This window comes from Diospyros lotus, chromosome 11 (assembly GCF_014633365.1).
Source record: "Diospyros lotus cultivar Yz01 chromosome 11, ASM1463336v1, whole genome shotgun sequence".
NCBI classification, from domain to species: domain Eukaryota; kingdom Viridiplantae; phylum Streptophyta; class Magnoliopsida; order Ericales; family Ebenaceae; genus Diospyros; species Diospyros lotus.
The window spans coordinates 32,715,094-32,827,066 of record NC_068348.1 but is presented as its reverse complement, the minus strand read 5'-3'; the positions used below and the strand labels follow the sequence as shown (position 1 = coordinate 32,827,066).

The 111,973-nt window shown below is 36.8% G+C and overlaps 10 protein-coding genes and 2 long non-coding RNA genes across 18 annotated transcripts; 7 read left to right on the top strand and 5 right to left on the bottom strand.

The window, feature by feature from the left end:
- The first annotated feature begins 1,729 nt into the window (after positions 1-1,729).
- On the top strand, positions 1,730-2,290 carry LOC127812916 (uncharacterized). Its single transcript, XM_052353493.1, has one exon. The coding sequence runs from the start codon at positions 1,948-1,950 to the stop codon at positions 2,149-2,151; it is 204 nt and encodes a 67-aa protein (XP_052209453.1). The 5' UTR covers positions 1,730-1,947; the 3' UTR covers positions 2,152-2,290.
- A 67-nt stretch (positions 2,291-2,357) lies between these two features.
- Positions 2,358-7,235, top strand: LOC127812853 (uncharacterized). The gene is made up of 3 exons (XM_052353377.1): positions 2,358-2,460; positions 3,022-3,594; positions 6,962-7,235. The coding sequence occupies exons 1-3, from the start codon at positions 2,358-2,360 to the stop codon at positions 7,027-7,029; spliced, it is 744 nt and encodes a 247-aa protein (XP_052209337.1). The 3' UTR covers positions 7,030-7,235.
- LOC127812898 (coatomer subunit beta-1) lies at positions 7,011-15,429 on the top strand. 2 transcript variants are annotated; one of them, XM_052353450.1, is made up of 6 exons: positions 7,011-7,235; positions 7,665-9,725; positions 10,464-10,973; positions 12,552-12,637; positions 14,403-14,611; positions 14,917-15,429. In XM_052353450.1, exons 2-5 carry the CDS (start codon positions 7,680-7,682, stop codon positions 14,605-14,607), a joined length of 2,847 nt encoding a protein of 948 aa, XP_052209410.1. In that variant the 5' UTR covers positions 7,011-7,235; positions 7,665-7,679; the 3' UTR covers positions 14,608-14,611; positions 14,917-15,429. The 2 variants fall into 2 exon arrangements, with proteins under 2 accessions (XP_052209410.1, XP_052209409.1); XM_052353449.1 differs by having other exon boundaries at positions 7,012-7,235; positions 14,930-15,429.
- Positions 15,430-16,445: 1,016 nt separating this feature from the next.
- Positions 16,446-18,831, bottom strand: LOC127812913 (uncharacterized). Its single transcript, XM_052353489.1, has 2 exons — positions 18,298-18,831; positions 16,446-16,764 (listed from the first exon to the last, which is right to left on the bottom strand). Exons 1-2 carry the CDS (start codon positions 18,688-18,690, stop codon positions 16,582-16,584), a joined length of 576 nt encoding a protein of 191 aa, XP_052209449.1. The 5' UTR covers positions 18,691-18,831; the 3' UTR covers positions 16,446-16,581.
- A 184-nt stretch (positions 18,832-19,015) lies between these two features.
- LOC127812912 (protein OXIDATIVE STRESS 3 LIKE 4) lies at positions 19,016-20,008 on the bottom strand. Its single transcript, XM_052353487.1, has 2 exons — positions 19,428-20,008; positions 19,016-19,308 (listed from the first exon to the last, which is right to left on the bottom strand). Exons 1-2 carry the CDS (start codon positions 19,718-19,720, stop codon positions 19,017-19,019), a joined length of 585 nt encoding a protein of 194 aa, XP_052209447.1. The 5' UTR covers positions 19,721-20,008; the 3' UTR covers position 19,016.
- A 2,085-nt stretch (positions 20,009-22,093) lies between these two features.
- Positions 22,094-24,141, bottom strand: LOC127812910 (probable WRKY transcription factor 11). Its single transcript, XM_052353485.1, has 3 exons — positions 23,292-24,141; positions 22,827-22,952; positions 22,094-22,735 (listed from the first exon to the last, which is right to left on the bottom strand). The coding sequence occupies exons 1-3, from the start codon at positions 24,011-24,013 to the stop codon at positions 22,555-22,557; spliced, it is 1,029 nt and encodes a 342-aa protein (XP_052209445.1). The 5' UTR covers positions 24,014-24,141; the 3' UTR covers positions 22,094-22,554.
- A 1,620-nt stretch (positions 24,142-25,761) lies between these two features.
- LOC127812917 (uncharacterized) lies at positions 25,762-46,301 on the top strand. The gene is made up of 3 exons (XR_008026014.1): positions 25,762-26,009; positions 45,675-45,798; positions 46,005-46,301. It is a non-coding gene; the product is annotated as an uncharacterized LOC127812917 (long non-coding RNA).
- Positions 27,610-57,235, bottom strand: LOC127812911 (rhomboid-like protein 20). Its single transcript, XM_052353486.1, has 8 exons — positions 57,057-57,235; positions 56,841-56,941; positions 43,459-43,599; positions 42,660-42,726; positions 34,364-34,515; positions 34,130-34,231; positions 33,827-33,949; positions 27,610-28,225 (listed from the first exon to the last, which is right to left on the bottom strand). Exons 1-8 carry the CDS (start codon positions 57,082-57,084, stop codon positions 28,058-28,060), a joined length of 882 nt encoding a protein of 293 aa, XP_052209446.1. The 5' UTR covers positions 57,085-57,235; the 3' UTR covers positions 27,610-28,057.
- LOC127812918 (uncharacterized) lies at positions 28,221-32,890 on the top strand. Its single transcript, XR_008026015.1, has 2 exons — positions 28,221-32,238; positions 32,567-32,890. It is a non-coding gene; the product is annotated as an uncharacterized LOC127812918 (long non-coding RNA).
- Positions 57,236-58,507: 1,272 nt separating the features above from the next.
- Positions 58,508-82,858, top strand: LOC127812562 (trans-Golgi network-localized SYP41-interacting protein 1). 5 transcript variants are annotated; one of them, XM_052352985.1, is made up of 10 exons: positions 58,508-58,784; positions 58,930-59,072; positions 60,258-60,758; positions 60,912-66,224; positions 72,732-73,620; positions 73,719-74,404; positions 77,709-77,850; positions 81,149-81,230; positions 81,321-81,433; positions 82,456-82,858. In XM_052352985.1, the coding sequence occupies exons 2-9, from the start codon at positions 59,019-59,021 to the stop codon at positions 81,421-81,423; spliced, it is 7,770 nt and encodes a 2,589-aa protein (XP_052208945.1). In that variant the 5' UTR covers positions 58,508-58,784; positions 58,930-59,018; the 3' UTR covers positions 81,424-81,433; positions 82,456-82,858. The 5 variants fall into 5 exon arrangements, with proteins under 5 accessions (XP_052208945.1, XP_052208944.1, XP_052208943.1 ...); XM_052352984.1 differs by having other exon boundaries at positions 60,258-60,767; XM_052352983.1 differs by having other exon boundaries at positions 60,258-60,771; positions 60,901-66,224.
- Positions 82,859-85,095: 2,237 nt separating this feature from the next.
- LOC127813226 (probable sarcosine oxidase) lies at positions 85,096-88,503 on the bottom strand. 2 transcript variants are annotated; one of them, XR_008026093.1, is made up of 3 exons: positions 87,765-88,503; positions 85,716-87,175; positions 85,096-85,371 (listed from the first exon to the last, which is right to left on the bottom strand). XR_008026093.1 is itself a non-coding variant. In XM_052354090.1 (2 exons), the coding sequence occupies exons 1-2, from the start codon at positions 88,256-88,258 to the stop codon at positions 86,422-86,424; spliced, it is 1,248 nt and encodes a 415-aa protein (XP_052210050.1). In that variant the 5' UTR covers positions 88,259-88,503; the 3' UTR covers positions 85,479-86,421. The 2 variants fall into 2 exon arrangements, 1 of the variants encoding a protein (XP_052210050.1); XM_052354090.1 differs by lacking the exon at positions 85,096-85,371 and having other exon boundaries at positions 85,479-87,175.
- A 3,308-nt stretch (positions 88,504-91,811) lies between these two features.
- LOC127813225 (UDP-glycosyltransferase 90A1-like) lies at positions 91,812-93,472 on the top strand. Its single transcript, XM_052354089.1, has one exon. It carries the CDS (start codon positions 91,884-91,886, stop codon positions 93,315-93,317), a length of 1,434 nt encoding a protein of 477 aa, XP_052210049.1. The 5' UTR covers positions 91,812-91,883; the 3' UTR covers positions 93,318-93,472.
- Positions 93,473-111,973: the final 18,501 nt, after the last annotated feature.

The window sequence follows — 111,973 nt, the reverse complement described above, 5'->3', positions numbered from 1 at the left end:
CACCATTTCCTATCATTTTTAATTTAATAGATGATTCGCAAGTTATGACTACTTCACTTTTCTCCTTTCTCTTTGTTTTGATTGACAACTAATTACAATTAACTCCCTATTCTTTGTCTTTTTTTATTCCGATCGACAACCCACAATCTATCTATTAATGAGTTTATAATTCGACGATCGTTAGGTGTAATGTTTACTGTTTTGTTTTTATATATTTAATGACACGTTTATTATATACTCAACATAATTAAGTAGTCAATAAATATAAATTATAAATGTTAAGTATTCAATATGTTAGATTTGAAGTTTCAAGCGATAATAGGCTTTTCATGTAAAGTTTAAGAGGAGAAATATTAATTTGGTCATAAAAAATCTCATATGTTATTTAGAAGCTCAAGTTTTAAACTTTTAATTGACATTCTATGTTGATATATTTTATTTTGCATCACATTAATATAAATATATAATCTATTAATTAATATATAAGTGCCATTAAAAATGTTACAAAATGAATGTCCTATTAGTATTTTCGAAAAAAAATAATTGGTACATATGACTAAATGCTAATTACAATCATCAACACATGAGCCCATGTGAACCATTGTCATTAATTCATCAGATCACTTAATCATATTGTCATATGTATCTAGCAAAACACACATGACACCATGTGAGTATATATATGCCACCCACATTTAAGCCAATCATGTTGTCTTATTTTATCTATATGTGTTACCACCAAAAGTTGATAGACTTAATTTCTTTCTCAAGTATGATACAAGTTTTATATCTAGATATTTTAGGGATATTATTTGAATACTTAATTTTAATATTTTTTAATAATATTTGCTCATTAAAATAATACTTACTGAGGTAAAGAATTTAAAAAAATGTTATGTGAGCTCTTAAAGATATCTAAGAATTTTCTAGATACTTTTAAAGTATACACATATATATATGTTTAAAATTATTCTAAGAGTTTCTAAAGTATTTTAAATGACACAAATAATCTCTCAAGATAGTGTAGATGGTTTGTTATACAAATTTAAAAAGTTTGGGATATTACAAAATTATGAGTTTAAATATGTTTTCGTGCAAAATTACGTAATCACTTGTGCCTATTCGAGAGACCATATCCCAAAATTTTAATTTACAACGAACCTATCTGTTTATATATCTAAGGTTGCAAAGTAGAAGGATCGTAGGTTTTAAAGAGATTAAAATAGATCTGAATCAAAGATTGTATTTGATTGGGGGACTACTTGTAATTTTCAAGTTACAAAAATAAAATAAAATAATAAAATTACAATAATGCCCATTAGATATCTCTAAACTATCCCTACTAAAATTAAGGCTCCTAAACTTGTCGGTTAATTACAAGCAACTTGTACCAACCCTCCACCAAAACCACTACTAGTAATATAAAAATAATTAATGTAATTTTAAAATGTCAAGATAAATATTTTTTATTTAAAAAACCTCTCAAGGCACGTAGTATAATCGGAAATGCTATTTAGATTTTATGTGTGGATGTGTTATATTTTATGTGATATTAATATAAATATATAATATATAAACATTAATAAAAATATGATAACTAACAGTTGAAATAATATTTTCTAAATTTAATTTAATCTAAGAGAATAAAAAATATCAACAGCTATCGGTATAAAATTCCCCACCAAAATCCCTTTCCGAGTCGGCTTCGAATCTTCTAGATTCTCGTAATTGTCCACGCAGTCCACGCGGTTCCTTTCCTTGCCTTCCAGGCCCGGCCAGATCCTTCCACGTTCTGTATATAGCTATCCACGCAACCGCACTTCGATCAGGTCAATTCAGCTTTAATTTTCATCCGAATTCATCTCCAATCGATCGATCGATCGCGTATTAGGAGCAGAAGAGCAAGGAGGAGGAGAAGAAGAAAGAAATTGGATAATAAGAGGAGAGATGTGCCTGGTATTCGTGTGCGACGAGGATGAGAGAGTGCTGTCTCGGCAGCCCGCACCGGGGGCTTGCCCGTACTGCGGCGGGATGATTCAAGCTCTGGATGTCGAAAGCCAGTGGAGGTTCTGTTTTCTCCCCCTCTATTTCAAGACCAAGCGCAAGTACTATTGCTCTCTCTGCACTCGCCGTTTGGTCCTCCAATACTGATCGTCGCCCGCCCGACCGATCGACCGACCAAGGTTTATACAGATGTAGGATTTTGTGTATATAAGGGGGGAGAAATATTTCTGTAATATATGTAAGAAACAGTTTTCGTAATCGTAGATCTTTTTCATGCTATCGTTCATTCGTTTCTTCTTGATATAATTATGAGAAGGATGACCAAAAGCTTGTGGCTAATCTGCTGTTCACGGATGGAGCGTTCGGAGAATCTGATGAAATTTGTCGGATCGTTCTTCCAGTTGCCGGAGGCGGAGAGCAACCATATCTTATTCTTGGCTGCTTCTGTTAAATTCAGTTTTCTAACTCTATTAAGGATCGATGTTAATTGATTTTGGTTTAACTTTAATTGTAATCACTTTTACTAGCAAAAAGAAAATTGTAGGAAAGAAACACATGAGATGATTCTTTCCTATTGGTATGTGAATTCTTGCTCACCTTCTTCCTCTAAATAAACTCTTTGACTCCTCTCCCTCTGGAATCTTCAGGATTAGGGTTATTCATATGGACTTCACTCTTGTGATCACTTTGAAGTGGGCATGGGTTCTTAATTAGGACATTTAGATAGAATATGACCAAAAGCATGGCAATGGTTACCCACAGAAACGCCCATTCATATTCTACTGACAAACGAGCAACCTTCAACCCTCCAGTGAATTTATCTAATCTCTATCCAATTCTATATATATTTGGGAAAAATATATAGAACAACCTTGTCCTATTCTCAGAATCTCCTCACAAATACCAGCATACTGGGGCAGATCTACGTGTGAGCTGCTCTGGGCTGAAACCCAGAGCAGCCCACAACCAAAATAAAATTTGTAGAGTAAATTTTTTAATTATTTAGTATTAGCCCAGCCCACCCTAATTTTTTCCAGCCCACCCACTTGCCTGCAAGCCACGCCTTACTCGACCTTTCTTCTCCTTCCTCTCTCGCTCTCGCTCACGGCTCACCCTCGCTGCCTCTCGCTCTCTGCCTCCTCTCTTCTTGTTCGTCCGCTCGTGCTCACCCTCGCTCTCCGTCTCTCTTGCTCTCGCTCGCCCTCGCTCGCTGCCTCTCGCCCTCGCTCTCTGTCGCTTTTGCTCTCGCTCGCCCTCCGGCTCTCGCTGCCTTTCTCTTGCTCTCGCTCGCCCTCGCTCTCCGCCTCTCTTGCTGTCGCTTGCCCTCGTTGCCTCTCGCCCTCGCTCTCTGCCTCTTTTTCTCTCACTCGCTCTCCAGCTCTCGCTGTCTTTCTCTCACGCTTTCCCTCACTGCCTCTCGCCCTCGTTCTCTGCCCGATTGCCTCTCTCTTGCTTTCGCTCGCCCTCGCCCCCACGCTCGCTCTGCTAGTCGGCTTCGCCATCTTGCTCGTTGCCCTGCCTCTGATTCAGGTCTTCGTTTTACCCCCCCCCAAGCTTCCAGATTTGCTTCATTCGAGCCCAGCTACCCAGGTATGTTTTCTATTCTTTCAGTTGTTTGATTCTCTCGATTGATAGCTAAATGTAGATAGTTTTTTTATTTTTCACCCATTTTTTTTTTCTTGTTTATGCTTGGTTTGTTGTTGAAATCACTGCCTTTTTTCAAGTTTTAAGTAAGTAATTTTCTGCTAATTTTGTGTCTGCTTACCTATTTGACTACTACATTTAGTTAGGATCTTAGAAATTGGCTTGGCTGGAAATCTGAAATTTGTTATTGGAAGCCTAAAATTTGTTATTGTGAATCTGTTAATGAATATTTGAATCGACCATACTTTTGCCTTCTCTTGTTTAAACTCTAGAAATACAGTTGTTGTATTAGACTTTCATTTGCCTCAAATTTTGAATTAAATATTTTAATTGTTAGATTATTAAATTGTGTTATTTTTTGTTTGTGTATCCTTAGAATTTAGAATGAAACAATAAGAAAAGAAAAATATTATTATCTTTTTTCAGAAAGAGAGATGATCACACTAGTAAAAATATTTCAATTCATAGTGAGCAAAATCAATTTAACATAAGTTTAATGAATTTTTTGTTTTAAAATTTCGTCGAGCACAAGTTTAATGTTGTACTGATTTTTTGATTACATAAAAATTTTATTACATTAATTTTTTAAATTTCAGCCCCTTAACCTAAATTCCTGGATCCGCCTCTGCCAGCATATATCTATCTCAACCTTGTCTAGTGACTGAGAATAGGACAAGTTGAGATAGCTAACAAATTTATTTGATAACAATATAATAGTGAGATCAAGAAAAAAGAAAAAGAGAGGCTGACTCATGTATTAGTCATAAAGAAAAGTATAAAGAAGGGAAGCGAAGGAGATAAATTCTGACGGGATTTTGTGAGAGAATGAGAAAAGAGGGATGAAGGGAGAAGGACATTTTGTCATTGTTGCTTGAGAAAATTAAAGGAAAAGAGAAGCCAAAAATGGTTGATGTAGGAGAGAGTATGAGGAAGTATTTTAGATTTTTAAAAAATATTTAACTAAAATTAAGAAATAGCTCAAGGGCAAGACCACTAAGCTTAAGCCTAGGGCCCCCGAAAAAAGAGGGGCCCAAAAAAGTTTTTAAAACCTGCCTTGCCTGTTATTATAAAGGTGGCTGTCCTTCAAAATTTATTTATTTTTAATTGATAATTGAAAAGGAAGAGTGATAAATAATTATAAAAAATTTAAAATAAAATAATTTTTTATTACTTTTTAAAGGACCCCTAAATTAATAATGACCTAAGGTCTCCAACTTGTTGGTCTCCAACTTGTTGAGCCCTGTGAAGCACGAAAAGCGCTGTTTCGGCGTTTTCGAACTGTTTTCCGTTTCGAAAACACGAAAAACGGCCCGAAACATTTTTTGGGTCGTTTGTGTAATTTTTAAAAAATTTCGGGCCGTTTTAAAATTTAAAAAACATAACTGGAAACGCGTTTTCAGCCGCCCAGCAAGATTGCACGTAGACAGCAACTTCCTCCTTTCTTTTTCCCTCTTTTCTTCTTCTTCCAGCAATTTCACACAGCAGTTTCCTCCTTCCTTTTTCCCTCTTTTCTTTTTTTTCTTTTTTCAGCAATTTCTTCTCCTTCTTCTCCAGCGATTTCTTCTCTTGCTTTCTCCTTTTTTTTCCCCATATTTTCTTCTTCTCCTTCTTCTTCTTTCCTTAACAGTGTGTGCAACATACATTTCCTAATAGTATCTGCAACGAAGATATATATATATATATATATACATATGTGAAGCTAACAATATATATATATTTCTAATACATTATTAAATTTATGTTTGAATATTTTTTTATATTAAAAATTATATTTATAAAAAAATCCTTATATTTTTAAAATTTATAGTTTATCCCGCGTTTCTATTTCCTACTTTTTTTTTAAAAATGCCATTTTTGCGTTTTCGTTCCCTACCGGAAACGTCTCCCGTTTCCGTTTTCGTGCAACCTAGGTTGAGTCGACCGTGAATGAAACAAAAATTTGTAAATTTAAAAAAATTATTATAATTTTCAACCTTAAAGTATAACTTGTTTAAAATCTAAAACGCAATTGGACAATGAGTTTATACAAAGAGTTGAATTAAGTTTCATGTTAAATGTAATAAATATTATATTTGGTAAATTACATGTTTTTCAATTTAACACATTTTAGGCAGAATTTAAATTAATTTTGAATATTTTAATATATTAAATAAATTTAAATATTTTATCAAATAACTATAATAAAAAGGGACTGGACTCAACTAATTTGTAAAAAAAAGTTATTTAAATAATATTTTATTTATATATAAATTTGATAAATTACTTTTACGAACTTGTTGTGACATGGATACAATAATAAATTTGTAAAATAGAAACGTCGTCTTCAACCTGCTTGAGCCTGTAAAAATAAGAAAACAGTCAAAGAACGCGGGGAGGTCCCTGCGCAAACACTCTGACGCTACAATTAGATATTGAATATAATAAAAGAAACGACATTAAAATAGTATCAAAAACCTTATCCCTCCCTTCTAGAACTGCATAATTGCCTATTTATAGAGAAATATAGAATGATTTAAACTTTAACAGAATTATAGATAATGCTTATCTTGATAGATGATATTTATCTTATCCTTTTTATGGATAGAATTTTTGAAGGATAGTGCTTATCCAAATATTTCATGACCATTTTAGAATTTAGAATTCGTTATGGATAATTATCTATCTTCTTTTTAAAATATTTAAAAGGATTTTTAAATGTCAGACTTATTGTATTTGCGCGTTTTGTATAGGACTCCCCGCATATGAGAAATTTATGCCTTTTAGTCTAAAAAGACATTTTGGGCTTACTTGACCCTTTAATGGGTTTTTACCTATGACACAACAAAACTGATATGAGATATATAAATTTATAATTAAAAGTGAATGAATTGACTAAATTGTTTAAATTAAATATATATCAAAAATTGAACCGAATCAATTAAATAGATTCTCAAATTGAGCAAATTAAAAAATTTAAAAAATCAAATAAGCCTAATTGATTAAAAAAATAAAAAATAAAAATAACAAAATACAAAATACAAAAATAACATCGTTTTTAACATTTCAATTAATTAAGTTATTTTATTTTTTTAATATAAAAATTAAATTAAATTAAAATAATTAAAATTACCAAACTTAAAAATAAATTGAATCGAAAGCTCATCCCTATTTATAATAATTTTATTTAAAATTCATAACTAAATTATTTAAAATTAACAATAAATTTATTTACTATTATTAAAAACTATTATAAATTTATTAGTTTGTGTATATCAAAATTTTTTCCCCTTATTTTTGCACTAAAACAAACCAAAATTAAACGTTATGATTTCAGTCGGTTTATATTCGGCCGAGATCGAGAAAAAGGGGTTAAAGGAGCAGAGGTCGGAGAAACGGGATTAGGGCCATCACAACAGTTCTCCACATCCAGCGGCATTACGCAGTGAAGTCTCTGTGCCTCACTTCGGTTTGCTCCCCCCAAGCATATACAACCTCTCTGCGGTCTGCCAGTGGCTTTCAGATCTGAGATAAATCGGTCTCTGTGACTGTTTTCTGCACGCTTCGAGGATCTGAGAAGGTTATCGAAGTGAACTTGTGCATCTCATCCGGTAAGCTTTGCTGCAATCTCTCTCGTATACCGTCTCAATCACTTCAGTCTTTTTCCTCTTTGATAAATTAGGATCCTGCAGGATCCCTTCGTTATTGGGTTTCTGAGAACAACGGAGTAATCAGGGAAATTGGCTTGTGTTTTGCTGATCTTATTTCACGGGAAAATTGAGCGATTCTTAACGACTAGGGCTAATTGTAAATCCTTCGATAGGTTGATTGGAACTTCTTCTACCTCATAACCTATGTACTTTCAAGCTTTTTTCTAGGCTTAATTGGTTAAAATCCCGATGCGTCTTAATTTTAATTTGTTCAGCAACTGAATATAGGATCAGTAATTTTTTCATGTTGTTACGTACTCGAGTTGTCAGATCTAGGTTTTGCTAGTCCAATTTCTGGATCTAACGCGAGAAGTTGGTTTGTGGTCTCAGAAAACACGAAGAGGCATGGAGAAATCTTGTTCCCTGCTTGTTCACTTTGACAAAGGAACGCCCGCCATTGCAAATGAGATCAAGGAAGCGCTTGAAGGGAATGACGTTCCCGCCAAGGTTGATGCCATGAAGAAAGCAATCATGCTTCTGTTGAACGGGGAAACCCTGCCTCAACTTTTCATCACTATAGTAAGATATGTTTTGCCTTCTGAGGACCACACAATTCAAAAGTTGTTACTTCTTTACTTGGAGATCATTGATAAAACTGATGGAAAAGGACGGGTATTACCAGAAATGATCTTGATATGCCAAAATTTGAGGAACAATCTTCAGCACCCAAACGAGTACATTCGTGGTGTAACATTGAGGTTTCTCTGTCGGTTGAATGAGGTAGAGATTGTTGAGCCTTTGATACCTTCTGTTTTGGCAAACTTAGAGCATCGCCACCCTTTTATTAGAAGGAATGCCATTCTTGCAGTGATGTCAATTTATAAGCTTCCACAAGGTGAGCATCTCTTGGCTGATGCACCAGAGATGATTGAGAAGGTTCTTTTGTCAGAGCAGGATCAATCAGCCAAGAGGAATGCTTTCCTCATGCTTTTTAATTGTTCTCAGGATCGGGCTATTAATTACCTTTTGACCCACGTTGATAGAGTGTCTGAATGGGGTGAGTTGCTTCAAATGGTTGTATTAGAGTTGATCCGTAAAGTATGTAGAACAAATAAGGGAGAAAAAGGAAGGTACATAAAGATCATTATATCTCTGTTGAATGCCCCTTCAAGTGCAGTTATTTATGAGTGTGCCAGCACTCTTGTTTCTTTATCATCTGCCCCTACAGCTATTAGAGCTGCAGCTAATACTTACTGTCAGCTTCTACTTTCTCAAAGTGACAACAATGTTAAGCTTATTGTGCTTGATCGCCTTAATGAACTTAAATCTGCTCATAGAGAGATTATGGTTGATCTTATAATGGATGTGCTTAGGGCACTTTCAAGCCCAAACATTGACATCAGGAGAAAAACACTTGACATAATTCTTGAATTGATCACTCCCCAAAGTGTCAACGAGGTTGTTCTTACTTTGAAGAAGGAAGTTGTTAAGACTCAAAGTGGGGAGCTAGAGAAGAATGCGGAATTCAGGCAAATGCTTATTCAAGCTATTCATTCTTGTGCAATCAAGTTCCCTGAAGTTGCAGGCACTGTGGTTCATTTGTTGATGGATTTTTTGGGAGACAGCAACATTGCTTCAGCTATGGATGTTGTTGTCTTTGTACGGGAGATAATAGAAACCAACCCAAAATTAAGGGTTTCTATTGTAACAAGGTTGCTGGATATTTTCTATCAGATCCGTGCAGCACGGGTCTGCTCCTGTGCTCTTTGGATCATTGGAGAGTACTGTCTGTCTCTTTCAGAAGTTGAGAGTGGTATTGCAACCATCAAACAGTGCCTTGGAGACTTACCCTTTTACTCGGCCACAGAAGAAGAGGAAAGTAATGACTCTTCTAAGAAGTCTCAGCAAGTTAATGCCATAACTGTTTCCTCTAGAAGGCCTGCAATTCTTGCTGATGGGACTTATGCTACTCAGAGTGCTGCATCTGAAACTGCCCTCTCCCCACCTACTATTGTGCAAGGATCCTTGGCTTCTGGGAATTTGCGATCCCTTCTTCTCACTGGTGACTTTTTCCTTGGGGCTGTTGTGGCCTGCACACTGACAAAACTTGTCTTAAGACTGGAGGAGGTTCAACCATCAAAAGTTGAAGTGAACAAAGTGTTGACCCAGGCATTACTGATTATGGTTTCTATGTTACAACTAGGACAATCTTCCGCCCTTTCGCATCCAATTGATAATGATTCCAATGATAGGATTGTCCTTTGCATAAGATTGTTGTGCAACACTGGAGATGAAGTCAGGAAGATATGGCTGCAGTCTTGCCGTGAGAGTTTTGTGAAAATGCTGTCAGATAAACTGTTAAGAGAAACAGAGGAAATTAAAGCTAAAGCTCAGATTTCTCATGCACAACCAGATGATCTCATTGACTTCTACCATTTGAAGAGTAGGCGGGTAAGAAACTCTGCAGTCAACTGTCAAAAGTCTTGATGAGTTAATTTTATGCTTTTACCATTTTGTAGAAGGATTATTGATCTTCGTCTTTCATTTATGCTGTCCGTATTACTTTGAATCCTGATTAACATGAAACTGTTTTCTTTGTTAACTCTTACACAATATCTTCAACTTATTCTGTAAGAGGGATATAATGTTGTCTTTTTGTACACACTTGATGTTTGCTGTTCATGTCATTCTTTTATATGAATTTGTTCTGAAGAAAGTTGGCTCATTAATTAGTTGTTCTGATTCTTCTGAAGAAACTTTTTCATGTATGCTTTTATGTCTTTACTCTTAATACTTTCTTAAGTCTTCTGGCACTGGAGCTGCATGCTTTGTTTACAGATGATATGAGGGTAAATTTTGAACCCCCCCGGGGCGGGGGTTTTAGTTACCTTGTCCCCACTAGGGAGATATTTGTTGCTATTCAATCATTTTCATGCTCATAGTCCAAATTAAGGAATTTTATGGTTGACCTTCAACAAAGATTTTGTTACATCTCTTTCTATTCAAGGGGACTGCAGATGGTTGTGTTTTTGTTTTTGATATTGTCTCGTTGTACCGTGTTTTTGTTTCTAGTTTTGTCTGGTTGTGCTGTGCTTTTATAGATTTATTAAGGTCTGATTCTAGGTTTGCTTTGACTTAATTTTATCTGTCTCATGTGTTTGGTATCTCTTAACTCCATTTACTTTCCAGGGTATGAGCCAGCTTGAGTTGGAAGATGAGGTCCAAGATGATTTAAAACGTGCTACTGGAGAATTCGTCAAGGACAGAGATGATGCAAATAAGCTAAATCGTATTCTTCAACTCACTGGATTTAGTGACCCAGTCTATGCTGAAGCTTATGTCACAGTTCATCATTATGATATTGTCCTTGATGTTACTGTAATTAATCGAACTAAGGAGACCCTACAGAATTTATGTTTGGAATTGGCAACTATGGGTGATCTTAAACTTGTTGATCGTCCACAAAACTATACATTGGCTCCTGAATCAAGCAAGCAGATAAAGGCTAACATTAAGGTGTCCTCAACTGAGACTGGAGTTATTTTTGGGAACATTGTCTTTGAAACTTCAAATGTGCTTGAGCGGACAGTTATTGTGCTGAATGATATCCACATTGACATCATGGATTACATCTCTCCTGCAGTTTGCAATGATGCAGCTTTCAGAACAATGTGGGCCGAGTTTGAGTGGGAAAACAAGGTACCTATACTTTTTCTTTCTTGAATAATTTTATTCCCATGTTTTCAAACTAATTGGTCTTAGATCGATAGTTTGAAACTTTTTTAAGTTGAAATACACAGGGTTTGTCTAATGTGGCTAAAAGGCCATCGCAGCTGAGTGATTGGAAATGATTTGAGGTCACAGGGCTAACTCTGGATGAGTTTCCGACTTAATAAAGTGAAAATGCATGATATATAAAGTGTGATGTAATTCAATTTGATACTGGGGAACTTCTTTATTGGTATTAATACTTTAAGTAATTCAGTAATTGCCGTTTTGCTCCATGCTTTTTTACTTGGGTGGTTCCCCCTTGGCACCTTTTTTAGTTTTAATTTTTCTTCACTTGTCAACATGATGAAACTTGATCTAGTAATTCCTTAATATATACAAATCATTACAGTGTTTTGCATGTGCATGTTGAATGTGGTTGCCGGTGCTGGCTGTTATTTTCCCAAATGTTTCTTAGCTATCTTTAGATTCTTGATCTTTTGCCCCTTTGTAGCTCCTGCAACTGATGGGAACTGGTTTGAGTATCTGATATTCTGATATATATATATATATGTATGTATACATACATATATTGATAGATTAACAAATGCTGCCGTAGTTTGATTGTGAGGGACTGGTAAAACTGTAAAAGAAGCTACTTTGTTCTTATTCCATTTTCCTGAACCAGCCCCATTTAGGGTAACTGACAAGGCCAGTCCCTCAAAATACTATTTGATGCTGTTGTCAGATCATCATGGTGGGCATACGGTCAATCACAAATTTTCCTGAAGTTGCATCTTCATTAGATGAGACAAAGTTTGAGAACCTGAATATTGTTCATTACCAAACAATGCAGACATCAAGTGTTAGGATTATGTCATTTGTGAACAAAATAGATAAATGGACCGGTTAATGAAAAAGTCACCAATCTGTAAGCAGCTCTCTTGCTTAGCAAGCTGACTTAATGGATTAAAAATATCTGATGCTATTTGCTTATCAGGAAAAGGGAAAAAAAGAAAGAAAATCTGATCACTTGTTGAAGAATCCTATTAATGAGAATAGGTTCTATATTATTGGACACAACCTGGTCCAAATGCCTTTAGACTAACTGTATTTGGGCAATTTATGTTATGTTAACTGATGATTACATCTGCTGTCAGGTTATGTTGGCTGGTCATGTGACCATGATTTTGGATATTTTTATGACATGCAATGTCTTTCTTGATTGCAAATTGAGTTTCTGAGAAACAACAACATAAGGGCTTCATTGTAATAGAAGTTTCAACACTATTTTTGCTGCCTTCATCTGGAAGCAGTATATATGCTCTCTCTTTAGACTTGAGTTCCAGTGAAGTAGTTCTTTTCTGGTTTTCTTTTATTGTTTTGGTTTAATTTCAGCTGTCCTTATTTTTCTTAAATTGTAGGGGATATTTTTTTCATTGAAGACCTCTAACTATATGTCATCTTGCTGGTATCTAATTGAGGGGATATTTTTTTCATTGAAGACCTCTAACTATATGTCATCTTGCTGGTATCTAATTGAAGGTCTGTTAATCTTCCACATTGCAGGTTGCTGTCAACACTGTAATTCAAGATGAGAAACAATTCCTTGACCACATTATCAAATCAACCAACATGAAGTGCCTCACTGCACCGTAAGTATTCTCCAATTTTGGATAAAACTTGTTTGAATATATTTTGTCTGATAAAATACACTTGGATGAGCATTTACTCTGCTGCTGATAAAGGTGTTGCTGTTTGAAGTTTATGAAATTCTCATACTATTTTTGGCAAATTTATCTTTCCCTGCAATGAAGAAATTGATCTTCAAGGTGTCAATTACTGTATTGCTGAGCAATTTAAATAATTGACCTGCTAGAATATTTTATGGAAAAAGGTGCAGAGGAAATTGACTTAAGCTCCTCCATTTTGCAAGTGTGATCCTGTACACACAGTGCTTAAGGTTTATCATCTTCTCAAATAATTGGCATCTAAAATATACATAGATTATAGCTTCTTGGTTCTTTGGAATAAAAAACTAATGTGATCTAGAAGGACTATTTTATGGAAACGGAATGGCAAATTGGCTTAAAACCTCCATTGTCCAAGGCTGACCTTTGCGCACAATGGTCTAGATGACCAAATTTTCTAACCTGATTGACACATAAAATAGCAATAGATTTCTGCATTTTGAATATTAAACTAATATGTTCATCAAGATTTATAAAATCCCTTCTTGGAGTCCATTTAGTGGTATGCCGATCACCCTAAGTTATTGGTTTGGTCCAATGTTCTACCTTCACAAGTCGAGGGAACTCCCCACTTAATATATGATACTTTTTGTTAAATTGAATTCTATTGGCAAAGTGCGAAATATGCTAGAAAGATTAGCCTTTAACATGAAGCTCTCTCAGGGGACACCACAGTGTCTCTGAGGCTGTTGTGTTCCTTTAGTAAAGAGATTCCAAATTTGATTCCCATTAGTTACCCATAAAAGGAGCGGGGGATCTTTAGAATAAGCAAAATGCAATTTATCAGGAAAAGTAAAATTAAGATGATCATCATGGTCAACAACCATGAGCTTCTAAAATTAACTATTGATTGTTTGAGCATTTGGTACCTTCCAGTCACGGCAATGTTTTCTGATATATTCTGTCATGAGCTTAGAGTTCATCTAATGTGAACTGGCAACCTGAAATATCTGTCAAGTAATGCTCTAGTTTCAATTGACCAAGTAATCTAATGCATGGTTTCCAATCTGGAGGACAGTACAATGTGAGACTTTGTACTAGCATAAAGGATCTCCATGAAGAGGATGAATAATTTGTTAGGCATGCATGGGTATAGAAATTGGTCTCGCCCATTCAGAGTGGGGGAAAGGAAGTCTTGAGGGTAGAATGGGTCTCAGTTCCATTGCAATATTTTCCTCCTCCTGCAATATTTCACTGATAAAGGATGTATACTCTTCACCTGTCACGGTTGAAATGGTTGATGTGAGATGATCTGTTGTGCTATTTCAGTAATTTAAATGCTGATAAGTTGGAAAAGGGTAAAATACATCATCTATTTTATAGTAACCTGGTAGAGATTCCTCCTCTGTCCTTTTGGGGTCAATAACTATCTGGACCATAGAAAGGAAAGGAATGAAGACAATTCTGGATATATGCCCAGAATGATCAGATTTCACTTAAGTCACTATTTGGAGTTCTTTCAGTATTTTTAGCCTATTTTGACTCAGGACTGATGAGCTTTTGGTAGGTCAAAGTCCTTAGAAGCATCTTTGTTATTTTGCAGCATTCAGTAACTATATGGTATTTTTAGCCTATATGGTTGTATGTGGGTTCTTTTGTCGTAATTCCTTCCAATGTACATCGGCATGTATGCAGTACTTCATGTTCTTGTTGGTTGGTTATGTTGCAGGTCGGCACTGGATGGTGAGTGTGGCTTCTTGGCTGCTAATTTGTATGCAAAGAGCGTGTTTGGAGAGGATGCTCTAGTAAATGTTAGCATCGAGAAACAAGCAGACGGAAAGCTTGGTGGGTATATTAGGATAAGGAGCAAGACTCAGGGGATAGCTCTTAGCTTGGGGGACAAGATCACTCTCAAGCAGAAGGGAGGCAGTTGATCTGGTAATCATTAGCTTTTCCATCTTATCATCTCTGCTTGTGGTGCTTGATACCTGCAAAATGACCCCAATGATTGTCCTTCTTACACCAAGAAAGGGCAGAAAGTTGATTATGGTGAAGGGGGAGGTTCCCTTTAACACAATAGGAAGAAAAGGTCCCAACCGTTTTAAGTACATACATTTGTGTCCCAACTCTTTTAGCTTTCCCGAAATTGTTTTTCTCAGTCACTAGATTATCACCGGGCAACTTGAGATGTACTTTTGGTTTTTACTTCCAGTTTTCTTAAATTTTAATTTGTTCTTTGTAAGCCATGGATTGCAGGTTCTTGCACCTAAATGGGAAACTTATATTGAAAGCTCTAGCAGCTGCAATCATGCTTTTAGGAGACAATGTTGCATGCTCTCTTCTGTCTGAATCTCCAGGTTGGATGTTCAAAAGAGATAATTTTATCAACTGGGGGAGATTTTTGATAGGAAGCTTCCACAGGAATAACCTGCTCTGTTAAATTGGCTTGTCTTGAAGAGGAGTTTTTCTTGGCTCAATCTTATGTTTGTAGTTCACATTAGCTCATTTGTCGGATGGGATTTAAGGTCCGGTTTTACACCCATCTTTTGAGGAGTGAATTTATATCGGTGCTGGTGTCCTGTCTCTTTTGTTGATACGACAATTATTCTTGATGTATACTGTATTTCCTCTCTCTCTCTCTCTCTCTCTCTATATATATATATATATATATATACATGGCAAAGTGGCGGCAGCCACTGTGGGTGTATTTACGATTTTTTGCTGCTTACTAGATTTAATTGGCAAAATTGACTTCATCTTGCTCCGAGTGGTTGGTTACATGATTCTTACCGTTGCTTGTTAATTGATTATAGAACTCTTTTTTTTTTCTTTATCCTGTAATCGCTTTTTCTCAAGGAAAATGCAGTCTTCAGATGTGACTTCCATTTATGTGGATGGTTCCATGCAAGTACCAAACTAGGTAATAGGTGTTGCTATTTAAGGTAGTTTTATCTAAAAATAATTTTATTTTTTTACTTTTGTTTTTGGCTTCATAAAAAACCAGCTTTTGTTGTTAGTAAAAAATGCCTCAACACCACAAAAAAGATGCAAACGTATATTTATTAAAAAAAAATGTGTTTTTGATTTCTATTCTCAAAGCCAAAACGGCAGGCAAATTAATTTAGGGCTGATCTTCTTATGGGCTTCAGTTGAAGAGGAGCAATTACCAAATTGTTTTCAGTTTCGGCCAAAATTTACCAGTGTGTGAACACCTATGGTCTAGTAGCAGTGTACGAGACTACTCATCTTGTAAAAATATGTCAAATGTCAGCAGTGTAGAGACTACTCATTTTGAAAATTGTTCTCAATGTATGACACTAACTCATTTGGTAAAAATACGTAAAACGTTATATTTATATGCAACAATTTCCTTACTTTTCCAGAAAGAGAGCCTCAACCAATTGCACTGCAGATTGGATCAAAAGCAAAAGCTACACACTTTTTTGGATCATGTACTAGGCATGGACAGGTCAGATCCAAACTCTGAACATTATACAAATACACTAAATAGGAAACTTTGGATGCCAAAGATTAGCTTATGAACCATCTTCTCTTCACCTCCAAGCACAAATTGCTATATTTATCTATGGTTATATATTCTATAAAAGCCACTACATTCTATGTGATGTTTAAAAGCTTCCCACAACGTTTTCTTTAGTATTCCTCCGCCTCTTTTGCCATAAACTTGCTCCATTTCATGCACTGAGTCTCAAAAGTACATCTATAGGTCCATCATGAAGAACAAATAGTATAATCATTTTGAAAATGCATATACAAAATATTGCCTCACTTTATTAAAATTTATTTATTTTCTGATAATTTTAGAAAGATTAAAATGTGTCTTCGCTTTATAGCTCAAACATAATTTGGTGTCAACAACATTCTGCGGTTGAAGCTTAAGAATCCCATCACTTACAAAGTTTCAGCCTTTTGAAATATGACGATACCATGGATTTAGGGTATGGTTTTGTTGCAAGACACGTGGGAATGTTCTCAGGCTGTTCAATCCATAGCTTATGAGCAATGCCACCGGCTGTGAGCTTTTCTGACAAGTTCAGCATCTGTGTTTCTCCCTTGACTTCAAGAGTAACCTACATAATCCAGACAAAGATGTCTGTCAGCAAGTTCTTGGCCATCACTTTTAACATGTACTGGATGGATCAATATTAGCAACAAGAGCAGAAATCACAAAGTTCCGGAGTTAGAAAAGTTAGCTTCACCAAAAACAGTAATAGATCAGATGAAATCTCCAAACGCCTATTTGGTTTCATGGATGCACTCCATCCAGTGACATGAAATTCCAACTTCAAAGAGAATCCACAAATGTGTGTATGACAATCGGTAAAATTCACCAGATTAGAAACACACTGGTACAAGGACAATACTCTATTTGTTTGTTTTAGATTTAACAAAAGTACAACTCAACCTCCTTTCCATAGACTGCATGTACTTTATGCTGACTAAAACGGCTATGTCCATGCTGGAAATTTTGGTCATGGTATAATATCAAAATATACGTTCTTTAGTTGACATCCGCATTTCAGTAAACATGAGCTGAGCTATACGCAGACTTAACAAGTACTTTGTGCAGGAATGTATACAGGTGTAATGGACAGAAGAATGTTGATAGATAACTTTATTAGGTCAATAAAGCATCCACGTGCTTTACGGGCAAGGTGCAAGGCAAGACCTGGGCGAGACTCATTCTGCACACAAGGATCCTTGACACTAGTTTAACACTTTGATTGGAAAAAGAAAAAGAAGCACCAACATGCCACAGTAAATTGTCCAACCAACAGCATTGTGTTCCAAGCAAATACTAATACGTGATATGGAGTCACAGACACATAAATTTCATAAAGATCCAGGTTGTAACAAAACAATTTACTCCATGTCCAAAATAGTTTTACGAATTTGACAGTCAGTGACCCATAATATCACTAACAAAGATTGAGCACATTTTTGCAACCTACCTACTCTTTTGAGTTCTTGAATTGGACAAATTGTGTTTGTCTTGACTTAGATATGCTTCAAGATATACGACACAAACTTGAATGCATTTCAGGCTCATTAAATTAGGCTTGAAAGATGAAGAATTCAACCACAAACACATTTTAAAAACCATTTAAACAACAAGCTAAGCTTCTCAACCTAGTTAAACGATGAAGCCAAGCTTGGGCAACCGATGGGCAGCTCGACCCGCCTCATTTACAGGCGTAGAGGAATGTATAAAATGTTCTAAGTACCACAAAAGCAACTTTTGCTTCTAAATTTATCGGGCGACAGATGACTCCTAGTCTCCACAGAATTAGCGCAACACAATCAAATTCACATGCATATGGATTTAATTCAAGTGCATTATATGACATTAAAACTTCTTTTGCATAAAAAACGACGAACTCCAAATCAGAAACTACAAGGAAATAAAATATCAGTGAGTGTGACTGATTCCAATAAATGAAGTATGCAACGTCGACAATTCAGAAATTGTAAAGGCTTAAATTTTAAGCTAAAACAAAATAGAAAATCTGAACAAAATCGAATAAGAGGAAAATGAAAGGAAGAGAAATTTCAGGAAAAAAACGAAAGAAAAAAGAAGAAATGGAATGGAGTGCTTGGCTTGCCTTGTGCATGGAGTCGAGATTGGAGGTGCCACAGTAATGGAGGGTGTGAGGATCGTCCTTGTGGGACCAAATGGCGGCCACCGACGCATGGCAGCCCTGCGTGACCACGCTACCCATCGGCCACGTGTCGATCAGGTCTCGGCGTAGCACCACGTACTGCACCACCACGTCGTCCGGAGGAGCGGCGGCCTCTGTCGCGGCCGTCGTCCTAGAGGAAGCCATCCGATCCGGAGCCCTGCTGATTTCACCGGTGAAGTCAAGCGAAGCCCTAATCCTAGACCACCTAGCGGCAGTCCAAGCCCAGGCCCAACAACACCTCTTATTACCATTAGGAATAGAGCTGAGTGAGCTAATCGGCGTACCAATCCATCGAGCCGACACTCTTCCCGCCATTCCCCTAACAATATCAACTTCCTCCGGTCTCTCTCTCTATATATATACCACGACTCAAATGTCACTTTTACCCCTGTGTCTCATTTTGCTTTATTTTTTTATATTATTATTTTACAAGCAAAGTAAAATATTTTTTGGGGTAAGTAAGAAGAAAATTATTGCTTGGGTGGGTAAAGAAATAAAGAATAAAAGCTTTCTTTCCCAATAAAAAGTTATTTTTCTATTTTCTTTTGAGGGCTTATTGGTCTTTACGCCCAGGCCCAGCCTTACGGGTGCGGCCCACCCAATTGGGCCGAATTCACCGATCAGGTTATGGCGGAGCCGCTTTACTTCCTCGGATCTGTAAGAGAGAACGACCTCCGTTTCTTCTTCTTCCTCTTCTTCCTCTTGCTCTTGCTTCTGTTGGCGTGATGTTCATGTTCTTCGTCGTCGCCTTCTGAGTTGAGAAACAGAAGAGGAATGGGCATCTTCTTCCTCGAGTACAATTTGGATGCTATCATCGTCCTCCGCTTCTTGTTCCATGGATTCTCTGGCTTCTCAATGTCTTTCACCGATCTCACCTCCGACAAGTTCGCAAACGACTTCGATTTCCCCGACAAGTTACTCGACAAACCTCTCCTGTTCGCGCAAAACAATTCATTCCAGGAACAAATCCATCAGTCCGCAAAATTCAATTTCTATCGTAAATAAACTAGTATTATTATGATCGCGAGATGATGATGATGAAGGATACTGACTTCATCGGAAGAGAGTCTTCCAAGGAGGCCAAAGAGCCGAAACTCCCGTTCTGAAATTTGCTCTCCGCTTCCCCTTCGACTTCCTCCTCCTCATCGGTGTCGTCCGGCACTCCTATGGACGAGCTCTCCGATGAAGGCTCAGGATTCACCGTGACAATGGAGCCGCCCGCGCCGATCACAGCGAAAATTCCACCGTCGTTCAGCCTCGATCTGGAGTCCTGTTCATCCTGAGCCCCGTCCCTAACGAAGGCCGGAGGCGTAGAGGCAACGTCACAGCCGCACGTTACGGACATGAAATCCGAATGAACCGATCTTCTCCTACGCTCCGGTCACCAGAGCGGTCTTCTTGTCATCAATTGGTGGCAATGATTGTGAAGTACATAAAGCAAAGCGATTAAGTGGCCGATGCAGATGTGAGAGAGAGAGAGAGAGAGAGAGTGTAGAAATAGCAGAGGGCGGAAAATTAACGTCCGGCGGCGGCCAGATCGCCAGAGGGAAGACGACGGAGGATTCGACACGTTTGCGGAGGGCGGGGTTCGTGGCAACGACAGTGACCAGAAAATTAAAAAGAAAATATATCCTTAATTTAGCTTTTAGGGCCAATTTACTGTCGACACCTCTTATCTTTAGCCTAATTAACAACCATCTTTTTTTTATTTAAATATTAGTTGGTTAAATTATATTATTAATTTCTAAATTTTATAATTCATAATAATTTGTCATTATATATTCTTTTTGTTATAAATTAAAATTTATATTAATATACATCATATTATATTTTGTTAACACAATTTAATAAAAAATTAAAAATAAATTGAATTGTAAAAAAGTTAAAATTTAGTGGTTATAATAACAAAAATTAAAATATAATAATTTAATTTATTATAAAATATAAAATTTAGAGACTAAATAATATGAAAACGATAGCAATATTTTCTCTATTAAGCAAGGGTTAAATAGAAAGATCAAACTATTATTAAAAATTTTGAGTGGTTATCAAATGACAAATTTATTCTTGTATAAATAATTAGTTACGAAATAATTTATCTTGATAAACCATTTCATGCCCCGACTCTAAAAAAATAAGAAAAGGGTAAATCATTATAAAAAAAAAAATATTTATCGAGAGCAATACAAAAATGAGAATGTTACATTGATAGTAAAACATGACCTTGAGAAAGAGTGGTGAATTACTATCAACAACAAAAAAAAAATCACATCACACAATTAATGTTTCACGTTACATTTAATTAACTTGACTAATGTGCGTAACTATTGTTGTTTCAGACTTTTTGGTCTCACCCATCACTCGGATTATGGGCTGAGTCCAAGAACAAAAGAGCTGAATATGGGCTTCTAAATTAGGGAGCCCATATTATCAGATACTTTGGGCCTTTGAATCTGCTATGAGCCTAGTTGCCCTAATTTCTTTGACAATGCCCATTAACTTGTATCATGTGGGATTGGGATCCATCTTGTCACAAAATGGATAGAACGTAGATCCTGTCCTGTTAAATGCTGATCTGATGCATTGAATAATTCTTCCACTCACATGTAGAAAGTGGAGCAGTTGTAGTTCCTAATATTTAAGATTTAATTGTTATTATCTCATATTTTTTTATTTATGATTTAATGGATAAAATTGAGGCCACCGTCTCAATACACGAATGTTTTCACTTTGTTTTTGTTTATTTAGTTAAATGTGTTGTCAAAAATGTTTTGAAATAAATCAAATTAGTAATTGAAGTTATTACCTGTGATTGTTTTAGTTTCATGCTTTAACGTCGTCTTCTCTTCTTCTTTTAACATATTCATTATATGAAATAACATCACATTTTACATATTTATCTTATTTTATATACAAATTTACCAAATACCATGTATAAAAAGCTTGCCCTAGTTTTCACTCCCCCTCTTCATCTACACAAATTTGTTGCACACTCTTCCTCCAAAATTGTTGTCGTCCCCTCGCCATAACTCGATCTAATCACCTTGGATCACCATGACCCTCCCTCTTCCCTATCGCCCTAACCCTTCAATTCCACCAAACCAATCATGCTACATGCATTGTGCAAGTTAAATCTAACACAATCATAAAAAAAAAAAAAAAAAAAGTTCAAACTCCTTTTTTGGGCCATGACAATTTCATTTTTTGAGTGGCATATTTTGTATGATATATAGTTTGTTAATAATTGTTTATAATCTTTTGGGTTTCCAATAAATTATATATTTCTTTTGTATGCACATTTTTTGCAACCCATTAAGACCAAGTGATTTGTTTTGTAATAGGAACGCGTGACCTTCAAATCACAATAAAATAAAAAGAACTTTACCATTACGTCAAGATCCATTATTAATCAAACAACGATGAAATTTGACGAGGCCAAAAGAAGACAGGCAGGGAAAGAGATGGGGGGTTGTAGAGAATCTTGATTGATTCTTTACGATCAGACTTTGGGCCATTGCCAAACCATTATTAGTGGGAGAAGAAAAATAAAGACAACGATCCAGAGAGAGAGAGAATTTAATTAAAAAAATAAAAATAAAATAGTGAACTTAAAAACTTCATATGTATCACTTTCGTTGGGAAAAACAAATTATTATTATTATATTTAGAAAGAAAAAGAAAATAGAGTTGGAGAGGAAGTTGTCCACAAGCTTCCAAATGCAATCAATCGTCATATATTCTAATCTTTGAATATGTTTTGACTGCAGAGGGGTCAACAAATCCTTTCTTTCTTGCTATTTGTGGAGTTGAATGGAATATATATTCAACATAATTAATGACCCAAACCCAACCACCACTTTTGACTTTCTAAACAACGGAACCTTCACGGAAGGACCCCTTCCTTGATTTATGGCCATATTCTGAATTTACACTTCTAGCCCTTGGCCTCTTGAATTTTGTCTAAAAATAGACCCAAAAAAAAAGTAGTAGTAAATATATCAAATAACAGGGGCCACGACGAAAAGATCCAGACGCCAGAGCATGTTCCAGAGTTTAATTTGATTTTAGGACTAACCAACCAAACATTTACAGCAAGCCACCTCAACTATTCCAATATTACAAAAGCCTCCCCTTCTTCTTCTTCTTCTTCTTCTACCTTTTTCTTCTATTTTTTTTTTTTTATAACGTTGACTCGAACACAAAATCCACCATGCCGCCGGCCACGTTCTCCGGAGCGGCGCCGTGGGAGTGACGGTGCTCTCCCTCGTATGTCACGATCAGCATCGCCGGATCATCGGTCGCCCTCTCCACGTGCTTCCTCGCCGGACAGCCTCTCACGCTACTGCACTTGTAGTACCCCCTGAACATATCCACAAGTCAAATCAAATTCAATCAGATCACGAAATCATCAGATCAATTGATCGGTGATCGGTGAAGGCTATGGTATTTACCGTGGGTATGGTGACCCCTTGATCGGCTTTTGGCCGTACTTCCTCCAAGAGTACTCGTCCGGCGGAATATCAGCGACCTTCGAGCTTATCGCCGGGACTCTGATCACTTTCTTCACCCGAGATTTCCTGAAAATCAATACGAATGGACGGATATGAATATGAACATGAATACGAATACCTTATTCGCAGAGGCCATTAAAGTAATTAAAAGACATTCATCGGCCTGCGAGTCTATGCTATCCTGAGCCGGATGGGTTTGCGGCCACAGTGGAAAAAGTCGAAAATAGGTCTGAATGATTGTGATTTTTTAAATAATATAATAATATATTCTAAAGAAAGACAGGAGAGACAGCCACGCAGGTTCACTCGTCGTTTTCAAAGCGCGCTTTGGTCAAACAAAGTTGGTTGCGGTTTCCAGGAAAATGCTTCACGCTAAAATGCGCCGGGAGTGGAGAAAATACGCACCTTTTCTTGTGGCAGTGACAGCGGCCGGAGCCAGAAAGCTTGCCGGAGACGTTGTCGGAGTTATCGTGCTCGTGGCACCTCTTCCGGTAGGAAGAGTTCGAGAGCGGCGGCTTACCGGCGGAAGAAGCCGGCGCCGGCGCAGGGGACAAGAAGAGCGACGATCCTTGTTTCCCGTTGGAAACGCTTCCATCGGCCGTGATCGATGACATGAACGAGGAGTTTGTCGACGACATCGGCGGGGATATGCTGAAGGTCTCCTTCGTGAACTGACTCGGCAAGACCACCACCTCGCTGCCTTTGGGGCTCGGATTCATCAGATTCGGCTTGGTGAAGTCAAGAGTCAGCGTTTGCGGTTGCGGCTGCGACTGCGCAAAGCTCGCCGGAGCCTGTGCGGGCGGTGCCGTTGCGAGGGTCTGGATCTGAGACTGAGACGTAGCCGAAGTCGAAGACGAGGAAGGACAAGTCGGTCCGCGGCGGAATCGAGCGTGGCCGGTCCGGTTCAACACGGGGACGACCTTCTTGAACTTGGAGACGGTGAAATCGGTGAGTTCTCTGCAATCCAACTGATGATTAGAACTAGAAGTAAACTGCGGTTGGGTGTGGTGAGAGCGTTGAGACATAATACGAATTAGATGCTCCATGCTCTTCAACCCAGCCGAAGCCGCCTCTTGTATCGCCATCTGCTCCTCCATCTTCCCGAACCCCATCATCTCCACCGCCATCGAAACTCCCTTTTTAAGATGTATCTATGATTAATCTAGAGAGCGAGAGAGAGAGATAGATTTGTGTGGAAAAATCAGGCGGCCATGGAAGGAAGGAAGGGATGGGAGCTGGTGTGAAGCTTTGGAGAGAGGGGGTCAAGGGATTATAAAGGGAGGATGGGCGACCGGGGAACCTGGTGAGTCAAAGGATGGAACGGGGATCGGACGGCTGAGAAGAAATCTGGGGGGAGTGGGAGTGGAAATGGTGATGATGGTGGGTCCCAAACGCGAAAATCAATCAATATATTCATAGGGAGGCACAGGAACTAGTAAAGTAATAGCAATAGTAGTGGGGGGTGGGGTGTGTTTGGTCAATGGGTTTGAAATTCATGTTTATGTGATCAGATCAGTGGATCACCTCATCATAAATCATGATCTATGATCTATGATCTGTCTGTCATCAGAATCAATCCGATGGTCATAAACAGACAAAAATCATTGGCTGTCTGTCTCGTTTGGTCAAGCCCACTTCTCCCCCTCTTATTGATATTTTCTTTTATTTTTTTCCCCCATCATCTATTCTTCTTTAAGTTTCCATCCATCATGCAGTTGTTGATTACATAATTAGTTTTTAATAATCTTTCGATTAGTCACACATAACAATAATAATTATTTAATTTTAAAAATGTGATTCTTCTTTGACATATATAACTTTAGAGTTTTATAAACCAACGTAATGGGGTGTGTGTAAGCATCTTTAAGACCAATAATCCACCGAATAGTGGGCTATTAAGATAACAAGATTCCTAAGATTTAGAAAGCATTGACTTTGTGAGAGGGGGGGGGGGGGGGGGGGGGGGGCGTGTTATTGCTGCTGCTGCTGCTGGGACCAAAGAGATATTAATTAGGTTGAAATTAGAGATAAAATTAAGGGGGCGAGTGGGGGGATGGTAGTGGAATCATGTGGAAGAATCCGCCCCTTTTTTGCTTCAAAAATATCATTTTAACTTTTAATTAATTGTGATTTTTTTTATTATTATTATATTCATATATATAATATGTTATAATAATGCATAAATAAATATTATTTATGATGATAAAGTGTGTGAATAGTATTTTCGTCGTTGTCATTAGGGAATCCAATGAGTTTTCCTGACGTGTTAATATTTTATTAAATATTAATTACAAAACACCTTTAAATTTAATTTATAGAGAAATCGTCAATTTTCATAGATCTGAATATTACTGTTGATCGACTTGTTTAAATTTAACTCTCTTCCATTTAGTTTGATTATTATAATTGTATTCTTTAAGCTTAATTAAGTGTTAATATGAGTGATTTTTTTTTAAAAAAAAAATTACATTAATATAAACTTTAATATGTTAAAGTGATTTGAGTTTTAAACTATAAAATTTGACCAAATTTATATTTTTATATTTTTTTGTGTAATTAATTAATTTTTTTATTATTTTAATTACACTCCTTATTCTAATTTTTAAATCAATTTAATTTATGTTCTTTGTCATTTTTTTGTGTGGCAAATTAAATTTTTTGTTACTTCAATTACACTCATAAACTTATATTTTTGAATCAATTTAACTCATGTACTTTTATGTCAAAGTATAAAGGTTAAATTAATTCAAAAGTACATGTTAAAAAATATATTCGAAATAATAAAAAATTTAGATTATCATACGACAAAAGATCAAAGTATAAAAATTAAATGAACTTGAAAATACAAATTCAAGAGTGTAATCGAAAAAACGAACCATTCAAATGATTATAAAAATATAAGTTTTGCCATAAAATTTTGATATAATTTCCCCTTAGATAGGGTTCATTTTATAATTGAGTGAGAATGAATGAAGCAATTCAAATCTAAATTTTATATAAAGGATGCAGCTGGCTGCCTCACAAGTCGCATGGTTCAGTTTGTGCTAGTTTGAAAGGAAGAGCTTGAATCTGAAAGCAGAATGGGAAGAAGAAAATTTTGGACGCGGGAATGGACCGGACCAGGTGAATTTTACTAACTGACTGCCTTTATTCCTTTCTCTACGCATTAGAACCAGTCTTTGCTATCATTATTTTGACCCAAAACACTCAAATTTGACATTTTATAATCAATCATACATTATATTGATATCTGATATTAATACAAGTGTCAAACAACTTAGTGTTTAAATAGCATTTTCATATGGCCCCCACATCATATCCCACCCACCCACGTTAAACAAAAATATTGTGTATTAATGTGCTCTACATACTATTTTAAATTGGTTATTCATTTTTAAGGATTTCACTTAAATTTTATGTAATTTGAATTACTTTAAATATTTTAGATTTGAGGAGATTTGGTTTTTTAAACACGTACGTTCTAAAAATAGAGTATAATTTTAGATATTATTATTTTAGTAATGAAATTTTAATGGTGGTGGCGAGACTGTTCTGTTCTAGAAAGCTACCGAGTCAAATGGGAAAGAGTATTATTATTCTATTAAGCAAGTAGATGAGATTGCAACCTCCAAAGCAATTAAAATAAGATTAGAAAAAGTGAAGTTCAAACAAAGATTATTGCACAAGACAAGAAGAGTTGACTCTTGACAAAAATAATAATAATAATAATAAAGCACCATCTCCAAGGGATATGATTCTATTTAATTCCCCCTATATTTGCAATCCTACCCTTCCACTTGATTTGTCATTTGCCACACGTCACCATCATTTTTATTAGGGAAATACTGTGCTAGCAATAAATTTATAATAATTTTAGATAAAATTATTATAAATTTATATGGGTTAGGTCAATTTCTGAAGATTATTTATTAAATTTTTCTTGAGATGTAACATTTTTTCTCTTGATTATTCTCAAACAAAGTTTCTTATTTAATGAGAAAAATAAGGAAAGAGGAAGGAAAACTACACCCCTTGAAACGTTTGACTTTTTCCTTCAGGTTCTAGAACTGAGAAGACTTTATGAAAAATATTTGACATTTGACACTGTTACAGTAATTCAAATTTATTAAGGAATTAGACTAACGATTTTAGAATTTACAAACTCTACCTGGGTTTGGCAAACCCACCGGTCCCCTAACATTTCAAACATGGGGTAGACGAGCAGAGTGAGTCCACTTTATGAGCTGTCTTTGCTTAAACAAAGCAGCAGCAAATGGAAGATGGGATCGAAGTCATAAGACACACAAGTGCTGTTCTTCTTCTCTCTTTTATAAATTTCGATACCAGCCATCTGGGATCCGAAAGTCAAAACTCACAAGGGCTTCAGTTCCTTCACCCAGATTCCTCAGCCACCACTAACCATATATTCTATTCGGATTTGATTCTTCATATCTGTAATAAATAATCTGCCAAGAAAACAAAGAAAAAACACCCATGTGCGTAGAGATCATGTAGAAAGAGTATTGATGTTCAAATCCTTTGAACAGAGGTAGGCGAAAGAATTGACAAGTAGACCAAGCAATGGATAGAGATCTTCTTGATCTTGTTTGTCATGATGCATCAACATCCTAATCTTTTCATATCTCAACGTTATTCCCCACACCCCACACATGTATATGATTATGAACCTCCTAAGATACAAACACACACAAAAGCCTGCCCAGAACTCCGAAACCAAATACTATCTTAGTTTATCAATAACGAGGCAAGAAACTTGTGTGAATTTACATATGCTTGAAAGCCTGTGCAGTTCTGCTAGTTTCATTTCCGCCATACGCATACGCTTGAAAAGCGCACTAACACCATGTCTTAATCTTACATCCAGTTGAAAGGAGGATGGAACATGGAAACCTTCTATTTCAAGGATAATGTAATTGTGCAAGTAAATATAATGAAAGTGGCAGCTAAAGATTAGGAACAAATAGAGACAAAACAAAACAAAATGACTAAAACCCTGAGGGAAAGATGCTTCCTGATTGCCTCAGTGGGTTCCTAGAGCACCAGACCAATGTGATCCTATTTTTGGCAAATTCTGTTTGATGACTATCTCTCAGCACGCTAGCTCCATTCAGTCTTTCGTTCCAAATGCAGGTTATCCCTTACTAGTTTCCTTAGTGCGATTGTGCTTCAAGAAGGATGTTAGTGGCTGCATTCATGTCATTTCTGGCCTGCGTAAGTGCTTGCCTGGCAGAGTTCCGGTCAAAACCCATTGAAACCAGTGTGGCAATAGAATCCTCCGGTGGCTCGATGGTGGCAGACATGGAAGCTGGGTAATTTCCCTGAAGATGAGGAAAAACAATATAACAGTTGAAGGAACAGATGATTTATACGAGAAGTGAAAGTCTGTTAAAAGGCTGTTCTTGATTCCCCTACAAACTTTGTTTCCTTAGCGTAAAACGGGTGGTTTCAAAATTTTTACTGAGCATTACTTTTATCCAAAATTCTAATTAAGTGGCTTTGGAAAGAGTTTGGCATTTAATCATATAGAAAAAAGAAGGAAAACACATTATCTCCAGACTTACATCTCACTACTCCCTACGATCACATCACCAAGGTTCAACTAGATGAACGGGAACTACATGTAATTATCATAATCATGTCAGATCTACTTTCAAGTCATGCATATCTTGGCTGATTAAAACACAGCCCAACTGTGTCAGTCACCAAAAGACAATATTTAACAGTTGTTGAAGAAAGAATAAAACTAAATCTGTTATCTGATTCTAATAAGCTAAACAAGTTGCCCAAAACCAGTATTCCTGATAGATAGCCCTCAAATATCCCTCTTCATCTCCGAGATAAAACTAAAGGAATCTAATCACTTAGTTTGGCTCCAAAGTTTAGGGTGCTTCAAGCGAGAGGGTGGATTTGACACATACAAGAACTCCATCTCTATTTATTCACAAGCTGCCAGAACACATATCTGTAAAAGATTGGTCCCACCATAATGGAAATAACTACAATAAACAAAAGAATAAATCCAGGGAATATAGAGTGACATTCAATATTAGAGATGCTCATTTGACATTTTTCTAGTTGAACCTAATCACTTTAATATGATTGAGAAACCTATGTATCATTCTTGCATACTAACGTGTTCAGTCTTCTGGGTTTGCAAGTCTTCCTAGCAAAAATAAAACAACCACATTAAAAAGAAGAATTAAATTATTGGATATGCATGGGAGCAATCTTCCCTATTTAGGTGCATTATAGTCATAACTTCAACATATTCATTTATGTCAAAGAATGTTCAACCCTCAATTTACAATCCAAATCTTCTCTTGGAAAGCCACCACAGCTTTTCCTGTTAAATTATAATTGTGGCAATTTGCTCTAAATGAGAATACATAAAAGCTGTATGAAGCCTGCTGACAAGAATGGCCATCCTCGATGTAACCTATTTATATTGCAATGAAGATGGCAAAAAGCACACTATAGATATAAACGACAACAACATATCCAGCCTTTATCCCACTATGTGAAGTCGGCTACATGAATTCTAGGCTTCCATGTATTTCTGTCCACACTATAGATATCAATGTAGAAATTTTAAATTTCTTTATTTTGAACAGTAGTATGTATTGAAACAATTTCATTACGAAATCCTGTGCCTCGAGCTATAGTTAATGAGACATTAGTGTGTTGACTCATGTATATCAAGTTCATCTACACATGGACCCCCCACCCCCCCAATGGTTATTCATGCAACCTAGTGCAAATCAGATGGACTGGACCCTCATTTGGTTGTCGACTCAACTCTCACTCTCATGCTCTCCTCCTCTCTGTATATTTCTTGCAGTAGGAATATACAGAAGAGTATATGCTTTGGTTTGGGTGTTTGTGCTTTGGTGTGATTGTTGGTATCCAGATTGTGGCCTTGGCGGTTACTGTGTTGGGTTCTCTGTTCTCCCCATTGTTGGTAGCGTTGGTTTCCCTTCTGACCGAGCTTATTCCCTCACTATTAAGCCTATGATCTCTATAAACCTTATATCAACCATATCGTAACCTAACCCCAGTTAGGCCCATCATCGAGATCTGGATGCTCCTCACTATGCGTAGCCTGTCTACCATTTTTTTCCAAATGTTCTGGTTTCTGGGTTTAGATCCATGGAATTTTCCTTCTGTTCTGTCATCTTCTTGACATGTCAAATCTTTGAATGCCCTTATTGGTTCACTGGTATGACGAATCCAGCCAACAAAGTGGCCGGAACCCTACCACTAGCCATTGCAATCCCCAAAAACCTTCATATATCCCAAGAAAGCTCAAATCTAAAGAAAAATCCAATACTTGAGTCATCGTAGCAGCGTAGCCATATGTTTTGAGAGATTTCAACCTTTTTTTGTTGCAAGAAACACATCTCTGTTTGGTTACAAGGACAAACTACCCTAACCCTGGATTAGACAACCCTATCCTAGAATAGGGCCTCATTGGGGATAGCCCCATCCCTGTCAGGAACTGGCCCCAATTTGGGCCATATAGCCCATCCACAAGTGAAATCAGCCCAAGCACAATTGGAGCAAGCAAAGATGCCTAAGCCCTGGCACAAGCCTAGTCTGAGCTTTCCAAGCCAACCAATCCTTGGAGACATGGGTCAGCCTAGTGGGTTTGGGCTTGACCTAAGCCCACTCGAGCTTTGACCATGTGGTTAGTACATCAAGCCCACACCAAAGCCTGAATTGACTCAAACCCAGACCCAATATGTGTTGGCCTGACCCATTGAACCAGTTCGACTCACTAAGTCAGCCTAAGTTGACTTAGATTAGATGATCCATCAACTGGGTAAACTCAGCTGACCAGGTTGACTGAGCTGACCCGTTCACCTGGCCGACCCAGTCCGTTGGTTGCTAACCATTGACCGATAGCATCAGCAAGGTGATGTCATCTTGATGACATCACCTTGCTGCTGTCAACAATGATGACAGAAACTGTCCAATGTGTTTATTGAGATACATTCACCTCCTTTTCTACATTGGTTTGTCTGTTTTTGTAACAGAATCTGTCAACAATAATGTGTTTACAAGGACAAACTACCCTAACCCTGGATTAGACAACCCTATCCTAGAATAGGGCCTCACTGGGGATAGCCCCATCCCTGTCAGGAACTGGCCCCAATTTGGACCATATAGCCCATCCGCAAGTGAAATCAGTCCAAGCACAATTGGAGCAAGCAAAGATGCCCAAGCCTTGGCCTAAGCCCTGGCACAAGCCTAGTCTGAGCTTTCCAAGCCAACCAATCCTTGGAGACATGGGTCAGCCTAGTGGGTTTGGGCTTGACCTAAGCCCACTTGAGCTTTGACCATATGGCTAGTACATCAAGCCCACACCAAAGCCTGAATTGACTCAAACCCAGACCCAATATGTGTTGGCCCGACCCATTGAACCAGTTGGACTCACTAAGTCAGCCTAAGTTGACTTAGATGATCCATCAACTGGGTAAACTCAGCTGACCGGGTTGACTGAGTTGACCCATTCACCTGGCTGACCCAACCCGTTGGTTGCTAACCATTGACCAATAACATCAGCAAGGTGATGTCATCTTGATGACATCATCATGCTGCTGTCAACAATGATGACAGAAACTGTCCAGTGTGTTTATTGAGATATATTCATCTCCTTTTCTACATTTGTTTGTCTGTTTTTGTAACATGTGGCATACAGTTAAGAGTGATAGATTAGTATAGTTACGATTAATTTAGTCAACATAATGCATGTTAAGAGTACGGACTGATACAGTTATATGTAGCCAGACACCCAGTGAGAGGCTCAGCTATTCAGCTCTTCCAACTAGCATTATAAGTGGATGGTTTATGTTATGATGAGTTCTCTACATGTACTCTTTTATTGCATGTTCGTGCGTTCTATCTATTATTGTCCTGTAACTGCCATGTCATTAACTGTCAAAAACTTGGTTTATATTGCATATGCAAACTTATTTTATAACTCTAGTGAGACGGGTCTGTCACCTTGATGATGGTATCTTGACATAATTTACTACATTGAGATATAGACGTTGAGGCTTATTTATGCGTGCAATGTGATTAATGCATGACATGGTGCTTTACTGTGGATCCCTGTTTTTACATTATTAACTTGAGATCGGCATGCTTATTTGGAAGTAGGATTGGTAGGACACTGATCTTAACGACAGATTTGTAGTGGTGCATCACCATCACCCTAAGTTAGCACCTTAGCAGAGAGTTGCTAACCCATGTGGGGGCTACACGCGTGGCTTATGGTTATACGTAGTCAATTGAAGGACATTGATACTCAGGCTTGTGCCTACCAGATATGGTATGGATTACTATCTAGTGGTCTACTCCCATGGTTTTCATACTTGTTTTCCCACACCTATGTATTGCATTAACTGGTATCTTCTGATTCTATCCTTGATCATCAAATTTTATTTTGTTACATTAAACTCTATTTTATTGCATCCCATATCTCCTTTCTCAAGCATCTTTGATCATCAAATTTTATTTTGTTACATTAAACTCTATATTATTGCATCCCATATCTCCTTTCTCAAGCATCATAGCGTACTCTATCTACTTATTGTGTACATGTGACTCACACCATGTACCTTGTTTTCTTTTCCAAATCCTTTTTTTATATTTGTCAGGTGCTGAGTAGTTGAATGTTTGGCATGATCCTGCTCCTTCATCCAGTATTCTGTATGCACGCTTCTGGGATGTGCATATGTTAGGGCACATACACTAAAATATTTTGTATATTGATCCCACACATTTTTACATATTGATTAGTATTTTCCTCTTTACTTTAAAATGATGGCACATATATATGATGACAGGAATTGTCCATCCAAAGATGATGTAGTCCTTTGATACCTTTAAATGATATACATACATGAGATATATTTAGACCTGAGCATTGTGCACAAAGTTGTACAAGAGATGATGATAGAATAGATTTATCACCCTACCCATGTTATGGCATAATTATAGCTATGGTTAAGCCTTCTACTTATTCATCACATGATGCCAAGAGGCATCCTTACAGGTTTACTCTGGTCATCTTTCTAATGAGATCATATTCCACAATAAAACCTAAAGTAGGCTTTTCAATCCCGGTATGAGCCCCACACCTGCCTCAAGGTCAGCACTGGTCACAACTCCCATATCCTGTCGAGACACTTCATCCCTCAAATCACACACGCTCGCGCACGTATATCAATGGTCCCAATTTAAACATGCCCCCACCGCACAAGGGAGTTGCAGGATTATTGGGGGAAGGAAAACACATGCAGGGAAGCTATGGGTTGTTTAGTTGTGGAAAATGATTTCTAGTTTTCTATCTCCAATTTTCTATAAATCTCTAATTTTTCATTTTGCATAAAAATATGAAAAATGGGTTCAAATGTTAGAAATACCAGAAACTAATTTTCAATCTAGAAAATTGGAACATACATTCAAGAGAGAGAGAGAGAGAGAGAGATTTTTTAATCTCTTTTGTGTAACTTGTATTAGAGAAGGAGATGGAGATTATTTGGAGAAATCTTTGGAAAACCGCATTTCCCAAATCTCCAAATTAGTATGGAACGCTTAGAAAACTCATTTTCAGAGTTTTCCAAGTTCAGTTCAATTTTGGAAAATGGCATTTCCAGATCTTCATTTTCTATTTGGAAAATTTTTGTATTTGAATAAGTTTTCTAATTTTCCGTTTTTTGTGGAGTAATTTTTCAGAAAACTAGGGCTGTTTCCAACAAAACAGCCCCTAAAGTATTGTAACTCTTTGTGTACAATTATTCTCTCACTTTTCTTGCAGATCCTCTTATATTATTCAACTCAAAGGAAGCTAATATATATATATATATATATATAAATTTGCAAATACAGCATAAGCAAGCAGAAAATATACTTACCTCCACTTGGAGGCCAGGGTAGGATGGTATGGTTCCCAGAACATTTCTACCTGGTCCCGTGGATAATGTGCTCCCCGTGGAAGGCCAAAACCGAGAAAAGAATGAGGCAAAGAACTCTGGGAACTGAAAACAAGGAGCATAATTTGCATAATTATGTGACTTAATAGTACACAAACACAGTATTCTGATATTTCAGAATGTCAGTTTAAAGGGCTCAAGCGATGTCAACCTAGGGAAGTAGGATTGGGGAGTTAAGAATGCATATAGGAAACAAGACATTTGAGAGAGATAACATGACAAAACCTTAAGCCTGCGGATGTGGAGAAAGTTTAAACGATACAAGGATCCAGCAAGGATGCCACATATTCCTGGCAAAATAGATCTTTTCCAGGATGACAAAAGGAGCTGCAAATACAAACTCAAATCAAGATGAAGGAAAACAATAGCATCAGAGGGTGGAGTGATGCAAATAAATCTTATAATGTATTCTGAATTAGCTCATATACTAGATAATTGCTGCAGTAGAAATCTAGTTACCTGAAAACCAGCTAAATATACGAAAGACTTGTCTGAGAAACGGATGCCAAATACACGGAACCGCGTTGAAACCGGAATGTCAAGATAAAAAGGTACAAAGGAAGAAAATATAACACCATATGGACCTGATGTTAGTATATTCAAGGCTGGATCTGCAATATCAAACAACAGCCATTAAGTTGAGTTTTATCGAGAAAGGAAGCATATTTTTCACTTAAACAAGTACTGCAGCAAAACCACCTAGTACAGACAGAAATCATTTTACAAATTAATAACAAGTTAAACAGACTCAAGAAGCGGGAGAATGGGAAAAGGTGTAACAGGTATGGGTGCTGATGCTCTATAACCTTAAGGATCAATTTTTTCACATAGCTTCCCCTATATATCTTCATTCTTTCTATATGCTTACAAGTTGAATAGTCCTAGAATGACAAGTACTCACAAAAATAGGTGCATTGCATTTGGGTCATCTATCACTTCTGAATGGTACTGTAATAATGAGTCAATCACAAGTAGTGCAAAGTCTCATAACAAATGTCCAAAATTTGCAGTTAACAGGAATTCTCAGCTTTGGGCTGGTTTTGATTTAGTAAAAGACTAAAAGTCAAGTTCAGAATCTTGGCCGATGTTCTGTCTGCATGAGATATCAATACTGGTAAGACATGTTACACACGTCCAAATGTCTTCTCAAAACTTTTTTTTTTTTTTAATTTCTTAGAACAAGACACTCATTGGAGACATGGATTCCATTATTCGAAGCACATAAAACAAATTACAGCTGTGAAGAAATAACTTAGAAACCCATGATAAAATAAAAACTATGTCTATTTCTGCCCAGCAACCTTCCTCCTTTTATAATTTTTAATCATACTGATTTTTATCCAGCACTTTAACTGATCACAGGTAGAACTTACAAGATAGCTATTTAAAACTTCTGTTCACACTTATTTTCCGATATAGTATAACAAAGAAAATGATATCAACTATTCTGAATGGTAAATCACAGGCTTAGTTGTAATGTCAAAATTAAAGAACCTATTTTTATTTTCACAGACGCATAATATATAAATTTAGTTGTTGTACTCCAGCCCACATTTCATGGTCTTTTCTAAAAAATGTCATGTACATGTCATATTGTATGCGTATGTGCTTCTTAGGACCAGCCTATTACCAAGGAACAATTGGTAAAAAAAAAAAAATCATCAAATCGTCAGCCTCATTCCTGCTTGGTGGGTTGGTTACGTAAAAATATTTGGACGGATGTGGGTAAAGAAGCTAGTCCAAAATCAAAATCAAAATCAAAATCAAAACCAAAACCAAAACCAAAATCAAAATCAAAAACAAAATCAAATTCAAAGTCAAGGCCAAAAACAAAATCAAATCCAAAGTCAAGGCCAAAAACAAAATCATAGATTAAGGATTGGGTCATGGAACATAGGAACATTAACAGGCAAAGCTATGGAAGTGGTGGATGTGATGATTAGAAGAAAAATTAATATTATGTGTCTTCAAGAGACGAGATGGGTAGGGAAAAAAGTAAAAACTTTATCAGAAGCTGGATATAAAATATGGTACACAGGAACTGATCGAGCGAAAAATGGAGTGGGGATTATTATGGATAAAACCTTAATAGATGAGGTAGTGGATGTAAAGAGAATAGGGGATAGGATTATTATGGTGAAGATTAGTCTAGGAAGAATGACTATGAATATCTTTAGTACATATGCACCACAAGCGGGGTTAGGTGATGAGATAAAAGCAAAATTCTGGGAGGACCTAGAGGGACTCATACAAATGATACCAAGAGGAGAGAAAATGATTATAGGAGGTGACTTAAATGGGCACGTGGGTAGAGACGGAAATGGATATAGAGAGGTACACGGAGGGTATGGATTCGGGGAAATTAATAATGAGGGTAAATCTATCCTAGATTTTACTATGGCATATGGGCTCATTATAACCAATACTAGGTTCAAAAAACGGGACGAATACTTAATCACATATAAAAATATCACCTCAAGCACCCAAATAGATTACTTCCTCATGAGACAAGAGGATCGGTTATGTTGTAGGAATTGTAAGGTGATACCGAGAGAGTGTTTGACTACTCAACATAAATTTCTAGTACTTGACGTCCAAGTAAGAAATTGGAAGAGAAAAAATCACATAAAACAAAATCCAAGAATCAGGTGGTGGAATTTAAAAGGGGAGAAACAACTAATCTTCAAAGAAAAATTAAGGGGTAGAAGGGAATGGAATGGAGAAAGACAGACAAACCAAATGTGGAAAGAAATAGCTAATGCTCTGAGAAGCACGGCAAAGGTAGTCATTGGAGAGACAAATGGTAGAGCCCCTAACCTTAAGGAGTCTTGGTGGTGGAATGAAGAGGTACAATTGAAAATTAAAAATAAGAAAACTTGCTATAAGGCGGTATATCAATGCAACAATGAAGAAAACCAAAAAAATTATAAAGAAGCAAAAAAGGCAGCAAAAAGAGCTGTTAGTGAAGCAAGGTCAAAAGCATATGAGAATCTATATAAACGACTTGATACAAAAGATGGAGAAAGGGATATATATAAATTAGCTAAAGCAAGCGAAAGAAAAACACGGGATTTAAATCAAGTGAAATGCATAAAAGATGACAATCAAAATGTTTTAGTAAATGAGGGAGCGATTAAGGAGAGATGGAATAAGTATTTCACAAAATTATTCAATGATGGTGGTGACACAAGAGTTAGGTTGGGATATCTTAGTAACTCCGAAGGGAATGTGAGCTACACATTCTATCGACGCATAAGTTCAAATGAAATAAGGCAAGCATTAAAAAAGATGAAAAATCATAAGGCAGTGGGACCAGATAATATATTAATAGAAGCATGGAAATGCATGGGAGAAGAGGGCATCTCCTGGCTAACGCAACTATTTAATGCTATCTTTAAATCAAAAAAGATGCCAGATGAATGGAGGAAGAGTACTTTGATTCCTATATACAAGAACAAAGGAGATGTTCAAAACTGTGAAAATTATAGAGGAATTAAGTTAATGAGCCATACCATGAAACTCTGGGAGAGAGTAATAGAGCAGAGGCTCAGAAAGGAAACAAAGGTGTCAGAAAATCAGTTTGGTTTCATGTCTGGTAGGTCAACAATGGAAGCTATATATTTATTGAGGCGTCTAATGGAAAGGTATCGAGATCATCAGAAGGACCTACATATGGTGTTTATATATCTAGAAAAGGCCTATGATAAGGTCCCTAGAGAAGTATTATGGAGGGTTTTAGAGAAGAAATGAATCAAAATAGCCTATATACAAGCCCTTAAGGACATGTATCATGGTGTAGAGACAAGGGTCAGAACATGCGGAGGGGATACTGAACCATTTACAACTACAATAGGACTGCATCAAGGTTCTGCACTAAGTCCATACTTATTTGCCCTAGTAATGGATGAACTCACTAAAGATATTCAGACAGATGTGTCATGGTGTATGCTATTTGCAGACGACATAGTGTTGGTGGATGAAACAAAAGAATGAGTGAACACTAAGCTTGAGTTGTGGAGAAACAATTTAGAATCTAAGGGATTTAAATTAAGTAGAAAGAAAACAGAATATATGGAATGCAAATTTAATAAAGATGCAAGAGTGGATGATGTTATAATAAAATTAGAAGATCAAATCTTACAAAGAAAAGACCATTTTCGATATTTGGGATCAGTGATTCAAAAAGATAGAGAAATCCACGAGGATGTCGCACATAGAATTAAGGCAGGTTGGCTAAAATGGAGAAATGCATCGGGGGTGTTATGTGATGGTAAAATCCCATTAAAATTGAAAGGAAAATTTTATAAGACAGCTATAAGACTAGTCTTGCTGTATGGCTCAGAATGTTGGGCAGTCAAATACCAGCATGAGCAAAAGACGAGTGTAGCGGAGATAAGGATGTTAAGATGGATGTGCGGACATACAAGAAAAGATAAAATTAGAAATGAAGTTATTCGTAATAAGGTAGGAGTAGTGCCAATCGAGGAAAAGATGAGAGAGACTAGACTAAGATGGTTTAGTCATGTGAGAAGGAGACTAAAAGACGCTCATGTGAGGAGAGTTTATGAAATGGAACAATTAGTCACAAAAAGAGGTAGAGGTAGACCCAAGAAGACTTTGGGAGAGACATTAAAATTTGATATGAAATATATGGATCTAAATGAGGATATGACAAAAGACAGAAATACATGGAAATCTAGAATTCATGTAGTCGACCCCACATAGTGGAATAAAGGCTGGATATGTTGTTGTTATTGTTGTACTATTCCATGTAATATTTAAAAGTTTCCCACCAAGTTCCATTGGTTTTTGTTTTAACTCTATTGCTACATTCCACCCACTCTCCTGCAGGTATATTTATTAGTTTTCTTCTCACATCACAAATCTTATTTTCAATAGGCACCATTCTAACCTTACTGCATAAAATCTTGTTTTTAATTCTATCTTTTTTTGTATGGCTAAACATTCACTATGACATCCTTATCTTATTTGCGCTCATATTTTATGCATGCAATGATGCAAATATTTAACTTCAACATTCTATGCCATATAATAAAGCTATTCTTATATTTGTTGGATAAAAATTCATTTTTAGCTTGAAAAGGATTTTAAGATCACCTAAAATGGTACAAGCACTTCTTCACTTTAACTAATCCTGTGTAAGTTCTATGAGTAAAATCCTCAATAATCTCTCTTTCTTTTTGAACAAATGATCCAAGATATCTAAACTGATGTTTTCTAGGGATATCTTGTTTTACAAGCCCCACTATCCCCACTTTCTATTTTTACTAAGCTTACATGCACATACACCTGCACAACTTGAAGCCTTTACATTCTATATATTCAATTTTCAAGTAGGCCTCAGCAGCCACTTGTGGTTACTGCACAGTTTACATAATTAAGCTGTACAACAAAGGGCCTAGTTTTTCACCTGACTATTTGATATTATCAAAATCAATAGAAATATTATCCAAGTCCACAAGTATTCTTGAAACTCCATTCACCTAGGGCCCAGCAGCTACTTGGGGTTTACTTCACCTAATTAAGCCATGCACAAATGACCCAGCTTGCCACTTCACAATCCTACAGTATCAAAGTCCTGAGGTTCATAAAAATTCTTTAAAAATCATTCAACTTGGGCTCAACAGCTACTTCAGGCAACTTTAACTAATTAACTGTGCAACAGAAGGCCTAGTTTGCTAATTCCCAAGTGAACCAAATGTGTCTAATGATGTGTCAAAATTTGTGCAACAAAAGTGTATATGTTCAAGCCAGTTTGTAGAGAGGGTGCCAAAATACAGGTGCCAATTTACACCTAGCAGCAACCAGAGATGATGCGCAACAAGAATAGGCAAAATAAATTGCTCATGCAAGGACAGATTTTACTTTTTAGCAATGTGGCAAAAGAATATATGCCTATCAGCGGTTGACAGATCATTACTGTTTACACAGTCTTTTTGCTCCATTAATGATCAACAAATGCTCAGGTCAGGGGTCAACTAATCTATTCGGCAGACAAGAAAATTTCCGACTCTTTTTACCCAGTGTGTCATGCTCTGGGCCCCTACATTGCAACCTGCTCTATTCCAAAATCTATAGCTTGCAATTGGCTCTATTCCAAAATCTATAGCTTGCAACTTTGTCAATGTTCAAAAATCTGTTACTTGTGATGCCAGTAAAATGTGGAGGCATGCATAGCCAGAGCTCGAGGTAGTAGACCATCATTAAGAGCCAGCTATCTATTTGGTCTGTACATCTCAAGCTTCAAACTCACCATCCACGATAACTCTGCACCAAAAGTACTCCATATAGTTTATTTCATATCAATCTGAAGCAGAGGTTATGTTCACAAAGTTTTCATTTCAAGTAGTTTTCAGAACTTGAACATGATTTTTCAAATCAAACTTGTATCAAAGAACTTTATATTTGATGATATCCAATCTCCAGCAAAATTGGGATTGCTCAAGAAATTTTGTCAATCTTCTATGGATTTAATGGGGGGGTTAACCTTGTACAGGCCAAGCAAAATACTTTGACATGATAGGTACAAGGAGTGCGACCCCTAAATTACTATTAGCAGATGCGACTGGAATAAATGAGAAAATAGATTATTAAAAGCAAAAATAGCAAAACTGTGATTGATCAAGCATTTAGAATTTATTTCTTCCAAAGACTCAGCTTGAAAGACCAAAATTGTTAGAGAAGTCAGTGGCAGTAATGATCTAAAGTGCTGGTTAACAGCATATTTCAGGGAGGAAAACGAGCCAAGTGACTATACAAATAGAGCTCATGAGGGTCAACTGCTAAGGAATATCCATATGCATACCTAGAAGACCTATAGGAAATTTAAAGGAAAAAAAAAAGAAAAAAAAAGAAGCCCCTGTACATGGGAACTAAGGGCCTGTTCTCTTTCCCGTTTTCAGGCCATTTTCTGTTTTCAATTTTTGAAAACACTGAAAACGTGTTCTCTTTATTATTTTCATTATTTTCAAAAACGCGTTTTCGAAAACAACTAAAAATTTTGTTAAGGAAACCCAAAACAACATTTGAAAACAAACCCAAAACAATTTTTGAAAATACACTGAAAACAACAAAACAAGTGCAAAACGCAAAAAACAACCCCCCCCCCCCCCCGCACAGACCCACTCCTCTCTCTCTCACTCCTATCTTCTCTCCATTCTCCTCTCCTCTTCTGGCCATCAACAACCACCGCCACCGCAGTCAACCTTCAACTCCACCACCACCGCAACCAGCGTCGCCCACCACCATCGCGACTAGCACCCCCCACCGCAACCACCGTCGTCAACTTGGCCCCCCATAGCCACCGCCACCACGACCAACGCCCCCCACCGCCAACGCCACTAGTACCCCCCACCGCGACCAGCGCCATCCACCGCCACCGCGACCTACGCCTCCCACAGAAAACCCTAGATGAAGAAGATGGGTTGCGGCTCCCTGATTTGATTTTTTTTTAGATTATTTGATTTTTTTATTTTTTTTATTTATTAAACTAAATATGTGATATGTTTTGTTTGTATTAATTTTTTTAAATGATATTTCTAAGGTTGTTGATTTTTTTGTTTTATTTTATTTGAATTTTATTTTATAGTTTAAAGTATTTGAATCAAATTTATAATTTATTAATAAATATTTATTATTTATTTTAAATTAAATTTATTAAATAAAATATCATAATAACAAAAAAGAAACCATTTTTAAAATTTCAAAGTAAACGCATTTTTTAGTTTTCTGTTTTGAGAAATAATTTTTCAGAATGACAAAAAGAACGCATTTTCAAAAATTTCAAAACAGACACTGAAAACACAAAAATCAAAATGAATTCAAAACTCAAAACACAAAACTGAAAAACAAAGAGAACACCACCTAAATTTTTCTGTTGGGCATTTAGTCAAATGGTAGAGCCAAATGTGAATTCCAAATTAGCAAAATATTAAAAAACATAAAGCAAACTAATCATAAATTGTTTTTCTTGGAGTTCACAGAAAACTGCATCCTTCTCTTTCTCAAAGCTGACTTGATTTCCCGAGGAAAATTAATTAAGTTTCCAGTGTCAATTTAAAAGATGGCATCTCACTTGCATTTATTAGATCACTCTCAGATTAAGACAGTGAGAAAATTGATGGTGCCTCCAAGGGTGAGCCAACAGCAAATGAGAAGTAAATCTTTAGTTCAATTTTAATGATTATATGTTTTTTACCCTAGAACCCATCCATCCATTCTTTCAAACTATTAGGAAAGGTTCAAAAAATTTGGATCATCATCTAGTCTGACCTAAATGGTTGGCCTATCTTTGGCCAGTTGATATTGCAGATGGTAGCTACAATCAAAAGGTTTATCAGGGAAGCCAAACCTAAGCATAAAGCTTCCCACTTCATAGTCACAATCGTCTAAGAAAGTATGGCTTCGTAGCTGACCTGCTAAGCTAAATTCGACTTCAACCTCAATAATCTAGCCTGGTTGGATTCACCCTCATAGGGGTGGATAGAGCTTCAATATGGAACAAAGAAAAATAAGCAAACAATTGCAGTAAAACCTCTATCATTTGACATTCCCTTCAGATGGATATATACTTCTCTGAATAAGTTGCACAGCATGAAAATGTTTAAAAGGAAGAAAGAGAATACAAGTTTTACCAATGCCCAGATAGAATTACAAACAAGAAGCAAATAAAAGATCAGTAAAAGGCCTCAAAGTTATTAGAAACTAAAAACAGAATGATGATGAACATTGATACCTTTAAGCAATGCTAATGCAGGGGCCTCAAAAAGTAAAGATACAACAATCGAGAACAGCACAAACACCTGCACAACGGGAAGCCGGTATCAGAATGTAGAATTACATGTCAAAGCACAAGAGTTTTGAATAAGTAACAGTTAATTGCCATCTTTCTTGTTCTTCTTCCTCTCCTTCTTCAAGTTTATGGCAGAAATATAAATCAACAAATATTAACAGATGCCAGTCATTCACTAAAATCAATCAAGATGTCATCCAATATTTTTATTGGAAAATGTAATAACATAAATCTCAGATAAAGAGAATAATTAGTTTAGAAAATATAAACAGCAGCCAGATAAAGTGATTAAAGAAATTAAGAACAGAATTAATTTGTACACATAAAACAATTGTGTGTGTAAGAAAATAAGAACCCATGATGAATTGATAACATAAAATAACTGGGTAAGAAATTAAGAACATACAACATATTCATAAACAGAAAAAAAGAAGAAGAAAAGAAAAACTTATATTTCTTGCACCAATGTTTTGTCTGGAAGCCAAACAAAGTTTCACTTGATTCCCCTACCAAATAAAATGCCCCCACCTTGGCTTGAAAAAAGAAATTCTCTGGTTGCATACCAACTGCTAAAATAGAAATGACAATTTTGAGGCATCCTATAAATTCTTTCTAAAAATAAACAATACCATCCACCACCATCCATTATGCTCATAAAGTCGATAATGATGTATAAATAAAAAAATAAACTAAGAAATAGCTAATGATTAGTTTTGAATTGAATTGATCTATAATCACTTACTGAGTATTTATTTGAACCTATCTGCCTTTCAAATATCCGAAAGTAATACAGAAGATATAGTCCAAACACCAGTTCAGGTGTCGATGAAAAGGCAAAAATTGATACAATTAACTTCCAGAGTCTAAGCTTCCCAAACATATCCTGTAATTAAGAAGAAAAACAGTATATGAGCATATTTCCAAAGTGTAACCACAAAAGAAAAACTTAGATAATATCATTGGAATAACCATGGTAACCATGCCATACATGAGTATTGAAGCAATCAAGAAATAACACGAGATTCTCCTCAAGCTTTCATCAAACGAGGAATAAAATAAGAGATGCAGAAATTACTAATAACTCATGGTGCAACCTCTTTATATATCCTATTTAAAACATTGTTAATATTTGCTTATAATTTCAACAATAAGTAAATATAAGAAAAACCATCAGTAGCCAGTCTATAAATCAAACATGTAGCAAAGATGTCCACACACATACATTGCTTAACAATTTCTACATAATACCTCTCACTCACTTCTTTAAGCACCAATATCAATAACAAAATGTCAGCTAAAAATCAGAAACTGTGGCAAATTTTATCTCCATGATCACATGCACAAACATGTTTTTATTTGCAGCAACCTCCAGCAAGTCCATATACAGCTTATACTGCGGTCTTACTATAATAGTAACTCTGCCAACTGCCAATCCAACCAAAAACCTAAAGCAATTTTTACAAACTATAAAAGGGCATCCCCATGCAGGGGGCTCCCTGCTTTGTGAGGCTTGGGGATGTGAAAGCATAGCAGGCTTCTTATTGTATCTTTAATGTTATGTTGCTATGTTGGGTTGCTGCTATTGTTGTTTTACTATAGTTAGGCAGTTATAAGGTGCCCAGGTTATAAGGTGCCTTCTATAAGATAGCTGCTATATAAATAGCAACGTCTCTTCTCTGTTGAGATAGATTTTGTGTAATACTTTGTTCATTGATTTAGTAAAATTCCTGAGAGGTATTTCTTCTTCTTCTTCCTCTCGTGTTCTCTATTTGTGCCCTAGGGTTTTGTTACATGGTATCAGAGTCGTAACTCTATCTCAATGGCATTCAATTCAGATCGTAGTCCTTCCTCCTCATCACCTCACACCTCCTCTTTCTCTCTAGCCTCGCAATCAGACTTTTCTACGGTGGCTAAGGCATTTAGCTTTATTCCGATAAAGCTCGATTCAAGCAACTACATTTTCTGGAAAGCACAGATTATTGCGACTCTCTATGCCTTTGATTTGGTGTCTTTTCTCAATAAATCACCACCTCCACCAAAGTACCTGTTAGATCCAACAACTAGTGAAACTGCCACTGGATCTTCAATCAATCCAGAGTACCTGAATTGGATCAGATCAGACCAATTGCTGCTTGGATTATTGTTCTCCACTATTGATAAAGAGGTTCTAGTGCAGGTGATTCACATTGAATCATCTGCCGAGATATGGATTTCTTTAGAAAGCCTTTACTCACATCAAACAATTGCTAAATCATTTCAGTTAAAGCAACAACTACAGTCCATAAAGAAAAATTCCTTGTCTGTGAATGATTACATTCTAAGGATTAAAACGATAGGTCATTCTCTAGCAACTATTGGAAAGCCTCTAAATGATAAGCAATTGTTGCTTGCTATTTTAAATGGTCTTGATCATGACTATGTGACAGTAGTGAGTCTGATTACATACCAAATGAATGAAATTGACTTAGAGAAGGTGCAATATCTGTTATTAATGCATGAATAGAGACTTAACATCCAAGAATTTGTCATCACTTTCAACTAATTTTGACTCGACTATGTCTCCTTCAATGACTGTAAATGTGGCTTCACACTCATCACGAAATAGTGATTTTGTTAACGATAGAGGTGGTTATATGTCACGAGGAGGTAGTTATGTCAATAAAGGAGGACAAGACCAAGGTAGAGCTTCCAATAGAAAAATATACTGTCAATTGTGTGGTAAACCACAGCACTTTGCTAAAAAATGCAATCATCAGTTTGATAGGAATTTTCAGAGAACTTCTAATCAAGGATTTTGACGGTTTAACAATGGTGTTTAGATAGACTCTAAAGCATATATGGCTGCTCTTAGTGATTCTTATGGAGTCTACATGAATGAGATAGGATCGGTCTAAGGTGCTCACTATAGTCATTTTCCTCAGCAACTTGATAACCTATCTCAACCTTCTTCTTTGTCAGATTCTCATGGTTTGTTGACTCTGGAGCAACAAATCACATTACATCCAACCTCAACAATCTTTCCCTTCATGCTTCCTATAATGGTGGAGACAAAGTGGCCATAGGAAATGGTAATACTCTAATGGTAAGACTCTAATCTTTCCCTTCATGCTTCTTATCTCTAATGTTGGTTATGGCAAATTATATACTCAAATACAACCTGCTTCTATTATTTCATTGCCTAATATGTTTCATGTACCTAGTATGAAGAAGAATTTGATTAATGTATCACAACTTACTCATGATTACAATGTTGTTGCTGAATTTCATGCTACTTCTTGTTTGATTAAGGACAAGGATTCCAGGCATGCACTACTTCGGGGACACCTTAAAGATGGGCTATATTGATTGCTTCCAGCATTTGGTCATGCTGCGTATAGCACTCCAGCCCACTCCAACAAGTCTTTGCTGTCTAGTAATACTGTTTTTCCTTTGAATAAATGTAATAGACAAAGCTCATTCAATCATGAATTGTCTCACGGTGCAAATGTAGCCCAATGTAATAATGTTTGTCAATAATGGCATGCCAAATTAGGGCATCCATCTTCTAGTGTATTGAGATCAGTATTGAATAAAATTCATATTCCTTTTTCGCAATCTGATCTTTCCTTTTGTGATTCATGTAAACTTGGTAAATTGCATCAGCCTCCTTTTACTGATTGTGAAATCAAATCTACTAGACCATTGGAATTGGTGTATTCTAATTTGTGGGGTCTTTCACCTGTTTTGTCCATGGAAGGCCATCGATATTACATTATCTTCGTGGATGCATACACTAGGTATACCTGGCTATATCCTCTGAAACTTAAGTATGGTTCTCTATCTGTCTTTACCATTTTTCACAAATTTGTTGAGTTGCAGTATCAGACCAAACTTAGGACATTACAAACTGATAATGTGGGGGGGGGGGGGGGGGGGGGGGGGGGTGGAATTCAAGGCCTTTTTTCCCTACCTTCAAAGCCATGGCATACAACCTAGATTTACTTGTCCCTATACACACCAACAAAATGGTGTGACTGAAAGGAAATATAGATACATAGCAAAAATGGGTCTTACTCTATTAGCTCATGCTCATATACTATAAGCCTTCCAAACTGCTATGCATACAATCAATCTGTTACCAACCTCTCCCCTCAATTTTAATACACCTTTTGAATTGCTCTACCATAAACTACCAAATTACTTTTTGTTGCAACTATTTGGTTGTACTTGTTTTCCTTATCTTAGACCCTATAACAAGCACAAATTTGATTTTCATACTACCAAATGTATTTTCCTTGGACATAGCAACACTCAAGCCGATTATAAGTGTCTGCATCCACTAGGGAAGATATATGTTTCAAGACATGTTCAGTTCAATCCGAATGAATTCCCCTTTCCTAGTTTGTTCTCCTTCACCGCATTGTCGTCTTCTTCTAGGTCAGCTTCCAGTGGGGTGTTGTCATGAACCTAGGGCTTAACCTAGGATTAGTTTGTGAATCAGAAGAATCCGATTCAACTAAGGCCAAGAACAAAAGGAAATTAGAGGGGAATTTGAAAGAATGAGGGAGAGATTAGAAGAAGTGTTAGGAGGATTAGAAGAACAGAAGAGAAGAGATGAAGATCAAGGAAGGGGAGAGAATTTAGAGGATGAGAAAACAGATTCAATTCTTTAATTTCTGGATAATGAAACAAACCCAATACAACAACCTTATATAGGCATATTTGCCTTCTAACAACCTAGTACATGCTCTCATGTGCTTCTAACCACTTACTAAAATATCCCTAACAAATTATTATACCCTATTACAATAATACCCCTTTATTACTCATAAGGTCATGACAGGTGTCTAATAGGGTATCTACTTCAGTATTTCAATCTCTTCATTCTTTCTCCTCATTTTCTTCTTCTTCTCCTCCTCAAGTAGCACAGCCCTCAACTCCTATCCTATCTACATCTTCTTCGTTAGATTCCAGAAATTCATCTACTCCATCTGTGATTATTTGTCCAAAGATTCAGTCACTTGTTATTAACCCTCACTTACCTAAACCTAAAGCTGCACCTACACCTTCTGTTCATCCTATGGTCACTAGATCAAAAGCCAAGCATCTTGTACCTACCTCTCCTCATGCTTTAGTGAGCTCTCTTGAACTTGATTCGGTTCATGAGGCTCTTTTAGACTCACGATGGGTTAAAGCCATGGAGGAGGAAGTTTCAACTCTACACCGAAATCATACTTGGGATCTTGTTCCCTTCTCTAAGGATATGAACATAATTGGGTGTAAATGGGTGTTCCAAATCAATTATAAGCCTGATGGGACTATTCTTAAACACAAGGCCAGGTTGGCGGCCAAGGGTTTTCTTCAAAATCCAGGGGCAGATTATACTGAAACTTTCAGTCCAATTGTTAAAGCTCCCACTATTCAGGTGTTATTCTCTTTAGTAGTGACCTTTGGATGGGATATTTAGCAAGTGGATGTAAATAACGTGTTATATATCTTGTGAAACTTCAAATGAGGCCCAAAGGCAGGGGGGCATTTTCTGGCAATCGTGGGCTGCTATTTTGGGCACCCACTGGAGGGCCAATTTGCAGTCGTTTTTGGGCCAACCCAAGCCTTATTGCTTTTGGTTTTTTGTCGCTTAGCCTGTAGCCGTCCCTCTTGCACGATCTCATCCAGGCCATCTGTGCTCCTTTATTGTGTGCAATCCCAGCCATTCAGTCAGATTATTTATTGCGCCTCAAGATTGCTGATTCGGGGGTGAAGACGAAAGGAAAGAGGGGGTGCCGAGTGAGTGGTCATTTCTAGGGTTTTTTCTTTTCTCTCTCGCTCACTCTCTCTCTGTAAATGCTGTACAGTTCGTCTTCTTTTGGGTTCCCTGATTTTGTTTTTGATCTAAAGTAAGCTCCTAATCTGTTAGTGATTCTAAGCCTTGTTGTATAGAAAATCAGGGTTGTTTTTGTCTCGATTTCATTGTAACCAGATTGAATATATTTTAGTGGAGTGAGCTCTTCTCACCGGAGCTCAAGTGGACGTAGCCCCTGTTTGAGATGAACCACTATAAATCCTTGTGTCTCTTGTTTTGTTTATGTTTTGAATATTGTCTGTATTGATTTATGTCTCTCGGTCAGATTTGTTGATTTCATCAGTGGCGATTTTGACTGTGTGTGTGTGTAGAGATTTTGCTATCTCTGTTTATTTGTAACAGTGGTATCAGAGCCTTTGGTTTTCGCATCCAACGTTTTTGGGTCAAAATCTCGATCGATTCTTTTTCTCGAAATCTAGGGTTTCCTTTCCTTTTCTCTGTGTCGGTGTTGTTTTAAAATTCTAGGGTTTTTTCTGAAAAGACCCTGTCAGCGGGAGTTTGCTGTACAAGTCTCAGTCAGAAATCTAGGGTTTATTTTTGGGCATTTTTTGTGTATCACGAAAATGACAACAACCCGATTTGAAATCGGTACATTCGATGGAAAGGGAGATTTCGGTAGTTGGAAAAAGAAGATGAGGGTCCTTCTCTCTCATCACAAAGTGCTTATAGCACTTAAGTTAGATGATAGAAAATGGTCACCTGAGCAGTTGGCTCAAACTGATGAAATCAGAGAAAGGCTTTTAATTTGATATTCCTCCATCTTGGTGATTCTGTTATCCGCAAGGTTGACGGTATATCTCTACCTCTTGAACTTTGGAATAGATTAGAATCTTTATATTCTGTAATGTCTGCTCCAAATTTGGTTTATTTAAAGGAAATGTTGTTTAACTTTAAGATGAATACCTCTAAGTCTATGGATGAAAACATAGATGAATTTACTAGACTCACTTTGTTATTAAGAGGTACTGATCAGGCTTTAGGAGACACTAGTGAAGCCATGATTTTGTTAAACTCCTTACCTGATGATTATGATGTAGTGAAACATGCTTTACGTTACACTGGTATAGTCCCTAATATGGAACTTGTTATTTCTGGTATTAAGGCTAGAGAACTAGAACTTAGTACATCTAAGAAAATAGGCAATAATCTGTTTGTTAAAGGAAATACTGATAAAAGAAATTATACTGTGAATACTGAACAACATAATGGGTCAGGACAAAAGGGAAAAAGAAAGGATAAGAAGGGAAAACAAAAACAAAAATGGAAATGTTACCACTGTGGGAAAGAATAACACATAAAGAAATATTGCTATGACTATTTGAAAAAACAAAAGCAAGGGGGTAATGTAACAGTAGCAGCTAGTAGTTCTAACTGTTTGGCTGAGGTGCTTAATGTATCTTCTAGCTCTGTTATAAATGAATGGATTATGGATTCTGGCTGTTCTTTTCATATGTGTCCTAATATTGACTGGTTTCACAACTTTAATAACAGAGAAAGTGGGATAGTGTATATGGGAAACAACCATTCATGTAATGTTCAGGGTAAAGGTGATATAACTCTTAAGTTGCATGACAACAAAGTAAGAACTCTCACTGATGTAAGATATGTACCTGATCTTAAAAGGAATTTAATTTCTCTTGGTACCCTTGATGAGTTAGGATTCTCATACAAAGCTGAAAACGGTTCTATGAACGTTTTTAAGGGAGAAAAGTTAATCCTAACTGGTTCAAAGAGAAATGGTTTATATGTTTTAAATGTTTGTTTTCACTTCTCTGTTATATCAAACTTTGCATGCTATGTTAACACTGATAAGACGAAACTCTGGCACTTGAGACTTGGCCACATGAGCCTGAAAGGATTGCAGGCACTGTCAAACCAAGAATACCTTGGTTCAGTGTCTGCTAAGACGCTCGATCGATTTCTATGAACCATGTGTGCTAGGCAAGCAACACAGGATGAGTTTTCATAAAGGAACTCACCTGGCGAAGGCATGCCTTGAGTACTTACATGCAGATCTTTGGAGACCCTCCCAGGTCCCCACCCATGGCGGTAACAGGTATTTTCTTTCTATCATTGATGATTTTACTAGGAAGGTGTGGGTTTTTCTATTAAAAACCAAAGATCAAACATTAGAGAAATTTAAAACTTGGAAGATCTTAATAGAAAACCAAGCTGATAGGAAAATCAAAACTCTTAGAACAGACAATGGGTTAGAATTCTGTAATAAAGAGTTTGATGAATATTGTTAACTCCCAAGGAATAAATAGGCATAAGACTGTTAGGAACACACCCCAACAAAATGGGTTGGCTGAAAGGATGAACCGAACCCTCCTTGAAAAAGTGAAGTGCCTTTTGTTCACATCTGGTTTGCCTAAATCATTCTGGGGAGAAGCCTTAGCAACAGCTTCACACCTAGTAAATAGAAGTCCCTCTACTGCTCTTAATTTTAAATGCCCTGAAGAAAAGTGGATTGGAAGGAAATTAAACTTCAACTATTTAAGAACTTTTGGCTGTGAAGCCTATGCTCATCAGTCAGAAGGTAAGCTGGAACCTAGATCCATTAAGTGTGTTTTTGTTGGGTATCATGAAGGAACTAAGGGATATAGGCTATGGGAAAGACAATCTAAGGGTGTAAAAATTATCATCAGCTGAGATGTTATATTTAATGAATAAGTCTTCCCTTGCAAATTATCTAGATTTGATGAATCAAATCAACATAATGACACAGATAATTTTATCAGCTTAGGAGGTACCCAAATAGAGATGGAGCACCAAGCTATAGATGATAACCCTCCTAATGCTCCAGTTATACCAGACCTTCAATCTGAAGGAGACCCTTCACCTACATCGAACTTAGACCAGACCTCTGATCATGAATTTGATCATGAGGAACAAAATGGTGAAACTGGAATTGAGGTGGAGCAACATGACACCCCTCAACGTAATCTTGGAGACTACTAGCTTGCCCGAGATAGAAGCAGGAGGTCTATAAGACCACCTGCTAGGTATGCTTTCTCAGATTTGGTGTTTTGTGCCCTAGTGGCAGGTGTTGAGATGAGAAACAGTGAGCCTTCCTCTTATGAGGAGGCTGTCAGCTCAAAGGAAAGTAAAAAATAGCAGCAAGCCATGGACGAAGAAATGGCCTCTCTGATGGCCAACAGAACTTGGGTTCTTGTCCCTCGTCCAGAAAATCAGAAACTGATCCAATGTAAGTGGTTGTTCAAATTAAAGGACGGTATGTCTTTTAATGACCCTATTAGATATAAACCAAGACTAGTAGCTAAGGGGTTTACACAAAGGGAAGGGATAGATTATATTGAAATTTTCTCTCCTGTGGTTAAATTTAAGACAATCCGCATGATGCTTGCAGTAGTAGTCCAATTTGATTTAAAACTTGAACAGTTAGATGTTAAAACTGCCTTTTTACATGGAGACCTTGATGAACACATTTACGTGGTTCAACCCAATGGTTATGTTGTGTCTAAAAAATCTGATCATGTTTGTTTGTTGAAAAAATCTTTGTATGGCTTAAAACAAGCCCCAAGACAATGGTACAAAAAATTTGATAATTTTGTTCTAGGGGCTGGTTTTATGAGAAGTCAATATGACAATTGCTTCTATTTTATGCTCTCTGATATTCCTGTTTACCTACTGCTGTATGTAGATGATATCCTACTTATTAGCAAGTCTAAGTCAAAAATTAAGGAGTTAAAGTCTATGTTAAATTCAGCATTTGATATGAAAGACTTAGGCCATGCTAAGAAAATATTAGGAATGAAAATTGAGAGAAATAGAAGCAACAATAGCCTTAAGATACATCAGCATGATTACTTGGTAAAAGTTGTTCATAAATTTGGAATGAAAAACTGTAAAACTGTTATGGTTCCATTGGCTGGACACTTTATTCTATCTAAATTACAGTGTCCCACATCCAACTCTGAAATAATAGAAATGGAAAATGTCCCTTATGCAAATGTAATTGGAACAATTATGTATTCAATGATAAGTACTAGGCCAGACCTTGCATATTCAATTTCATTACTTAGTCGATATATGTCTAACCCTGGGAAAATTCATTGGGATGCCTTAAAACATTTGCTTAGGTACATAAATGGTACTGTATGCATTGGTTTAAATTTTAAGAAAAGATTTGATACACTTGATCTTGTTGGATATGTTGACTCTAATTTTGCAGGGGATAGAGACTCCAGAAAATCCACCATTGCCTACTATTTTACCTTGGGTGGAAACTGCATCAGCTGGAAGTCTCAGTTATAGCCTCTCGTAGCTCTGTCCTCTACTGAGGCAGAGTATGTGGCTGTAACAGATGCCTTCAAGGAAGCCATATGGCTCCGAGGTATTCTAAAGGAAATCCACTTGCTTCAAAGCAAAGTAATGGTTTTCTCGGATAGCCAAAGTGCCATCCACCTGTCCAAAAATCCAGTGTATCATGATCGGACCAAACATGTGGATGTGAAGTATCATTATGTAAGAGAAATGATAGCCAACGGAACTGTGGGCATCCAGAAAGTTTCTTCATCCAACAATCCTGCTGACATGGGTACCAAGGTATTGACTGCAACTAAATTCAAGCATTGCTTGAAATTGTTGCATATTGATGATGGCTAAATTATTTGTCATCTAGAGCTGTGAATGTGAGAATTGTAGCATGCTGTACTTATATTTTCATATCTGATTACTTAGTCATTTGATGTTTCAAGATGGAGTTTGTTATATATCTTGTGAAACTTCAAATGAGGCCCAAAGGCAGGGGGGCATTTTCTGGCAACCGTGGGCTGCTCTTTTGGGCACCCACTGGAGGGCCAATTTGCAGCCATTTTTGGGCCAGCCCAAGCCTTATTGCTTTTGGTTTTTTGTCGCTTAGCCTGTAGCTGTCCCTCTTGCACGATCTCATCCAGGCCGTCTGTGCTCCTTTATTGTGTGCAATCCCAACCATTCAGTCGGATTATTTATTGCGCCTCGAGATTGCTGATTTGAGGGTGAAGATGAAAGGAAAGAGGGGGTGCCGAGTGAGTGGTCATTTCTAGGGTTTTTTCTTTTCTCTCTCGCTCACTCTCTCTCTGTAAATGCTGTACAGTTCGTCTTCTTTTGGGTTCCCTGATTTTGTTTTTGATCTAAGGTAAGCTCCTAATCTGTTAGTGATTATGAGCCTTGTTGTATAGAAAATCAGGGTTGTTTTTGTCTCGATTTCATTGTAATCAGATTGAATATATTTTAGTGGAGTGAGCTCTTCTCACCGGAGCACAAGTGGACGTAGCCCCTATTTGGGGTGAACCACTATAAATCCTTGTGTCTCTTGTTTTGTTTATGTTTTGAATATTGTCTGTATCGATTTATGTCTCTCGGTCAGATTTGTTGATTTCATCAGTGGCAATTTTGACGGTGTGTGTGTGTAGAGATTTTGCTATCTCTGTTTGTTTGTGACATAACGCTTTTCTAAATGGCAATCTGCAAGATGCAGTCTTTATGACTCAACCTGAAGGGTTTGTAAGCTCTAAGTTTCCCTCACATGTTTGTAAGTTGAGTAAATCTTTATATGGTCTTAAGCAAGCTCCTCGAGCTTGGTGTACTAAATTGAGGACTACTTTACAGAGCTGGGGTTTTTCTAGAGCTACTTTTGATGCTTTGTTGTTCATTAAACGTACCTCAACTTATGTCTTGTTCATCTTGGTTTATGTTGATGATATTTTGCTCACTAGTTCAGACCCAACAGCTCTTAAGTCATGCATTTATGACCTGGATAAATATTTTGCCCTGAAGACTCTAGGATCCGTCAATTCTTTCCTAGGGTTTGAGGCTTACCGAGATACAAATGGTTTATACTTAACCCAATCTAAGTACGTTTTGGACTTGTTGAGGAAAGCTGCAATGCAAGACTGCAAACCGTGTGATACACCAATAACTTCAGGAGTATCTTTGACTAATGAGGGAGATCCGTTTACTAATCTATCCTTGTATAAGACTATCATTGGGTCACTGCAATATTCGACCTATACACGCCCAAACATTACTTTTGTGGTTAACAAATTAAGCCAATCTTTATCTAAACCTAAGGTACAACATTTGTCAGCTTGCAAAATACTCCTTAGGCACATTAAAGTGACAATTGGCTTGGGTTTGTGATTCTCTCCCTCACATGATGATATGCCCCTAGCTGTCTATATAGATGCAAACCATGCTGGCTGCAAGGATACTAGAAGATCTACTAGTGGTCTTTGTGTATTTCTTGGCAAAAATCTAATTGTATGGGGGTCAAAGAAACAATCAGTGGTAGTCAGATCTGTTGGAGAAGTTGAATATTGAGCTGTTGCAAATGGGGTTGCAAAAATTTTATGGTTAAGATCATTGTTTTTAGAATTGGGTTATCCTTGTACTACTACTTCAGTTGTTTGGAGTGATAACCTGGTTGCAAAAAGTATGGCTGAGAACCCTGTTTTTCATTCTCGAACAAAACATATCAAGATTGATGTTCATTTTGTGCGTGAAAATGTTGAAAGTGGTGAAGTTGAAATTATATATATTCCTACAGCTTATCAAGTGGTTGACATTTTTACCAAAGGGCTGGCAAGAGATCAATTTCAGCTTATGTGTGATAAACTTGGCCTTAAAATGTCTCCAATGCGTGGCAAGTCTGGTGCTTCTACAAGCAGCTTAAGGATCACAAGTTCTTCTTCTATGGAGTTTGATTTGAGGGGGAATGTGAAAGCATAGCAGACTTCTTATTGTATCTTTAATGTTGTGTTGCTGCTACTGTTGTTTTATTGTAGTTAGGCAATTATAAGGCACCTCGGTTATAAGGTGATTTCTATAAGATAGCTGCTATATAAATAGCAGCAGCGTCTCTTCTCTTTTAAGATAGATTTTGTGTAATACTTTGTTCTCTGATTCAGTAAAATTCCCGAGAGGTATTTCTTCTTCTTCTTCTTCTTCTTCTTCTTCTTCCTCTTGTGTTCTTTGTTTGTGCCCTAGGGTTTTGTTACAAGGAAAGGGTTGTATTTGTACACAACCTTCCTTACTTTTTCTACAAAGAGATTGTTTCCACAATTTGAACCCATGACCTTCCAATCACAAAGGATCAACCATTACATTGCTATCAAGGCTCACATTCAATTCTAACAAACTATATTAAACTAAAATCTTACTATATCGCCTACAAAATCTTCAGAAATATTCCTTGATCTCTAGATATGACTGCTTCATTAAGTATATAATCAATCAATATCTTAGATCAGCTTATCAAGTTGTTCTACTCTTGAATCTAGGTTATAATTGTTCCATAAAAAGCCAAAACATTGGGGCCAAGTAAAAATCAAATCATGAAGACAAAAGTAAACCCTATCCTGAAACAAAGATGACCAGCAGGAAACATAGCACGGAAATCTCAAATAACGACTTCCTCGAAACCATTCAAAGCAATTTTATGTGCCACCATGTACATGGCAATCCTGGAACAAGGGAGAAACCAGGAATATTATGCACATACCACAACAAATTTTTCAAGACACGAGATTCATGTGAACTATTCTGCACCTTGAATTGTTATGCAGCATATTGAAATGATGACAGAGAAAACTCAGCCAATCATGCACTAACTTCTTCCACAGCAATAAAGGCTTAAAACAACAGAAAGGTTAACAGATGACCTTGAAACAATCTAGGTTAGTTAAATAATAAACAGGTGATCTCCACACTATTAAACAGAGTCGAATCAGTTTGTATCGATGCTATCAATAACCTGCATGGTTTATGAAAGGTTTAGTTAACATAGTAAACCCTGATAAACTAAATAATTAAAGATTACACCATAAGTAATAAAGGGCAAATTAGACCCAAGCCATGAAGCCATGATCTCAAGAAGTAAAGACTACCTACTTTCAGTTACGACTAAAATCTGAACCTGTAATCATCCACCGCCTATCATCTTAGGTATACAAAATGAACTGTATAACCCAGTGACCAGTGTGCATCAAAAACAGCGAGCAGCTACATCATCGGCGAGATTAAACAAAAACAGCAGATCCCCAAAAGGATTGAAAAATTTGACAAAAAGAGAGAGAGAGTCAAACTAGGTGTTGTCTACGCACTGAAGATGCATAAGAACCTAATCCGCAAATCTTCAAGGAATACAATTTACAAATGCATGATCCGACAATCAATTTGCAGGTAATAATTCATCAAAGCCCGCATGAGAAACTTCATAGAGACCAAATGGGCAACAGAAGCATGACGAAAGGGAAAGAAACCTGAGATGGGGATAATACCTGGAACGACAGACCAAGCTTGTTGGAGCGACCTGAGATCCCAAAGACGATGGTGAATAGGGCAGATGCAACAACGAAAGTTCTCGTGACTGGGGCATTGTCTGTGGGACAAGACAACAACGGGGAGAGAGAGAGAGAGAGAGAGAGAGAGAATTAGCAACGCCTATTCTGAATTAAACAAGTGATTTGCGAAATTTCACACCCAACGATACGTACTGAAACCAGATGGGCCACCGCCGTTCATCTTCGCAGTGAACCAACGACCTTTCTCCCCTAGACTTCGGTTTGCTCGCTCTCTCTCTCTCTACTTTTCTTCCGTTTTTCCCTTTTCCTGGTCTCACAGTCTCCCTCTCTCCTGGGCCAGGTGTAGGCGCTGGTTCAGTATATGATTTGGATTTCGGGCAAACCATGACGATAGATAAACCAGAAGGGACTTAATATAATAAAAATCAATAATAATAATGTTGTAAATTGTATTAAATTCCTATTTTGTTCACTCCATTTATAATAGGCAAAAACTCGATAAATTTATAATTTTGGCATATTTTATTATCAATTTGTAGTAGTAAGATTTTAATTATGGTATACTTTATCGAGTGATAAATTTCATATAACAAAATATAAAATATATTTTAAAAATTTATAATTTTTTAAAATTTATCTAAATTATTAATATTGAAACAGTCACACATTAATATATATAAATAATATATTGATACACAAATAACAATTTCACAAATATTAAAAGTGACATCTGAGTTGAGAGACTAACCAAAAATAAGTAAAAAGAAGTGTAGCTTTATTCGCCCATAACAGGATTATTTTAACTTTCGTTTAAAAAACTAATACCCTATTTTCTCAATACTCTTTTCTTATTCTTCAAGCCTTCCTTTATCATTTCTTATCTCTCATTTTCCTCTTATTCTCTGGTTAGCCTAATGTTGTCGCCATTTTCTCTGCACGTTGACCACTAAGGTTTTCTTGTGCGTCGACCATCTCGCATCGTCGTTGCAGCCTCACCCACGACGATGCAATGACGATGTAGGGATGATGCAACGGCGAGGTGGCAATGTAGTGATGAGGCGCAATGAACGATGGTGAAGGGAAGACGATGAGAGCAAAGGAAAATAGAGAGAAATAAGAGAGAAACATGGTGGGTATGAACTCTATTCAAAATGACCTTTTTACTCCCAAATTAATAGGGTAAAATTACCCCGTCAAAGAGAGTGAACAAAATCACACTTGGTAAAAAGTAATAAAATTTCAACTGATGACATTATTTTTGTTTTAATATTTTTACATTTTTTGTGTGTGATTATTTATATTTTTTATTATTTTGATTATATTTATATTTTTAAATTAATTTAATTTTTATATTTTAATATTTTTTGTGATAATTTAAATTTTTTGTTATTTCGATTATATTTCTATATTTATATTTTTAAGTCAATTTAATTATGTATTATGACATATAAAAAAATTAAATTAACTCATCTTATTTTATTATTTTTTTTATATTATAAATTAAATTGATTAAAAAATATAAATTTTATGTATAATCAAAATAATAAAAAATTAAATTATGAAAATACAAAAAATTTAAATAGATACACGCAAAAAATGTGGAAGTATTAGAGACGGAACAAGCGTCCGGCAACTAGCCTTGGTTTTGGTACAGACAGAGCGTATAGCTTACCAACAATCTCATCCCCAAGCGTACAACTGAGAGTCGAGGCCCGCTCTTGCGTTAGATCTAAGGAAGAGAAGGGAAGGGAAGGGAAGGGAAGGGGGAGGCAAGCAACTAATTACCGGCCAACCCTAAACGAACCCACACTACAAAGACGAACCACGGCACCAACCGCCAGATCCAATCGCACACATCTCTCGCTGTAACTCACGCAAATCGCGAATTCTTCCTCCCCGCCCCCCTCCCCCGCAAAGAAGGTACGGTACGCTCTCTTTGTTTCTCCAAACAAAGGGAAAATATGAATGATCTCGAATTCCGTATTTGGTCTGCGTCGGTTCTTTGCGCCCTACACGTGATCAATTGCAGTGTTGTTGATCTCAATTTTTTATTCTTATGTTGCAGGCGAGACGATCTATAATGGTGGTTGATTGTCGGTATTGTTGATATTTATCTATTAACGACAGCGGGGATCGGGAGCGTTTCCGTTTCGTATGGACAAGAATAACAAGAACCGGACTGATCTGCTTGCTGCTGGCCGAAAAAGGGTTGGTGAATGTTTGTGTTTATTTGTTTTATATGGTAGATCTAATTGACAGCTATTGGGAGTCTTCTTCTGCTTGGTTGCTGAGAAAATGTAGCTATAGGCATCAAATGGGGAGTTTCGAACTTCTGTTAGTTGAGAGCTCACGAGTTTGCTATTTTATAATGTTATTTGTTGGCTGTTAATCTAACAAACGGTTTACTGGTTTTTCATTTTGTACTCCGAGATTCACGGAACACACTCTTAGAGTCCATGTTCGGAAAATGGTAAATTAGAATTCAGTTACTTTTAAATTTTTGCTGAAAACAGGAATTTGGAGGAAATACATTCCTTGCCATGTGAATAGTTTTAGCTGGGAAATAGAAACAGAAAGTGTGCTCACACTGCTGCTTTCTAGAGCAATGTAGTTTTTCTCTTTTTGTCCCAAGTATAATTACCTGGAAACTCATTTTGAAGAAATGAGAACGTTGCAAACTGACAGACAATACAATGAGGTTAAGGAATATCTATGTTATTAATGAACCAAAATACCATAAGTCTTTTATTGTGTTAGCTTAATGCATCTTTATTGCTTTCTTGACACGAACAGTGAGAAGATAATATGGGAAAGATTTATTTTTTTCTCATTAGAGTTAATAGGATTTTTTATGAAAATTACAGATCCCTTATTCTTTATTATTTTTAGTTTAGGTGCTCTAAGGGATTTTTGAATTTGTTTTGCCATTTTCATTGCTATGGTTTCAGGCAGTGCATATAAACTTCTTTGAGCGCAGAGAGGGGGGGAGGGTTGGGTGCATGGCAGCAACTAACTAAAAGGAAATGTGCTACTGTATGATGGACTATGAAATACCCAAAAGAAAATCTTCCTTTTAGACATCAGGGTCAAGTTGGAAAGATAAGGTCAACATCCTGACAGACAGCCTCTTGAGTGAACTGATGAGCTTGACTTTCATTTGGGTTGTACTTTTAGTTAATTCTTAAATAAAAGTTGTGGTTGGAAATGACTGTTTTTTTATTAAATGCAAATAATCACTAAATGTGTTTAGTTTTAAGCACTTGATTGCATCCCCAAAGGGGCCTTACAGTAGCCTTCCATCATAAATATTATGTGATATTATCACCTGCAATTAAGTAGAGAGTAACTGAAGGTGATGGGGATAAACTTGGCATTTCACTCATTTCTTTTCAGCTTCAACAATTCCGACAGAAGAAGGATGGGAAAAGCAGTAAACCCTCAAGTAAGGCTGGTAAAGCAGAGCATGATGGTGATGCTGATGTGGCATCTACTGCTGCTAAACCAGCAGCAGTGTTGCAACAGGTTCCTGAAGGGGAAATCGGTGCTGTGCATGATTCTGATGGTCAGATTGCTGATTCATCAGTCAAAAATTCTATGGATCCTCCACTGGCGAGTGACACTGTTATTGCCATTTCTGATCCTTTGTCAGTGTCAACTCTACCTGAAACAGGCACATCTACAACATCATTGCCAAGCAGTGTGGACTTATCACACGAGGATTCGTGGGTTGATGAAGCTGCAAAGAAGTTGAGTTCTGGCAAGGAGCATGATGTTGGCTCTTCAGTTAAAAGTACCTGTAATGCTAATATAGATGTTACCAAGCTTTCTTTAGGAGAGTCAGAACGGGAAGTTCCCATTGCGGTTGAAGCTGGGATTGAACTTGGGGCTGATCAGGTATCAGATGTAGGTTGTGCCCGCTTTCTTGTGATACCCTTTCTTTTCACACATTATTTTTTTCTTTTTTGTTAATAAATTAGTAATTCAAACAAGTAGCATCTGAAAATTTATAATTAAAATCTTGTTTGTTGCTGGGTAGGGGCAATTCAGGAAGCTGACTGCTTGGACTCAAAGGAAGTTGATAACAGTGAGATAGAGCTTGAAGGACATGCAAGGCTTGATTTACCAGGATTGGGTGAAAGTGAAGAAACTCCTGCAGAAATGGTTTCAGGGGAGATGGCTGTGAAGGAACCTACTATTGAATTGGACCAAACAAATGAGTTGAACAATGTTTCTGCATCTGCTGGTGGAACTGATGAGGTGAAAGGAGGACAAATGGATGAGCATTCAATTATAGCTCAAACTTGGCCGGATTCACATGGATCCCCAACTTTAAATCCTGAAACAGTGGTTCCATTGAGAGAAAATGTAGTGGCAACTTCCTTCAATGATTTCAATGTTCTGGAGATACTTAAAGAGCAATTATATCTCACAAATTTTGCAAAAGATACATTTCTCCTGCAACTTGATGAACAGTCAGACCTACAAATAGGATTTGACCGGCAGCATCAACAGTTGATTAATGAAATTTTGAAAGCCAATAATTTGGTCACTGATTTCCGTGGAAGAAATGAAATCCTTGCTGAAGAGCTTGCAAAGTGCAAGTCCGAGCTTCAGGTAGCTTTTTGTGCAAAGGAGGAGCTTGAAAAGCAACTTCATACTGCAAAGGCAGAGATTGTGGAAACATCTACCCAAGCTGACGAGTTGCATGTTGCACTGGAAACATCATACAGAAAATTGTCAAGCCTCTCTGTGGAGTTGGATGAGTCGAGGCCTTTGGTAGCAACTTTACAAGGTGAAAATGATAGTTTGAATGGGACTCTCGCTTTAGCAGTTGAGGAGAAAAAGAGACTTGCAGAGGAGAAGGAAAGTTTTGTATTGGAAAATGAGAAACTGTTGAGGGAGTTAGCTGAGTGCAAAGGTTTGTTAACACTGTTGCAGGAAGAAAATGTCAACTTGAGTGGCCGTCTTGCATTGTCAATAGAGGAGGGGAAGCAGCTTGACCAGGAAAAACAAAATTTTCTGTATGAGAATAATAAGCTATCAACTGATTTAGCTGGGTGCAAGGGTTTTTTGGAAGCCCTTCTGGTGGAAAATGTCAGCTTAAATGGGGGTCTCACCTTTGCTATGGAGGAGAGGAGCAAGCTTGGAGAAGAGAGAGATCATTTTGTTGCTGAGAACAGGAAACTATCAATGGAGTTAGCAGAGAGCAAGAGCTTAATTACAAGTTTACAGCAGGAACACAGCAAAGCTGTGGATGGCCTAAGAGAAGCAACTTTACATCTTGAACAACTAACTGAAGAAAATATCAAGTTGTCTTCTCAGTTTGGGGGAACTGCGAATCAAGTTGAAGGTTCTGACATGCAAGGCCATGGTTCAGAACATCCACCTGCTGGCCAACAGACCCTCCAGCATCCCAAGGAGGGGCACTCTGAACTTTTTGCTCCTCAGTTAAGCAAACCCCATGATGTGGATGAGTCACCAATTCGGCATCCTAAGTTCGATGCCCATGATCCTGTAGATTTGATGGGACACCTAGAGGAGGCAGAGAAAATAATTAAGAGACTTGAAGACACAATTGAAAAGATGCATGCTCACTCTCTGTCATTGAGCACATCAAGCGGGAAAGTGGCAGCACCAGGTGTGTCAAGACTGATTCAAGCGTTTGAGTCAAAGACTCACTACGATGACCATGACACAGAAGAAGTGCCTCCTAAAAGTCCTGTGGACCCATTTGTGTTGGCAGCCGAGCAAACCCAATATCTGAGGGCAGTACTGAAGGATTTGCTTCTGGATGCTGCTAATGCTAGTAAATTGTTCAAGGGGGAGAGAGATCGTTCTGATGCTGCACTGGGGGAGCTCAGGGTCACTTATGAAGCTTTGAAGGAACAAACTAACTATGCTGAAACAGAAAATATTGAGCTTCTTGTTCTATATGAATTTATAAGGCAACATCTTTGTGATATTGAAGCAAACAAGAGTGAACTTCTGCTTATGTATGAAGCAGCAAAGAAACAAGGTATTGTTCTTGAAGCACAGAATAGCGAGCTTGTTAGAAAGCTTGGTGACTATCAGTTGTGTATCAGTCAATTGGAGAGAAAATTGGATGAAATGCGATCAAGTTCAGATGAAATGGCTTCCTCTTTCTCTAATCAAGTAGAAGTTCTGCAGAAGGAAGTAGCTGAGAAAACATCAATACTGGATAAAGAATGGAATTCTACTGTCAACCAGGTTGTTCAGGCAGTTGCGAATCTTGAAACATTGTCTGGGAGCTCCTATTCCTCTACCTTCTCAACTGGCAATCACAATGCGCTAGATATTGGTATCTGTCTAGCGGTGTCTGTTGATGCTGTAACGAAAATGATTGATGATCTGCAGGAGAAACTTGAAAGTTACAGCAAAGATCATGAAGCAATGAGCAAATCATCTATGCGTATGACTGAAAAGTTCAATGATTTGCGTGGAAAGAATGAATTGGCGATTGGCCTACTGCAAAGGATTTATGGGAACCTTAAGAAACTGGTAAATGATTCATTTGGGCATGTAGAACAGGGCCAATGCATTAATCTTCTTGATCCTCTAGATCTTGATAGTTATGACACCCTCATGGAACAACTGGCAGTGTTTCTGAGTGAGCGGCTGCAACTTGAATCTGAGAATAACAAACTTAGCTTAGAGTTGACTAATAAGGCAAAGGATTTGGAGGAATTGAAGGGAAAAGGCCTTGATTTGGATGCCATTGTAAAGCTGGTTGAAGATGTAGAAGGTGCTGTTAAGCTGGGGGGCACTGGGATTGAGTCAGAAAAACTTGAATCACGCCTACAGTCTTTGATCTCTCTTCTTTTTCAAAAATACAAAGAGTTTGATGAGCAGATCAGCTTGTTCAGGGATGCAAACTTTTCTAAAGAAATGGAATTAAGCAAACTGCAGGGACAATTAGATCATCTGAGCTTCTTAATTTTCCAGCATGAAAATGAAGTCCATATTCTTAAAGAGACTCTCAGGCAGAGTGCAGAGGATCTTGTTGCCGTTCAGTTTGAGTTACAGAACAAAGTAAATGAACTTGAACAGTCAGAGCAGAGGGTATCTTCTATCAGAGAGAAGCTAAGTATAGCTGTTTCAAAGGGAAAAGGTTTGATTGTGCAGCGCGATAATCTCAAGCAATCTCTGGCAGAGACATCTAGTGAACTGGAGAAATGCTCACAGGAGTTACAGTTGAAAGATGCCAAGCTTCGGGAAATTGAGACAAAACTTAAGACCTATTCAGAGGCTGGTGAGCGTGTGGAAGCTTTGGAATCTGAGCTCTCATACATTCGCAACTCTGCTACTGCATTAAGAGAATCTTTCCTTCTCAAAGATTCTGTACTTCAGAGAATAGAAGAGATTCTAGAGGACCTAGAGCTGCCTGAGCACTTCCATTCCAGAGATATAATTGAAAAGGTGGATTGGCTAGCACAGTCTGTTGCTGGCAACTCTATGCCTATTGCTAATTGGGAGCAGAAAAGTTCTGTAGAAGGGGGATCATATTCTGATACTGGTTTGGTACCCATGGATGCCTGGAAAGAAGACTTGCAGCTGAACTCGAACTTCGGTGATGATCTGAGAACAAAATATGAGGAGCTTCAAAATAAGTACTATAGCTTGGCTGAACAAAATGAAATGCTGGAACAATCTTTAATGGAGAGGAACAATCTTGTGCAGCGGTGGGAAGAGATATTAGAGAGGATAAATATGCCTTTGCAGTTGCGAACCATGGAGCCAGAGGATAGGATTGAGTGGTTGGGAACTGCACTTTCTGAGGCTCATCACCATTGTAATTCTCTACAGCAGAAGGTTGATAATTTCGAAACACATCATGCATCACTAACTGCTGATCTGGAAGTGTCACAAAAGAGGGCTTCTGAACTTGAGACTGATCTTCAAGCTGCCATTCATGAGAAAGAACATCTCTCTGGTAGTTTGGAGATTCTAAGTCATGATTATGATAAGGTCTCAGAGAAGTTAGTTCACTTAGAACTTGAGAATGATAAGCTGCAGAATGTCGTAAATGATTTGCAAGAAAAATTGATTGAGAAAGTCAGGTATCAGGACCATATTGAGTATATTGAAGGTGAGCTTAGAAGATTGGAGGATTTGGTTAGTGATGTACTTCAGGATTCTATTCCCGAGGAGGTTTCTGGTAGTAGTAGTACCGAGTGTTTGGAACGACTTCTGCGGAAGCTTGTAGAAAAGCACATGGCTCTTTCCTTGCAGAAATCAGTTCCTGCTGACTCAGGTGGTGAGCAAAGTGCAGAAGAGGGTGACACTATTCAGGACAAGAAGAGAGATTTAGAGGATTCAAAGGAGCAGGATATTTCAGTTTTAAGGAAAGAACTGGAGGAGGCTTTGAGTGATTTGATGTGGGTGAAGGATGAGAGAGATAGATATATGGACAAAAACCAAGCTTTGATCCGTGAAGTTGACACACTTGAAGCAAGGAGGCAAGAATTACAAGATCTACTTTGTCAGGAGGAGCAGAAGTCAGCTTCTGTGAAAGAGAAGTTAAATGTTGCAGTTAGAAAAGGAAAATCATTGGTTCAACAACGTGATAATTTGAAACAAACCCTTGGTGAGTTGAACAATGAGGTGGAATGCCTGAAATCCAAGAATAACTACCAGGAAACTTGTCTCTCAGATTACGAACACAAGGTCAAGGATTTATCCATGTACCGGGAAAGGGTTGAAGTGCTTGAATCAGAGGATGTGTTATTGAGAAATCGTTTGGCAGAAGCTGAATACTTTTTGCAAGAGAAAACTCATGCTCTTAGCTTGGTTTTGAATACATTGGATGGCATTGATACTGGTTTTCAGTTCAATGTCAGTGACCCTGTTGAGAAGTTGGAACAAATTGGGAAACAATTTCATTATCTACGTGAAGCTGTCACTTCCTCCGAACATGATTCAAGGAAATCTAAAAGAGCAGCTGAGCTACTACTTGCAGAATTAAATGAGGTTCAAGAAAGATATGATGGACTGCAGGAGGAGCTTGCTAAAGCTTCTTATGAAACTACACAACTCTCCAAGGAAATTGATTTAGCTGAAGCTGCCAAACGTGAAGCTTTTTCACAAGTTGAAAAGTTATCTACTGTTCACTCTGAGGAAAGAGATAAACAACTTGCTGAGTTGACGATGTTGATGCCCAATCTTGATCAACTGAGAATTGTTTTCTTTGATGTTAGTGCTCTTCTTGGTAATGTCCTCTCCCAGGACTGGGAATATCTCAAAAATCTAGAGGGATTTATGATGTCAAGTCTGGAAAGTAATCCGGGTGCTCTACCCCGTAGTGGTCCTGGTAGCATTGTTTCTATAAATGCACCACGCAAGGTAGTTCTTGTTGTTTTCATTGCTGTTACTAATATTGTGAAATATTAATGTCCCTCCTCAGTTCCTCTGAAGTTGTTTTCTTGTGTGTATTTGTACTGCCTCTTTGTACTGTACTTCTTGCTTCTGTGACCTGATTCTTTTTGTATTTACATCACAAGGATTGTAAAGATGAAGCAATTAGGCAGCTAACCTGTGTTTATGCATGTATGCACATATATAAGTTTATGTATACCTTTATGCAATTTGTGGGTGCGGGTTGCTTGTGAAGATGTTATTTGGCTCCGGTAATTATTTTCTTGAGCACAGTTCTACTAAAGTTGCTTTCTAGCGTTTAGTCCATACCTTTTGGAGGAGATATAGTAAATGTGACTGAGGATTTTTTAGATTCCCTGGAAAGCTCTTAGCACTGCTGAAAATGGTGGTGCATTTGCTTTTGACGATTGAAAGAGGTTGGCATGTTGATGCGGTCACCAATCAAGACCCGGCCCAAAGCTGACTCTCGACCACGCCGGAACAATATTTTAATACTTCTTAAGTTTTTAGAATTCTACTTGATTTAGGATTCAATTTCATATTTCTACTTGATTTAGGATTCTACTTCATGTTGGATTAAGATTTATTTCTATTAAGATTCTAGTTGGATTTTGTTTTCCAAATATTAGATGGATTTGGATTAGCCAAATACTATAAATATGCCTAGGATCTAGAGTTTGTAATCAAATTTTTCTTAATCAAATTTCAGCAACCTATTTAGGTTTTCTTAGCAAAACAGTCTTGTTTTTGCGTCTTCTTGAAAGCCAAGCTTCGGCTATTGAAGTTTGCTCTTTCAAGGGTTTATTTTGGTGTGTTTTCTTCACACTCGCGCTACACGCTGCGTCAGGTGGTATCAGAGCGGTTAATCAACCAATCAGATGGCCAATCTTGAAGGTAACGGTAGCAACCAGCCTCGTGACGGTGATCAGGGGTTGTCCGCAGTTTGGAGAGCAATTGAAGAACAGCGGGAAGTAACTCGTACTATCCAGCAGCGATTGGAGCAACATAGCAACCAATTGGGCACCTTACTACGAGATGATGATGACAGGAACCTGAATAATGGGGTGAATCAAGCCGGAGCGGGAAGACCACCGATTAATCATGTCCTTGTTAATCCTAGAAGACCAGTGATTGAAGATAGCGATGAAGAGGATGATTTTGGTCGAGCAATAGCTAACCCTGGTGGTAGAGGGGTTAGGAGGAATGCGCATCAGCACAACCACTGGAGCAACGATGAGTATAAACTAAAAGTTGATATTCCCACCTTTAGTGGTGATCTTGATATTGAGGGGTTCCTGGATTGGATCACTGAGGTTGACCGTTTTTTCGAATACATGGAGATCCCAGATGAACGACAAGTAAAGTTAGTGGCTTACAGGTTGAAGGGCGGTGCATCTGTTTGGTGGGAGCGATTAAGAGAAACGAGATTGAGGGAAGGCTGACAGCCAGTTCAGACATGGAGACGAATGAAGCAACTGTTAAGAGGTAGGTTTTTGCCCCCTGACTATGAACAATATATGTTTGAAGCTTATCAAAGATGTGCACAGGGAATGAAGAGTGTGAATGAATATACCTCTGAGTTTTTACGATTAGCGGAGAGAAACCAATTGTCAGAAAGTGACAATCAACAAGCAGCTCGTTACTTGAATGGATTGAAGCCTGCTATTCGTGATAAAATTGGAGTTCAGATGGTTCTAAGTGTGCAAGAAGTAAGGAACTTAGCTTTAAAAGCTGAGTTAATGTTGAGTGAGAGATCTCGTAATGACACCTATCGTCGGTATAATGTGAATGAAAATAAACAACCAGCTTTTGATAAAGGTAAGTCGGTTCAAGGAGCGCAACCCTCCAATCCACCCCATACAGTCAACCCTAATAAGGCTACAACGGGGGGAAACATTTGAGGTACTACTTCTAATCTTCCAAAATCCCCTAATCCTTATGCAAAGCCTATTCTTTTAAAATGTTTCAAGTGCAAGGAGGTTGGGCATCGATCTAGTGATTGTCCAAGGAGGAAAACAGTTAACATTGTTGAAAAGGAAGAGGAAGATGTTGCTGAAGAGGAAGTATATTGCGGGCCTGATGGGGAGGATGATGAAGAAGATTATGGACATGGGCAATATACCTGTGTAGTGAGGAAGTTAATCCTATCTCAAAAGAATGAAGATACTACTCAACGGCATAAACTTTTTCGCACGAGGTGTACGGTGAAAGGAAAAATCTTTGAGTTGATTATTGATAGTGGAAGTCAGGAGAACATCATAGGAAGAGACGTGGTGGCAAAGATGCAGTTAACTCCTGAAAAACATCCAAGCCCTTACATGATTGGATGGATCAAAGAAGTTGGTGGCATACATGTGAATGAACGTTGCAAGGTGCCTTTCTCTATCGGTAAGTTCTCCGACGAAGTCTATTGTGATATTGTTGATATGGATGCTTGCCATATTTTATTTGGGAGGCCTTGGCAATTTGATGTGGATGCTAAGCACTCGGGTAGGAAGAACACATATCAGCTTGAGAAAGAAGGTGTGCGTTATACTTTGTTACCCATAGTGGAAAAGAATCAAACCAAAGCTTCTAAAGTGGAGGGGCGAAATTTTCTTACCATTACACATAAACACACAGAGTTTGTGAGGGAGTGTAAGGATACTCGAGAGGTTCACTTATTGGTTATCAAGGGAGAGAGTGTGAGTGAGCTACTGAAGGTAAATCAAATTCCAGTGGAGGTGCAGGGATTGTTGGAGGAATTTCATGATGTGGTTCCTGAGGAGTTGCCTAATGAGCTACCTCCTATGAGAGATATTCAACACCACATTGACTTGGTTCCTGGTGCTAGCTTGCCTAACCTACCACACTACAGGATGAGTCCTAGGGAGAATGAGATTTTGCGTGAGCAAGTAGAGGAATTGTTGAGAAAAGGGCACATTCAGACTAGCATGAGTCCATGTGCAGTGCCAGCATTATTGACACCAAAGAAAGATGGGAGTTGGAGGATGTGTGTTGACAGTAGAGCCATCAACAAAATTACTATTGGGTACAAATTTCCAATTCCTAGGCTCGACGACATGCTTGATCAACTTGATGGGGCTGTGATTTTTTCCAAAATTGACCTTAGAAGTGGTTATCATCAAATTAGAATTCGACCTGGAGATGAGTGGAAGACAGCTTTCAAGACAAGAGATGGGTTGTTTGAGTGGTTAGTCATGCCCTTTGGACTAACCAATGCACCAAGCACTTTCATGAGACTAATGAACCAAGTATTACGCCCTTTCATTGGTAAATTCGTTGTGGTGTATTTTGATGATATTTTGATATACAGTAAGTCTATTAATGAGCATGAGGGGCATATTCGAGAGGTGTTGAGTGTGTTGAGGGAAAACAAACTTTATGCTAATTTGAAGAAGTGTACTTTTATGAGTGAGAGCTTGTTGTTCTTGGGCTTTGTTATAAGTAAAGAGGGCGTAAAGGTAGATGAGGAAAAAGTGCGAGCTATTAGAGAGTGGCCAACTCCTAAAAATGTCAGTGATGTGCGAAGTTTCCATGGGTTAGCAACTTTCTATAGGCGGTTTATCAAACACTTTAGTAGTATTGTGGCTCCAATTACTGAGTGTTTAAAGAAAGGAAAGTTCCATTGGGGTGAAGAACAAGAGCAAAGTTTCACCTTGATAAAAGATAAATTATGTACCGCTCCTGTCTTAGCTTTGCCAAGCTTTGACAAATTGTTTGAGGTTGAGTGTGATGCGAGTGGAGTGGGTATAGGTGCTGTGTTATCCCAAGAGAAGAGACCAATTGCATTTTTCAGTGAGAAGTTGTGTGAAGTCAGAAGAAAGTGGTCTACTTATGATAAGGAGTTTTATGCAGTAGTGAGGGCTCTTAAGATATGGGAACATTACTTGATTGCCAAAGAATTTGTTCTTTACACGGATCACCAAGCTCTTAAGTACTTGAGTAGCCAAAGGCAATTGAGGAGTGATATGCATGCTAGATGGTCTGCTTTTATTGATAAATTTCCATATAAAATTGTACATAAGTCGGAACAACATAATCGAGTGGCAGACACTTTGAGTAGGCGTGTGGATTTGATCAAGACCCTTAGGTTGAGATTGTTGGGTTTGAGTGCTTGAAAGAATTATATGCGACAGACGAAGATTTCAAACATGTGTGGGAACAATGCATGTCTCAGCAACCATCAGGAGATTTTTATGTGCATGATGGGTTTCTCATGAAGGGAAATCAGTTGTGCATCCCTTGCACATCTCTTCGTGAGAAAATTATTCGGGATTTGCATGGTGGTGGCTTAGCAGGGCATCTTGGCAGAGACAAGACTATTGAAGCTGTTATGGGAAGGTATTATTGGCCAAGAACAAGGAGAGATGTTTCTATTATTGTGGCGAGGTGTTATATATGTCAAACAGTTAAGGGGCACTCTTCTAACGCCGGTCTTTACATGCCATTGCCTGTTCCCAATGCTATTTGGGAAGATTTGTCTATGGACTTCGTGTTGGGTCTACCGCGAACCCAACGAGGTATGGATTCTGTTTTTGTAGTGGTTGACAGGTTTTCCAAGATGGCGCACTTTCTCCCATGCAAGAAGACGGCAGATGCAGTAGCTACAGCCAAACTATTTTTCAAGGAGATTGTTAGACTACATGGAGTCCCTAAAACTATTATTTCGGATCGTGATACAAGGTTTTTGAGTCACTTCTGGATTACCTTGTGGAGAATGTTTGATTCATCTTTGAATTTCAGTAGCACAGCACATCCCCAGACTGATGGACAAACAGAGGTGGTGAATCGTACTTTAGGAAATCTGATTCGCAGTGTTTGCAAAGACAAGCCAAGACAATGGGACCTAGTCATAGCTCAAGTAGAATTTGCCTACAACAACGCCGTACATAGCTCAACAGGAAGATCACCATTCTCTATCGTATACATGAAAGTTCCTAATCATGCATTGGATTTGGTAAAATTGCCAAAGGTACCAGGTTTCAGTGTTGCAGCCAGTGACTTAGCCGAACACGTTCAAGCAGTTCAGGAAGATGTCAGGCAAAAGTTGCACGAGGCGAATAAGAAGTACAAGGCAGCAGCTGACAAGCATAGGAAGCACAAGGTATTTGCGGTTGGAGATGAAGTCATGATATTCTTGAAAAAGGAACGGATTCCTACAGGACAACAGAACAAGCTCAAGCCAAAGAAGTATGGTCCTTACAAGATTACAAAGAAGATCAATGATAATGCTTATGTTGTGGATTTGCCAAATCATATGGGTATTTCCAAAACATTCAATGTTGCTGATCTTTCTTTGTATTTGCCGGACGTTGAGTTGTCATACCCAGATCATAATTCGAGGACGAATTCTTCTCAAGTGGAGGTGAATGATGCGGTCACCAATCAAGACCTGGCCCAAAGCTGACTCTCGACCACGCCGGAACAATATTTTAATACTTCTTAAGTTTTTAGAATTCTACTTGATTTAGAATTCAATTTCATATTTCTACTTGATTTAGGATTCTACTTCATGTTGGATTAAGATTTATTTCTATTAGGATTCTAGTTGGATTTTGTTTTCCAAATATTAGATGGATTTGGATTAGCCAAATACTATAAATATGCCTAGGATCTAGAGTTTGTAATCAAGTTTTTCTTAATCAAATTTCAGCAACCTATTTAGGTTTTCTTAGCAAAACAGTCTTGTTTTTGCGTCTTCTTGAAAGCCAAGCTTCGGCCATTGAAGTTTGCTCTTTCAAGGGTTTATTTTGGTGTGTTTTCTTCACACTCGCGCTACACGCTGCGTCACATGTTTGATGATCAGTTCATCTGCTGGTGGCAAATGGATTTATGGAGCATTATTTATAGATTTCTAAGCATTGGTGGATGGAAGGTTTTTGGTTATCTCCTGAATCAGTACAAGTTCTGGTCAGATGCCACTCTGAATGAATTATATTCTGAAGTGCAAAAGGGTGGCTAGATAATCGCAGCTGCAATCTTGGTTGAGTTTTTTGAGCTCTAGATTGAGGCCCTCAAAAATTGAAGCTGGGAGAATCCCTTTTGAACACGGTGGAGATTCCAGAGTGTCTGGATGACTCTCTATGTGGTGGGATCATCAAAATGGAAGGATTGTGATTTTGTGATTGAGATGGACTATTGTTCTGCGATGGTGAGATTTCTTGAAACTTTTTTGCTGACCCTTATTGATGCTCTTTAGGATTGGGGTCCAGCACTTCTAGATGGAGCAGAACTTCAAGCTTCGGACAATTGTAGATGTGGAGTGGATATTGATGTCTTCTAATATAGATCCAAAGAGTTGAAAACAATAAATATTTTTGGTCACATTCCATTGAAGTGAAACTGCTTTTTTAAGCTGGCATTGATTTAAATTCTTGCTTGTACCTTCCAAACAATTTTGTTCCATTATGTTGTTTCAAGTAATATTTATCATCCCCATTATTCTAACACTTCATCTATTTTTGTCTCCAGGAGAAGTTCTTGGCTACAAAATCTTTATTGGACTCAAGGATACAAGAGCACATCGATGGCAATACTTTTGTTGAAATTTGTAGTCTTCTTCGGCATCAACTTCAAGATTTCACTAAAGGAATTGGTGCTCTAAAAGAAGAACTACACAATCACTCAATTGCCTTGGATGAAGGAGCTAAACATGTTTTTGAAATAGCAGGTATTTTTCAGAGAGAAATGATGTCCCAGAAACAGTCCTTTCAGTCCATGAAGGATGACATAATACGATTGGAGTCCATGAATAAAGAGAAGGATACTGAAAATGTGGTTATGCGTAAGAACATTTCTTTGCTTTATGAAGCCTGTAGTAGTTCAGTTATGGAAATTGAAAATTGGAAAGCCGAGTTTGTTGGAAATGGTTTGACTGTCACAAATCTGGGGGTTAATTCAGATTCTTCAGTCTCAGCGGATGGAGGGATTTTTTCTGGCTCACAATCTCTTTTGTCATCAGAAGAATATATTGGGACTATGACAGAGAGATTGCTAGCCAGTGTTAAGGACTTTACTTCTATTCAAGTTAAAACTATAGAAGGTGGTCAAAAGGAATTGAAGACAACAATTTCAAATTTGCAAATGGAGCTTCAGGAGAAGGAAATCCAAAAAGACAGAATATGTGTGGAGCTTGTCAGTCAGATTAAGGAAGCAAAAGCTGCTACAAAGAGTCACTTGCAGGACCTCCAGTCTGCAAAGGTTCATCTGCATGATTTAGAGAAGCGGCTGCAATCAGTGGAGGAAGAGCGTTACACATTGGAACAGAAAGTGAAGGATCTGCAAGATGGTGAGGCTGCCTTGAGATACTCGGAGGATAGAGTTAGATCACTGAATGATGTGCTGGCTGCCAAGGACCAAGGTCAGTTCTGTTAATTTTTATTCCAGCTACTTTATTTTCATAAATTAAATAGACCATCAACAAGATATTTCCTTAGTTAATTCATAATTCTGAAACAGAAATTGAGGCACTGATGCAAGCACTTGATGAGGAGGAGACCCAGATGGAGGACCTGAAAAACAAGAATGAGGAACTGGAAAGAATTTTACAACAAAAAAACATGGATGTGGAAAACCTTGAAGCTTCTTGTGGAAAGGCTATGAAAAAGCTTTCCACCACTGTGAGCAAGTTTGATGAACTTCATCATCTTTCTGCTGGCCTCCTTTCTGAGGTTGAGAAGCTTCAGTTGCAGTTACAAGAACGAAATGAAGAAATCTCTTTCTTGAGGCAAGAGGTTACACGGTGTTCCAATGATGCTCTAGTTGCATCCCAGATGAGCAACAAAAGAAATTCAGATGAGATCTGTGATTTGTTGACATGGTTGGATACAATGAGCTCTGCGGTGCAGGTACATGATGTGCATCTTGATGATGAGAAAAAGGACCAGGTTCATGAATATAAAGAAATCTTTCAGAAGCGTATTGAGTTGCTGGTGTCCGAGTTGGAGAACTTAAGGGCAGTGGTAAAGAGCAGAGATATGTTGTTGCAAGCAGAGAGAAGTAGAGTAGAAGAGTTAACACTCAAAGGAGAATCCCTTGAGAATTCCTTACGGGAGAAGGAGTCTCAATTAATCCAGATTCAAGGAGTGGGAGACTCAGGACAGACAGGAGGCACGGCTTCTGAAATTGTGGAAGTTGAACCAGTGGTATGTCCTGCTATTTGTTTTATAGTCTCAACCCTGCATTGTTAGCCTTGTTGATGTCTTTGATCTAATTATTTTAGGATAAAACTCATTTCTCCTTGGCATATAATGTTGCAATTCTCTTTTATTTTATTGGGCAAGGCCAAGTCCTTCCAGCAGTTCATACTTTTGGCATGTCCCAGAAACTTGAGCTAAGAATCGAGCGTGGATATGTGGAAAAGAATACTTTTATGCAACCAATCCCAAATAATTAGAGATTAGTCAACTCAATCAAGGAAGAAAAAATAAAGGAAACAATACCAATAAGGAAACGTAATCTTATCCTAATGAAGAAAAGGAAACTCTAGAAATAACGAAATAGAGATATTCTAGGAAGGAAACAATTTTGGGAGAGATTTTTTGGATTTCTAACAATTCTATGGTTCTGTTTCTCTGTTCTTCAGCTCCTTCCAATCCCCCTTTGATAGAGATAAAAGACAAGAACTCTCTTTCATGTCCGCTCCTAGTTTTTTTCTTTAGTGAAATGCATATTTGATGGGGATAAAGAGTTCTATTTTGTTTAGGATTCTACGATTTTAAATATGCTAAGATTTTATGTAGGAAAATTTAGAGATTAGGCTTCTTTTATCTTAATCTATTTTAGTTTTTATTTTATATGACCATGGATGGAGATACTTGGAGAAAGCTAGAATCCATGTAGCCAAGCCATCTAGTGGGATATAGTTTTGTTATGGTGACTTTTAGTTTTTATTAGGACTGTTAATAGATTATGTGCTAGAATTTAAGTGGAACTAGAACTAGATTGCCGTAATAGGTAGGAGAGAGTTCTTAAGTGTTTTAGAAATTTTATCAAGCCTATAAATATGGTGCATTCATTTAATCTGAGATAATGTTGAATTGGGAGCGCTGGAATTCTCTCTATGTGCCAATACACAGCCACACACACAGAGTTTGATCCCCAGAATAACAGAAACTTAAAATACAAAGTAAAAACAGAATTGAAATAGGGAAAAGATACGCAAACCAAACAAGAGACAGAGCAGATTTATCCCAGTTCAGATTGCAATAGCAATCCTACATCCAGCCTCTAGTCCTGAGATCAATTCACTATGAAATCTTCAAAGAATCAGTACAAGAACCCTCTTCTCTTTCACATGAGTACAATGCTCTATGAGATTACAAAGAACTCTCCTTTTACAAGCCTTTCCTCTCACATTACAGCACTTCACTTGTATACAGAACATGAAGGATATTCGTGACTACCCACCTATGCCTCTATTTATAGACAAATTAGGGCGGTAATTACAAGGACTTATTAAAGAGAACATATTCTCTAATATACCCCTCATAATATACTACATAAGTTAGTCTCTCTAACTTGGTTTATTTTAGCTGCTTGAATCACCCGAGAATTATCCTGATTTCTTCTTAATCTTCTAGGCTATTCTCGATGCAAAACACAACAGATAATGGTTTTGAGTTAATAAAAGTTAAATATTTGCTTCACTGCATCAAATTGGTAACAAAGCCTAACTTCACCCATTCTTGAAATCTGCTGCAAGTCGTGATTGTTTTGCAGCTTTTAGCCATCATATTTCTCAACTATCATCAACAGCCAAATCAGAAAATTTCTGCTACTAGAACCACTAAGCCCATAACCAGTCAACAGCCCAAAAGCCAAATCAGTTCAGATGCTATTCGCTCCAGAAGTTCCAGCAATAAATCAAGCAGGATAAAGGGGGAAAAAAATCTGCAACAACAATGACAATCCCAAGCCTAACCCCACCAGGTGGGGTTGTCTACTTGAATTCTAGTTTTCCAACCATATTTGTCCATGGCCATGTCTTCTGTTAGTGCATTATACCCCATATCATTCTGAAGGGTTTCTTACCTAGTTTTCTTTGGTTTTCCATGTCTCTTTTGCCACAAACTTCATTCCATTCACTAGCCTTACAAGTGTTTCTATAGTTTTCACATGCCTAGACCATCAAAATAATAATAATAATAATAATTTTGCTGCAAGGGAAAAATGAGCTGCAAAAAGAAAATTTCCTCAAGATTACATAATTCTTGAAGAGCTAGAGATCGTTTATTTAAAGAGAAGACCAATCTCAAATAGTTAAAGAGATATGGCATTATTGTTACTCTCCAGAGGAGGGTTCTACTCAGTCAGGAAGAAGGACAGAGGTAAAGATTTCTGTTTAGTTTAGGATTTTATGATTTTAGTTGTATTATGATATTATTTAGGAAATTTAGAGGTTAGGATTCTTTGATTTTATTTTAATGCACTTTAGTTTTTATTCGAACTTTTAATAAATTATGTAGTAGAATTTTAAGTGTATTAGGTTACCATTTTAGGTAGGAGTAGTTTGCAGGTGTTCTAAAAGTTTTATCAAGCCTATAAAAATGAACTATTCATATTATCCGAGATAATGGTAATGAATAACTGTTAAATTTTGGGAAGAGCTTCGATTTCTCTCTCTCCTTTCTCTTCCTCTCCTCTTATATCTTTCTCATTTTCTGGATTTTTCTTCTTCTCTGTACTTTTTTCTTCTCTTCTCCTATCCCATCTTCTATCTCTCTGCTGTTTCTCTTTTGCCCCTCTTTCCACTTCTTTGCATGTCTCTTCTCTCCTCTGTCATCTCTTCTTTTTAGCTATTCCACGTCAGCTTTGGAAGTTGTGTAGTTCTATAATTATTAGAAGGACAATAACTTTTTATTGGTGCTAGATGGGAACTGTTTACATAGATGTAAAGCTGGCCAGGACATGTAATTTTTCAAATAAATTTGAATTCTAATAATTGTCCATATATATATATATATACAGTTATATTAGTATTTAATACTTTGCATGTGAAATTTGTGAACACATGGTTGCTAATCATGTTTGTAAACTGTAATGTATGGGAAACTTTCAGGAATTTGGTTGTTCAAACTATCCTTGGGCTAGCTTGTATCCTTACAGTTCTGATAAAAAATTTAAATGGTTAAAAGGTGCCTTTCCCGTTGCATGTCCACTATTACTTTATGGTCTCTATACTAGATGGTACTTCTTTGTCCTCTATGTTGAGGCACATCTTATTTAGATGGAACATTTGTGGACAAAATTACACTTGCACAATGCTGGGTTTATGTGAGACAGTAATGGTAGTATCTGTAATTGAATTCACTAATTTGCTTTTAATGGAGTTCAAGTTGTTGGCCTAACATGCTTTTCATCTTCTTAAAACCATGTTTACCGCTTTAACTTGTGAATGTCTTTTGATCTGATATCATGAAGCTCCATTCTGGTGGATATTTGATGCAGATAAACAAGTGGGCACTGCCAGGGACCTCCATTACACCTCAAGTTCGCAGTTTGCGCAAGGGCAATAATGATCAAGTTGCCATTGCCATAGATATGGATCAGGGTAGTGGTGGTAGATTAGAGGATGAAGATGATGATAAAGGTAATGTTTTGTTCTCTGATATGTGTCTACTTGAGGCCCCTTTTTGTTATATCTGTGGATCTCATGTACTAGGACTGTGTGGTTTACCCGTGTAGAAGGATCATTTTGAGCAGTTAAATTGGTTTCAACTGCAAAACTACAATGATTTTTTATAATTTAATTGCAAAATAATATGGATTAGATGTGGGCAAAATGAAAATGAAGTTAAGAGTTAATGGACAGACTAGTAGTTGCTGTTGTAAATGTCATTTTCTGAGAAATGGAAGTTGTAAAATTTTGCTTGGGAATTGGCTCGTTGTTTTGCGTTGAGAATGTGGTAGAATTTCATTGGTTGCTTGAATAGGTGGGAAACAGAATTTGTAACTGTGGGGTGAAATATATGTGGTGTTGCTACATGTCCATATATTTATAGGTGTTTTTAAACATCAAGGATAAAATATATTATTTTGTTAATTATTCCAAGTTTGTGTTCATATTGCTGTCTTGGGTCACACCCATCCATACTCTTTAGTTGCAATATATCCTTTAACCAATATTTGTTACATTATGTTCTCAGTTGGTTTGAAAGGGTGAAAATCTACGATATTAGTTAAGGTCTCTACTCTCATTTTAAGAATAAATTCAGAGGGACTTCTCTTTTCTGAAATCCGAAAGATGCTCCTCTTGGCAGTGGTTCTTGGAAGTCATTTAGCCTCTAAGTAGATATTATACAACCAAGTAGCACATAGTTTTAAAGTTTTGGGCTATCTTTGCTTTCCCTTTCTTGTCTCCTAACTGTGGTGATGGATCAAATGAATGATGGGGTATCAGAGAGGTGAAAGCATAACTAGTTCCGTGCATGATAGCCTAATATACTCTTCTATGGCTTATTGCCAGGTATAAAGCATTAGTTGAACAGATGATCTGTCAAGAAGGAAAAAAACCATACCATTTTTGGTCTATTATCCTGTTCAACTAATGCTTTATGCTTGGCAGATGATCTATCAAGAAGGAAAAATGTTGTTCCATTTTTGGCCTATTACCCTGTTCATGGCACTAATAAGAAGAGGTTTGGTCTGTATAGATGGATTAAAATTTTTCTTTCTTAGTGTAATAGCAGAACATGCCTTGCAGAGAGTTTCTGTGATGTCTGCTCTGTTGGTGAGAACAAATTGCTGTGTCGTGGCTGGTAGGAACAATGAACAATGCCCTCAGCATTCAGCTAGCTCTGTGCGTTGGGGAGTCATGGTTTGTGACAGCGCACTCTAGTGCCTATTTACTAGAATCAAGAAGATGTTGAAAATTATAGAAAGATCAAACTAATGATCCATTCAAAGAAATTTTGAAAGGGGGTTATTGAGGAACAGGACAAAGAAAAACTAAGGTATTTGGAAAGTAATTTTGAAAGTGGGTTTTATACTTGGTATTTCAACAATGGAAGTTATCTACTTACATGGTGTCTAATAGAAAGGTCTGGAGATAATAAGAAGGATTTGCATATGGTGTTTATAGATTTTGAAGTCTATGAAAGAGACCCCAAAGAAGTCTTGTGGAGGACTTAGAGGGAAAAAAAATGTCTGAATTGCTTGTATGCAAGTGATTAAAAACATGCATCATCAAGTAAAAATGTGTGTTAAGCCCTTACCTATTATCCCTTACAATAGATGAGTTCACAAAGTGCATTCAAGAAGTAGCCTGTTCTTGTTGTATGTCATTTGCATAAGATATTATTTATTCCCCCCCCCCGGGCAAAAAAAAAAAATTGTGAATGCTAAGCTTGAATTATAAAGCAACAATTTAGAATCCAGGGTATGTCGATAACTAACTATATGAAATGTAAGTTTAGTAAAAATAGAAGTGCGAATGATGTTATGATAAGATTTGAAGATCAAGTTATTCTTAGAAAATATCAATTTAAATATCTTGGATCCATCGTTTAAAAAGAAAGTAATAATATTGAGTATGTTAACCATAAAATCAGGACAAGGTGGCTAAAGTGAAGAAGTGTATATACCATTTTATTGCAATTGAAAAGCTAGAAAAATAAGTTTTATCAAATGATTATAGAACTATCATTATTCTATGGTACAGAATACTAGGCAGTTAAATAACTTGTGCAAAAAGATAAGCATAACTGTGTTAAAATGTTATGGTGTATGTACCCATCCGTTACTTGTATTGCAGTTCTCTGCATGTGCATCTTCATATTCCCCAGTAAGCTTGTGTCCCAGGCTCATGCTGTCTATTGAAGATAAGATGTGCAAAATGAGATTAAGATAAATTGGGCACATGAGAAAAAATCAGGAGACACATCTTTGGTGCAAGTGGATAGAATGGTAGAAGTTTGTAGGAAAAGATGCAGGGGAAGACTAAAAGGTAAAACTATTAGATGCAACATGGGATTTAATGGGCTTAAAAAAGATATAACCATGGATACAGATGATTGGAGAAGTAGAACTCATATAGCTGACCTGGCCACCACCCCACAGAGTCGGATTAAGATTTGGGATGATGATGATGTTTGATAAGGAAATAGCCAATTGGATGGGTTGCCAAATTTTTTTCTGCTGCTTCTGTAGGTGATGTGGCCCAAGAGTTTATATGCAACTTGTAAACTGAAAATTGACTCGCTGGCAGCGATTATTGCATTCTTAACAACCATCCCTTTGACTGGATGGAGGAAAGATGAGTGGACCTGGTGGTATAGACAGAGGGACCATTTCCTGCCCTTTTGTACCATGGTGCCGTTTGCAACCAAGTGATCTTCCTTCATCTGAATGGCTATTTAGAAATTGAGGGGTCAGTGGATTTTTTGTTTGGAATACTGCTCTCAAGGTTGTACTAGAGATAACTTGAGGAAGAAGGGGAAATTTGTGGTGGATTAGTATCATATTTCATATTCTGCTTTATGGTCCCGTGGATAGGAAGATGTCCAGGCTTCTGTTGAGTTTTTGGGTGCAGTGCTTGATGCTGGCTACATTGTTTGGCTTAATGTCACCTTGAGGTTGGAGGTAGCCTGGGTTTAGGTATAAGCTTGCTTGGGAAGCCCATTTGTATGATGTACTGAAGGCTCTGAAGGTTCTGAGACCTCTATTCATTGTTTGAAAAGAAGCTTTTCTATTTCCTCCTCGTTGCCATTTTCTATTTATTCTTTTTGCAATTATACTGGCCTGTAGGCATACAGGCTTTATGTTCTGCCTCTCTTCCCTACAGGGTTTTCCCTTTCATGACAATTTCTCTTATATATATTTTATGGAAAAAGAAGCTCATAGATTTTTAACCCAAAGACAACACCACTAATTATTCTTTTCCATCTCAGCTCATGGGTTCAAGTCTCTCACTACATCAAGAATAGTGCCAAGACTCATGAGACCTGTAACAGATATGGTCGATGGCCTATGGTATGCTTAATCGAATTCTTTCTTTGCTCTGTTTCATCAGTGATTTACTTTTCAAGACTGAAAAATCATCTTTCATGTTCAATTTCCCAGGGTTTCTTGTGATCGGACACTAATGCGACAGCCTGCTTTACGGCTTGGTCTCATTATCTATTGGGCTGTTCTGCATTCTCTTCTTGCAACTTTTGTAGTTTGAGATAGAACTGGTCAGTGATTTCTTTTTCCCGTCATGTTTTATATAGTTGTTCTGTTAATTATTCTAATTATTCTTACACTATATGTAGCATGTCTGGTAGGATGGCAGATAGCTCTTATCAAATCTGTATGATATATTGTTGTGTGTCATAGCATTCAAAAAATTATCATGAGCATCTTCATCAACTGCATCTTATCCTAACCAAGGTAGGGTTTGTGGCATGACATTCGTAATGCTAATTGACTTCCAAAAAGTCACATTAACAGTAATAAATCCATGTGAAAAAACAATATGGCAAAATTTTAAACCAGAGACCCTTCTTGATGCAACCATCTAATGAGAGAATGCATAGCATCTACAAGATGTTAGACAAAAATTTTATTGTATTCCATTTCGTAATACAATTTTCAAGTAGTAGTGCCTTGTTAGGTTCGCCCTTCTGCAGGCTTTTGCACCCTTGTTTTGGTGTGAAAAAATATCTTCTGAATAAAAATGCAGTATCACCAAGCCAAAAAAAGAAATAAAAATAAAAATGCAGTACCAATCATTCAATGCCTAGGGAATAGAGTGCTGTGAGATATCCGTTCAATATTAAGCGTATTAGTCAATTGTTGCTTAACTTGTTCATGCAAAAAATGAAGATACTGTTACTTTGGATATGGGACCATATAAAAAAAAAAAAAAATTAAAAAAAGGGACAAAATAAGAAATGAGATTATATATAAAAAGTTTAGAGTGGCATTATAAGATGTAGAAATCATGATTAAGATGGTTTAAAAATGTGAGAATAAGATCATAAAAGCACTTGTGAGACTAGTGAACAAAATGGAGAAATTTGTAGCAAGAGAGGACTGGTTGAATATAGCTTTAGGAAGGATATAGGTATGGATGAAAGTCTTCAGAATTTATGTAGCCGGTCTCCTATGGCAGCACTAATACTTGTGATTGTGATTATTGCTGTTGTTTATGTGTTGCTAGTTTGCTGTTGCTTATGCTCAAAAGTCACTGTTTAATTATCGACAACGGCTGCAGGTTTCCGGGCGAGATGGGTTTTGACACCATGGCGTCTATTACAGTTGCCTGGAGCATGCTTTTACAATCACCAGCATTTTATGTTAAAGAGTTAGATGCGATCAGATTAATTTGTTGTCCATCTCAACCATGCTACTGCGGTTTCCCCCTTTTTTTTTTTATAGTTGTAAATCGCAAATTGCTTGGTTGCCATCCAATAAGCAAAAGCAAAAAGCCTTCACCCTCACACAAAACATTAGATTGAGTATTGTTTTAGTGAACTCAAACCAAACATTGTACATTGTTGCGTTTCCATTGCTTGTGAGTCTTCAGAAGCGTGAAGCTTTTATAGAAATGTAGCCTTCCCGTCCAAAATTTTGCAGCTTACAAGGGTGTTCTTCTTCGGCTATATTTTGTTGAAAAATTAATTTGCAGAGAATGGGAGCTGATTTATGGACTGTAACTAGAGTATAAATGAACAGAGCTTGAGCTTACACAAGGGTGTTCATCCTCGGCTTGATTTGGGCTCTCATTTACTTAGTTAAATGAGTGAGTTTGATATTGGTTTTTAAGCTCGACTGACTTAAGAATTAACTGAGCTTGAGCGAGCTAGAGTCGAGGGAGCTCGACTAGTTTGAATTTGTGAGCAAGCTAATTTGAGTACTCGATTATAGATTCATTTGGGGTTTGTTTTGAAATAATTTAACAATTAAGCATCTCTTGTCGTATTATTTATATCGTCTCAAATTTAAATATATTAAAATTGATTAATTTTACCTGAACGAACTTGATATCTAACTTAAAATAAATTTAAAATTTATAAAATATATTTAATTGGTATAAATAATTTGAAATATATAACAAGAATCCTTAAAAAAAACTAAGTTCCAAGTTTAGTACAAAAAAATTATATATAAACAAATCCAACTCTAACCCAGCAGGCAGCAAAGGGCGCTGGGCCGAGAGGTCTTGGGGCCCACCATCCTGCAACAAAAAGGATAATGATATTCGAAAGCGACCCTCAAAGCCATCGACAAAATATCTTGATATCTCTGTTTTATTGAGTTCAAAATCTCGCGATATGAATAATAGCAGAAAATTCAATTATTTCAAATTTCTGTCCACTAACGTTGCATTTTTAAGTTTAGTTAAAAATTAAAACTAAGATCTACTAAAATTTAATCGTTAAATTTATCCTATTTTTTTTGTATATTAACTCTTTTGACTTAGTGTTTCTAATGATAAGCTCTGATCGTAGAAATTTTCGACCGACGGTAATCGCCGGAGACATTGGTGGCGACGGTTGTGATTTTCGTCCGTATATATATATATATTATTTTTATTTTATAATTATTTTAGTTTTATTTGTATTTTGTAATTATTTTAATTTATATTATGAATGTTGATATCTAATTATGAATTTGTATCGAAGATGTTGAAGTTGAATATTGAATTTATGATCTTTAAATATTGTGAAGGTTAAAATTGAATTGAGTTGGTTGAAATTTAAATGTTCATAAATTGAATTAATTTGTATTTGTCTCGTGAATCTTTGAATTAAAATTATTAAGTTTATTTAAGAATTGAATGGTAAGCAGTTATTGTTAATTTTATTTAAATTTAAATATTTATTAATGTGTATATATATTTTAAATTTATATTAAATAAAATTTAAATTATGTCAATATTTTTTTTGGGATAATAAATTAAAGATTTTAAAATGAAAAGTTTTAATTTTAATTTGTTAACTATATTTAGATACATATATAATAATATAATAAAAAAATAAATTATGTTTTAGAATTTAAGACTTTTGATTAATGAATCAATTGAAGGGGGAAGTCCATACATACATATGGGCTCGAATCTGAAGCATCTTCTCCTACATTATTATTATGGACAGAATTTGTTTGTGCCGTTTGCAGTCTGTCTTTTCTCACTCAGCAGCAAAACATTTGTGGTGCAAATTGGGAGCAGTATGCTCTCCTATGTTACACGGAAACACTTTGTAGATGTCGTTTTTTCATTTTTAAAATATTTGTTATTCTCGTTTTACACTCTATTTATACTTATTTTTTAAAAGAATGTCTGTTTCTACGTTTTTGTTTCTTATTAAAAACGTTTTCCGTTTTCGTGCAATATAGATGCTATTTGATGCCTTCACTTCAACTTTATATTGCATTTGTATCTCAAAGGTCTATTGATCATACCAGCATTTGTGCAAAATATTGAAAAAAGCATACTACAAAAATCAATTTGATCGAACAAACCATTTATACAATGGGGTTTTGCATTTCATTATATGGACATTCATTCTCTTCAACTTCAGAATCAGTGGTATATACACTATCTGCTCTGCTGCATTCCCAACCCATAAAATAAAATAAAATTTGTTAACTATATTTAGATTTTAATTTTTTATTTTATTTTAAATTATAAAACATAATTTATTTTTTATTATATATGTTTCTAAATATAATTAACAAATTAAAATTAAAACTTTTTATTTTAAAATCTTCAATTTATTATTAAAAAAAATTGACATAATTTAAATTTAAAATATATGTATATACACATTAATAGTATTGAAATTCAAATAAAATTGACAATAACTATTTACCATTCAATTCTTAAATAAACTTAATAATTTCAATTCAAATATTCACAAAACAAATACAAACCAATTCAATTTATGAATATTTAAATTTCAACCAACTCAATTCAATTTTAACCTTCCAAATATTCAAAGATCACAAATTTAATATTCAACTTCAATAACTTCAATACAAATTCATAATTAAATATTAACATTCATAATATAAACTAAAATAATTATAAAATACAAATAATATGTATGTATATATGTACGGAAGTCATAATCGTCACCACCAACGCTGCTAGTGACCATCGTCGGCCGAAAATTTACACGATCAGATCCTATCATTAGAAACACCAAATTAAAAAAAGTTAAAATACAAAAAAAAAAAAAGGCCAGATTTAAGGGTTGAATTTTAGTATATTTGAATTTTAATTTTCGGCCAAACTTAAAAATGCACTGCCAATTGTCATTGACGACTGTGGCCGGTGGATTCTGGCGATCAGAGAAAATCACCCGACACCCAAGGGCCCATTGACTAACATAACCAAAAACCAACAAAATCTAACGGCCAAAACTCCGTAAATCTAAGCTTAAAATTTTGGTCAAATCCAAATAAAGCGTATATACGTATATATGATGGATGTGTACTAAAAATCATTGTAGCTAGATTTAAAAGACTTACCTCCTTGTAGATCGGAACCAGTGGAGACGTTCGACGGACGAGAAAGACAGAAAGAAAGCTAGAGTGAGCCCAAAAGATGGATAATCGCAGCTTCCTCGCTAAGATACAGAGAGACAGAGGTAGGTAATGCTTGTGCTAAACCAACCCAAAGGTTGTCAGAAGAGAGAGACAACGACAACCAAAATGAGAGGAAACAAATAGAGAGAAAGAGAATGAGAGATTGAGACCTCTAGTGAGTGTTGATGTGTGTGTGAGAGAGACAGAGTAAGAAATTGAGACCTCTGGAGTGTGTGTGAGAGAGAGATTGAGACCTTTGGGGTGTATGTGTGTGAGAGATTAAGACCTCGGGTGGGGGTGTGTGTCTGTGAGAGAGAGAGAGAGACCTTTGGTGTGTGTGAGTGTGAGAGATTGAGACATTTGGGGTGTGTGTGTGAGAGAGAGATTGAGACCTCGGGTGGGGGTGTGTGTGTGTGTTTGTGTGTCCTGGGGTGTGTGTGTGAGGGAGAGATTGAGATCTCGAGTGGGTGGGTGCGCGCGCGGGGGGTCCTAAGGTTATTTTTGTAAATTCATATTATGGGCCGAATAGCATTATTCGTGATGGCCCATTTGTCATTTTGTGAAGGTGAGCTGGCACACGCAGATCACGTGCAATAAAAAATAAAAAAAGAAATGGTGAGCGGTCAGCCACTGCCAAGATTTGGCGGCTTCAGTGATGAGTGACGATTCCCACTTGCTCTTGAAAGCTCTTGACATTTCCCTTGGGGTTCCTTCCAAACCTTCCCAACTCAAACTGCTGTAATTCCACGCCCTGGGCCTCCCCCGTCATCACCATGTCAGCAACTATCCTCCCCACCGCCGGCGCCATCTTGAACCCGTGCCCTGAAAACCCGCCGGCGACCACCACGTCCTCCCCCAGCTCCCCCCCCAAGAAATCTATCACGAAATCCTCATCTGGGGTCATCGAATACAGGCACGACTGAGTCATCGCCGGCCCCGCCGCGTCCACTCGCTCCCCGAATGTCCCCCGAATCCATTCCCTCACCGACTCCAAGGTCGCCGGCGCCGGCTCCCTCCACGCCCTCCTCCCCGGATCGCAGGCCACCCCTCCGTGCAGCGGAATTTTGATCAGTCCCGGGTATTCCAACGCCGGCGTCCCGTAGATGTAAGGCCGGCCGTAGCTGGCGAACGTCGGGAAGCCGCCGGCGATGGTGAACGCCGCCTCGTGCTCCTCCTTGATCCGCCAGTACAACACGTTGGTTTCCACCGCCTCGATGGGCAGCGCCATCCCGCGAACTCTCTGCACCAGCTTCTTCGTCCAAGCGCCGGCCGTCACCACGCATTTGTGGCCCCAAAAAGTTTCTCCGTTCACTGTACTCACCACGAGGCCGCCGCCGCCGCCATTGACGCCGTCTTTCTCTATACCAGTCACTTCCATGTTGTCCTTCAAAACGGCGCCGTACCTGTTCAACATCGAGATAAAGAATATTCGGTAGGTTTGATTGCGGAACTGATTGAAACGTTAAGTTGAATAGATTGAAATTGTGAAAGAAATAGAAGAATCAATTCATCGAATGAATCAAAAAATTGAGCAAATTGAAAATTAAATAAATTAAATAAATATAAAAAAAATTGAACTTCGAACAAATCAAAAAATTGAGTAAATCGAAAAAAAAAAATAAAAAAATTGAAAAAAACCCCCAAAAATAATAAACAAATAAGCTAAAAAATTGTGGAATCTAACAAATAAAAAAATCAAATAAACAAAAAAATTGTGTCAGCTTATTTAGATTATTTGATTTTTTTATATAAAAATTAAATTGAATTAAAATAATTAGATTTAATAACAGAACTAAATTAACTTTTAAATAAAATCAAACTGAATTGATAATTTTAATTGAATATTTTCTATTATTTTTTTTAAACCGGACTTATGCACATTCCTCTCTCTCTCTCTATATATATATATAATAATTTGATATTTTATTAATTAAAGAAAATTTTTGAATTTCGGAACTTTAATAAATCTGGAGATATTTCACCATACCGTACCTGAGGGCAAGTGTTTGATACATTGAGACTGCCTTCGTGGGCTTGATCACGCCGCCCACCTCAGTCACCACCGCCACCCAGCTTTCCGGCAGTTGGAACCGGTCGGAAAATTCGTCTAGCAGCTGGCGGGGGTTGAGGACGCGATGGGGAATCGAATTAAGTTGGCAGCTGGCGACGACGGCGAGGAGGGAGGCGTCGTCGGTAGGGCCCATGTCCAGCTGCTTGGTCTTGAAGTAGACTTTGTAGCCTATTTCGGACTCGGCTTCTTGCCAGAGTTTGACGGACTCCATAACCATGGCCGGGTAGAAGGCTTCCGGGTAGGTTGCCCGGAGGGTCCTGGACTCACCGTGGGAAGAGCCGCAGTGGTGCAGGAAATCGAATTGCTCCAGGAGCAGGACTTTCTTGCCCCTTTTGGCCAATTGGTATGCGGCGGAGCTGCCCATCACTCCGGCTCCGACCACTATCACGTCAAATTGCTCGCCTAAACTTCCCATCTGTCTCTCTCTCTCTCTCCCTCTCTTGTTTGGCGCTCAGATCAACGCAAATTAAGCATGAATTTAACACACTCCGATCAAAGCAAAGTATGACTTCTCTCTCTTGTTTGGCAGTCAGATCAAAGCAAAGTATGAATTCAACACGTTCAGAATATCAAAGCAAAGTAGGAATTTAACACTCTAGCTCGTTGAGAGAGAGAGAGAGAGAGAGAGGGGGGGAATCTGGCCGGAGTGGTTGGTTAGTTGCGTCTGGTAGCATATATCACAGTGATATTAACTGACGAAAGCAATTGCCTAAACGTGAAAGTGAAATCGTTATAAGTTAGTGAAATTAGAGATTTTTAAATTGGAGTCGGTCACGTTTGATATTTCTAGTTTTGTCATTTTTTTCTTCTTATCGTGTGGTAGTCTGTCTGTCTGTCTGTCACGAGATTGATTGTGCCGACAGACAGACAGACAGACACAAATTAAAGATAGATAGATATACCATCCAATCTCCATGCATCCTCAACATCATTGTGGGTAGTTTAAATAATTATAAGCTCTTTATTATATATTTTTTAAATATAATAATAAATTTAAATTAAAAAAAAAAAAAGGAAATAAGAGTAAAGAGACAAAAATATAAAGATAGGAATCTGATGAATATATGTTTGGTGGGAGCGTGGATTGATCTCAACGAAGATTCCAATTCATTCGTAATTATTTCTAAAATATTTTAATCTGCAAACTTTTGTACTTTCTCGAAGGGCTGACAAGGACTCCATTTAAATATAATAATACATCTTATTTTTAAATAAAATTTGTTTATTATATTTTATTTTTAATTTCTTAATAATTTTATTAGTTAATAATAAATATATCATATTTTAAATCGTTTCATTAATTAATAAAAATTATTTAAATATTAAAAATAAGATATAATAAATATACATTACTCTTAAATTGATCTACATAAACATTAATCATTTATATATATATATATTCTCATAATAATAATAATTTATATGCCTTATTCCATGCTTGTGTTTTTATTCTATTCTTTAAGCAAAACTATTTTGATTGGATTAGAAGGCCCATATTTACCGGGCAGGCCCATAGTTTCTTTATTGGGTAAGGCCCATGTCCATCAGGTCTTTTAACCCCATTCAAACAAAGGGTATAAGCTTTTTTAATTTCCCTAGTAAAGGCCAAGTCTTTTAATAAATTAAAAATTGAGTAAATTACATTGGGCTATTTTGGAGATTTTACAAAAATAAACAAAAGTATTTCTCAAGTTTTAAAAATTATATAAACTCGCATCCATTTTAGTTTTTCTTTTTTTTTTTGTATGCCCTTTTATGCATAATAATTGTACATATTAGATTATATATATATTAAATACTCAAATTTAATATTTGAGATGAAATTCTATATTAATATTTTTATACTATATGTCATATCAATAAAATAGTTCATGGGAGACTTTCCCATATGCAAAAAATGAAGTTAATCTGGGCGGCCTCAGCCTGTGACGTACGTTCTGCAAAAAATGAAGTTAAAAAGTGGGAAGACTTTAGCATATAAGAAGGGTCAATCGCGCAGTTTTATTCAATATATTTAACAATTCCACTAACCTTTTTCAGTAGTATTGGTTGCCTTTAAAAAGCTGACATTTCTACAAACATCTATCTATGCCCTATTCTCCAACTCTTAACACATTTATTCCTTCCCCAATTCAAAGGATATCCACTTCCACCATCCATCCATCCATCAATGCATTCTTTGAAAACATCCAACTTTTTTAAATCTTCCACTTTGTCTTTGCGCAAGTAATTAATTGGGTGCTGGCATAAAAAATCTTATAATAATATAAATAAAAATAAAAATTATGAAATCAAATTTACAAGTGAAGTCATTTCAAAATTTCTTCAACATTTATATATATTTGTATAAAATTTGATCATTTATGTCTATTTTTCTATTTAATTCTTTTTATAATACTAGCTACGGCCTAACATAAGTCTTTGTAATTTTTTTTAATGAAATATTTATTTAGAGAAAAATAATAATACTATACTCACAAATAACTCTTTTAAATTCACGTAATATATAATAATTATAAAATAAATTAAGAATACATGTACTCATTATTATAAATTTATGTGTATTAATTACGTAATATTATTATTTATAAATATAATATTTGTTTATACGAGATATATAAATAACATTGTCTTGACGATAAGGTCGGTCATGAGGATATATATTTGGTGCATGGGCGGGTACAGTAGAGCAGACCGCGTCAGGGCGGCAATATTGTTCATATAATTAATCTAGGCATAGTTAAGGGAGTTGCATCAAGTGCACGAATTATTAATTATTATCATATTATTATTATATTTTGAGGATGGTTTCTGCCAAATACGACTTTGTAACGCTTTTTGTCTGTCATGCTACAATAACAAATGGGGGGCAGGCATAAATATATGACACAATGAGTTAAAAATGTACAATAATATATATATATATATAATGGATGTGACCGTTATGCATGGTAGAGAGAGGGTCAAATTGATTATAGACCAAAATCATGTTTATGTTTCTAAACTTTTGTTCTTTTTTGGGATTCTAAATTTTCTATGATTTTAAATATGAGGTAAAAGTATATTTCTATTCTTGAATTTTTCTGCTTGTGTTTTATTTGTGGTATCTTAAATTTTTTGTGATTTTAAATGTGTCTCTAAATTATACAAAATTATTTACTTAAATACATAGTAAACAAGTAATACGTACCCGAACTAACATAGTAGTTTTTTGATAATTTTGTAGCTCCATTTCACTCTTTCTCTCTGTCGTCTTCTTAGCTCCCTATTTCTCTTTTCTCAATAACATTCCCTTAGCTCATTTTATTTTTTTAGTGTATTCTTAATTCCATTTCTCTTTTTGATTACGTCTCTTGTATAAAATGCTACCTCCAAACTGACCTTATATTCAATCTCCCTAGATGATGAGATGATCATTGATTCAGGTACGCCAATGACCTATTTAATCCATTCGGCTTCTATAGTCCAATCGAAAGATATATAAGAGACATCAAAAAGATAAGAGATAACAATCGAAAAAAGAGAGGGAGTTGAGGAGATACTGAAAAATTATTATGTTAGTACACGTACGTATTATTTGCTGACTATATATTAAATAAATAATTTTATATAACTTAAAGATAAATTTAAGTTCAAAAGGGTATATATATTTTTGGCCAAAGTTTAAGGGTTCTTTTGAAGTCACAAAAAGGTTTTGATTACACTAGGAAAAAAAAAAACACACACAAAAATTCAAGGGTTTATGTACGCGTTTGACCATTGAAAATAAAAGTAGTAAGAAGGGAATCAGATTCTTGTATATATATATATATATATATATATTATTTATATAATGAAAATATCGTATTATATATATCACGATTTCTAACTTATAGCATTATACTAAATAGTCAATCTTAATTAAAAAATAAATCATATTTGCTTAGCAAGTTAGCATGAACCACACCTCACCTCTCGTCTGCGTTTGCGCTATAAAATAGAAAATATGGTTCGGACAGGGAACGTCGATATCTGAAGTAAATCTAGCCGGCGACGGAGAGATGGCTCCAGAAACCAAACGGCGGCATGTTCTTGTCTTTCCGTTCATGGCTGAAGGCCACACCCTCCCTCTCCTAGACCTCTCAAAAGCCTTCTCAAAACGAGGCATCAAGGTCACCATCATCACCACCCCATCCAACGCCATCTCCATCGCCACCCACTTCGAGGCCGTAGCCGACTACCCCGACGTAAACCTCATCACCATCCCATTTCCGGCGATCCCCGGCCTCCCGGACGGCTGCCAGAACACTTGTCATCTCCCCTCCATCGACTTCCTCGTGCCCTTCTTCCAAGCCACCAAGCATCTCCAGCCCCACTTCCGGCAAGTCCTGCAGGACCTGTCAGACTCGGGTGATCTCCCCATCTGTGTCATCTCCGACTTCTTCCTCGGCTGGACCCAAGACTCCTGCCAGGCCTTCGGCGTGCCCAGGCTCGTGTTTAACGGCATGGGTGTTCTCTCCATGGCCATCTGCAAACTCGCCTGGACCGAATCTATGAAGTCCGGGCCAATTCCAGACTCCAAGACAGTGGTCTTCCCATGCCTGGACCTCCCGTTTGTCCTAACCGGCGCAGACTTGCCCAAGGGGCTCCAAGATCCGAACCCCGACGACCCATTTACTCAGTTCGTTGCAGAGGCAGGCCAAGAGGAGTTCAATTGCTGGGGCGTCATAGTGAACAGCTTCCTGGAACTGGAAGGAAGCTATCTTCCATCTCTTGAACCATTCTACAATGTCGCCAAAGCCTGGTGCTTAGGCCCTCTTTTCCTCCACCACAACATGGAGTTCAAAAGCCAAGATGATCACGATGCCATCATAAACTGGCTCGACAAGCAAACCGACCCAGCCTCGGTGATATATATCTCGTTTGGGACACAAGCCGAGGTATCCGAAGCACAGCTGAACGAGGTCGCCTACGGTTTGGAGCTTTCAGATGTTCCATTTCTGTGGGTAGTGAGGTCGGCACTGAAATGGTCTTGGCCTGACGGACTGGAAGAAAGGCTGAAGGCAAAGGGAAAGGGTTTGATCGTAAGAAACTGGGTTGATCAGAGAAGAATATTATGGCACAAGGCCACCGGCGGATTTCTAAGTCACTGCGGCTGGAACTCGGTGCTGGAGAGCGTGTCGGCCGGAGTGCCGATCCTGGCGTGGCCATTGATCGCCGAGCAGTCGTTGAACGCCAAGTTTGTAGTGGAGGGGCTTGGGGCTGGGATTGATTGGCAGAAGACGACGCTACAGAGCTCGGAGAATAATGGAGTCACCACTACTGTTGCTAGAGAGGCAATCTGCAAAGGGGTGCAGGATTTGATGTGGGGGCGCGAAGGGGAAGAGGCCAGAGAACGAGCGCAGGGTTTGGGGCGTCTTGCTCGGAGAGCAGTGGACCAAGGGGGGTCGTCTTGTCAAGTCATGGACAGGCTTCTTCACCAGCTTTGTGCTTGATTATTGGGTTCGGGTTCGATTCGGTTCTTTTTGGTTTGGGTTTGGGGTTTAAGATTCGTACCGGATATAACAATTGGGTTTGGAAGAGTTTGAAAATCAGAACCCATGTAGTGAATGAAATTGAATAATAAATTGGTTTGTTATTATCTTTAAAATATATATATATATATAGATTTTTTTTTTTTATTTTTATCATATCCCCTCTAACTAAAGGCATTGACCAAGAACCGATCTTTGACTATCCCAACAAATTAAACCTATTGAAATGAAACACGTGGATGTCACGTGACTTTCGTGTTGATTGGCCAAACTTAATTTTGACAAGTTAGAAGAAGAATAATGCCTTCTCCAAGCCCAAGACCCAAACATCCCCTTAACTCAGTCTTTCAATTGATATCACGCGGGGTGCTGGAGTGGCGTTTTCCAGTAAGACCAATGTATGGGGTCCGCTCATGACATGCGATTTTCTCCCTATTCATTAAAACCACACGATATTTGATTAGAAACTTATAAATAAATATTAATAGAGTTGATTATATGATTAATTAGAAATTTATAAATATTTTGTAAATAATTTTGTTCATAAATATATTATAATTTTATAAGTATTTTATGTAATATAAATTATTATCCCTCATTTAATTTTTTCATGTCAATTTGCAGCCACGTGTCACACCGCTGCATGGATTATAAATATTTTATTTAATATAAATTATTATACTTTAAATTATAATTTAAAATCATATTTATTGATTATTTACCTATCAAATTATCAAAATTTAAAAAATAATTCTGATTATTTGCCATTTTGTGTAAAATAATAACTAGTTCTTCACCCGTGGAAAATGGATTCACAAACGAAGATATAACAAATATATAAACTTTCAATAAATATTGAAAACATAACAATTTAATTTTATTATATTATAAATATCACAAGAAATAAAATTTATAATAAGATTAAATATTACAAATTCTGAAAAACTTCTTTGAATATAATATTTGTGGTTGAATTTGTTTGTTTTCCTTCCTTATCACATATTAGTATTTTTAAACCATTCCGACTTGTAACTCTTGACACAACTACATATAGCTGATCATGACTGAATACTGATTTTTTCAAATAAAGTTCTACATACGATAATAATTGCCCTTGACTTTGTTGATGGTCATAGCGTAAGATACAATCAAAGGAAATTGTCTTCTTTGGAACCTGAACGGCAATTTTGACTCAAAGGAAATTGTCTTCTTTTAGAAGTCAGGCCACAAGCCCTATTCCCACTTTAGAGGAGAAATGGGCCTTAACCCATTTGCTCAAGTGGGGGAAGCCCATTATCTTTAAAGCCTAAAAGCCCTCATATAAAAGGCCCATTTTGTGCGGCCCATTCCCTGTTGTTTCCTTCGGCCGAACCCTAGCTCTTCTCTCTCTCTCTCTCATTTACTTGCTTGGCCGATTGTTTCCTTCGTGGTTTCCTTTTGCGGCTGATCTTCGATGGCTTTGTTTCAATGTCGGTCCGATGCTTCTTTCCATGTTGGGAGACAGCATCTATCCTTGTTGATCTTGGCCGATTTGTTGGTATCGCATGCCCTATTTTGGGGGTTTCGATCATCCATTCTCAGTAACCTTTTCTCTTTGCTTTGTGCTTTCTACCCTCTGTCTTTGTGACCGATCTACCTTATGTGGTAACCTACTGTGTGTGGCTTTGATCGATTGGGTGAGAGAGGGCTTCGTTTGGGTTCGGCTGAGAGGTGTTGGGGCTTTCTGGGTTTTCGATTTGAGGGCTGGTTTGAGGGTTTCGTTGTGGCTTGTAGTTCCTATTTGTTGGCGTTACCAAAATGGTGAATGGACTCACAGATCTGAGCCTTGAATCGATTTTATACAGGGAGTTTTTTACTTCGTGTTCATCTTCTTGTTGCTGTTATTGATACTTTGTGTATTGTTCTTTACATTCGATTAAATCTTGTTCGATGTTATTGCACTAACCCTACTGTTTTGTAGAGATTTTCCGCAACAATTGGTATCAGAGCCTTGTGTGGCTCTTGGGTAGTGCTTGTTCAAATCAGATCTGAAAAACCCCATCGTGTTCATATCCGATTTCACAGTGAGTTCGTTCCATATAAGATCTGATCTCGGTTCAATTATTCTTTGCAGGTTGTGAGTTGGGTCGAAAGGACCCCAGATCCGGATCAAGCAAGTCGTGGGTCATCTCCCCGAGCAGCACGTGGCTGCTCACTCGCTTGCCGGCCAACAGCGCGTGGGGGCCGAGGTGCCCTTCTTCTGTTCCAGATCTGATCCTGCATCACTCACAGATCTCAGCCCTGAGATCTATACTAGTAACCTCTGTGGTTTTAAATTTTGTAATTCTCATTTTCAGCATCTAGCAGGTCATCGTGTGGGGGTGGCCATTAGGTTTGGGGTTATCCTGTGGTGGTAACCATTGCTTGTTGCTAGAATTAGGATTATCTGTGATTTTCTTGTGCTAGCATAACCTGTTTTGGTGCGATTAAGTCTTGCTTAGAAAATCAGTTGCTTAGTGTTGTGTGTGACTTCTGCTTGGTCTGATCTTTTGTGGGTTCCAGTGGCTGTTTTTTTATTTACTGTTATCTAAACTGCTTAGTGTTTTTTAGATATTGTTGAGTAAACCTGTGTTAATCTGTGTGATTACTAAAATTGCTAAGTGCTTGAAAAATCTTTTACTAATTGGCCCTTTGATTCTTTGTGAATCTGCTGCCGAAGTTTTCTTTAAATTAAAACTTTGTGTTTTCTTTAAAGTCTCCTTAGTTTGCATATCTAATTTCTTATACTCTTAGTGGGTATTCAGTGTTTGTTTTGAAATTTTTTTTTATGATTTACTTGAGGCTATTTTAATTGCTTAAAACTAGTTCGATTAAATCTACATTCGATTAAAACTTAGTTTGCATATGATTTTTTTACATATCTACATTCGATTAAATTTGGTTCGATGTTATTGCACTAACCCTACTGTTTTGTAGAGATTTTCCGCAACAGAGTTGATGGTTGATTTTTTTTTTTTTGTTACTCTCAGATCTATGGAATAAATATGATCCATGTATTTTTAGTAGAGTTTTTTATTACTCCCAGAGCTATCTAAGTTTTTTATATTTATTGCTTCTGAATTGTTTTTAAATTATGTCTGGTAGATTATACATTTATGGGCTTTCGGTTGAGGGCTTTCTGTGTGACTTTGTGGTTTTGTTGGCAATGAGATCCTAAGTGGTGAACGGACCTAACTAGATCCGAGCCTTGACTGATTAACAAGGAGATATATATTATGTTCTTCTTGTTCTTGATTATTTTGGGTTTAATCTGATTTTTAATTGATGGTTGATTTTTTTTTTTTTTTTTGTTATTGTCAGATCTATGAATCTCATTACTCATTTGAATAAACCCTTATTTTTTGCTCATCCTCACTGCATTACTCAGTGTTTGTAAGGGATATTTTTTTTTCTACTCACTGGCAGTGAATAATCCCTAGCTTAGCTAGCTGCTTACTCACTGTCTTGCAAAAATATTGTATGCTTACTCACTGCCATATGGCCCTTCCTTTCTTCACCGTTTGTAAGAGATTTTTTTTTTTTCTCTATATGAACAGATTAATGTTTAGTACCATTTGTTCATGTAATAGTATGAACAGATTAATGTTTTTATTTTTATTTTTACTCACTGACAATGAGTAATCCCTACCTTAGCTTGCTGCTTACTCACTGTTTGTAATGGATTGTTTTATTTATTTATTTATTTTTTACTCACTGGCAGTAAGTAATTCTTATCTTAGCTTGTTGCTTACTTGTATGCTCACTCACTGCCATACGGCCCTGTCTTACTTATTGTTTGTAAAGGATTTTTTTTTATCTTTACGAACAGATTAATGTTGTAAATAAAATGTATACAAAATTATTGTATGCTTCATTTATGTGTGTAAATAAGGATCAACAGGGGTAAGAAGTAGTATTATCAGGGTCTCACTATTATCATATAATAGGCTCACATTCTGCCAATAAGAGCAAATATATATATATATATCACTGTAATAAAAATAATTTCAACTCGTATATATTTTTACTCGTCCTATATATTTTATCAATCATTGGTAGAGTATACATTTTTGCTCATTCTCCACATTTTTGCTTCTGATTTATTTGTTTTTTTTGCTCATCCTCACTACATTACTCAATGTTTGTAAGGGATATTTTTTTTTTCTACTCACTGGCAGTGAATAATCCCTAGCTTAGCTAGCTTCTTACTCCCGGCCTTGCAAAAATATTGTATGCTTCATTTATGCGTGTAAATAAGGATGAATAGGGGATTGAAGTAGTATTATTGGGGTCTCATTGTTATCAATCTCTCACAAATTAGACAATGAGGACAACGTCATTCTAAGGATAACAGAGGTAAGCATCAACAGGGATATGGATTACTATTATCGATCTTTCACAAATTCATTCCAAATCTGCCCATATTTAAGCCCTTTTGTCTAGACGGCTACTTTAATATATATAGAATAGTCATTGTGCCATACTAACTGTTGTCTTAATTTGAAAATGAGGACGTCTTCATCTGCTGAAAAAGATAGCACTCACGCAGAGAAATGTGCAAATCTTCAATCTACTTCAATCATATAAGGTAAGTAATTAAAAGAACCTACTTGTTGCTACATTTTTACACACATAACAATGTCTAATTTGTGAGAGATTAATGTTTAGTACCATTTGTTCATGTAATAATATGAACAGATTAATGTTTTTTTTTTTATTTGTACTCACTGTTTGTAAGGGATTTCTTTTTATCTATATGAACAGATTAATGTTGTAAATGAAATGTATACAAAAATATTGTATGCTTCATTTATGTGTGTAAATAAGGATCAACAGAGGATTGAAGTAGTATTATTGGAGTCTCATTGTTATCAATCTCTCACAAATTAGACAATGAGGACAACGTCATTCTAAGGATAACAGAGGTAAGCATCAACAGGGATATTGATCACTATTATCGATATTTCACAAATTCATTCCAAATCTGCCTATATTTAACCCCTTTTGTCTAGACGGTTATTTTAATATATATAGAATATTCATTGTGCCATACTAATTGTTGTCTTAATTTGAAAATGAGGACGTCTTCATCTGCTGAAAAAGATAGCACTCACGCAAAGAAGTGTGCAAATCTTCAATCATATAAGGTAAGTAATTAAAATAACCTACTTGTTTATGCATTTTTACACACATAATAGTGGGTAAAAAACTTACCTCACGGTCTATTAAGACCATTTCCACGAAGTTAATCTGAGATTTATCTTCGAACTTTGGCAGATTCCACTTACGTACTACACGTACTTTTATTGCCCAATTAGCTCAAGTAGAATCCACAGACTTCAACATTTAAAACAAAGGAGGCATTTCAAGATCGGATACAATATCAAATTAGGTGATATGAAATAGGAGTGAATATGGTGCTTTTCTCAGAATTTGTGGGTTTTTATTCCAATTGATTGCCCATCTTCTCGTGTTTTTGAAAGTGGTGGCCAAATGTTTACAGAAAATTAATGTAAGCTGCCTCATCTTCTCGTGGCCAGATGTGTTTGCAGAAAATTAATGTAAGCTGCCCTATCTTCTCGTGTTTTTGAAAGTGGTGGCCAGATGTTTGCAGAAAATTAATTTAATTGCATAGAAACTGCTTATTTTAATTAATGTAATTGCATAGAAAGTTGTCCCTAATAGAGTTGTAACTTGGGAGCCAATCATAAGAGTTGTGAGTTAGCTGCATTTCTAATTAATCTTGGACATATTTTGATTAATATATGTATTTCTCTTATAATACGTGGCAATACGTTCATCTTTCTATTTTACTATTTAGATGAGTCCCAAAGAGTGTAGCAATGTCAATCGAGTTATGATTAGATCATACTAATGGGATCGAATGACCGATGCTTCACTCTTTAACTATTCCTGGTCATAGGACTATAGAGTGGGGCCTCTATAGTACCTTCAAGACCAATACACACTATGCATGCTCGTAAGGAGGGTAGTTGATCTCATTGACTACTTGTGCGGTGACATTAATGCAAGTGTGTAGGTGCTCATTAGTGAATGAGTTCACTGAATGACCTAACTTGAGAACACCCAAATGGCAATTCTTACTAAATGTCAATTGGGAGTTCTATGTGGCGACAGGTGCTAGTAATCTCTTTTCTTGAGGTACCACAGTTATCTTATATGAGGAGTGTCATGTTTTGATGCCACTGTACGGGGTCCAATAAGATGGGTTCCTAATAGCGTGATTATTGAATATGATCCGAATCATACGAAGGTAAGTGAGTACGCAAGATGGAATCTATCGACCTTAGTAAGATTTAAAAGGTATATGCCCTATGTGAATGATGAAGTCACAACTCGAGTAGTCGTTGGCCAACACAGATAGTTGAGAATTAATAAGAGTTATTAATTCGACTATATGAGTTGTGGACTTAACATTCGTACGCATAGTGTTGGTTATTAGAAGTTTGACATTTTATCATACTTCTAGACTATACCGGGGCATTATGATAGAGGGATCGAATAACACTGAAACTTGTCACGCAAAGGTTCATTAGAAGTGCCATTTGCATTTCATTATGATATGAGGGCCATGATACGTTGCTAGACGTCAATCTTGGTCTAAGGGCAAGATAATAATTTTACTCATGTGATAAAATAAATTAAGGATCATAATCAAAGAGTTTTATTAGGAGTAGGATTCTATAAATTGTCCTTTGCCATTTTCATAGTGAACCTATAAGGTCACCCACAAACAAAGAGGAGTTTCATGAAAATTTTAGTGGGACCAAAAAAATGTTTTTGGGGCCCATAAGAATTCATGGATTTTTGGGGCGAGCTAGCACTCGCGGAAAAGTCCATGAGATGTCGACAAAATGAGCAAAAAGTAAAACAAGGTAAGAAACCCACAATTGGATTTGGGCCTTGGTCCAACATGTTTATAACATGTTTGGATTTTCTTTAAATTCCTAGTTTGACTAGGTTTTGGGTTGGGCCTTGGCCCAACATATTTATAATATGTTGGACCAACTATAAATACCTAGTTTGATTAGAATTTGGGTATGGCTTTCCATTTTGTCTCATAACCCCTTTGGTTTTCTAGAGAGAGAAACTTGATTTTTGAGAAAAATCAATCAAATCTCCAAGTGTTGGATTAGATCTTGCATACTTGATGCAAAGAGATCGAAGGGGCATGCTCATAGACATCAATTGAAACTTCTCTTTGGTGTGGATCACTTATAGAGGGTGGGTAACACCTTGTGGCACAAAGATTCATCCATTATTCATCGGACAATCAAAAGGTTTGATTTTTCGTTATATATATTTATATTCTTGAAGTGATTATATATTTGCAAACTACATTCGTTCATTTTGGGTTTTAATATTAATCAAAGAGTTTGGTTGATCCAAATAATTTTTAAATTTTCGCTACGTTTGGATCCAAGAAACCCAACAGTGGTATCAGAGCCTTGGTTTGCATCTATATAATTTTTCAAAGATTTATGATTTATTTATGTGATTGTTGGACATATATTTGTGTTTTTGAAAATTAAAATGATTTGTTGGATGAGATCCAAACCGGGGCTACATACTAGCAGTGTTGTAGATTTGATTTGGCACTGCTAGGCAATATTAAAAATCAAATTTGAAGCTGCTAGATTTGCTGGAAATGCAAAGGAAATGTTCCAAAATGGCAAAATACGGACTGGGTAAAAACTGGGCGCACCAGAACACTGCGCGTGCGCGCGCACGAGCGTTGGGCGCTGCGTGCGCGCGTATGGGCGCGGGCGCGCGCGGACCCTTGGCGTCCGCGCGCGGCTCAGTGCGCGGGGCCCGCGCACTGCCGCTGAGTGCGGCACTCAGCCGCACTCGGCGCGGGCTGGGCCCGCGCCTGTCGGCCAGCCGTGCGGGCTGGGGCCCGCGCGCGGCTGCTGAGTGCGGCACTCGGCCGCACGCGGCTCGGGCTGGGCCCGCGCCTTCTGCCAGCCACGTGGGCTGGGCCACAGTGCGCGGGCTGGGCCTGCGCACTGTTTCCCCAGCCCAGCCCAGTTGTTTGTTATTTTATTTTTATTTATTATTATATTTAAATAAATAAATATATATAAAAACTTTTTTTTTTTCAAAAACATTTAGGTATAAATTGTTATACCATGTCCAATAATCATATAAATATTTAAAAATATGTTTTTAATTGTTATTAGCATGTTATGGATGAATGTTTTTTGATTTGGTTATGGATGATGTATGTAAGATGTGGATGTATGGATTATTTTATTTGACGGCCTGCGTGCCAAGGAACGCCGTTTTTATGTGACGGTTGTAAAATAATAATTGCATTTATTTTCATTATAAATTAGTTTATAGTGAATTGTAAAACCAATGGATTCATACCAAGCGGGACATGATTTGGAGAGAAGTCGTCAATGGAAAAATAATCAAGGAAATGAAGACCCTATGTCAAAGGGTTATACTTGTAATAGTTATAAGGGTTTCCTTTTATTGCACCCACAAATGCACTGCACAATTCTAATGGTTGGAATTGCGCATAGAATGCATGATTGAGTCCATGACCATATCGATTATTTTATGTAATGTTTATTTACATAGTTGATGTATGTTAAAACGTTGCATGTGAAAAGTGAGACCTAAAATAAAATTGAGCTAACAAAAGACCTACACATAAAATTAAGGTGTAAGTGTGAAACATTAAGAATGATTCACATAGCCTTCCTACTAATTTATGGGTGGATTGGTGATTCTAACTTTGCAAGTTATAGGGCACACCCGAGGCTTGCTTAGAAAGGAAAACTAATGAAACCCATTATAACATGAGATGAGATATGGTGGGAGAGTCATGTGTTCGCAAGGCACACCTGAGGTACATATGTTGAACCCATACATGTCATGAAATTGTAGGATCCCTTAATCATGGATACATGTCTGCAAGGCACACCTGAGGCCATGTATTGCATGAAGGCTAAATAAAATTACAAGTTGCATGAGATGCAATTGGTAAGAGTTACCTACCTACTAAGGTATGCATGGTCGCAAGGCACACCCGAGATTATATCATACATGTTAGTATGGATTGTAATACCCACTAGGAAGCCAAATAGTTGGATTTCTCTAGATGTCCACGTGTGGGCTGGACTTCTAGAAAAATAGTGGGAGACCTTAAGAATAAAGTTCGTTTCTTATTGTATTAATTAATCAAAGTCCTTTTGCTAATTATCTTCAATTAATTTTATTTCTCCAGATTAATTCTATAATCATGTCTACATCATGTGACAATAATAAACTAAAATGATTTTGCTTCTATTGTAATAAAGCTGGACATTGGAAGAGGAATTGCAAGCTTAATCTGGATGAGATCCAGAAGAAGAAACATGTCGATGTTTCTAAAGGTGTGTTAATGTTTGAACTAAATTTCACACAAAAGAATAGTTCTTTATGGATATTAGATACCGGATTCGCAGCTCATATTTGTAATGATTTGCGGATGGTGACAAATAGACGTTCATTGTTGCATGGAGAGGTGGACCTGCTTGTTGGAAATGGAGCAAGAGTTGTTGTATTGCAAGTAGGTGATGCCACACTTTCTTTGGCGAACAATAAGACTTTAGTTTTGACCAATTGCTATTATGTGCTTGAAATAGTCAAAAACATCATTTCAATTTCTAGATTGACAAATGATGGTTTTAAACTATTATTTGAGGACAATGGTTGTTCTTTTTTCTTAAATAAAGAGTTATTTGGGCATGGCACACTAGAAAATGGTTTTTACATTCTTGATATGCATAATGATGTATATCACATAGAACCCACCAAAAGGAAAAGGGATAAATCGAATATGGGATATCTTTGGCATTGTCGTCTTGGTCACATAAGTGAGAAAATACTTAACAAGTTAGTCGTTGGAGGCTATTTAGGACCATTTGATTATGAATCTTATGGTACTTGTGAGTCTTGTATCAAAGGTAAGATAACTAAGGTTCCACTTGTAGGACAAAGGGAAAAGGCATTGGACTTGTTGGACCTAATACATACTGATGTATGTGGGCCAATGTCCATACATGCTAGGGGAGGATATTCATATTTTATCACATTTACTGATGATTACTCTAGATTTGGATATGTGTATTTAATGAAATACAAATCTGAAGCTTATGAGTTTTTCAAGGAGTATAAAGTAGAGGTAGAGAAACAAACTGGTAAGAGTATTAAAGTTCTTCGATCAGATCGAGGAGGTGAATACTTAAACCATGAGTTTCTTGAATATCTCAAAGAACATGGGATTAAATCTCAATGGACACCTCTTGCTACCCCACAATTAAATAGAGTAATTGAAAGGAGAAATCGTACTTTGTTAGGCATGGTGCGGTCCATGATGAAGTTTGCAAACCTTCCTTTATCATTTTGGGGATATGCCCTAGAAACAATAGCTTATTTACTGAATAAGGTTCCAAGTAAATCAGTCTCTAGTACTCCACATGAGATGTGGACTGGAAAGAAAGTGGTTCTAAATCATATAAAGGCATGGGGATGTCCTGCAAATGTTAAGAGACTGAATCCTGATAAACTTGAAGCTAGGAGCTCCAAGTGCTATTTTGTGGGATATCCAAGAGAATCTCGAGGATATTATTTCTACAATCCAGATGAGCAAAAGGTGTTTGTCTCCAAGAATGCTATTTTTCTTGAGTACAAGTTACTCGAAGAAAAAAGTTTGGATAGTAGAATAGATCTTGAAGAAATTCAAGAACCACAAATGGATACTAATGAACCTATTCAAGAACCTTCTGAAACGGTTTCACTACGTAAGTCTATAAGAACTTCGAAACCACCTGAAAGGTATATGGGATATATCAATCAGAATGGCCAAGATATTCTAGTTATAGAGGATGAGGATCCTCAGACTTACGAAGAAGTGATAGCTTGTATCGACTCGAAGAAATGGCTTGAAGCCATGAGATCTGAAATGGATTCCATGTACTCCAACCAAGTTTGGAACTTGGTGCATCCACCAGAAGGCATAAAGCCTATTGGATGCAAATGGGTCTTTAAGAGAAAGACTGGAGTTAATGGAAAAGTTGAGACTTATAAAGCTAGATTGGTAGCAAAAGGATATTATCAGAAACAAGGTGTTGATTATGACGAAACATTTTCTCCAGTTGCTATGCTTAAGTCCATTAGGATCTTATTGGTTATAGCTGCACACTATGATTATGAAATTTGGCAAATGAATGTGAAAACAGCTTTCCTTAATGAAAATCTGACTGAGGATGTGTATATGACACAACTTGATGGTTTCATATCCAAGAAATTTCCAAATCAGGTGTGCAAGCTTAATAGATCCATTTATGGATTAAAACAAGTCTCTCGTTGTTGGAACATCCGGTTTGATGAGGCGGTCAAAACGTTTGACTTCATCAAAAATCTGGACGAGCCTAGTGTATACAAGAAGATTAGTGGGAGCAAGATTATCTTTTTGATTTTATATGTGTTAGAACAGTAGGTGTTATGGCACACACCAAGAGGGGGGGTGAATTGGATATTTTAAAAATCTTGATAGAAATTGAAAACTTTTTGACTTAATTGAGGTTTTAGTGATTTAAAACATAGAACATATAAAATGACAAATGTAAAGCAAGAAGAATAAATGAGACAAAGGATTTATAGTGGTTCGGCTTAAACCAAGCCTAATCCACTACCTTAGCTCTCACTAAGGATTTTAAAACAATTCACTAAAACCTCCTACTTACACAAGTAGGCCCTCTAGCTACACAAGCTAGGAAATACAACCTCCTACTTAAACCAAGTAGGCCCTCTAGCTACACAAGCTAGGAAAAACAAGAAGTATACAATTGGAGAGAATCTAAGAGATGAATCTCTTAGTTACAATGTCTCTCAAAAATGATACAAGGCTTGAAATGAATAATTACAAGTGAAGATCAAAGCCTTGAAGAGAGAAAATTAAAGCACAGTCAATATAAATACAAATGTGTATATGATGTAAGCTCAAATAATTTTCTTTCCATCCATTAGTCTTCTCTTGATCATCCATGACTTGTATTTATAGGCTTCCCAAAAGATTGAAGAGAAATGTAGCCGTTTGTGACCGTTGGAGTTGAAAAACTAGCCGTTGGAAGCTTTCTGTAAAAGATATAGTCGACAGAAGAAAATGCATAGTTGACTATTTTTACAAATAAAACAGAACATAGTCGACAGACAAAAACGCATAGTCGACTATCTTATAACACAAAAATCCCATAGTCGACAGATCCTTTTACATAGTCGACTATTGTAAAAATGTGAAGAAATTTTTGAATTCTAAGAACAAAAATAGTCGACAGATGAAAAGCCATAGTTGACTATCCTTACATGATAGTCGACAGACTGAAAAATAGTCGACAGATGAAAACAGCATAGTCGACTATCCTTAACAGCATAGTCGACTATTCTCAGGCATAGTCAACAGAATGAAACACATAGTCGACTATCCTTTTTATAAAAACTGAAACGATAAATGATAACATGAAAAAGAATATTTTGAATCATAAAATTCTTTAACATTGAAATCTCATAACTTTATTTCATCATCAAAATACAATTATTTTTCATCATCAAAATTATATCAAATGTAAAACATCAATATGTTGATGATATACTTTTGATTGGTAATGACATAGGGATGTTACAATCAATCAAGGTATGGTTGTCTAAACATTTCTCAATGAAAGATTTGGGTGAAGCATCCTACATATTAGGGATAAAGATCTATAGAGATAGATCTAATATGATGCTAGGTTTAACCCAATCAACGTACATAGAAAATGTGTTAAAGAGGTTTAGCATGGAGAATTCCAAGAGAGGACTCATACCGATGAGCCAAGGAATTCATCTCTCTAAGAAGCATTCCCCAAATACTTCTGAAGAGAGAGAGAGCGTATGAGTAGAATACCTTATGCATCAGCTATAGGATCTATAATATACGCTATGCTATGTACGAGACCTGATGTAGCACATGCTCTGAGTGTCACGAGCCGATATCAGGTGGACCCAGTTGAGGAACACTGGAAAGCAGTAAAAATGTCCTTAAGTACTTGAGAAGAACTAAGGATATGTTGCTTGTCTATGGAAGAGGTGAATTGAAACTTGAGGGCTTCACAGACTCTAGTTTTCAATCTGACGTAAATGATAGCAAATCCAATTCTAGATTTGTGTTTTTGCTGAATGGTGGTGCAATGAGTTGGAAGAGTTCCAAACAGGAAATCACTGCCGACTCTACTTGTGAAGCTGAGTACATTGCAGCATCGGAAGCGGCCAAGGAAGTAGTTTGGATGGAAAAGTTCCTCATGGAACTAGGAGTGGTTCCATCAATTGTTGATCCAGTGCTTGTGTATTGTGACAACAATGGGGCAATAGCTTAAGCCAAGGAACCAAGGTCTCATCAGCGAACCAAACACATTCTAAGGCGCTTCCACATCATTAGAGAGATTATAGAAATGAGAGATGTAAGAATTGACAGGGTTTCCAGTGAAGATAACATAGCAAATCCATTTACCAAAGCTCTTTCACATAAACCTTTCGAGAAGCATCTTGAGAAGATGTGTATCTTGCATAAGGGTGATTGGCTTTAGGTTAAGTAGGAGATTGATAGAGTTGTAACCTAGGAGCCAATCATAAGAGTTGTGAGCTGGCTGCATTTCTAATTAATCTTGGACATATTTTGATTAATATATGTATTTCTCTTATAATACGTGGCAATACGTTCATCTTTGTATTTTACTATTTAGATGAGTCCCAAAAAGTGTAGCAATGTCAATCGAGTTATGATGAGATCATACTAATGAGATCGAATGGCCGATACTTCATTCTTTAACTATTCCTGGTCATAGGACTATAGAGTGGGGCCTCTATAGTACCGTCAAGACCAATACACACTATGCATGCTCGTAAGGAGGGTAGTTGATCTCATTGACTACTTGTGTGGTGACACTAATGCAAGTGTGTAGGTGCTCATTAGTGAATGAGTTCATTGAATGACCTAACTTGAGAACACCCAAATGGTAATTCTTACTAAATGTCAATTGGGAGTTCTATGTGGCGATATGTGCTAGTAATCTCTTTTCTTGAGGTACCACAGTTATCTTGTATGAGGAATGTCATGTTTTGATGCCAGTGTACGGGGTCTAGTAAGATGGGTCTCTAATAGGGTGGTTATTGAATATGATCCGAATCATACGAAGGTAAGTGAGTACGCAAGATGGAATCTATCGACCTTAGTAAGATTTAAAAGGAATATGCCCTATGTGAATGATGAAGTAACAACTCGAGTAGTCGTTGGCCAACGCACATAGTTGAGAATTAATAAGAGTTATTAATTTGACTATATGAGTTGTGGACTTAACATTCGTACAGATAATGTTAGTTATTAGAAGTTTGACATTTTATCATACTTCTAGACTATACCAGGGCATTATGATAGAGGGATCGAATAGCACTGAAACTTGTCAAGGAAAGGTTCATTAGAAGTGCCATTTGCATTTCATTATGATATGGGGGCCATGATACGTTGCTAGACGTCAATCTTGGTCTAAGGGCAAGATAATAATTTTACTCATGTGATGAAATAAATTAAGGATCGTAATCAAAGAGTTTTATTAGGAGTAGGATTCTATAAATTGCCCTTTGCCATTTTCATAATGAACCTATAAGGTCACACACAAACAAATAGGAGTTTCATGAAAATTTTAGTGGGACCAAAAAAATGTTTTTGGGGCCCATAAGAATTAGTGGATTTTTGGGGCGAGCTAACACTCACGAAAAAGTCCATAAGAAGTCGACAAAATGAGCAAAAAGTAAAACAAGGTAAGAAACCCACAATTGGGTTTGGGCCTTGGTCCAACATGTTTATAACATATTTGGGTTTTCTTTAAATCCCTAGTTTGATTAGGTTTTGGGTTGGGCCTTGGCCCAACATATTTATAATATGTTGGACCAACTATAAATACCTAGTTTGACTAGGATTTGGGTATGGCTCTCCATTTTGTCTCATAACCTCTTTGGTTTTCTAGAGAGAGAAACTTGGTTTTTGAGAAAAACCAATCAAATCTCCAAGTGTTGGATTATATCTTGCATACTTGATGCAAGGAGATCGAAGGGGCATGCTCATAGACATCAATTGAAGCTTCTCTTTGGTGTGGATCACTTATAGAGGGTGGGTAATGCTTACAAAGATTCATCCATTATTCATCGGACAATCAAAAGTTTTGATTTTTCGTTATATATATTTATATTCTTAAAGTGATTATATATTTGCAAACTAGATCCGTTCATTTTGGGTTTCAATATTAACCAAAGAGTTTGGTTGATCTAAATAATTTTTAAATTTCCGCTGCGTTTGGATCCAAGAAACCCAACAATCCCAGTAGATGATTCCAAGACGTGTTAATGCTGGTATGTGTGAAGGTTACTCAGAAAATTAAACTAATAAAAAACAAAATTAATAAATGTGAATAATTAATATAAGTGCATAGAAGCTGTCTCCAGATTATTCAAACGTGTGGAGTATGAAGGTCACATTAAAATTTAAATTAATAAAAAATTAAAGATGAGTATAAAAAATTGTGAGAGGTGCCTTGTTTATCTGATTATCTGTCTATCCTTAAATGACAATATAAATTAATTGTCTAATTATCTATCTTTAAATGACAGTAGAAATTAATTGTCTGATTATCTGTCTATTTTTAAATGACAGTAGAAATTAATAACATTAGAATCCATTTATATTAATTTTTAGAACACGTTTTTAGTGGAAGGAATATTATTTATTGAAATATATACATAAAAAAAATAAAGGCTGGTTTTGGATGGGAAAGTTCTTTGCAGCAACTCTGCTACTTTAATATATATTAAGATTTGAGCCTCCAATTAATTTGTTTCACATCAATTTGTAGCCACGGTCACACCGCCGCATTGTGCATCAGCCAGCCTCTAAATTATTCTTTTTCCTGCTAGGTTCGAGCATGTGCTCCGAGTCTTAAGTAAGCACTCAAGTTCATATCGAGTTCAAGTTCAGCTCGAGCTTAAAAATTATTTTGATTCAATTTGATTGCAATTATAAAAATATCATGCAGTATTTGATAGCTATTTTTTTTTTAAGTAATTCATTTTCTCACTTATGCTCATGTGATGGGTTTTTCCTTCAAATCAAGGAAACGAAATTCCTTGAGGGGGAGGAACTCCAATTTTCCAGGCAATTGAAGCAGCCAAACCCACTGTGCTTGGTGTATTCACAATGACAAAGCCAGAGAGTGAAAGAGAGAGAGCGAGAGAGAGAGAGACTCATAATGACGACGCTGCGATAACGTTGGCGGTGGTGAAGACCTTGTCACTGACGGCAACGCGCGGAGATGAGTGTGTCGAAGTAGTAGGCAATAACATTGTGGTCAACCTATGTGGTGTTGGAGGAGCGGATGCCGAGGATCTGGTTGTTGGGCACGTTAACAACGATGGAGATGTTGGTCTTAGCCAAGGCCTATCGGCATCGTAGAGCTAGACATGGCTGATCTTCTGCACCTTCAGAAATACCAAACAACGACAGTGGCGAAATGGTGACAGAGATGGTGAGAGAGTGGGTTTGGGGGTGAGAAAGAGAGATTGAGAGAGGGTGAGAAAGTGGGTTTGGGTTGGGTTTATTTCTATTTTATTGCAATTCTCCATCACAAATTAATAAATATAAAGTGTTTATTGCTATTTTTAATTTTTTGTGATAAATACAAATATATAGAAATAAAAAATCAGAAATCATGTATAAATTAATAAATTTAGAAAATAAACAAATTTAATTTTGTGACTTCATTTTTTTAGGAAAATGATTTAGTTAACATAAAATACATTATTATTTTGATTTTTTTATATTGGATTCAGTGTTTTTCAATATATTTTCACCATTGATTTCCATGGAAAATGATATATTTTCTATAAAAAATAATACATATCAAACACGAAATGTCAAGAAAATAACTAAATTCTATAGAAAATATTATCAATCCAGCATCAAAAGATGAAAAATAATATAATTTTTTAGCTAAAAAATTATACCAATCAAACAACTTAAACTTCCAATTTTCACGAATTCATTTTTCATGCAATTCAATTCCATGAAATTCATTTTATTTTCACTTAAATTTCACCCTTACAATCAAACAAACGTACATTTGATTGCATTACTTAGAATTTAATTCTAGGTAATGTTTGTCTAGAAAACAAAAACTAATCCACCCCTTGAAAAATGAATTCTATTGAAAAACCTTTAAATCTTTGTACTATACACATATTTTCCATAGAAAAGTTAATAGTGTTTGATTGCTTTCATAAAAAATATGTAATAATTACACATTTTCTATGGTAAATGTGTGCAATCAAACACACTCTTAATGTAGTATTCTTTTATGTTTGAATTTTTAGTTTTGAAATCATTTTTAGTTTTGTATTTTGAGTGTCTATTTTGATATTATTAAAAATACGTTCTTTTTATCATTTTTAAAAAATATTTCTCAAAAATAAAAATTAAAAAAACATTTACTTTGAAATTTTTAAAAAATTTATTTTATAATATTTTATTCAATAAATTTGATTGAAAGTAAATTGTAAATATTTATTAATAAATTATAAATTTTATTCAAAGAGTTTAAAATATAATACAAAAGATAACTAATAATCTTATTGTATATATTGCATTAGAATTATAAAGTGCTTTCTAAAATAATTTTTAATTTAACTCAATTATTAATTCCATGATAAGTTTATTTTTGCCTAAAAATTGAAATCTAACATTAATTTTGAGATTTAGATTACCACAACATAGATATTAAATAAATTATAAATCATAAAATAACAAAATATTGATTTATCATATACGTAATCGAAAATCTTGGAAATATCATTGAAAAGAAAAATCGATACAAAAAAATCATATTACATATTCAATTTAATATTAAAAAAAACGTGCATACATATTATGATTTTCCTTATTCCTATTGCATACGATTATTATAAAAAAATATCAAATTAAACCCTAACTACAAAATTAAAAACTCCAAATCTTAATTCCAAAATTGAAATCCCCAAATCACAACTCTATAAAGAAGGAACTGCGAGATGAAGAAATGGTAAAAGGAAAAAACGACCGGTGAAGACAAGGCAAGTTGCTATTCGAACGGTGGCAGCGACTAGGGTTGTCGATCGTGATGCAATGGGAGTGATGAGGGCAATTGATGACAGATTTGGATTGCCTGTGGTTGGTGTAGATAGAAGATCTAGATTATCTGTAGAGGGAATTGATGGCGATAGTGGGCGTGGAAAACGATGACGAGTGTAGATAGTGGTGACGATTGAACTTTGAAGATAAGATAATAGAGAATATAAAAGAGATAATGAATAGAAGGAAGGGAATGACTATAGTGTTTTCTTTGTTTTGGATTCAAAAATTCTATTTTGACTGAAAATAACAAAACACATGATTTCAACGTTTTGAGTTTTGTGTATAATTTTTTTTTTATGTTTTAAAAAATATATTTTCAAAAATGGATAAGTAA

What these genes read in the sequence shown, in the direction of transcription:
- LOC127813226 (XM_052354090.1), bottom strand. Translation starts at nt 88,258, where the DNA reads ATGGGAAGTTTAGGCGAGCAATTTGACGTGATAGTGGTCGGAGCCGGA. An exon ending in TATCAAACACTTGCCCTCAG is followed by an intron (nt 87,176 to 87,764) that starts GTACGGTATGGT and finishes GATGTTGAACAG; the next exon opens with GTACGGCGCCGTTTTGAAGG.
- LOC127812911 (XM_052353486.1), bottom strand. Translation starts at nt 57,084, where the DNA reads ATGAACGGCGGTGGCCCATCTGGTTTCA. An exon ending in CGGTGGCCCATCTGGTTTCA is followed by an intron (nt 56,942 to 57,056) that starts GTACGTATCGTT and finishes CTTGTCCCACAG; the next exon opens with ACAATGCCCCAGTCACGAGA. An exon ending in AGCTTGGTCTGTCGTTCCAG is followed by an intron (nt 43,600 to 56,840) that starts GTATTATCCCCA and finishes TCTTAATTACAG; the next exon opens with GATATGTTTGGGAAGCTTAG.
- LOC127813225 (XM_052354089.1), top strand. Translation starts at nt 91,884, where the DNA reads ATGGCTCCAGAAACCAAACGGCGGCATGTTCTTGTCTTTCCGTTCATG.
- LOC127812916 (XM_052353493.1), top strand. Translation starts at nt 1,948, where the DNA reads ATGTGCCTGGTATTCGTGTGCGACGAGGATGAGAGAGTGCTGTCTCGG.
- LOC127812853 (XM_052353377.1), top strand. Translation starts at nt 2,358, where the DNA reads ATGGAGCGTTCGGAGAATCTGATGAAATTTGTCGGATCGTTCTTCCAG. An exon ending in GGCTGCTTCTGTTAAATTCA is followed by an intron (nt 2,461 to 3,021) that starts GTTTTCTAACTC and finishes GTATTAGCCCAG; the next exon opens with CCCACCCTAATTTTTTCCAG. An exon ending in ATTCGAGCCCAGCTACCCAG is followed by an intron (nt 3,595 to 6,961) that starts GTATGTTTTCTA and finishes TTATGATTTCAG; the next exon opens with TCGGTTTATATTCGGCCGAG.
- LOC127812562 (XM_052352983.1), top strand. Translation starts at nt 59,019, where the DNA reads ATGGACAAGAATAACAAGAACCGGACTGATCTGCTTGCTGCTGGCCGA. An exon ending in GGATGAAGATGATGATAAAG is followed by an intron (nt 77,851 to 81,148) that starts GTAATGTTTTGT and finishes TTTCCATCTCAG; the next exon opens with CTCATGGGTTCAAGTCTCTC. An exon ending in GATATGGTCGATGGCCTATG is followed by an intron (nt 81,231 to 81,320) that starts GTATGCTTAATC and finishes TCAATTTCCCAG; the next exon opens with GGTTTCTTGTGATCGGACAC.
- LOC127812898 (XM_052353450.1), top strand. Translation starts at nt 7,680, where the DNA reads ATGGAGAAATCTTGTTCCCTGCTTGTTCACTTTGACAAAGGAACGCCC. An exon ending in ACCATTTGAAGAGTAGGCGG is followed by an intron (nt 9,726 to 10,463) that starts GTAAGAAACTCT and finishes TTTACTTTCCAG; the next exon opens with GGTATGAGCCAGCTTGAGTT. An exon ending in ATGAAGTGCCTCACTGCACC is followed by an intron (nt 12,638 to 14,402) that starts GTAAGTATTCTC and finishes GTTATGTTGCAG; the next exon opens with GTCGGCACTGGATGGTGAGT.
- LOC127812912 (XM_052353487.1), bottom strand. Translation starts at nt 19,720, where the DNA reads ATGTCCGTAACGTGCGGCTGTGACGTTGCCTCTACGCCTCCGGCCTTC. An exon ending in GAAGACTCTCTTCCGATGAA is followed by an intron (nt 19,309 to 19,427) that starts GTCAGTATCCTT and finishes TTGCGCGAACAG; the next exon opens with GAGAGGTTTGTCGAGTAACT.
- LOC127812913 (XM_052353489.1), bottom strand. Translation starts at nt 18,690, where the DNA reads ATGGCGGGAAGAGTGTCGGCTCGATGGATTGGTACGCCGATTAGCTCA. An exon ending in ATCTCGACTCCATGCACAAG is followed by an intron (nt 16,765 to 18,297) that starts GCAAGCCAAGCA and finishes TGGATTATGTAG; the next exon opens with GTTACTCTTGAAGTCAAGGG.
- LOC127812910 (XM_052353485.1), bottom strand. Translation starts at nt 24,013, where the DNA reads ATGGCGGTGGAGATGATGGGGTTCGGGAAGATGGAGGAGCAGATGGCG. An exon ending in TGTCACTGCCACAAGAAAAG is followed by an intron (nt 22,953 to 23,291) that starts GTGCGTATTTTC and finishes ATTGATTTTCAG; the next exon opens with GAAATCTCGGGTGAAGAAAG. An exon ending in AAGGGGTCACCATACCCACG is followed by an intron (nt 22,736 to 22,826) that starts GTAAATACCATA and finishes GGATATGTTCAG; the next exon opens with GGGGTACTACAAGTGCAGTA.